Genomic DNA, 144,179 nt, shown 5'->3' with positions numbered 1-144,179 from the left:
TGCAATACTCTGTAATACCCTGCCAATACTCTGCAATACCCTGCCAATACTCTGCAATACCCTGCAATACCCAATACCCTGCCAATACTCTGCAATACCCAGCAATACTTTGCATTACCCAAAACCCTGCCAATACTCTGCAATGCCCAATACCCTGCCAATACTCTGCAATACCCTGCAATACTCTGCAATACCCTGCCAATACTCTGCAATACCCTGCCAATACCCAATACCCTGCCAATACTCTGCAATACCCTGCAATACTCTGCAATACCCAATACACTGCCAACAATTTGAAATACCCAGCAATACTTTGCAATACCCAATACCCTGCCAATACTCTGCAATAATCAATACCCTGCCAATACTCTGCAATACCCAATACCCTGTCAATACTCTGTAATACCCTGCAATACTCTGCAATACCCAATACCCTGCCAATACTCTGCAATACCCAATACCATGTCAATACTCTGCAATACCCTGCCAATACTCTGCAATACTCTGCAATACTCTGTAATACCCTGCCAATACTCTGCAATACCCTGCCAATACTCTGCAATACCCAATACCCTGCCAATACTCTGCAATACCTTGCAATAATCTGCAATACCCAATACCCTGCCAATACTCTGAAATACCTAGCAATACTTTGCAATACCCAATACCCTGCCAATTCTCTGCAATACCCTGCAATACCCAATACCCTGCCAATTCTCTGCAATACCCTGCAATACCCAATACCCTGCCAATACTCTGCAATACCCTGCAATACTCTGCAATACCCTGCCAATACTCTGCAATAACCTGCAATACCCAATACCCTGCCAATACTCTGCAATACCTAGCAAAACTTTGCATTACCCAATACCCTGCCAATACTCTGCAATACCCAATACCCTGCCAATACTCTGCAATACCCTGCAATACTCTGCAATACCCAATACCCTGCCAATACTCTGCAATACCCAATACCATGTCAATACTCTGCAATACCCTGCCAATACTCTGCAATACCCTGCAATACTCTGCAATACCCTGCCAATACTCTGCAATACCCTGCAATACCCAATACCCTGCCAATACTCTGCAATACCCAGCAATATTTTGCATTACCCAATACCCTGCCAATACTCTGCAATACCCAATACCCTGCCAATACTCTGCAATACCCTGCAATACTCTGCAATACCCTGCCAATACTCTGCAATACTCTGCCAATACTCTGCAATACCCTGCCAATACCTTGCAATACTCTGCAATACCCAATACACTGCCAATACTCTGCAATACCCTGCCAATACTCTGCAATACCCTGCCAATACCCAATACCCTGCCAATACTCTGCAATACCCTGCAATACTCTGCAATACCCAATACACTGCCAATAATCTGAAATACCCAGCAATACTTTGCAATACCCAATACCCTGCCAATACTCTGCAATACCCTGCCAATACTCTGCAATACCCTGCCAATACTCTGCAATACCCAGCAATACTCTGCAATACCCAATACCCTGCCAATACTCTGCAATACCTTGCAATAATCTGCAATACCCAATACCCTGCCAATACTCTGAAATACCCAGCAATACTTTGCAATACCCAATACCCTGCCAATTCTCTGCAATACCCTGCAATACCCAATACCCTGCCAATTCTCTGCAATACCCTGCAATACCCAATACCCTGCCAATACTCTGCAATACCCTGCAATACTCTGCAATACCCTGCCAATACTCTGCAATACCCTGCCAATACTCTGCAATACCCTATACCCTGCCAATACCCTGCCAATACTCTGCAATACCCTGCAATACTCTGTAATACCCTGCCAATACTCTGCAATACCCTGCCAATACTCTGCAATACCCTGCAATACCCAATACCCTGCCAATACTCTGCAATACCCAGCAATACTTTGCATTACCCAAAACCCTGCCAATACTCTGCAATGCCCAATACCCTGCCAATACTCTGCAATACCCTGCAATACTCTGCAATACCCTGCCAATACTCTGCAATACCCTGCCAATACCCAATACCCTGCCGATACTCTGCAATACCCTGCAATACTCTGCAATACCCAATACACTGCCAACAATTTGAAATACCCAGCAATACTTTGCAATACCCAATACCCTGCCAATACTCTGCAATACCCAATACCCTGCCAATACTCTGCAATACCCAATACCCTGTCAATACTCTGTAATACCCTGCAATACTCTGCAATACCCAATACCCTGCCAATACTCTGCAATACCCAATACCATGTCAATACTCTGCAATACCCTGCCAATACTCTGCAATACCCTGCAATACTCTGTAATACCCTGCCAATACTCTGCAATACCCTGCCAATACTCTGCAATACCCAATACCCTGCCAATACTCTGCAATACCTTGCAATAATCTGCAATACCCAATACCCTGCCAATACTCTGAAATACCTAGCAATACTTTGCAATACCCAATACCCTGCCAATTCTCTGCAATACCCTGCAATACCCAATACCCTGCCAATTCTCTGCAATACCCTGCAATACCCAATACCCTGCCAATACTCTGCAATACCCTGCAATACTCTGCAATACCCTGCCAATACTCTGCAATACCCAATACCCTGCCAATACTCTGCAATACCTAGCAAAACTTTGCATTACCCAATACCCTGCCAATACTCTGCAATACCCAATACCCTGCCAATACTCTGCAATACCCTGCAATACTCTGCAATACCCAATACCCTGCCAATACTCTGCAATACCCAATACCATGTCAATACTCTGCAATACCCTGCCAATACTCTGCAATACCCTGCCAATACTCTGCAATACCCAATACCCTGCCAATACTCTGCAATACCTTGCAATACTCTGCAATACCCAATACACTGCCAATACTCTGAAATACCCAGCAATACTTTGCAATACCCAATACCCTGCCAATTCTCTGCAATACCCTGCAATACCCAATACCCTGCAAATTCTCTGCAATACCCTGCAATACCCAATACCCTGCCAATACTCTGCAATACCCTGCAATACTCTGCAATACCCTGCCAATACTCTGCAATACCCTGCCAATACTCTGCAATACTCTGCCAATACACAATACCCTGCCAACACTCTGCAATACCCTGCATTACTCTGCAATACCCAATACACTGCCAATAATCTGAAATACCCAGCAATACTTTGCAATACCCAATACCCTGCCAATACTCTGCAATACCCAATACCCTGCCAATACTCTGCAATACCCTGCAATACTCTGCAATACCCAATACCCTGCCAATACTCTGCAATACCCAATACCCTGCCAATACTCTGCAATACCCTGCCAATACTCTGCAATACCCTGCAATACTCTGTAATACCCTGCCAATACTCTGCAATACCCTGCCAATACTCTGCAATACCCAATACCCTGCCAATACTCTGCAATACCTTGCAATACTCTGCAATACCCATTACACTGCCAATACTCTGAAATACCCAGCAATGCATTGCAATACCCAATACCCTGCCAATTCTCTGCAATACCCTGCAATACCCAATACCCTGCCAATTCTCCGCAATACCCTGCAATACCCAATACCCTGCCAATACTTTGCAATACCCTGCCAATACTCTGCAATACCCTGCAATACCCAATACCCTGCCAATACTCTGCAATACTCTGCAATACCCTGCCAATACTCTGCAATACCCTGCCAATACTCTGCAATACCCCACCAATACTCTGCAATACCCGGCCAATACCTTGCAATACTCTGCAATAACCAATACACTGCCAATACTCAGAAATACTCAGCAATGCTTTGCAATATCCAATACCCTGCCAATACTCTGCAATACCCTGCCAATACTCTGCAATACTCTGCCAATACCCAATACCCTGCCAATACTCTGCAATACCCTGCAATACTCTGTAATACCCAATACACTGCCAATAATCTGAAATACCCAGCAATAATTTGAAATACCCATTACCCTGCCAATACTCTGCAATACCCAATACCCTGCCAATACTCTGCAATACCCAATACCCTGCCAATACTCTGTAATACCCTACAATACTCTGCAACACCCAATACCCTGCCAATACTCTGCAATACCCTGCCAATACTCTGCAATACCCTGCAATACTCTGTAATACCCTGCCAATACTCTGCAATACCCTACCAATACTCTGCAATACCCAATACCCTGCCAATACTCTGCAATACCTTGCAATACTCTGCAATACCCAATACACTGCCAATACTCTGAAATACCCAGCAATACTTTGCAATACCCAATACCCTGCCAATTCTCTGCAATACCCTGCAATACCCAATACCCTGCAAATTCTCTGCAATACCCTGCAATACCCAATACCCTGCCAATACTCTGCAATACCCTTCAATACTCTGCAATACCCTGCCAATACTCTGCAATACCCTGCCAATACTCTGCAATACTCTGCCAATACACAATACCCTGCCAACACTCTGCAATACCCTGCATTACTCTGCAATACCCAATACACTGCCAATAATCTGAAATACCCAGCAATACTTTGCAATACCCAATACCCTGCCAATACTTTGAAATACCCAATACCCTGCCAATACTCTGCAATACCCTGCAATACTCTGCAATACCCAATACCCTGCCAATACTCTGCAATACCCAATACCCTGCCAATACTCTGCAATACCCTGCCAATACTCTGCAATACCCTGCAATACTCTGTAATACCCTGCCAATACTCTGCAATACCCTGCCAATACTCTGCAATACCCTGCCAATACTCTGCAATACCCAATACCCTGCCAATACTCTGCAATACCTTGCAATACTCTGCAATACCCATTACACTGCCAATACTCTGAAATACCCAGCAATGCTTTGCAATACCCAATACCCTGCCAATTCTCTGCAATACCCTGCAATACCCAATACCCTGCCAATTCTCCGCAATACCCTGCAATACCCAATACCCTGCCAATACTCTGCAATACCCTGCAATACTCTGCAATACCCTGCCAATACTTTGCAATACCCTGCCAATACTCTGCAATACCCTGCCAATACTCTGCAATACCCTGCCAATACTCTGCAATACCCTGCAAAACTCTGCAATACCCTGCCAATACTCTGCAATACCCTGCCAATACTCTGCAATACCCCACCAATACTCTGCAATACCCGGCCAATACCTTGCAATACTCTGCAATAACCAATACACTGCCAATACTCAGAAATACCCAGCAATGCTTTGCAATATCCAATACCCTGCCAATACTCTGCAATACCCTGCCAATACTCTGCAATACCCTGCCAATACTCTGCAATACTCTGCCAATACCCAATACCCTGCCAATACTCTGCAATACCCTGCAATACTCTGTAATACCCAATACACTGCCAATAATCTGAAATACCCAGCAATAATTTGAAATACCCAATACCCTGCCAATACTCTGCAATACCCAATACCCTGCCAATACTCTGCAATACCCAATACCCTGCCAATACTCTGCAATACCCTGCCAATACTCTGCAATACCCTGCCAATACTCTGCAATACCCAGCAATACTCTGCAATACCCAATACACTGCCAATACTCTGAAATACCCAGCAATACTTTGCAATACCCAATACCCTGCCAATTCTCTGCAATACCCTGCAATACCCAATACCCTGCCAGTACTCTGCAATACCCTGCCAATACTCTGCAATACCCTGCCAATCCTCTGCAATACCCTATACCCTGCCAATACTCTGCAATACTCTTCAATACCCTGCCAATACTCTGCAATACCCTGCCAATACTCTGCAATACCCTATACCCTGCCAATACTCTGCAATACTCTGTAATACCCTGCCAATACTCTGCAATACCCTGCCAATATTCTGCAATACCCAGCAATACTCTGCAATACCCAGCAATACTCTGCAATACCCAATACACTGCCAATACTCTGAAATACCCAGCAATACTTTGCAATACCCAATACCCTGCCAATTCTTTTCACTACCCTGCAATACCCAATACCCTGCCAATACTCTGCAATACCCTGCCAATACTCTGCAATACCCAGCAATACTCTGCAATACCCAATACCCTGCCAATACTCTGCAATACCCTGCAATACTCTGCAATACCCAATACCCTGCCAATACTCTGCAATACCTGCAATACTCTGCAATACCCTGCCAATACTCTGCAATACCCTGCCAATACTCTGCAATACCCTATTCCCTGCCAATACTCTGCAATACTCTGCAATACCCTGCCAATACTCTGCAATACCCTGCAATACTCTTCAATACCCTGCCAATACTCCGCAATACCCAATACCCTGCCAATACTCTGCAATACCCTGCCAATACTCTGCAATACCCTGCCAATACCCCGCAATACCCTGCCAATACTCTTCAATACCCTGCCAATACTCTTCAATACCCTGACAATACTCTGGAATACCCTGCCAATACTCTGCAATACCCTGCCAATACTCTTCAATACCCTGCCAATACTCTGCAATACCCAGCAATACTCTGCAATACCCAATACCCTGCCAATACTCTGCAATACCTTGCAATACTCTGCAATACCCAATACTCTGAAATACCCAGCAATATTCTGCAATATCCAATACCCTGCCAATTCTCTGCAATACCCTGCAATACCCAATACCCTGCCAATACTCTGCAATACCCTGCCAATACTCTGCAATACCCTGCCAATACTCTGCAATACCCTATACCCTGCCAATACTATGCAATACTCTGCAATACCCTGCCAATACTCTGCAATACCCTGCAATACTCTTCAATACCCTGCCAATACTCTGCCAATACCCTGCAATACTCTTCAATACCCTGCCAATACTCTGCCAATACCCTGCCAATACTCTGCAATACCCTGCCAATACTCTTCAATACCCTGCCAATACTCTGCAATACCCTGCAATACTCTGCAATACCCAATACACTGCCAATACTCTGAAATACCCAGCAATACTTTGCAATACCCAATACCCTGCCAATTCTCTTCAATACCCTGCAATACTCTGCAATACCCAATACCCTGCAATACTCTGCAATACCCTGCCAATACTCTGCAATACCCTGCCAATACTCTGCAATACCCTATACCCTGCCAATACTCTGCAATACTCTGCAATACCCTGCAATACTCTGCAATACCCTGCCAATACTCTGCAATACCCTATACCCTGCCAATACTCTGCAATACTCTGTAATACCCTACCAATACTCTGCAATACCCTGCAATACTCTGCAATACCCTGCCAATACTCTGCAATACCCTGCCAATACTCTTCAATACCCTGCCAATACTCTTCAATACCCTGCTAATACTCTGCAATACCCTGCCAATACTCTGCAATACCCAGCAATACTCTGCAATACCCAATACCCTGCCAATACTCTGCAATACCTTGCAATACTCTGAGATACCCAATACTCTGAAATACCCAGCAATATTTTGCAATACCCAATACCCTGCCAATTCTCTGCAATACCCTGCAATACCCAATACCCTGCCAATACTCTGCAATACCCTGCAATACTCTGCCAATACCCTGCCAATACTCTGCAATACCCTGCCAAAACTCTGCAATACCCTGCCAATACTCTGCAATACCCTATACCCTGCCAATACTCTGCAATACCCTGCAATACTCTTCAATACCCTGCCAATACTCTGCCAATACCCTGCACTACTCTTCAATACCATGCCAATACTCTGCCAATACCCTGTTAATACTCTGCAATACCCTGCCAATACTCTTCAATACCCTGCCAATACTCTGCAATACCCAGCAATACTCTGCAATACCCAATACCCTGCCAATACTCTGCAATACCCAATACACTGCCAATACTCTGAAATACCCAGCAATACTTTGCAATACCCAATGCCCTGCCAATTCTCTTCAATACCCTGCAATACTCTGCAATACCCAATACCCTGCCAATACTCTGCAATACCCTGCCAATACTCTGCAATACCCTGCCAATACTCTGCAATACCCTATACCCTGCCAATACTCTGCAATACTCTGCAATACCCTGCCAATACTCTGCAATACCCTGCAATACTCTTCAATACCCTGCCAATACTCCGCAATAACCAATACCCTGCCAATACTCTGCAATACCCTGCCAATACTCCGCAATACCCTGCAATGAAAAATGAACAATAAAAATAAATAAATAATTTAAAGCGCCCCTTTATGTGCTTGCATGCAGAAGCGAACACATACATAAGTCCCGTCCACATATGAAAACGGTGTTCAAACCACACATGTAAGGTATCGCTGCGAACGTTAGAGCAAGAGCAATAATTTTGGCCCTAGAACTCCTCTGTAACTCAAAACATGTAACCAGTAAAAAAATTTAAGAATCGCCTATGGGGATTTCTAAGTAGCGACGTTTGCCGCCATTCCACGAGTGTGTGCAATTTTGAAGAGTGACATGTTAGGCATCTATTTACTCAGCGTAAATCCATCTTTCACATTATGCAAAAACATTGGGCTAACTTTACTGTTCTATTTTTTTAAAGCACAAAATTGTTTTTTTTTTTTCAAAAAAAGCGTTCAAAAAATTGCTGCGCAAATACCGTGCAAGATAAAAAGTTGCAACGAACATCATTGTATTCTCTAAGGTCTTTGCTAAAAAAAAAAAAAAAATATATATATATATATATATATATATATATATATATATATATATATATATATATATATATATATATATATATATATATATATATATATATATATGATGTTTTGATGTTCTATGTTATTTTCTAGAAAATAAATGATGATTTTTACATGTAGGAGAGAAATGTCAGAATTGGCCTGGGTGCTCCAGAACGCCTGATGGTGCTCCCTGCATGTTGGGCCTCTGTATGTGGCCATGCTGTGTAAAAGTCTCACACATGTGGTATCGCCATACTCAGGAGTAGTATGTGAATGTGTTTTGGAGTGTAATTTGTGGTATGCATATGCTGTGTGTGAGAAATAACCTGATAATATGACAATTTTGTGAAAAAGAAAAAAAATCTTGATTTTGCAAAGACTTGTAGGAAAAAATGACAACTTCAAAAAACTCATCATGCCTCTTACTAAATACCTTGGAATGTCTTCTTTCCAAAAATGGGTCATTTGGGGGATACTTGTACTTTTATGGCATGTTAGGGTCTCAAGAAATGAGATAGGCCATCAGTCCTTCAGGTGTGATCAATTTTCAGATATTGGCACCATAGCTTGTGGACACTATAACTTTCACAAAGACCAAATAATATCCACCAATTTGTACTTATTTTTACCAAAGATATGTAGTAGTAGTATAAATTTTGGCCAAAATTTATGAAGAAAAATTACTAATCTGCTAAATATTATAACAGAAACAAAGAAAAATTCATTTTTTTACAGAAGTTTCGGTCTTTTTTTCCTTTATAGCACACAAAATTAAAAAAAAAAAACAGCGGTGATTAAATACCACCAAAAGAAAGCTCTATTTGTGTGAAAAAGGAAAATAAATGTCATATGGGTACAGTGTTGCATGACTGAGTAATTGTCATTCAAAATGTGAGAGCACCGAAAGCTGAAAATTGGTCTGTTATTAACCACTTGCTTACTGGGCACTTAAACCCCCCTCAGTCCCAGACCAATTTTCAGCTTTCAGCGCTGATGCACTTTGAATGACAATTGCGCGAGCATACAACACTGTACCCAAATGAAATTTTTATCATTTTTTTCCCACAAATAGAGCTTTCTTTTGGTGGTATTTAATTACAGCTGGGAGTTTTATTTTTTGCTAAACAAACAAAAAAATCATGCTTAATAGTTTGTTATAAAATTTTTCTCCTTCATTGAAGTGCGCTGATGAGGCGGCACTGATAGGCTGCACTGCTGGGCACTGATAGGCTGCATTGGTGGGCACTGATAGGCTGCATTGGTGGGCACTGATAGGCTGCACTGGTGGGCACTGATAGGCATAGTTAAGGCGGCACTAATAGGCACAGATAAGGCGGCACCGATGGGCACAGATAAGGCGGCACTGATGGGCAAAGATGGGCACAGATAAGATGGCACGGATGGGTGGCACAGATGGGTGGCACGGATGGGTGGCACTAAGGGGCACTGATAGGTACCACTGATAGATGGGACTGATGGGCACTGATAGGTGGCACTGATAGGTGGCTCTGATAAGTGGCACTGCTGGGCACTGATGGGCGGCACTGCTGGGCACTGATGGGCACTGGTAGATGACACTGATGGGCATGGATATGTGGCACTGGGGTGCAGCACCTTTGTTGAGGCAGATTGTGGGCACTGCTGGGTGGCACTGCTGGGTGGCACTGTGGGCACTGCTGGCTGGCACTGTGGGCACTGCTGGGTGGCACTATGGGCACTGCTGGGTGGCACTGACGGGGGCACTTATTTTTTAATTGTGTTTAGTGATGAGGGGGCAGGTGGGCACTGGCAGGGGGCAGGTGGGCACTGGCAGGGCTGGCCGCGATCGGGACTGATGTCCCGATCACGGCTGCCGGTGATCAGCTCTTCTTTTTTCTCCTCGCGCTGTCAGCGCGAGGAGGAATAATAGCCGATTACCGGCTCCGTTATATCACATGATCACGTGATAAGGGGTCGGGATTGACCCCTTGCTCGGATCGGTGATCAGGCGAGTCTCATAGACTCGCCGATCACAGAGCGCGCTGCGCGCACCCCTCAGGGGGCATGCAGGCCGCTCGTGCACAGGACTACGTCAATAGACGTAGTCCCGGCAAAGGAGATCCGCGCTGTAGCCGTCATTCGGCTATAGCGCGGGTCTCAAGTGGTTAAGGGTGTTTAAGTGACCAGTGTTAAAGTGGTTAATAATGCTTAAAGTGAAACAATAAAAGTGTAATAAAAGGGTGTGTATAGCATGCCTGTAAATGGGTGCATGTTTCCCGTGCTTAGAACTGTCCCTGCACAAAGTGTCATTTCTGCAGGAAAAAAGTAATTCAAAAGCACTCGCGGCTATAATGAATTGTCGGCTCCCCGTAATACAGAGAACAGTCATTGAAAGTCATTGATAAAAAAAAAAAGCGTGGGGTTCCTCTGAAAATCAATTACCAGGCCCTTCAGGTCTGGTATGGATATTAAGGGGAACTCCGCTTCAAATTACAAAAAAAGAATGACGTGTGGTTCCCCCCAAATATCCATACCAGGTATGGATTTTAAGGGGAACTCCATGCCAAATTAAAAAAAAAATGGCGTGGAGTCCCCCCAAAAATCCATACCAGACCCTTTATCCGAGCACGCAAACTGGCAGGCCGCAGGAAAAAGAGGGGGGATGAGAGAGCGCCCCCCTCATAAACCGTACCAGGCCACATGCCCTCAACATTGGGAGGATGCTTTGTGGGTCTGTGACCCCTCAAAGCACTATGCCTCTGTGTTGATGGGGACAAGAGCCTCATCCCCACAATCCTGGCCAGCAGTTGTGGGGGTCTGCGGGTGGGGGGCTTATCAGAATCTGGAAGCCCCCTTTGACAAGGGGACCCCCAGATCCCGGCCCCCCTTTTGAAATCGTAAGGGGGTACAAAAGTCCCCCTACCATTTCACAAAGAAAGTGTAAAAAATTGTTAAAAAACACACACACACACCGCTGGGAAAAGTCCTTTATTAAAAATAAAAAAATGTAAAAAAGATTCCAGAGGTGGTAATCCACTCTTACTATCCAGTGATGGGTGATCTCTGCTCCGGGGTCCAGTGATGGGTGATCTGATCTCTTCTACGGGGTCCAGCAATGGGTGATCTCTCCTGATGATACAGTGCAGCGCATACATCCTGTCTCCACCAGAGACACTGGGGAAGCCCGGCTTTCCCCGTGCGTCAGAGGGGGCGGGGTCAGGTGACAGGTGGCCCCGTCCTCCTCAGCTAAGACGTGTCAGGCTGCCGGGATTCCCGCAGTGTCTCCAGTGGAGACAGGATGGATGTGCTGCGCTGGACCATCGGGAGAGATCACCCATCGCTGGACCCCGCATAAGAGATCAGATCACCCATCGCTGGACCTCAGAGAAAATATCAGCCATCGCTGGATAGCAAGAGTGGATTACCACTGCTGGAATCTTTTTTTAATTTTTTTTATTTTTTTAATAAAGGACTTTTCCCAAAGGTGTGTGTGTGTGTTTTAACAATTTTTACAATTTCTTTGTGAAATGGTAGGGGTACTTTTGTACCCCCTTACCATTTCAAACAAGGGGGTGGGATTGGGGGTCCCCTTGTTAAAGGGGGCTTCCAGATTCTGATAAGCCCCCCACCCGCAGACCCCCACAACCACCGGCCAGGGTTGCGGGGATGAGGCCTTTCTCCCCATCAACATGGGGACATGGTGCTTTGAGGGGTCACAGACTCCCAATGTTGAGGGCATGTGGCCTGGTACGGTTCAGGAGGGGGGGCGGCTCTCTCGTCCCCCCTCTTTTCCTGCGGCCTCTCAGGTTGCGTGCTTGGATAAAGGGTCTGGTATGGATTTTTTGGAGGGAACTCCACGCCATTTTTTTATAAAATTTGACTTGGAGCTCCCCGTAAAATCCATACCAGACCTGAAGGGTCTGGTATTGATATTTGGGGGGAACCCCACATCATTTTTATTAAATTTGTTGCAGAGTTTCCCTTAATATCCATACCAGACCCGAAGGGCCTGGTAATTGGATTTGGGGGGAACCCCACGCCGACAATTCATTATAGCCGCAAGTGCTTTTAAATGACTTTTTTTCCTTCAGAAATGACACTTTGTGCAGGGACAGTTCATGCGCCCCTTTACAGACATACTATACACACCCCCAGGTACAAAATTTAAGGAAATATTACACTTTTATTGTTTCACTTTAAGCATTATTAAAATCACTGCTCCAGAAAAAACATTTAAAAAAAATTTTTTGCATTGATACATGTCCCCTGGGGTAGGAAGCAGGTCCCCAAACACTTTTTATGACAATAACTTGCATAATAGCCTTTAAAATTAACACACTAGATTTCTCCCACAGACTTTTACAGGGTGTTCCATGGCTTTTCGAATTTGCCACAAACACCCCAAATTGTTTGCTGTTCAGCGAACAGGCGAACAGGCAATGTTCGAATCGAACATGAGTTCGACTCAAACTCGATGCTCATTCCTAATTAGGAGAAACAAGCCCACCGAGATCTCCACTTTCCTCACCAGAGAAATTATATTAAAAAAAATGAAAAACAACAGGGGAGGTCACCCAATCTGAGACCAAACCCATCTAGGTCCCAGGATGATGGTTAGGGGTACAATAATTTCTCATCCATCCCTAATTTTCTCACCACCTTTATGTGTCTTGTTTGTTTTTCTGTGTGCACAATGGAGGAACCGCTTTTCCATGTTTGCTCACATTTCTTGATGATGTGGCCTTAGTCACAATCTCCTAAATTTCCAGAAAGGCTACCGAGGGCTAAACCGATCACACTGGCCTCAGAAACATTAGTTGAACCCAGTCACTTGGCCTACTGCAGACACCTCATCCACTAGAAATGGGACTAACAGCGGTTTAAACCTGTGTGTGAATGGGGTTGGAAGTTATCCTTGGCACTTGGCCGGTTTCTATTATAGGTCATATACTCAACTCAACTTTGATTCTCATTGACCGCCTACACCTTACCACCCTAAAGATTCCTGTTTGCCCATCGTCAACAGGCCAAAGACACTGGACCTACAGTGAGGTCAGGAGGGGTGCCACTTACTAAAGGAGAACTGTACATTTATATACAAATGGAAGCAGAGTTGAAGTGCATTGCAGAAGTTAATTGTTGTTCCATCACCATAGGGCTGATTTAGTTTAAACGATTACTCTCAGTAGAATATTTGATAGGCTGTTTGTTTCTCTCTTCCCACTTAGCCTAGTTGAATGCAGTTAGATTATTGTTTTATCTTAGTGTATTTCATGACCGCATATTAGGAACATACCTTGCTGTTATAGCCAACCCACATTTCCACAAAGCGATCTTGAGTCTAGGTGGATTACCTTGCCTTGAGAAACGCTACATAGATACTTTGGTAATTGAGCTAAGTTACTAAGGTTATACGAACTACATCTCTATATATTTTTCAGACTGTTATCTGTCGTCTCTGCTCTTCTATTTTCTATTTCCATCCACTATCCTAATTCCTTTATTTCATTAATCACAGATATTACCTAACAAGATATCACCTAATCCTTCTAATAAAACTGCTTGTTTGTCATTATATTAATCTAGAGTTCCCCCCAATTTTCTCCCTCAGCTCTAGGTGTGGGAGCCAGGACCCTCAGCTCAACGTGAAGGGCCGGAATCTCCCAGAAAAGAGAACCACTCTGCTGCTGGAACTAAAGAAGGGTAAGCTGCACTTTGTATTCCTACAAGAGACACATTTCAGAACTCGCCAGATACCCAGACCAACAGACACATATTTAACCACTGCCTACTATGCCACTAAGCCCTTGTACACATGGTGGGAGATTCCGACAACCAAATCCGTCAGAGTAATTCCGACTGATTAATTCCGGAAGAGGTCCGGAAGTGATGTTGCATACACACGGTCAGACGAAGTTATCGGAAAATCCTATTGTACATAACGTGATGACGTTATTTAGTTACGACTGGACTACGTTCAGGCTAGTAGCCAATAGCTTTGGTCTAGGAATTTGAATGTGAGCATGCGTAGCACTTTGTCCATTGGAGTAGGCTACACATGATCAGAGTATGTCCGATCGGACCAGTTTGTCGGAAAATATTTCCAGCAAGTTGGAAAATTTGGTCCGACGGATATTCCGACAGAAACAGTCCGATGTATACCACACACATTTATTGGTGATCCTTCCCAACTCCAAGTGTGGGTGAGTGGCTAGACAGAGTCTCCGAAATCTATGCAATGTAGGAGACGCTGGCCCAATCTTCTAACAGAATTGATAAGTTCCACAAAACATGGTCCCCATGGATTGTTTTCTACTATTCCAAACCATCTGAGGAACTGAAGAATCTCTAGACCTTCACATGAAAGGGATATGGTACTACTTCTCTCCAGAATAACTTAAAGAACAACATAATACTGCTTCTCTTTTCTGTGTTTCCTACTTTCTCTCTACTCTTTTCTTTGAATAATAATACCTGTCAATCAAATTCATTGAAGATATGTTCAATAACAAAAGTGTAATAATAATGACACCAGATGAGATAGGACGGATGGGCTTATACTTATGATTTAATGACATAGACCCAATAGAAAGTTCACGTGATGACACAAAGGTCCCAATATTTAAGTGTTTTTTTTTTTTTTTTGTATGAATCATAATGCCATGGACTTTGGAAACGTATTGTTCTAATTTTCTCCAGAAACCCTACATTATACTTTTGTATTCATGTATCCAACTTGAGCTTGTTCTATAAACTGTACATATTATTTCTCATAAACCTTTTGATGTTTAAAAAAAAATGAAAGGCTGCCAGAAATGGGACCCAAGGTAGGTAAATTTAACCTTGAATTAGTTTGTAATTCAAGGGAATTCCAAAGTTAAAGAGTGTGTATATATATATATATATATATATATATATATATATATATATATAGTTGAATCCCCTCCAAGTCTAATGTATAATCTATAAGTTGTTTCCACCTCTTAAAAAATGTTTAACTTGAAAATAATTTTAAAGTTTCACACATAATTTTTCTATATACACTGTTTTTTTATATATCTGTTATTAACTGAGAGACTGGAGGGGATACACTAGTAATATAGTGCCTCATAATAGCTCTCTGACCTGACCTGTTAATAAACATATACTAAACATATACTAATTAATGAACATAAACTGAACAGTAACATTAACAGTAACAGATTACAGATTAGAGTATGGGGTCTGAGACATTGGCAATAATAAATGGAGCAGGGGCATTGCATTTGGAGCAATGAAAAAAAGCAGTAAATGCAATTACAGAGAAAACAAGGAACCATAACCCACCCGACTCTTCACCCACCAGAACTTGTGTAAGCAAAATTCCCTCATACAAATTGGCTAACAAACCAATGGATGCAAAAAAAATAGAAACGGGGGGGGGGGGGGGGGGAGGGGGTTGGGGGGGTTGGGGGGGTTTAGGTGATGAGAAAAATAACCTTTGAGTAAAGAATAACGATTCTTTATTGGAAGATAAGGTGGGTTATTACAGTGTCAAAATATGAGCTTGAATAGGGCTATACCCATGTCAAATACAGGAGGTAGCAAACATAAGGGTTATCCACAGCATATAATAATGACTATTGCATAACAATACTGACATGTTTCGACCCATGGTGTTTGGGATCTCTTCAGAGGATGAGTTTGCTAAAAAAAGAAAATGTGTAATAGTATATCAAATTTATTTAAAAACAAGATATAATATATGCAAAAATGTATGGTAACACGTTGCACATAATTACCACTACAAACCAATGGATGCAAAACTTTAGCAACCAGAGTGACAGCTGGGGCATGCAACCTTTAAACACTTTAAAGTGCCTTTTCCATGTGGAAAGCACGTGGCTTGGTATGGTTTGTAGAGGGGGGGAGCAAAGGGGAACACGCTCTCACCTCCCTTTTTTTCCTGGCTTTCCAAGCTGCATACTCAGATAAGGGCCTGGTATGGATTTTGGGCACCCTATGCTTTTTTCTGTGTTTTTTGCATGTCGTTCCTCATTCACATCCATACCAGACCATCATTAAAGATAAGGGTCTGATATGAATTTTTAGGGGAAACTCCACACTTTATTTTGTGTGGAGCCCCTGATTAATATCTAGGATAAGGGTCTGGCATAGCTCAAGGGAATCCCTGGCTGTTTGGTTACACAAAAGTAAGTTATCAGTAATTTACCCTTGCAAAGTGAACAGCCAATTTGACTTTTGTAAATCAGTACTGATAAGACAAGGAACACTTCGAGTTAGAGTCCTTTTTAAAGTGGCTGTAAACCTGGAAAACGTAATATTATTATTATCATTATTATTATGCAGGATTTATATAGCACCAACAGTTTATGCAGCACTTTTCTACATGAGGGTAGACAGTAGAAATACAATAAACCTTAAATCGGTTGTATACCCTCAGAAAGTAAAAAAAAACCTGTAAGTCAAAGGCATAATGAGCTAGTATGCACCACGCCTGCCGGACCTTCAACCGGGTATTCACAGAGTATGCGCCGCTGACATCAGCAGCTGCATGCAAAGTGAGTATCTCCTAAACCATACAGGTTTAGGTGATATACATTTTTATCTATAGCTAAGACTTATAGGCACACCTGTAGGTAAAAAAAAATGGGTATACATCCACTTTAATGCAATAAAAAATCAGAGGACCCTGCTCATTAGAGCTCATTAGAGCTTACAATCTAAGAGGAAATGTCAAAAGATACAAGAGGTAATAACTGTGGGGGATGATCTGAATGAGATAATAAGTGTACAGTTGTTAGGTGGGTGGCCAGATAGGTTTCTCTGAAGAGATGATTTTTCAGGGATCGTCCGAAAGTAGACAAAGTAGGAGATAGTTGAACAGATTTGGGTAGAGCATTCCAGAGGATGGGAGAGGCTCAGAAGAAGTCCTGGAGGCAAGTATGGGAGGAGGCAACAAGGGAGCTTGAGAGCAGGAGGTCTTGGAAGGAACGAAAAGGAAGATTTGGTTGGTATTTTGAGACCAGGTTAGTGATGTAGCTGGCGGACAGGTTATGGATATAAATACAAACAGAACATGAGATCTAATAAACAACAAGAGAACAAATCATTTATGCATAGTATGGCAGGTAGGAGAACAGCTGTCAGCTGTAATCCTACCCACTCTACTGATTAAAACAAACAAAAAAAAACACCACTAAATAAATGGTGACGCCACTCCTCTTCTCCACTGATTGACAGCCTGCGTAATGAGTCATATGCAGGAGCCTGTGTAAAGGGGGCATGTCTGCTGAAGCTCTGCACCTTACTGTAACAGAGATCTAAGTCAGCTGAGTATATTTTAATTTTCCTCCCTTCTCCCCTGGATCTAGCCAGATACAAAGCACATTGAAATTCTTACATGGTATATTTGCAGTACAGAGAAAGAGACACAAAGAGAAAGACAGAAAGAGAGAGAGGGAGAAATGGGGGGGGGAGACCAACAGAGAGAAAGAGAGACAGAGAGAGACCAACAGAGAGAGAAGAACAGAGAGAGACAGAGAGAGAGACAGAGAGAGACACACACATATACACACACACACACACACACACACAGAGTCAGAGACAGACAGCAGAGAATACAGAGAGACATAGACTGTGTGTAAGTGGGAGGGGAGTGGGAGTGATGTTAGGACCCCCCCAAGAATTGGTGCCGTGTTACGCCAACAGATCAGCAGATTTATGAGAGCTACAACCAAATGAGGATGCATTTTTGATAGGTACGCAAAATGTGATTTAGGTTATTACATATTTATTTAAAAAAACTATGCAAAATAAATAGTGTTTTGGGAATTTGGGTTTACAATGACTTTAAATGACAATGTACCAGTGAAGCAATAAAATGCAGCCATTAATAAAATACTTTTACCAAACCTTAGGATTCTTTTATATGTGCTGCAGACTTTACTGCACTCTAAAAAGATTGTCAGGAGTAAATACTGCCCACTCCTAAATGCCTGTTTTTAACCTTCCTGGCGATATGATTATTTCAGATTTTAGGTGCTGAAAGCGGTACAATTATTTTGCATGGAAATTTGGTGGTTTATATTGTAGGCCTGTAATTCATAGGAATAACTCACTTAAATTTGTCCAAACAAGAGTCTAGTAGACATTCCGGGTATGATAAAGTTTTTAAACAAGAAACCATAAATTATAATATAATAAATAACTATAAATGATTATAACAAATAATAATATAATAATAATAAAAATGATTCAATAATGTAATCAAATCAAAAACACTGAAATTTGCTCAGTTGCAGAATTGTCACTGTCATTACTTTTCAATATTTTATGACGGATCTCCCCACAAATCACTATCGCTCAATTCTGCAAGTGATTCTAATTTATTGTTGCTGTTTTCTAGCTGATCTAAAAGCACTTTTGACATAAACAGACATTTTTTGGTTGCTATGGACAATCTCCAGTTTCCTGGCAGAAATAATGGTATTTAAATAATACAACTGCATGTAGGACACTGGAAAAACCACTAGGGACGTGTAATTATTTGATACAGTACTGTAATCTGTAAGAGTACAGTATACTGTATCTATACTGTGTTTTTTACTTTTTGAATTTGGCACCGAACTCCGTTCCCATGCGCTGCAATGCTCGCAGGGAACAGAGCCCGGCACTGTGACAGATCGAGCGAGACACGGCGGCTCACAGATCACAGCGCAGAGACATGGCAGGATCCAGGGGACAAGGTAAGTAACCTCTGCATGGATCCTGCGATGCGATCCTGAGTCTGGCTCGGGGATTGGTACTGAAATCTCACACCAAGCCAGACTCGGGAATAATGCCAGGGAGGTTAATGAATTAGGTGAATTTCTGCTGCATTTAATCACCCATGTAAGAAAAAAAAAAAGTATTTTCCTTGCATGTGGTTGAGTGTTCTTTCATCACATGCATTAAGCTAAGGAAAATCCCCTTGCAAAGTGAACAGCCTATTTGCCTTTAGTAAATCAATCATAATACCTCCAAGTGAGTTACCCAACCCGCTGCAAAAATTAAAAGCCAGCAGCTGTACATACTATACTACCATACTATCAGATACTTACCTGTCCTTGAGTCCAGTGTTGTTGGCACAGCAGCTGATGTTTCCATCAGCTGTCGGGTGCATGCCGCCTCTATTGCGAGTAAGGGAACCCGTCAGTAAAGCCTTACTGCTTCATGCTGGGAACCCTACTGGTGGCTCTGCTCCTCTCTCCTATTGGCCCAGTGAGGAGGAGGAAGCCCAGGTGGTGATGTGAAGCTGAGGCTCCTGGAAGTGGGAACAGGATACCCGTGAAAGACGGGTATCCTGTCCCCTTTCCCCCCTGAAAGGTGCCAAATATGGGGAGGGGGGGGGAGTACAATGAGCAGAAGTTCCACTTACCTAATCTACACTACAATCTTTCTGCTTTGATAGAAGGCTAGCATAGTACAAGACTCTGGGGGCATGACTAAAACTGTTTGAGAAACACTGCACCAATGAATATCTTGTGTAGCAATTTCTAGCACAGGTGGCAGTTGTTATCAGGGTTAAAGGTGATATAGCTCAGTATTAATAAGGGGGTTCTATTTTTCTAACCACTGAATGTATTTCATTATTTTAACATCTTCAGTGACAGTCAAAAATATTGTCAGCGGAAAAGATTGTCAGGTGAAATGGTGACATTCTATTTTTACATTCATATAATACTTCCTGAAATTTCTACACTGAACCACATATATCTTAACACCTACTTTGCTTCCACTTTAGTAAAGCCTCTGCAGATGTAGTATGCTGCATGAGTTATGACCTTTGAGGAAAAAGTTGGCTATGCTTTGTTTAGACTGTAATAAATGTCTAAGGTCACCAGTAACAATAAACAAGGGCTTTTAAATATATTCTCATACAAGCACTTTCATCAATGGAATTGTAGACAACTCGCTGTGTAAACATTAACCCAGTCCCAGTACTTTCACCTCTAGGAAATTGCAAATATATATTCAGAGTCTACAGAATCCTATGCTAGATGGTGAGTCAAATTATATGCCCCTGCAGGCAACATATTAATACTAGCTGCACACTACAAAATCCTGGTTTTCATCATTAAGTTTGAATATCTTGAAATTTTTAAGAAAGCTTTCTTTCACAGTTAGAACCCTTGAATACCAGGAGGATAATCATTTATCTTGTTTCTGCCTTGCTACCATAATGTAATCAGAGTTGTTTACATACTCTCTCCATCATGAATTATTTTTCTTTAATACATCTGATAGTGTTTGCTTACACCAGCTGTGTAAGATCTTTTACAAGTGCAAAGTAAGAAACAGACAAACTGTTGGATTTTATCAGAAGGATAATTTCCATCAATGCCACAATTATCAGTATCAAAAAGGTGAGGGTGAGGCAGTTCTGATTTTACTAGATTATACAAAGGTAAAGTGTATGTGTTAGTGTGTGTGTGTTTATGTGTATATATATATATATATATATATATATATATATATATATATATATATATATATATATATATATATATATATATATATATATATATATATATATATATATAATCTGCCTGGGTTCAATTTGTCAGGAGTTCATTAAATCCTGGGTGAAGTTCTCAAAACCTTAACTTAAAACCTAGCCCCACTAAGATTTCAAGGGGTGGTGAATCTTGATTTTAATTTCAATACATTTTTATTAAGATAATCAGTGTTCATACAATATCGGAGAAGTTTTACATGCAATAAAAGAGCAAGAATACTAGCAAGTCACAGAGTTGCATATCAAACAGCACTTGAAGAGAAGTATAACAAGAAAGAAGGGGTTTGAAACTTATTAGACTTCCATAAGTATTGATTCTGTAAACCATGTAAACAACATAAAAAAATAAAATAAAAAAAAGAGGTTGTGTTCACTAACAACTTCGAGAGGCATACCACGTAGACCAACTTGACCATTTAATGCTCATCTGCAGAAAGTTAACCTGGAAGGCTGCAAAAAGAATTTCATATGTGGCATGCGTGTTAGTTGTTTCAATGACTTCTCTGAGGGAAGGAAGGTTAATCTCCCTCCAGTGACGCAATATTGTGAATCTTGATTTTAATTCTGGCCATCATAGTTAAAAGGCAGGGGATTGTCAAAAAAGGCATTGGGAGCTGGGCACTGCCATGGTGGACATTTAAGGAAAGATTTATAAACTACTGTACAGTAAAGAGTGGACGCTGTTTTGATTTTTTAGCTTTTCAATTATTTCTCAGCTAAAATACGACAGCAACACCCCAATCTAATTAATTTTAATGTGAAAAAGGGATTTTTAGGTTGCTGGGCTGCAATGTTAACGTTTTTTATCCAGCAGTTTTAGGTCTGGATTTTTTTTTTGGTGCCACGCGGCCCCCCCACCCCAAAGCACCTTGTCCCTATGTTGATGAGGACAAGGGCCTCTTCCCGACAACCCTGGCCGTTGGTTGTCGGGGTCTGCGGGCGGGGGGCTTATCGGAATCTGGGAGCCCCCTTTAATAAGGGGGCCCCCGGATACCAGCCCCCCACCCTATGTGAATGAGTATGGGGTACAATGTACCCCTACCCATTCACCTGTAAAATAAAGTACAAAAAAAACAACAACGCACAAGATAAAATTGTTTATTGCACAGCTCCCGGGGTCTTCCGTCTTCGGGGGTCTTCTCACTGGACTCCTCCGCTATCTTCTGCTAGCTCTTTTACTAGCAGAGGGGCCCGACTTTCTTCCTTGCCGCCGCCCTCTTCCTCCGACTTTGGGGGTCTTGTCCCCCTCTTCGGTTCTTCTGCCGGGCCCCCGCGCCTTCTTTTAGCTCTTTTACAGGCGGTGGCCCGGTCTTCTGTTGCCGCTGTCATCGCCGCCTTCTGTTCTTCTCTTCTTCTTCTTCAGATGTTGCCTCGTCGCATCCTCCGCTCAAAATGACGGGGACAAGGCGCGCGGAGACTTATATAGGGACATCACCGGATGATGTCCCCGCCCATTATGGTGTCACAGTCCCAGAGGATGCTGGGACTGTGACATCATAATAGACAGGGACATCATCCGGTGATGTCCCTATATAAGTCGCCGCGCGTCGGGTCCGTGCCATTGTGAGCGGAGGATGCGACGGGGCAACATCTGAAGAGAAGAAGAGAAGAACAGAAGAACAGAAGGCGGCGACGACAGCGGCGACAGAAGACCGGGCCACCGCCTGTAAAAGAACTAGAAGAAGGCGCGGTGGTCCGCCAGAAGAACCGAAGAGGGGGACAAGACCCCCCAAGTTGGAAGAAGAGGGCGGCGGCGAGGAAGAAAGCCGGGCTCCTCTGCTAGTAAAAGAGCTAGAAGAAGATAGCGGAGGAGTCCGGCGAGAAGACCCCCCAAGACGGAAGACCCCCGTAGCTGTGCAATAAACTATTTTATCTTGTGTGTTGTGTTTTTTTTGTACTTTATTTTACAGGTGAATGGGTAGGGGTACATTGTACCCCATACTCATTCACATAGGTTGGGGGGCCGGTATCCGGGGGCCCCCTTATTAAAGGGGGCTTCCGGATTCCCATAAGCCCCCCGCCCGACAACCCCGACAACCAACGGCCAGGGTTGTCGGGAAGAGGCCCTTGTCCTCATCAACATGGGGACAAGGTGCTTTGGGGTGGGGGGGCCGCCCCTTCCCCAAGACGACCCCCATGTTGAGGACATGCGGCCTGGTAAGGCTCAGGAGGGGGGGCGCTCGCTCGTCCCCCCCTTTCCTGGCCGGCTGGGTAGCGTGCTCAGACAAGGGTCTGATGTGGACCTGGGGGGGACCCCACACCGATTTTTTTGGGTGTTTGGGTTCCCCTTTAAGTCCATACCAGGTGGCGGGGCCAGCGACGCATCCTTCGTGGGCCACGCCTACCTGGAGACGCGCTCAAAATGAGCGGACTTTCCTCCTCATGTGTGGGCGAGTCCGTTCGCCGTTCAAGTGCGGCGGATAGTACGGCGGACTTAGTACGCCGTATTAGTCCGCTGAAAAAGTGCCGTGTGTGGGCAAGTAGCCCGTTCGGAAAGTCCGGTGGACAGTCCGGCGGGAAGTCCGCCAGACTAAGTCCACCGGATAGTCCGCTATGTGTGTACGCGGCATAAGAAATCATTACTTCTGTACTAAATACTTCAACTTATGCTTAAGGGTACCCTACCTTTGTTACATAGAAAGTCTGGTTGAAAAAAGACACAAGTCCAACTAGTTCAACCGATGAAAGGGAAATATATATATATATATATATATATATATATATATATATATATATGTATATATATATATATATCCTTAAAAACAAAAATCATACAATCATACAATCATATACCCAAAAAAAAAGCCAGCAAAGCATGACTCAATTTGCTCCAGCAGGGGAAACAAATCCTTCTTGATCCCCCAAGAGGATATTCTTTGGATCAATGTTACCTATAGATGTTAGTATCCAGTTTTATTACTATTATTATTTGTGTACATTTAGGAAAAAATCCAATCTACTGAGCTGGCCAAAACCAGAGGGAGTCTATTCCACATTTTCACAGCTCTTACTGTGAAGAAACCTTTCCGTATTTGGAGATTAAATCTTTTTCTCCTGGCGTAAAGTATGTCCCCTTGTCCTCTGTAATGACCTTTGTGGTATTCTAAATGTGTAACCAGCAATCATAAATGTAGTATCCTAATATGATTACCTATTTTGTTGCAGAATGTAGTGATATATTTTATTCACATAACTCCTCTCCTCTATCTATGAGCAAACTCACTTTTTTTTACTATACCTTACCATCACACTCATCCAGGAATCGTCTCACATGCTATCTACACTATTGAGCTGCTATAGTATTCTATATGGAGACATATTGTTTAGTTTGCATTCTTCTTTAAAGTGAGAGTTCCACCCATTTAAAAGTCAGCAGCTTCAAAAAGTGTAGCTACTGACTTTTAATAATCAGACACTTACCTGTCCCACGGTCAAGCGATGTGAGCACACAAAGCATTGCTCCTCTCCCCCTTCTCTCCACGGCATCGGCATTCTAATTGTGGGCGCCCAGCTGTTGCTTCACAGCCGGTCATGCACTGTGCATGTGCGAGCCGCGTTGCACGCTGTGAATGGCCGGGCAATCTTTTGGGACATGTGAAGTGTCCCAGAAGATTGCAAGGAGGGAGGGGAGAGAGATGACCTTCCTTCCGGTGCCGTGGTGCCAGGGGAGGAAGTGGGAGCTGGGTGCCTCTAAAAACAAAAACAAAATTACATGCCAAATGTGGCATGTCAGGGGTCACCAGCACTTAAAGAGGAAGTAAACTCTGATGAGTTTACTTCCTCTTTCATTCCCTGCAAAGGTAAAGCATAATGAACTACTATGCATCGCATAGTAGTCCATTATGTGTCACTTACCTGACACAGGAGCCAGCGAAGTCACCGCTGTCCCATGTAGCCCGGCGCATCCATCTTCTCGGTGGGTCTCCTTTCTCCGCTGCTGCCATTCGGCAAAGCCGCAATGACGTCACTCCCGTGCATGCGCACGGGAGCCGCCACGTGCGGCATATCGCAGTTGACGGGTGCCGCGCTCAGTGCGCCTGCGCGCCGCTGTCTACGGCGCATGCGCTGTAGACAGTGGTGCCTGTCTTTTGCCAAATATCTCCTAAACCATGTAGGTTTAGGAGATATTTCTTGGACCTACAGGTAAGCCTTAATCTAGGTTTACTTGTAGGTCAAAGTGTGTTTGTAAGGGTTTACAACCACTTTAAAGCAGACATTCCATTTTTTTCATGTATGTTTTCACATTGCAAGGGAATTTTCACTTACCTTAGTGAATAAGGTGAAGCTCTGCAGACTTTCATCATCCAATTATGTGCAAGCAAAAATATTGTTGTTTTTTTTCAATTTTCCTTGCATGTGTATTCTTTGCTAAGTGAATCTTCACCATTTTCATTTAGCAAAACTTTCTTTGCAAAGGGAACATGCTGTACTACTTTAGTAAGTCAACCCATATGATTTTCATTGTATATTCCTTTTATTGCTTAGACATTACTTAAGCTTTTTTCATTTGCATTATTTTTCTTGTAGTATGCCTCTGATAGCCAGCAAGTTTGGTTTGAGCAGGGTTTGGTGAATGTCAAACAAGTTTGGATGCTGAACCCAAATCCTATTAAAAATAACCAGAGGAAAATGTATTATATCAAACATTTCCATTTTCTAGGTTAACAGGTAAGAGTTGCCAAAAAATAACACGGGGGTGGGCACAGCCCTGAGGAACATGTACCAGTGCAAAAAAAAAAAAAAAACATTTGTCTGGGGAGCAGTGATTTTTGAATGCACTGATTTTTATCATTTTTTCACACAGATTGAGCTTTCTTTTGGTGTTTTTTTATTTATGTTAATTAAACAAAAAAAGACAGAACATTTTGAAAAAAAAAAAAAACAAGTACAAAGTACAAGTAAACAATCTTTCATTATGAATTATGGCCAAAATGTATTCTGCTACATTTCTGTGGTGAATAGGTAAGTTAAATGTGCAGCGCTAATATGCTGTGCATAATATAGGTGAACACCTTGAATAAAAATCAACATTAAGTATATACAAAAGTGAATGTACACTATATCAAAAAATAAAACAGTGCTAATATAAGTTGTTGAGAAAACATGAGAAGACCTAACATTCAATGTAAGAGTTAAATTAATGTATCTCTAATATATAAAAGACAATCATGTGAAAAGTAGTAAACAAATGAAACAAAAGTCCAGAAAGTGAAATGATTCAAAATCCATAGCTGAATGAACATGGTGACATGGTGACTTGAAATATAAAATTTGTGTAGACTAGATTTGTCAACAGACGATCCACCACCAATAGGTATGAGGCTTACCAGAAGGATTGAACCCAAACAGGCATACGCCTAATGAGTCAATCGAGCTTGTGGTGTAATGCACCAAGGGGAACCAGCATCAACATACATGAATCTCCAGTTGGGATGATAAACTCCTGTGGTCCTTCACAGCAATGCTTCTAATGAATATTCCTCAGAAGGGTTAATGACCGGGGACCTTTTGAATGATCTCTCCCATATGGTGTGGTTTATAGGAAGAAGAGGAGAGAGGCCATATAGTGTAATTCCATTTCAGTAAAAAGGTATTTATTATATAAAAATGAACACTCATATTAGTGAAGATAAAAAAGTGCTTGATATAAAATAGGGATTGTGATGCAGTGGCATCAGCAGAGCCTCTCCCGATGCGTTTTGTCTAATAAGAGATCAGTTGGAGTGCTTGTCCTCTGCAGCCACTGCATTAATATACAGTAATACATACCCCATAATGAGATTCAGCTCCCTGGTAATTGAATGTGTCAGTGCTTACTTCCGGTCCTAACCAAAATGGCGTGGAAGCGTGCGGTTTAAGCCTCATTCTAAAGTGTAATGGCTTCAGAAGCATGCCGTTCAAGCCTAATTCTGAAAGGCAGTAACTTCAGAAGGCGACGGAAATGCCGTCACCGCATGTATGGAGATCCCAAAATGGCGTTGGATGCAGCTCCCTAATACTTAGCTGTATCAATATTTACTTCCCGTCGCAGCCAAAATGGCGCAGAACCACGTGGTCCAAGCCTCGTTCAAAAATACAGTGGATTCAGGGGGATGTTGTTCAAGCCTCATTCTGAGAGAAAATGACTTCAGAAAGTGGCGGAAATGACGTCACCGCATGTATGGGGATCAGAAAGCTAGATTAGACCATACATCAAGCCAAACCTCACAATCAGATGCCAGAAACAAGGCTCAAGCCTCGTTCTGAAGCAACGACTTCTGTGATGCAAGAACTTTAATCTGTAATAAGGATGAATGATGCCCTGTGCGTACGCAGAGTCAGCATTGGGCCGCAATAATACCGCCCAACACCAGAGTAAACATACATGCAATCCAACTTAACCTCCAGGGATACAACCACAGGGTCAGCAACATCATCTTGTGTTTATTAGTGGCCATTTGTGAACTTAATATAAAAAAAAGTACATTAAAATTTAACTATAATTCAATATACACCAAGGAGCTGACACTCAAGCTAGGGTTGACATTCAAAAATTGTATAGATGAATATAACAAATATAGATAAATAAATGTAACAATTTAGATTAAATAAATCCAAAAGCCTCATTGCAAACCCATAGGATTGTAATATAGGAATCCAGTGATAATAACCCACTAAATTATGAAAAAAAGAGGGTTCGACAGGTGGATTGATAATATTGGGAGCAATTTTACTTGGTAGAGAAGGGATTCCCCTAAAAGTGACCTTGGCCTGTTGAGGCAAATTAGGGCCCACTCCTGAGAATGTCCCAATGTCTGTTGAAAATAAATTTGCTTTCTCTATGTTGGACTGAGAAAGAAGTTAATATCGACCATTTGAAAGAATCACCAGTTATCTGTTGAGGTCTGTCAGGCGCTCCTATCAACTTCTAGGGTATTTCAAAATTCTAAGTCTATATCCATTGGGTCAGAACCTTTGTCTATAAGTATCTGGCTGAGAGTCGAGGCTTGTATTTTAAAAGTCTTGATATCTGTACAGTTCCTGCTTAACCTGCTGAAGTGAGTATATATATAAAAATTGATCGATTGTGATGTACTGAGGGCCTCTCATTTATTGAGGCTGGAAAATGCTAGGACAGTAAAAATATCCTCCAAATTACCCCTTTTTTGGAAAGTAGACAGTCCAAAGTATTTAGTAAGAGGCATGGTGAGTTTTTGAAGTAATTTTTTGTCACAATTTTTGGAAAAATTAAGAAATTAAAAAAAAATGTTTTTTTCTACTTTTTGTTACATATTACCAGTGCAGTACAGCATCATCAATCAACTGGAGTGACAGTGATCAGGGATACTGACTGGTGACAGTAGCAAAAAAAAAATGTCATACTGTGACCAGAAAAATACAGTGTTACCATAGTAACATTGTACTACTCTGGGAGGTGATCAGAATTTTTTTCTTTTTATTTTAGACACTTCATGATTGCTTATAACAGTGAATTTCACTGTTATAAGCAACAATATTTTTTCTGAATGTAAACCTTTTCATTCAGTGTTCACTTTCGTAATTAGCTATGATTGGCCACAGCTAATCACATGGTACAGTACAGATGAACTGTGATTGGCCATGTCTGTACCATATTATCACTGTGACCAATCACAGCGATCAGCACAATAGTATGCAATTAAGGCCATGAATGGAAGCCATCCATTGTGTACAGTTTTCATGTGATCTGCTGTGATTGGTCACGGCGATCACATGGTACCGACAGCGCACTGGTAGACTGATCTGTCATTGGCTGTGACAGATGTGCATGTGCATGTGCAATGCAATATACATGGGCTCCAGGCACACTTTCGCAAGGCCAGGCATGCAGGCACCAAGGCATGCTTAGCTGAGAAACCCCTTTTACCACAAAAATGCCCAAGAAGACTCCTGGGATGTATAATATCATTTTAGCCTAAAACAAAAAAACAACACACAAAGGGCACACTTGCTAGTGGATTATCTTAAGCCCCATTAATTATTTAAAAGTGTATAATTAATCCTAAAACAGGGTCTAAGGAACATCAAGGACTTGAATAACCAATGAGGAAGACCAAACATCACAAAGCAAGAAAGCTAATGCATTTCAAGGGATATACAGAACTGACTTGCACGCTATCCTAGATCATTTTGACCTAGGCTAGAAATCAGGAGGCAACTGAAGAGATGTAATAACATTTTTTAAAACAAGCGATTATAATATAACTCCCTATTTATTTACTAAGGCTAGCAACAAAAGGATTAAAAATAGTTAAGGTTGATTGATCGCTTCATGATGTAGAGATCATATATTTCTGTTCAGAAGCTGGTATTTTTTGTAGGTTTGGAAAGTTGGGAGCACCAAATATTTGACTTCAATGCACCAGTGCTATAATATGTTTTAGAATTATTACCCTGTGTTGGTCTTCATTTTCTCTTATTACACTGTGGGAAGCTGTGTGTTCCAGAAGGAGAATATGTGGAAACATGCAGTGTGTCTGGCGGGGGTTTAACCCTTTTCACAAGCACATTTGATCTCTGTAAGGCAGAGATAATATATTTCAGGTAACAAATTGGCACTTTTGGTGTTTTGGCATTGGGAGCACTGAATGCTTGATTTCAACACACAAGTTCCATACCATGCATTAGCAGCCCCTTGGGCTATTTGTGGACTTTATAGAACAATTCCCTCTATTTGTTGGGACTAATATTGCCAAACAATAAATGTAAACTGTATATATAATATACAAAATTGTATAAATACAAAAACATCTGATAAAAAGCTTAGAGGATTTGCAGCTAATACATACAGTGTCAGTGTCAAACACAGTTTAGTAACCCGCATGTATCTATCAACAACAAAATTTACCTAAAGACAGGAGTACTCAATGTGTTTTCAAGCAGGATTTCTTTTAGTTCTTCCTCAGGGGTATCAATACGCCAGATGGGGGTAGTTCTGCAATAAAAAAAAGCTACATTATGTAACTTGTGAAATGTATATGCATTGATTGCATTGTCATCTTGTAATTGCTGATGCTGTCTTCTTTTCTATTGTTGGCCTTCAATGGCTGCCTGGCTCACAAAGGCCACTCCCATCACCCATATAGGTTTATGGGATGGCCACTCTTTGATCTTGATGGATACTGGGAGTGGAGTTTCCATTCTGGGCAAGGCTTGATCCTTGCTCCTCTTCCTGCTCCCGCATTCTACATATGACCATGTTGTGTGCCTGCGGTCCGCCAATGCATGACGTCAGCCCATTAGACATAGATAGGGCTACTCATTCACCTGAATGGGTCACAATCAGTGGGCGGCTTGTAGGAGATGTATTTCCTGCCACAGCTGTGAAACAAATCATCACATCTGGGGCATGTGTACACATACAATTGAGGAGCGATAAAATCATGATTTGCGTGCAAGGTTTTACACCCCCTAACTCACATGTGAACAGGCCTAAATAGTGCAGCCAGCCACAGTTCTATGATTACCACCATTCCCACTACAGTGTCACCAGACCAGTCTAGCTAGAATCAGTGTTTCTGATTGCTACTACACCAGACCAGTGCTAGATGCAACAGTTTTCTTGATCACCGCCCCACCAGTCTCAGTGTGACCAGGCCAGTGTATGTCAGCAACAGTGTTTCTTATCACAGCCACACCAGTTGCAGTGTTACCACACCAATGTAAGCCAGTGACAGTGTCCATGATTGCAGCTATATATATCCCAGTGTAACCAGGCCAGTGTAAATCAGCATTCTCCTGTACTAGTACTTCATGGACTCAAGGAATATGATTGATAATCAGGAAATTCGATGTATAATTTATACTCCTTGAAAGCCCAAAGGTGTTACTTGGATTTTAAGCCCCTCTATCCATATAGGCTTTGAAAAAGTCTCACACATGTGGTATCCCAATACTCAGGAGGTGTAGAATAACGTGTTTTGTGGTGTAATTGTAGCTATGCCTATGCTGGGTGCTATAAATAACTTGTTAACATTACAACTTTGTAAAAAAAAAAGAAAAAAACATATTTTATTAATTTTTTGATTTCCTGCAACCATTAAACCCAATATATACTGTATATATCACACTTTGATCTTGCATGTTCATTATGACGGAGTGGCCTGAGTAGAGATTAGTGCGTTTCTTGGATGAACCACCTCAATGCCAGATATTTTCACCCCCTTCCTGCCCAGGCCACTTTTCAGTTTCCAGCACTGTCACAATTTGAAAGACAATTACTCATAAATAAGTATTGAAGGGCTAAGTAGGTACCTCATCCCTAGATTATAGAAGATTTTGATTTAATGGTTTGATCGGACTTTACCAGTGAAGGACATTTGTAATTATAAATATTATCTTTATTACAAAAATTATTTAAAACAATCTTTACATATTTACAAATAAAACCAAAGGGATTGGCTTGGATTAATATGATCAAGGTGGTATTAAACAATATATCTTAACCAGTTGCCGACCGCCGCACGACGATGTACGTCGACAGAATGGCACAGGCAGGCATATGGGCGTACCTGTACGTCCCTGCCTTCCCACGGGTGGGGGGCCCGATCGGGCCCCCCCCCGGTGCCAGCGGCGGTCGGATACCATGCAGGAGCGATCCGGGATGAGGGAGCGGCCATTCATTCATGGCCACCCCCTCGCGATCGCTCCTGACGAATGGAAGTGCAGCATGACATCACTTCCTCTCCTGTAATGTAAACACAGGCAGAGGAAGTGATGTAATCTCTCCTCCGTGTCGGTATTTTTCATTCCGGCACCGAGGAGAGAGGATCGGTGAGTTGCACCAACACTACACTACACAGTAGAACATGCCAGGCACACTCTCACCCCCCCTTCACCCCCCGATCACCCCCCCAATCACCCCTGCACCCTCAGTCACAGTGACACCAATTGCATTTTTTTTTTAAATTATTGCATTGGTGTCATTTGTGACTGTAATAACTGTTAGGGCAGTTAGGGTTAGCCCCCTTTAGTTCTAGGGTACCCCCCTAACCCCCCCAATAAAGGTTTAACCCTGTGATCACCCCCCGTCGCCAGTGTCACTAAGGCTGGGTTCACATTGCAGCGGTTTATGAGAACGGATGTGATTCGCACCGCACTGCAGTGCAAATCACATCCGATCTCTGTGCGATGCGAGTTCAGCCATACAGATAGTATGGCTGAATTCACACCGCACCCGCCGCAAACTCGCACGGGACCCTTTTTTTGGTCCGCAGCAGAATCGGATCGCATGGGTGTTCACACCATGCGATCCGATTCCTGTCCGAGTTTGCAGATCGCACTGCGATATGCGAACTGATCTGGGGGTGTCATTAACATTTCACTGACACTCCCAGCAGTTCGCATAGGGCAGTGTGAACTGCCGCCGGGAGGCATGCGATGCGGGAACCCGCCGCGGATTCGTGGCGTTCCCGCATCGCTCCAGTGTGAACCCAGCCTAATAAGCGATCGTTTTTCTGATCGCTGTATTAGTGTCACAGGTGACGCTAGTTAGGCAGGTAGGTATTTAGGTTCGCCGCAGCTTTTTATAGCACCAGGGACCCCCATATACTACCGCATAAAGCCCCCTGATTGCCCCCTAGTTAACCCTTTCACCAGTGATCACCATATAACTGTTACAGGTGACGCTGGTTGATTAGTTATTTTTTATAGTTTCAGGGCACCCACCATTTATTACCTAATAAAGGTTTAACCCCCTGATCACCCAGCGGGTGATATAAGTTTGAGGGTCAGATAAGGTCTGCGTCGCCCCAGGCAGCGTCAGGTTAGTGCCAGTACCGCTAACACCCACGCGCAAAGCATACACCTCCCTTAGTAATATAGTATCTGATCAGATCTATATTAGCGTCGCCAGCAGTTTAGGTTTCCCAAAACGCATTGTTTGTGGGATCAGCCCAGATACCTGCTAGCACCTGCGTTTAGCCCCTCTGCCAAGCCCAGCCCAGCCCACCCAAGTGCAGTATCGATCGATCACTGTCACTTACAAAACACAACGCACATAACTGCAGCGTTCGCAGAGTCAGGCCTGATCCCTGCGATCGCTAACAGTTTTTTTTGTAGCGTTTTGATACAGTCGCTGACAGCCTAGGTGCTTTTTTACCTGTGAGTCTCACTAGTGTACCCCTAAATTTAGGGGTGTCTACTTTCCAAAATGGGGTCATTTGTGGGGATTTGTGCCATCTTGGCATTTTATGGCCTTCAAAACTGCGATAAGTAGTGAGGAGTGAAATCAAAAATTTACACCCTTAGAAATCCTGAAGGCAGTGCTTGGTTTTCGGGGCCCCGTACGCGGCTAGGCTCCCAAAAAATCCCACACATGTGGTATCCCCGTACTCAGGAGAAGCAGCAGAATTTATTTTGGGGTGTCATTTCACATAAGCCCATGGCATGTGTGAGCAATATATCATTAAGTGACAACTTTGTGAAAAAAAATAAAAAATAAAATAAAAGTTTGTAATTTTCCCGCAACTTGTGACAAAATATAAAATATTCCATGGACTCAACATGCCTCTCAGTAAATAGCTTGGGGTGTCTACTTTCTAAAATGGGGTCATTTGGGGGGGTTTTGTGCCATCTTGGCATTTTATGGCCTTCAAAACTGTAATAGGTAGTGAGGAGTGAAATCAAAAATTTACACCCTTAGAAATCCTGAAGGCGGTGCTTGGTTTTCGGGGTCCTGTACGCGGCTAGGCTCCCAAAAAGTCCCACACATGTGGTATCCCTGTACTCAGGAGAAGCAGCAGAATTTATTTTGGGGTGTCATTTCACATATGCCCATGGCATGTGTGAGCAATATATCATTTAATGACAACTTTGTGAAAAAAAAAAAAGTTTGTAATATTCCCGCAACTTGTGGCAAAATATAAAATATTCCATGGACTCAACATGCCTCTCAGCAAATAGCTTGGGGTGTCTACTTTCTAAAATGGGGTCATTTGGGGGGGTTTTGTGCCATCTTGGCATTTTATGGCCTTCAAAACTGTAATAGGTGGTGAGGAGTGAAATCAAAAATTTACGCCCTTAGAAAGCCTGAAGGCGGTTCTTGGCTTTCGGGGCCCCGTACACGGCTAGGCTCCCAAAAAATCCCACACATGTGGTATCCCCGTACTCAGGAGAAGCAGCAAAATGTATTTTGGGGTGTCATTTCACAGATCCCCTTAGCATGTGTGAGCAATATATCATTTAGTGACAACTTTGTGAAAAAAAAATAAAAATAAATAAAAGTTTGTAATTTTCCCGCAACTTGTGGCAAAATATAAAATATTCCATGGACTCAACATGCCTCTCAGCAAATAGCTTGGGGTGTCTACTTTCTAAAATGGGGTCATTTGTGGGTGTTTTGTGCCATCTTGGCATTTTATGGCCTTCAAAACTGTGATAGGTAGTGAGGAGTGAAATTACAAATGTATGCCCTTAGAAATCCTGAAGGCGGTGCTTGGTTTTCGGGGCCCCGTACGCGGCTAGGCTTCCAAAAAGTCGACCACATGTGGTATCCCCGTACTCAGGAGAAGCAGCAGAATGTATTTTGGGGTACAATTCCACATATAACCATGGCATGTGTGAGCAATATATCATTTAGTGACAACTTTGTGTAAAAAAAAAAAATATATATATTCAATGGGCTCAACATGCCTCTTATCAATTTCCTTAGGGTGTCTACTTTCCAAAATGGGGTCATTTGGGGGGGGTTTGTACTGCCCTGCCATTTTAGCACCTCAAGAAATTAGATAGGCAGTCATAAACTAAAATCTGCGTAAATTCCAGAAAACGTACCTTAGTTTGTAGATGTGACAACTTTTGCGCAAACCAATAAATATACAGTTATTGACTTTTTTTTTACCAAAGACATGTGGCTGAATACATTTTGGCCTAAATGTATGACTAAAATTGAGTTTATTGGATTTTTCTAATAACAAAAAGTAGAAAATATCATTTTTTTTCAAAATTTGCAGTCTTTTTATGTTTATATCGCAAAACATAAAAATCGCAGAGTCAGTCAAATACCTTTAAAAGAAAGCTCTATTTGTGGGAAAAAAAAGGACGCAAATTTTGTTTGGGTACAACATTGCATGACCGCACAATTACCAGTTAAAGCAGCGCAGTGCCAAATTGTAAAAAGACCTCTGGTCATTGACCAGAAAAATGGTGCGGTCTGAAAGTGGTTAAAGCGGAGGTCCACCCTAAAGTGGAACTTCCGCTCATTGGAATCCTCCCCCCCTCCGGCGCCACAATTGGCACCTTTCAGGGGGGAGGGGGGTGCATGTACCTGTACAGTACAGGTATCTGCACCCACTTCCAGGATATCTCTCTGTGGAAAGGGGCGTAGATTACGCCCCTTTCCGAAAGTCCCCCGCTGCCTGCTGGGAAACACACAGATCCCAGAGGCAGCGGGTCCATCCTTATTGCGCAGCGCGACTCGCGCATGCGCAGTAGGGAAAAGGAAAATGAAGCCGAAAGGCTCCACTTCCTGATTCCCATACCCAAGATGGCAGCGGCAGCACCCGAGAGACGATCGAAAGATCGGCTTCGGGTGCCGACATTGCGGGCGCGCTGGACAGGTAAGTGTCACTATTTTAAAAGTCAGCAGCTGCAGTATTTGTAGCTGCTGGCTTTTAAAAAAAAAAAAAACGCGGACTCCCGGCGGACTCCCTCTTTAATATCTACAAAGTCAGGAGGTTGACGTGTTTCACATCTTTGCTTCCTCAGGACTTCAATTCCTCTGACTGTAAATAGAGATCCTATTCAAAGAAGAGCATAGCTATTAATCATATTTATATAATTTTTTTTTTATCAAGTAAAAGTGTACAAAGGTAAATATGCATTTAAGACCACTTACAATTGAGAAGAGTCTTCTGAAGGGTGGTGTGCCAGGTGTCATCAAGGAGCAAGCCACTAATTGATGTTGTATAATCATAAAGATATTTTATATATATATATATATATATATATATATATATATATATATATATATATATATATATATATATATATAATATATATAATATATATATATATATATATATATATATGGAGGGGGACTATACCTGTACTAGAACAATGCCTCAACATGAGACTATATGTACTTACTAAGAATATAATCCCAAAAGGGGGAAAAATGGAAAACAATCACCTTTAACTGAAAATAGGGAGCTATATAGCCAGTGCGTCCACCTGCCACCTATGGTGTCAGACAAAAGGAAAATCAATCAGACTACAATATACAAAATGAATGCCATTGAGATTTTCAGGATCACACATTTACCTCCATGGTATTTCAGGTGGCAAGGGATAATACTGATTAATCCCAAGAATCCTACAGTATTTAAAATTGGAAGGTTGATATCTGGGAATAAAGATTGCAAAAAAAGCCACTAATCTCATTTCCTCAATATACTTTAACCACTCAGGAACGTCCATCAGAAGGAGGGGGATCGCGCGCGTGCCCATGCAGTGGCGCGATCCCGATGTGCTCGTGTCACCCGGACACAACGCATCTCGGATCGGCAGGAGGGCTCTGTGATTGGCCCTCCTGATCACATGACGGCCGTGTCTAATCACAGCCATCATGTGATGTAAACAAATAGCCGGTTGCTAGGCAATCGGCTCTCCTCTCCTCACACGGAAGTCTTCGCTGAGGAGAGGAGAGAAGATCGCTGCAGCCGGCTGGTGATCAGTGAGTATGAGCTGTTTTTACAGCTTTTTACTCACTGATCACTAGTCTAGTGTAATACACACATGTCCCCACACATGTCCCCAAAACACATGTCCCCACACATGTCCCCAAAACACACATGTCCCCAAATAATAAAAAGACATGTCCCCAAATAATAAAAAGACATGTCCCCCACATATGTCCCACTAAAATCACATGGCCCAATGATTATCTGCACATATATGTACGTGATCACCTGCACACATATGTACAGTACATGATCATTTGCGTACATATGTCCGTGATCACACAAACCAATTATTATACACTTAACGGAATTTTTTTTACCAAAAACATGTTGCAGAATACAAGATCGGCGCCAAATTCAAAAAAGTTAAAAGACACAAAACACACACAGTACTGTAATTTTACAGATTACAGTACTGTATTAAAAAAATTACACACCCCCTTTGTCCCTAGTGGTCTGTGCAGTGCCCTGCATGCACTTTTATATTATAAATACTGTCTTTTCTGCCTGAAATTTGGAGATTGTCCATAGCAACCAGAAAGTGTCCCTTTTTCAGTGTTTTAGGATTTGATTACATTATTGAATAATTTTTATTATTCTTGATTATATTATAAACCTTATCATACCCGGGATGTTTGCTAGACTCTGGTTTGAACAGATTTAAGAGTTATTCCTAAGAATTACAGGACTACAATATAAAACGCCAAATTCCCATGCAAAATAATTGTCCCGCTTTCAGCACCTAAAACCAGAATGAATCATACCGCCAGAGAGGTTAATGGGGTTTACAGTTCTTACAAATTTTAGGTCCGTTCGAAGGTTCTGGTGCGAACCAAACCGGGGGGTGTTCGGCTCTTCCCTAGGTGGCAGGTGGACGCACTGGCTACATAGCTCCCTATTTTCAGTTAAGGGTGATTGTTTTCCATCCCCCCCCCCCCCCTTTGGATTATAATCTTAGTAAGTACATATAGCCTTATATTGAGGCATTGTTCTAGTACAGGTATAGTCCCCCTTCACAGTTATATATAATATATCTTTATGATTATACAACATCAATTAGTGGTTTGCTCCTTGATGACACCTGGCACACCATCCTTCAGAAGGCTCTTCTCAATTGTAAGTGGTCTTAAATGCATATTTACCTTTGTACACAACACTTTACCTGATAAAAATATGATATAAATACGATTAATAGCTATGTCACATGTAAACATGGAGATGCTGGTAATCAGCACTCCTTGTTTCACACTGACAGAGTGTGAGGAGAGGAGAGCCGATCAGCGGCATCTCCTCACAGGGGACAGCTATGTATGTAATCAGGGCACTGATCATCAGTGCCCTGATTACAATTAAGTGCCCACCAGTACCAGCAATGATTGCCCACCACTGCCAGCATTCAGTGCCCACAATTGCCACCAATCTGTGCCCACAAGTGCCAGCAATGAGTGGCCATTAGTGATGTCAGTCAATGCTTACTATCAGTGCTGCCCATCAATGCCCACCACTGCTGCCCATCAATGCTCACCACTGCTGCTCATCAATGCCACCCATCAATGAACATCAGTGCCCATCAGTGCCGCCTATCCATGCCAACCAGCGCTGCCTATCTGTGCCCACCAGTGCCCCCTATCTGTGACCACCAGTGCTGCCTATCTATGCCCAGTGCCCACCAGTGCCACCCATCAGTGCCACCGATCAGTGATCATCAGTGCCACCTATCAGTGCCCATAAGTGGGGCATATTCGTGCTTTCTCATCAGCGCCACCTAATCAGTGCCCATAAGTGCCACCTCATCAGTGCAGCCTATCAGTGCCCATCAGTGCCGCCTCATCGGCGCCCATCAGTGAAAGAGAAAAATTAATTATATACAAAGAGAAACTATTTTTTTTTTCAAAATGTATGGTCTTTTTTTGTAGCAAAAAAAATAAAAACCCAGGAGTGATTAAATACCACCAAAAGAAAGCTCTATTTATGTGAAGAAAATGATAACAATTTCACATGGTTACAATTGTCATTCAAAGTGAGGCAGCGTTGAAAGCTAAAAAATGCCCTGGGCAGGAAGGGGGTGAAAGTACCCTGTATTGAGGTGGTTAAAGATCTACATTTTTATATGTGAGTTGAGGGTAATCCCTAATATACTTCTTAAGGATAGGGTCACCAGTCAGAAGCTACCAATGTCTACCCATCGTATCCCTCACCATTCGATGATTATCTGAGTAAGTGGTGACAATTCTTAGCCCCTGTACACATGGTCGGAGATTCTGCCAACCAAATCCGTCGGATTTTGCCCGTTGGATTTAGTCCGACGGATTGTGTCCGAAACTGTTGCCTACACACGGTCGGGTCAAGTTGGCGAAAAATCTGATCTTTCAGAACGTGATGACGTAATTTCGTTACGATGGGACTAGATTCAGGCTAGTAGCCAATAGCTTTGATGTAGGAATTTGATCTGAGTAGGGATGAGCTTCATGTTCGAGTCGAACATACGTTCGACTCGAACATCGGCTGTTCGCCCGTTCGGCGAATTCCGAACATTATGGGCCGTTCGCGCCAAATTCGGGTGGTGCTCACAGCCCACAATGCACTGCGTCATCGCAGTGCATTGCTGGCTCATGATTGGCCAAGCATGCACTGTGACCCTGCATGCTTGGCCAATCACAGCGCCAGCAGCGAGGAGAGCCATGATTGGCCACAGGCAGGATGCCTGTGGCCAATCATAGCTCAGACTGTGTAGTACATGCCCCACACTATATAAGGCCGCCAGCGCGGCGGCCTTGTGTAGTGTGTTGGCGTCTGAAGCAGTTAGTGGGTGTTCTGTGTACCTTCAACACAGTTTACACCGATTGTTATCGGCCGATTTTCGATCTTGCTCTTCTGTAGTGGTTGTTGTCTGCGTGCCCTGACCGCAGTATACACCGCTATATTCACCTCACCTATATAGCTAGTGATCTATTTTTTATAATAGAGCTTGCAGTCAGTAGTGTTAGGAGCTTGTGCGTGCTGTCTGCGTGCTCTGTACCCAGTACACACCACTATATCCACCTACATAGCTCTTCTCTATTTGAGCCATCTGCCATCTGCAGGAGTTATTGGAAGTTGTGTGTGCCTCCAGCACAGCACAGTATACATCTGTATATACCCCTTTATCTCTGGTGTTCTATAATAAAGGCATCTGCAGGAGTTAGTGGGTGTTTTGTGCCTCCAGCACAATATACACCTGTATCTACCCTTTATTGCTGTTCTCTAATAGAGCCATCTGCAGGGCTTAGTGGGTGTTGTGTGCCTCCATTACAGTATACCCCTTTATCTATGGTGTTCTATAATAAAGCCATCTGCTGGAGTTAGTGGGTGTTGTGTGCCTCCAGCACAATATACACCTGTATCTACCCTTTATTGCTGTTCTCTAATAGAGCCATCTGCAGGGCTTAGTGGGTGTTGTGTGCCTCCAGTACAGTATACCCCTTTATCTCTGGTGTTCTATAATAAAGGAATCTGCAGGAGTTAGTGGGTGTTGTGTGCCTCCAGCACAATATACACTACCCAACTGCTGTTTTACCCAACTCCCTTCAGGCCATTACCATGTCTGGAAGGCCAGCAAGGAGAGGCAGACAGGCGCGAGCCGATAAAAGAGGGCAAGCAGGCTCTGTGTCTAGAGACAACAGTGCTGGTCGTGGACGCGGTGCATTGTCATCAGCACGTGGCCATGGGACACGATTGTCCTTCTTTTCGGCAGCTGGACATGTTGAACCGCAACATGCCAACGACTTGGTAGAGTGGATGACCAAGCCCTCTTCATCCTCCTCATCCTCTCTCCCCCAGTCTCAGGGTACTAGCAAAGCAGCTGCCAACGCATCGTCTTCCCTCGTCTCAATGTCATCATCAGTGACTCCTTCCCTAGACCCACCACGTCCTCCTGAGGAGTCTCCTGAACTCTTTGAGCACAGTGTTGGATACATGCTCTAGGAGGATGCCCAGTGTTTTGTAGGCTCTGATGATGACACTCAGCTAGAGGAAGGCAGTAGCGTGAATGCAGAGAGAGGGGATGCTCAAGAAGGACAGCAATCTGACAGTCATGTTCCACAAGCTGCAGCATATTGCCAGGTTTGCTACAGAGATGAAGAGGGAGGGGATGATGAGGGCACTGACTCCACGTGGGTGCCTGGTAGGAGACAGGAGGAGGAGGAGAAGGCACATGTCCAACGAGGCAGGATGCCCTCCGGGGGCCAGCTTAGGGGCAGCACACCGACTGAATCACACCGCAGAGCTCCGCCTGTGCAGAGCGCTGCCTCTGCGCGTTATTCTAAAAGTTCTTTGGTGTGGGCCTTTTTTGAGACTAATGCATCAGATCGCACCGCTGCTATTTGCAACATGTCTCAAGCGTATCTCGCGTGGCCAAAACATCAGCCGCTTGGGCACCACATGCTTGACCAGACATATGTTGACCTGCCATGCAGCTCGTTGGCAAGCGTACCTCAAAGACCCACACCAAAGAACAAAGCGGACCTCTCCTTGCTCCTCATCAGCTGGCATCTCCAACCCCACTAGACCTTCATTCCTCTCTGAAACCTGCTCTGAGAGGAATGAAGGTGTAGAATTAGGTGTGTCACAGCCAAGTGCTTCCGGGCACTCTGCTAGCAGTACACCCACGTCCGATTATAGCAGGCAAATGTCCCTGCCCCAGCTGCTGGACCGGCGAAAGAAGTTCACTCCCAATCATCCACATGCCCAGCGGTTGAATGCTAGCTTGGCTAAATTGCTAGCACTTCAACTGCTGCCTTTTCAGTTGGTAGACTCGGCCCCCTTCCGTGAGTTTGTACAATGTGTGGTTCCTCAGTGGCAGGTCCCCAAACGCCACTTTTTCTCACGGAAGGCGATTCCGGCTCTCTACCGGCATGTGGAAGGCAATGTCCTTGCCTCGCTGGACAGGGCGGTCAGCGGTAAGGTGCATATTACCACTGACTCATGGTCCAGCAGGCATGGACAGGGACGTTACCTGTCTTTCACGGCCCATTGGGTCACTCTTCTGGCAGCTGAGAAGGATGCAGGACAAGGTGCAGTAGTGTTGGAGGTTGTTCCGCCACCACGCCTTCAAAATGCTACTATTGGTTGTGACACACCTCTCTCCTCCACCCCCCTCCTCTTCTTCTTCCTCCATGGCCTCTTCCAGTGCTCTGTCCTCAGAACCAGCGGTGCTCCGCAGGCGTTCCAGGGGCTACGCAAGTACGCAGGCAAAACGATGCCATGCTGTGCTTGCGCTGGTTTGTTTGGGGGACAGGAGCCACACTGGGGCGGATGTTTTGTCAGCTCTGCAGGGGCAGGCCGAGAGGTGGTTGACGCCACGCCAGCTTAAGCCAGGAATGGTGGTTTGCGACAATGGCACCAACCTCCTCTCCGCCCTCCGACAGGGACAACTGACCCATGTGCCCTGTGTAGCTCACGTCCTTAACCTGGTGGTGCAGCGGTTCTTGGGCAGGTACCCGGGCTTACAGGATGTCCTGAAGCAGGCCAGGAAAGTCTGTGTGCATTTCCGCCGATCATTTAATGCCTGTGCTCGGCTGGCTGAGCTCCAAAAGGAGTTGAACCTGCCCAAGAACCGCCTTATATGTGACATGCCCACCAGGTGGAACTCAACGTTGGCCATGCTGCAGCGGCTGCGCACGCAGCAGAGGGCCATCAATGAGTACCTGTGCGACTACGGCACCAGGACAGGGTCAGGGGAGCTCGTTTTTTTCTCACCACGCCAGTGGGGCATGATCAGGGATGCATGCACTGTCCTGTCACCGTTTGAGGAGGCCACAAGGATGGTGAGCAGTGACAGTGCATGCATCAGTGACACTGTACCTCTTGTCCACCTCTTGGAATAATGGACAGGGCACTTGAGGCATAACAGAGGCAGGAAGAGGAGGACTTCCTTGCCTCTCAAGGCCCCCTTTATCCAGACAGTGTTCCTGCTGTGCCACCCATCACACAGGAAGAGGATGAGGAGGAGGAAGAGGAGGAGGAGGATGATTGTGTCAGCATGGAGGTGGAGGCTGGCACTCAGCATCAGCAGCAGCAGTCTTGTAGGGATGATTTACAGTCCCAAGAAACACGTGGACTTGTACGTGGCTGGGAGGAGGTAGCTGCAGATCATGTTGTCCTTAGTGACCCAGAGGACTCCGGACCGAATGCCTCAGCTAACCTACGCTGCATGGCCTCCCTGATCCTGCGGAAGGATCCTCGTATTCTTCGGATCAAGGAGAGGGACCATTACTGGCTGGCCACTCTCCTTAATCCACGGTACAAGGGTAAGGTTGCCGACCTTATCTTGCCATCACAGAGGGAGCAGAGGATGAGACATCTCCGGGAGGCCTTGCAGAAAGGTCTGTGCAACGCGTTCCCAGAGACTGGAAGGTTACAAACTCCTGGTCCTGGACAACGTGTTGCTGAGGCATCGGTCAGTAGGAGCGGTGGAGAAGGTGGCCGTCTGACTGATGCTTTCAGACAATTTTTTAGTCCGCAGCCACAAGGTATGATCGGTTCCAGCACCTATCGCCAGCGTCTGATTTACATGGTGCAGGAATACCTAGGGGCAAGGTCAGACTTGGACACCTTTCCCACCGAAAATCCTCTGGCTTACTGGGTCTTGAGGATGGATCACTGGCCAGAGCTTGCACAGTATGCAATTGAGCTACTGGCCTGTCCTGCATCCAGCGTTCTTTCGGAACGCATCTTCAGTGCTGCTGGGGGCTTTGTTACCGATCACAGGGTGCGCCTGTCCACCAAATCAGTTAATCGACTGACCTTCATCAAGATGAATCAGTCTTGGATCACCCACAGCTACCAAGCACCTGAAGCTGATGTAACCGAATAATTTTTTTTGAAATATCACATCCCTTCAAGACTGCCTATGCTGATGCTGAGTGACTGTCATGTTATGTTGATTGTCTATCCTCTTCCTCCTTCCCCTGATATGTTGGAAGAACATTTCTGGTTTTGGGTGATGCCATCAGCCCAATTTTTCTGCCCCTGTTTAACAGGGGCGTTTAATTACAATTTTTGATGCAATGCTTTGCAGCAGGGCTAATTCCTGCAATAAAAATAGAGTATATGGGAGAGGTTGCAATGTCCTGGCACCAGCACCAGTGCCTAAGGCCCAATTTTTCTGCCCCTGTTTAACAGGGGCATTTAATTACAATTTTTTATGCAATGCTTTGCAGCAGGGCTAATTCCTGCAATAAAACTAGAGTATATGGGAGAGCTTGCAGTGTCGTGGCACCAGCACCAGTGCCTAAGGCCCACTTTTTCTGCCCCTGTTTAACAGGGACATGTAATTACAATTCTTGATATAGTATTTCACAGGAGGGCCCGTTCCTGTGCCCACCCAGAGTAACTGTGAGGACTTATAGTGTTGTGGCACCAGCACCACAACCACCAAAGGTCAATTTTTCTACCACTGTTCAACAATGGCATGTAATTACAATTCTTGATATAATCGTTCACAGCAGGGCGCTCCAGCGCCCACCAAGAGTCACTTTGAGGGCTTACAATGTTGTGGCAAAACCAACACCTTGTTCCGCCATTTCTGCAGAGCATATAGGGCAGGCCCCTACTTTCAAACATCCAACTTACAAACATCTCCTACTTGCAAACGGAAGGAGACAACAGCAAGTGAGATGAAAAAAGATGGACGACAAAACAAATTATACAGGGGTGATAACCCTTCCCTATGTTTTCCAAAAAGCTTAAAAATAGTTTTTTTGACTGGAGCTACACTTTAAAAATGTACCAGTTGAAAATTACAAACAGATTCAACTTAACACAACAAAACCTACACAGTCCCTGTCTTGTTTGCACCACCTGTATACTGCTGTTCTGAGTATATAGGGCCTGGGGGCCACACGCATTTCCTTTTTTTAATATGGGTACTGGGTTTCCCTTAATATGCGTACAAGACCCAAAGGGGCTGGTAATGGGTAGGGAGGGCTACCCATGCCATTTTTCTCAATGATTTTCAACCATATTGCAGGAACCAGATATAACATTAAAACCGCAAGCAGTTTTAAATGATGTTATTTACGTTTAATGTCTTTTTGTGTCACTTTTTTTTTTTTCACTTTAATCGTCATTAAAATCAGTGCTCCCACCAAAACGGCCATTTTTAAAAACATTTTAGGCATTGACCCATGTCCCCTGCGGCAGGAGCCAGGTCCCCAAACCCTTTTTTAGGACAGTATCTTGCATATTAGCCGTTAAAATTAGCACTTTTAATTTCGAACGTTCGAGTCCCATAGACTTCAATGGGGTTCTAAAGTTCGTACGAATTTGGGGTCCGTTCGAAAGTTCTGGTGCGAACCGAACCGGGGGATGTTCGGCTCATTCCTAGATCTGAGCATGCGTGGCACTTGGTCCGATCAAAATGCTATACACATGATCAGATTAGGTCTGACCGGCCCAGTTGGTCGGGAAATATTTCCAACATGTTGGAAAATTGGGTCGGACGGGGAGTCGGACGGAATCAGTCCAATGCATACCACACACAGTCAGATTATCTGACAACACGGTCCGATAAGACGCATTCCGTCAGATTCTCCGACCGTGTGTACAGGGCTTCTCAGTGTCCAGCTGTTTGTTTGTTTTAGTTCAAAACAGCAATTTAAAGGAGGGAGACAACAGGAAGTGAGAGGAAATTAACCCTAGGAAGGGAAATTCTCTACTGTAAGAGTTAATATGGGAAAAATGTGACTCAGCTGATGCTTTATCACCAATCCTTGTTTCCTTAAGAAAAACAAATATTCAAAATCTAATTGTCATTGGGACAGAAAGTGAGGTGAAATCTTCTGAACAGGGGCACAGACAGCAAAACAAATGTTACAGGGGTGATAATAACCCTTCCCTATGTTATCCAAAAAGTTTAAAAATTAATTTTTTGGCTGGAGCTACACTTAAAAAATGTACCTGTTCCAAATTACAGATTCAACTTAAGAACAAACCTACAGTCCCAATCTTGTTTTTAACCAGGGAACCGCCTGTATACTGCTGTTCAGAGTATATAGGGCCTGGGGCCCCCTTGCCTTTTCTTTTTTTAATTTGGGTGCGGAGTTCCCCTTAATATCCATACAAGACCCAAAGGGCCTGGTAATGAGCTGGGGGGTTACTCATGCCGTTTTTCTCAATAATTTTCATCCATATTGCCAGGACCCCTACATTACATTACAGCCACAAGCAGTTTTAAATTACTTTTATTCCCTAGAATGTATTTTTGTGCAGGGACTGTTCTAAACACAGGAACACCATGCCACTTTACAGGCGTACTATAGACACCCCCCAGGTATGATATTTAAAGGAATATTTCACTTTTATTTTTTCACTTTAAGCAACATTAAAATCCCTGCTCCTGAAAAAAACAGGGTGCGCATGTTCTGGATGCAAACCAAACTGGGGGGTTGGCAGGAGATTTGATTTCAATGAACTGACTTCTATCCAAAGTCTGCAAAAGAGACACCAGAATTTATCCAAAAAAAATCTCTAATCTTGTTCCGGGTGCACAATTTTGTGGCCTCATCATACAGATTTGCTCGCCAAGCCGTGTATAAAATTTGAATGGAAAAAGCAATTTTTTGGCTTTATAAATGTCATTATTGTTGCAGCAGGTTCTTTACACAGTACAGATGTGCCACATTACATGCAGTCGAAGGAAACCCCAGCAGCCACTATATTTAAAGGAATTTTCATTTTAATAGTTTTTTCCCTTTTTTTGGTTTCACTTTAAGCATCAGTAAATCACTGCTCATTTAAAAATGATTTTTTTTACAAACTTTTTTTTTCATGCCTTCAAAGTGGGCACTTTTGTTTTTTACAATTTGGGTCCCACAGACTTCAAGGGGGTTCATTATTCAGTTCTGAATGTTTGTGATGTACCATAGTTCTGCCATGAATCAAACGGGGTCGTTCGGCCTATTTCTAGTGGACATGTGATCATTGTGATTCCCCCATGGGAAAGGAAGTAGGAAATTAAAAATGATGGGGTCTTCTTGCCCAGTGGGACCTAACACAAACTAAAATCCCAAATAATGATGTAGAGTACACTATGCATCCAGGTGGATGATATATAACTCTTGCACCTGACAATACCTTGCTTTTACTTTGATTGGGTTTTCATTTTTAAATATATCTCTGTCTATAATTGCCTCCTAATTTGCAGTCCATCATAATACATATTCCTTTTTCGTGGCTTCAGTAGAATAAGTTTATACAGAATATAGATTATGTGGGGACAGGAGATGGCTCCTTTGTTCAGAGGGGGGATCTTAGTTTTTACCCACCTATTTGCTTTCCCACGGGATAGGCATGGTGAAGTCAAGTGGAGTCCATAACACTTGATTGTTGATAAGAAAAACAAGGATTAAAAAACAAACCTTACTGTACAACCCAGATTTGAAAAAGACCATCTGCATTCTCCATCAAACTCCTATTGTAGTGTTTAGTGGACAGATAAAGTACAACTTAATGCCGCGTACACACGATTGGACATTCCGTCAACAAAATCCTGATTTTATTTCCAATGGATGTTGTCTCAAACTTGTCTTGCATACACACGGTCTCACAAATGTTGTCAAAAATTCCAATCGGCAAGAACGCGGTGACGTACAACAGATACGACGGGACTAGAAAAAGGAAGTTCAATAGCCAGTGTAGCTCTTTGCTTGAATCCAAGCATGTGTGGAATTTTGTGCATCTGAATTGTGTACACACGATCAGAATTTCTGACAATGGATTTTGTTGTCGGAAAATTTGAGATCCAGCGCTCAAATTATTATTGTTGGAAATTCCGACAGAAAATGTCAGAGCCTACACACGGTCGGAATTTCCAACAACAAGCTCACATCGAATATTTGTTGTTGGAAATTCTGATCGTCTGTACGCAGCATAACTCTAACACCAAGCATGGTGGACATAGTCTAATGGTTTGCTGCAACTCAAACTTTTATAATGAAATGTTACCCAAAAAACCTCATACAGTATATGCTTTAACATGCTGATATAATTTCATAAATAATTTGAAATAAAATAAAGGAAAGATAGTTTTGGTGTTAAAATTGACTTCTAAATAATTTCAGCTTCCTCTATACTCTCTTCCAGCTTCAGTTCTCTTGTTAAATTTAGACACAAATGTCCAGAAGTGACCAGAAGGAACAAAATGTGAAAATAATGTTAAAAGCTTACCGTATATAGTTTGCTGATGCCTCCTTTAAAACTGTTGCCCAGAACACTAGCCTACAAGTGCAATTATGGTAACTACGTTACTAACTTTTTTGCACACACAGGATTAGGGGGTCTTTATTTGTTGACAATTATACAATAAATGCTGGTGTATATTTCATGTAAACTATTATAAAAAAAAAGTTTGTGTGCTACTGGGGCCGCCATTCCAGGTAGTGTGGCACAAAATAAAAAACAACATTTGGATGACACCTGATCCAGACTGAATTTGAAAGATTTGTATGTCCTGGCTTAGGCTTTTTCTGATCCAATCATTTTATCGGACAAGGCAAATAAGAGTTTCCCAAACCATTCTTTACAATTTTGCATCAATTGCTACACTGCAATACACACATTAAGGTTGCTTTACGAATGGCAAACAGGCTGTTCACTTTGCAATGGAAGTTCCACTCTGCAATGGAATTTGTGAATGTGGTGAAATTTCACTTTGCAAATAATACCCACTCACATGGAAGGAAAATAAAAATAAACTGCATTTTTGCTTGCACTTGATTAGATGATGAAATTCAACAGAGCTTCACCTCATTCACTAAGCTCTGGGAAATTTCCTTTGCAAAGTACAATTGCTCTTGCAAAGGAACCAGGATATATTTGCCATTAGCAAATCAACCACGCTTTTTAAAGGAGCTAATTAAAATCATAATACATTTGCTAATCTATAGTGACAGGTGATATCGCTGTCAGTTTTAGGGAGAATGCATCTGTCAATTTGAAAAGTGAATATGAGTGAAGAACATGCTTGTAATCCTTCAGCGATGAGAGAAATGCCAGTGAGACATGTTGTGCCTTGGATTTTATAGGTACAAGAGGGATATTAGTTCTAACATGGAATGCAACTGGGATATCAGTTCCATAGACACCAGTTGGGCATTTAATGTGCTAATAACAAAAACATATGAACACTAGAAATGTATTTCTCAGTTTGCCTGCAGGTGATTTTCCAGATCTATGTACTCCAAGAAAACAGCTAAAAACAATAACTTAAAAAATAAATAATTTTGCTACCCTTAATAATTTACTATATATTAAAAATATGGCAAGCACAAACAATACAGTAGACATTTAAACCACTTAAAAACCTTCCCTGCAGGGCCTGTATTTATAGCTCATGTATTTATTAAATGAGTACTTTGCAGTATATAGCTAATTCCCAGTTAGCTATCTTGCATGTATAATCAATATGAACAAAAAAAAAAAACCGCTGCATTAAAAAGTGTCTACAAATAAAGTAAAAATAAGAAAAATATTTTAAATGGTGAGGAAAAGGTCCTTATAGAACTCTGGGAATCAATAAATAACAACAATTTGGATATACAATTTTCCTTTGGTATGAGTTCCTTAATGTTTACGTTTTGAATGTGGTAATTTGCATTAATATTAATTGGTCTATTTTACCTAAAGATAAGACTATTAGTACTCTTCCTTCACTTACAGTATAGATAAAGAAAAAAAAAAAATATATATATATATATATATATATATATATATATATATACACAGTGCCTTGCAAAAGTATTCGGCCACCTTGAACTTTTCAACCTTTTGCCACATTTCAGGCTTCAAACATAAAGATATAAAAAATTTATTTTTTCTGAAGAATCACCAACAAGTGGGACACAATTGTGAAGTGGAACGAAATCTATTGGATTTTTGAAACTTTTTTAACTAATAAAAAAATGAAAAGTGGGGCGTGCAAAATTATTCGGCCCCCTTGCGTTAATACTTTGTAGAGCCACCTTTTGCTGCGATTACAGCTGCAAGTTGCTTGGGGTATGTCTCTATTAGGGATGAGCCGAACACCCCCCTGTTCGGTTTGCACCAGAACCTGCGAACAGACCTAAACTTCGTGTGAACTTTAGAACCCTATTAAAGTCTATGGGACTCGAACGTTCACAATCTAAAGTGCTCATTTTAAAGGGTAATATGCAAGTTATTGTCCTAAAAAGTGTTTGGGGACCTGGGTCCTGCCTCAGGGGACATGGATCAATGCAAAAAAAAGTTTTAAAAACGGCCGTTTTTTCAGGAGCAGTGATTTTAATAATGATTAAAGTGAAACAATAAAAGTGTAATATTCCTTAAAATTTCGTAGCTGGGGGGTATCTATAGTATGCCTGTGAAGGGGCGCATGTTTCTGGTGCTTAGAACTGCCCCTGCACAAAGTGTCATTTGTGCAGGAAAAAAAGTCTTTTAAAATCACTTGCGGCTAAATTGTCGGCTCTCCGTAATACAGAGAACATTCAATGAGTGTTCTCTGTATTAGCCAACAATTAATTCATTCATTGATAAAAAAAAAAAAAAGTGTGGGGGTTCCCCTAAATTCAATTACCAGGCCCTTCAGGTCTGACATGGATATTAAGGGGAACCCCGTATCAAATTTAAAAAAAATTGACATGGGGGTCCCCCTAAATATCCATACCAGACCCTTCAGGTCTGATATGGATATTAAGGGGAACCCCGCATCAAATTAAAAAAAAAATTACCGTGGGGGTCCCCCTAAAAATCCATACCAGACTCTTTATCCGAGCACGCAACCTGGCAGGCTGCAGGAAAAGAGGGGGGGACGAGAGAGCGGCCCCCCTCCCTCCTGAACCGTACCAGGCCACATACCCTCAACATTGGGAGGATGCTTTGGGGGTCTGTGACCCCTCAAAGCACCTTGTCCCCATGTTGATGAGGACAAGGGCCTCATCCTCACAACCCTGGCCGGTGGTTGTGAGGGTCTGCGGTCGGGGGGCTTATCAGAATCTGGAAGCCCCCTTTAGCAAGGGGACCCCCAGATCCCGGCCCCCCCTGTTTGAAATGGTAAAACCTGCGTTACATCTGGAACCTGGAAACCTATGTTACATCAGAGGGGACGGGGTCACCCACACGTCACTGGGGAACCCCTGGCTCCCTTCACTAGCGTCAGAGGGGGCGGGGTCAGGTGACGGGTGGCCCCGCCCTCCTAATATAAGAAACGTCAGCGCTGGGATCCCCGCATTGTCTCCGCACTGGAGACAGAAGATGGATGTATGGACAGCGCTGGACTGAGAGATCCCCCGTCGCTGGATATGATCATCCATCGCTGGACACCGGAGATTCGTCGCTGGATAGCAAGAGTGGATTAGCACCGCTGGAATCTTTTTTTAATTTTTTTTATTTTTAATAAAGGAATTTTTCAAAAGTGTGTTTGTCTTATTTAACCATTTTTACACATTCTTTGTGAAATGGTAGGGGTAGTTTTGTACCCCCTTACCATTTCAAACGGGGGGGCTGGATCTGGGGGTCCCCTTGTTAAAGGGGGCTTCCAGATTCTGATAAGCCCCCCGCCCACAGACCCTCACAACCACCGGCCATGGTTGTGAGGATGAGGCCCTTGTCCTCATCAACATGGGGACAAGGTGCTTTGAGGGGTGGTCACAGTCCCCCAAAGCATCCTCCCAATGTTGAGGGTATGTGGCCTGGTACGGTTCAGGAGGGAGGGGGGCCGCTCTCTCGTCCCCCCCTCTTTTCCTGCGGCCTGCCAGGTTGCGTGCTCGGATAAAGGGTCTGGTATGGATTTTCAGGGGGACCCCCACGTAAAAAAATTTTTAATTTGATGCGGGGTTCCCCTTAATATCCATATCAGACCTGAAGGGTCTGGTATGGATATTTAGGGGGACCCCCACGTCAATTTTTTTTTTAATTTGACACGGGGTTCCCCTTAATATCCATGTCAGACCTGAAGGGCCTGGTAATTGAATTTAGGGGAACCCCCACACTTTTTTTTTTTTTTACATATTTTTATTGGGGAAAAAAAAAGTTCTTGACAATACATATCAGTCGACCAGTAAGACAGTATCATGGTAAAGAAATGTATAAGAGAGAATATAAAACAGAAGAAGGGGAGTATTGCCTCCCTACGACCTGAAGGGTCACGATATCGCTTTTTTTAATCAATGAATGAATGAATTGTCGGCTAATACAGAGAACACTCATTGAGTGTTCTCTGTATTACGGGGAGCCGACAATTTAGCCGCAAGTGATTTTAAAAGACTTTTTTTCCTGCACAAATGACACTTTGTGCAGGGACAGTTCTAAGCACCAGAAACATGCACCCCTTCACAGGCATACTATAGATACCCCCCAGCTATGAAATTTAAAGGGATATTACACTTTTATTGTTTCACTTTAATCATTATTAAAATCACTGCTCCTGAAAAAACGGCCGTTTTTAAAACTTTTTTTTTGCATTGATCCATGTCCCCTGGGGCAGGACCCGGGTCCCCAAACACTTTTTAGGACAGTAACCTGCATATTACCCTTTAAAATTAGCACTTTAGATTTCTCCCATAGACTTGTATAGGGTGTTCCGGCTTTTTGAATTTGCTGCGAACAGCCCAAATTGTTCACTGTTCGCTGAACACGCGAACAGGCAATGTTCGAGTCGAACATGAGTTCGACTCGAACTCGAAGCTCATCCCTAGTCTCTATCAGTTTTGCACATCGAGAGACTGAAATTCTTGCCCATTCTTCCTTGCAAAACAGCTCGAGCTCAGTGAGGTTGGATGGAGAGCGTTTGTGAACAGCAGTTTTCAGCTCTTTCCACAGATTCTCAATTGGATTCAGGTCCGGACTTTGACTTGGCCATTCTAACACCTGGATACCTTTATTTGTGAACCATTCCTTTGTAGATTTTGCTGTATGTTTGGGATCATTGTCTTATTGGAAGATAAATCTCCATCCCAGTTTCAGGTCTTTTGCAGGCTCCAACAGGTTTTCATCCAGAATGGTCCTGTATTTGGCTGAATCCATCTTCCCCTCAATTTTAACCATCTTCCCTGTCCCTGCTGAAGAAAAGCAGGCCCAAACCATGATGCTGCCACCACCATGTTTGACAGTGGGGATGGTGTGTTGAGGGTGATGAGCTGTGTTGCTTTTACGCCAAACATATTGTTTTGCATTGTGGGCAAAAAGTTTGATTTTGGTTTCATCTGACCAGAGCACCTTCTTCCACATGTTTGGTGTGTCTCCCAGGTGGCTTGTGGCAAACTTTAGATGAGACTTTTTATGGATATCTTTGAGAAATGGCTTTCTTCTTGCCACTCTTCCATAAAGGCCAGATTTGTGCAGTGTACGACTGATTGTTGTCCTATGGACAGACTCTTCCACCTCAGCTGTAATTCTCTGCAGTTAATCCAGAGTGATCATGGGCCTCTTGGCTGCATCTCTGATCAGTCTTCTCCTTGTCTGAGCTGAAAGTTTAGAGGGACGGCCAGGTCTTGGTAGATTTGCAGTGGTCTGATACTCCTTCCATTTTAAAATGATCGCTTGCACAGTGCTCCTTGGGATGTTTAAAGCTTGGGAAATCTTTTTGTATCCAAATCTGGCTTTAAACCTCTCCAAACAGTATTACGGACCTGCCTGGTGTGTTCCTTGGTCTTCATGATGCTCTCTGCGCTTTCAACAGAACCCTGAGTGCCCGTTCACACTACTGCGATTTGTCAGGCGACTTAGCAGCCTGACAAGTCGCGCTCCGTTCTGTACTATAGAACCGTTCTAATAGGAGCGACTCAAGTCGCTCCGACTTAGAAAAAGGTTCCTGTACTATTTTTGGGGCGACTTCAGGTGACTTGCATTGACTTCTATACAGAAGTCGTTTTGCAAGTCGCTGCTGAAGTCGTGTGCAGGTCGCGTCTGTGAGTCGCGCTGCAAGTCGTGTCGCCCCTGTGGGAACGGGCACTGAGACTATCACAGAGCAGGTGCATTTATACAGAGACTTGATTACACACAGGTGGATTCTATTTATCACCATCAGTCATTTAGGACAACATTGGATCATTCAGAGATCCTCGCTGAACTTCTGGAGTGAGTTTGCTGCACTGAAAGTAAAGGGGGCCGAATAATCTTGCACGCACCACTTTTCAGTTTTTTATTTGCTAAAAAAGTTTAAAATATCCAATCGATTTCTTCCACTTCACAATTGTGTCCCACTTGTTGGTGATTCTTCACAAAAAATTAAAATTTTATATCTTCATGTTTGAAGCCTGAAATGTGGCAAAAGGTTGAAAAGTTCAAGGGGGCCGAATATTTTTGCAAGCCACTTTATATATATATATATAATATATACATGTTTTAAATATATCAGTGATGATCAATAAGTATCTCCGCAGCAACGAGGTTCTTTCCCAGAGAGATTATCATTTATTTTATAACAGAACAGAGGTACAGACAGGGTAGAGGACAAGGTGCTTAGAATATTCATGCAATGATCAGACAACTTCAGAGAACCCTGTCATCACTCAGCCAAAATAACCTTCCTTAATATACACATTTTTCTCCATTCACTAAAATATCAAGCAATCTCATTGGTCAGTTTTACTAGCACCTTTAATCTTTTGGGTGACAAGTAATGCCTCTTGGCCTTGGAGAGCTGCAGTCATAAATTCTTATTAAAGTTGTCCGGATATTTCCTTAGGGCCGGTTCACACTGCGAGGCGAGGCGAGGCGACACGGCTCGCCTCGCCTCGCTCCCGCAAGTCGCCCCCATTCAGTACTATGGAACCGTTCTGAGAGGAGCGACTCGAGTCGCTCCGACTCAGAAAAAAGGTTCCTGTACTACTTCGGGGCGACTTCGGGGGCGACTTGCATTGACTTCTATGCAGAAGTCCTCTGCAAGTCGCCGCTGACCCCCCCTGCAAGTCACGGCGAGGAAGTCGGAGACGCCTCGCCGCGGCTCGCTGTGTGAACCGGCCCTTACGGTGTAGGTTCAATTGTATTATTTTGCTATTAATTAGATAAACAAGCCACCCTTTAAAGAATGCTATATACCATAAACAAGTACTCTATACATGCATACGACCCCTTTTAATATCCAATAATCATCATTAAATAATTATTGTATTTTTTAATGGCCAAATTGCATTCTTACCCTTTGAAGAATGAAAAAACTAAACTAAACTATTTATCACTGTTGGGTGAACAATTCAGTCCTCAGCATTATTTTGGGCTATTTGGGGAACAACTGAATTTGCAGGGTGTTTGGTGGGCGTAGACCCTACCGAATGCCCTGCGATCCACTGCGCACTGCACAGTGCAATCAGGGTGCAGTAAAAGCTGGATATCAAGGAGCGGGGCTGGGAAGCCGACCATGGCATCCTTAACAACCGATTAACAATGAATCATCAGCTGTCAATGAACTTCCCCTCTGACAGTCTAATATAAAAAAAAAACATTTGCTGATAAAAAAAAATAGTAATTAAAAAAACTGTGTGCCCACCCCCACACCCTGAGAATGGTATGGATTTTAAGGGCATCTGATACACTTTTAAAATAAAATCCATACCAGACCCTTATCCAAGCATGCAGCCTGGCAGGTCAGGAAAGGGGGAGAATAAACAAGCCCCCCAAACTACAAAGCATCTTGTACCCATGTTGATGGGGACAAGGGTCTCTTCCCCACAACTCTGGGATGTGGTTGTGTGGGTCTGAGGGTAGGGGGCTTATCAGAATATGGAATCCCCCTTTAACAAGAGGGCCCCCAGAACACCTCCCCACCCCCTGTGTGAATGAGTATAGGGTATATTTTATACCTACCTATTCACAAAAAAAAATCAAAAAGTAATGAAAACACAGACAGTTTCTGACAATTCCTTTATTAAAAAAAACAAAAAAACATGTCCCCCGATGTAAATCCATCATCAATCTTTATACACCCACATCGCCAGGACCCGGAAAAAAAAAATTCACTTGACATTCATGCATGATGGGTCAGTGATGTCACAAGGGTGCACTGCCACCAGGTGATGTCTCCAGGTGGCCTTGGCCTTACCTATATAAGAACTATAAAATGGCAGAGGAGGCATTCTTTGGTCAGTCGTCAGTAGGTGTGGAGCCATTTTTTTCAGGGCTTTTTTATTTTTTAATAAAGGAGTTGTCAAAAACTGCCTCTGTGTTTTTTATTACTTTTGGAAACTTTTTTGATGAATGGGTAGGTACTTATTCACATGGGGGGCGGGATCTGTGGGCCTCCTCCTTAAAGGCGCCTTCCAGATTCAGATAAGCCCCCTGCCTGCAGACCCTCACAACCACAGTCCAGGGTTGTGGGAAAGGCACCCTTGTTCTCATCAACATTGGGGTAAGGTGCTTTGTGTTGATAGGAGGTGTTAATATGGAACCTTGCGAAAATGTTATGAAGGCGAAAGTATATTTAAAAAAAGTTTTTTTTATATATTAAATAATATGTTAAAACATTTCATGTCATTCTGTTCAGAGGAATGTGGCAGGGATTTGAGAGAGAATACCAAAAGCATATGAAAAGATGTCAACCTGAGAAAAACATGAAACAAGCAATATTATTATATGTATAAAAATGCCATATTGCTTCTTGTGTGAAATAAAAAGAATCAGAAAGGAAAGAAAGGAAGAGGAGAGGGGAGAAGGGGGCAGGGGAAAGGACAAGGGAAGGAAGGAGGGACACTCAATTAAAGTTAAAAACTATTCTTTAAGCCCCATACACACTATCAGATTGTCTTCTGATTTTTTCCTTCAGATTTACCAAAACCATAAAATATGAAGTCAAACCTTAGGAGTTTCAATGTGTATGCAATCAGGCAGGCCCTTGCACTACATGGTTTTGGTAAAACTGAAGGAAAAAATCAGCAGAAAATCTGATAGTGTGTATGGGACTTTCAATTAATTTTCAAATGGTTGTGTTTCCATTCCATCCTCTACAAAGATCTTTGATAAAAAAAAATATTTACATGGAAAACCTAATCCATCAAGCTAGAGAGTATTCAACAAAATATCAAAAACATGGGTATGCTGGCTACCCTTCCAAGATTCTTCAGAGTTTCAGCAGCTACAAGGCAAAGCATAACTTACTCAAGTAGTAAAACGTACTCTCCACTGAGACTGAACTCCACCAACCCCCCTTTTTTTTTTCCTTCCCTCATTTTACATGCTATCCCCCATGAATTCTACATATTATACCCACTCCTAATATTATACAAACCTTCATATGCAGGACCAACTTAACAGTGTTATGTAACAATTGCTCTCTATGATGGCCCAAGATCGGAGGCTTACTACACAAAATCCTCATGCCCGAGGTAAGGCCATGAGTAAACCATTACTATGAACACGAGTCATAGCAACTACATCCGCCCCCCCCCCCCCCCCAACACAGTGTAATCCCGTATGGGGTGTTAGGGATAGAGGAAAGCCCGTTTTGCTTTGCCTGATACTCTTGAGCAAGCCCTCCGATGATTACCCTCCTAAACCTTACGGCAGTGAAATTTGAGTTCACATTCAACTACACCTGCTACGTACGATACGAATACGAATATATAGAATGTATTTCATGTGTGCTGTATATGAAACGTGATCTTTATTGATGTCCCTAAAGTCGAATGTAGGACTGTATATACCTGATGTAATGTTTATAAATCAGTTTTTTTTTTTGCTTGTATAACTTGAAAATTCAATAAACTGTGGGGAAAAAAAATATATATTTTTTTCCACAGCCAGTGAGCCCCTAATGTTCATACATTACTCTGAAGCTTAAAGGGGTTCACAATGGCACAGTCTTCTCCTATACCTCAACTTATGGGAGCTATAGACAATGTGGCAGAGAGAAATACCAAGAGCAAAATGTTTTTTTTTCTGTAGATTGCACAGATTTTGAAAACTTCAAAGATTAATGTCAACTTAGACCTGACTGTGATGGAACATCACTTCCCTGGATAAATACAGTATCTCAAAGGAAAGAGGATACCTAGAAGTCTAAAAATTTAAAAAAGTTTCCATTGTGTGCTGTAGAGCAGTGGTTCTCAACCCTGTCCTCAAGTGCCCCCAACAGACCATGTTTGCAGGTTTTCCTTTATCCTGCACAGGTGCTTTAAATCAGAGTCAATGGCTTGGTATTTTGGACAGCTATTTTATCTAAGATAAATTCCCAAAACATGGCCTGTTGGGGGTACTGGAGGACAGGGTTGAGAACCACTGCTGTAGAGGATGAGAATTTTAGTAAACAGTGGACAAATATATTGGATGAAGCATCAAACAGCTTCATTAGACTATCATTACTTATAAAAAGACATGCATGTTAAATGGATTGTAGTGCAAATCTGCAAAATGCAAAAAGCACAAAAAATGCATAGGTGTGAATCCAGCCTAAAGGGGCGTTCTGGCCAATAATTTTATTTTTTAAAAGTCAGCAGCTACAAACACTGTAGCTGCTGACTTTTAATAAGGACACTTAACTGTTCAGTGATCCTGTGATGTTGGCCGCCCCCAGGCCGATCCGTCCATCAGATCGGCTGCCGGCGCCTTCATCTTAACAAAGGGAAACAGGCAGTGGAGCCTGTTTCCTACTGCGCATGCGCGAGTCGCGCTGCACTTTGTGAATGGCCCCGTTGTTTTCTGGGGCACACACATGTCCCAGAAGGCAACGGGGCCGTGGAATAGGAAGAGGCAGATTAGGAAGACTGCCTAGCAACAGCGGTTTCAGGTAAGTTAAAAAATATATATTTTTATTTTTTAAGATTTTTTGGGTGGCCCTCCACTTTAACAGGGCCATTCTAACACATGAATATGCTTTGGTCTAAACCATTCCATTGTAGCTCTGGCTGTATGTTTAGGGTCGTTGTCCTGCTTGAAGGTGAACCTCCGCCCCAATCTCAAGTCTTTTGCAGATTCTAACAGGTTTTCTTCTAAGAGTGCCCTGTATTTGGCTTCATCCATCTTCTCATCAACTCTGACAAGCTTCCCCGTCCCTGGTGAAGAAAAGCAACCTTACAAAATTATGCTGCCACCGTCATGTTTCACAGTGGGGATATTGTGTTCAGGATGATGTGCAGTGTTACTTTTCCACCAAACATAGCATTTTGCTTTTAGGCCAAAAAGTTTAATTTTGGTCTCATCTAACCAGGCCACCTTCTTCCACATGTTTGCTGTGTCCTCCAAATGGCTTCCCACAATGGGACTTCTTATGGCTTTCTTTCAACAATGGCTTTCTTCTTGCCATTCTTTCATAAAGGCAAGATTTGTGGCGTGCACGACTACTAGTTGTCCTGTGGACAGATTCTCCCAATTGAGCTGTGGATCTCTGCAGCTCCACCAGAGTTACCATGGGCCTCTTGGCTGCTTCTCTGATTAATGCTATCCTTGCCCGGACTATCAGTTTAGGTGGACGGCCATGTCTTTGTAAGTTTGCAGTTGTGCCATGCTCTTTCCATTTTCGGATGATGGATTGAATAGTGCTCCATGAGATGTTCAAAACTTGGGTTATTTTTTTTTAAAAACCTAACCCTGCTTTAACCACTTCCCAACCGGTGCACGCCGATGTACGTCGGCAGAATGGCACGGGCATGCATATTGGCATACAGGTACGTCCAATTTGAAATGCCGCCCTGCCATCGCGAGTGCGCTGCCGGCAGCTCGCTTGCGTTCCGGTCGGGACCCCCGTGAGTCTGGTCGCGGGTCCCGTAATCGTCTCACGGGGCGGCTGAACAAGGAGATGCTGTTGTAAACAGCATCTCCCCGTTCTGCCTAGCAACAAGTGAAGCTGATCTCTGCTCCATGTGATTGGAGCAGAGATCAGTGTTCACTAAAACAAAGCCCAGCCCCCCACAGTTAGTAACATGCCCCTAGGAACACTTAACCCCTACACTGCCACCCCCTGGTTAACCCCTTCACTGCCAGTGTCATTTACACAGGAATCACTGCATTTATATAGCAGTGATTGCTGTATAAATGACAATGGTCCCAAAAATGTGTCAAAAATGTCCCATGTGTCCGCCCTAATGTCACAGTCACAATAAAAATCATTGATCGCCGCCATTACTAGTAAAAAAAATTATTAATAAAAATGCCATAAAACTATCCCCTATTTTGTAAACGCTATAACTTCTGCGCAAACCAATCAATAATCGCTTATTGTGATTGTTTTTTACCAAAAATATGTAGAAGAATACGTATCGGCCTAAATTGAGGAAAAAAATGTTTTTTTATATATTTTTGGGGGATATTTATTATAACAGAAAGTAAAAAATAATGTGTTTTTTTCAAAATTGTCACTCTAATTTTGTTTATAGCGCAAAAAATAAAAACCGCAGGGGTGATCAAATATCACCAAAAGAAAGCTCTATTTGTGGGAAAAAAGGTATCAATTTTTTTTGGGAGCCATGTTGCACGACGGCGCAATTGTCAGTTAAAGTGACGCAGTGCCGAATCGCAAAAAGTGGTCTGGTCTTAAGCCAGCAAAATGGTCCGGTCTCTAGGTGGTTAAACTTCTCCACGACTTTATTCGTGACCTGTCTGGTGAGTTCCTTGGCCGTCATGATGCTGTTTGTTCACTAAGGTTCTCTAACAAACCTCTGAGGGATTTGCAGAACAGCTGTATTTATACTGAGAGGAAATTACACACAGGTGGACTCTATTTGCTAATTAGGTGACATCTGAAGGCAATTGGCTCCACTAGATTTTAGCCTGTGTTTTTAAAGTAAAGGGGGCTGAATACAAATACACGCCACACTTTTCAGATATTTATTTGTAAAAAATTGAAATTGAAAACCATTTATCATTTTCTTTCCACTTCACAATTATGTAACACTTTGTGTTGATCTATCACATAAAATCCCAATAAAATACATTCAATTTTTTGGTTGTAACACAACAAAATGTGGAAAATTGCAAGGGGTATGAATACTTTTCAAGGCACTGTACATATCCATATAAACTCTCATTTTACTCTTCAGATTGATTGTTTTTTATTATTGTTTTCAATATAATGCACATTTGTATATTATCTTTTTTTTTGCACATACATTGTCACAGCATTGGATTTATGCATATTGATTGTTTTGCACATTTTTCACAGTATTTGATTGAAGTTTAGTCTTTGATTTATTCTACTTTAGAGCTGTATGGATGAGAACCTAATCGTATTAGGAACTAATCATACATTTATTGCCACTGCTTAAATAATAGAGCACTGCAACCTGTTAGTTTATTAACTCTTAGCCCTTGTACACACGGTCGGAGATTCCGACGGAATGTGTCCGATCGGACCATTTTGTCGGATATTCCGATTGTGTGTGGTCTACATCGGAATGATACTCCGACGGACCAAGTTTTCCAACTTGTTGGTAAAATTTTCCGACAAGATGCTCCGATCGGACATACTCCGATCAATCATGTGTAGAGAATTCCGATCGGACAAAGTGCCATGCATGCTCAGATCAAATTCCTACACCAAATCTATTGGCTACTAGCGTGAACGTAGTCCCGTCGTAACGAAATAACGTCATCACGTCGGATTTTCCAACAACTTTGTCCGACCGTGTGTATGCAACAGTTTCGGGCAAAATCCGTCGGACAAAATCCAACGGACAAAGTCCGACGGATTTGGTTGTCGGAATCTCGGACCGTGTGTACAAGGGCTTATTGTGTCAGGTATCAGAGCATAGTGCTAACAGCTGTCACTTATCTATTAATACACTATCTCCCAAGCGCAGATCTTTTACTCTTGGTTTCGATGAAACTGAGCTATGTTGGCTGCATTAATTTTCTTTTTTTCAGGCTATATTTCACCTAGTGATCCAGCTAATAGGACACTACCTGTCTTAAGGTGTCTGTATTCAGAATGAAGTAGCAAAGCAGACACCCTTGGATGTCAGCATTGTCAGTCTGGGGAGAGGGTAGCGTTAAACTAGTAGATTTAGTTGGGCTTGACTAACAAATTAAAGCTGTACACCAAGTAACAGTTTATAAGCTTTTACAATAGACTCCTTCCTTTTGGGATAAAGGTTTTACATAAATCAATAGAAGCTGAGAATTGTAAGCACACTTGTCAATGGAAAATGGTTTGTCTTAACCCCCTAACTGCTATTTTGTCTCGAGAGCTTGGTCTGTTAAAAACGGAGTTCCACCCAAAAATGAAACTTCCACTTTTCCGGTTCCTCCCCCCTCCGGTGTCACATTTGGCACCTTTCAGGAGAGAGGGGGAGCAGATACCTGTCTAATACAGATATTTTGCTCCCACTTCCGGGCGTAGATACCCGAGCCACCTGTGGATATCTACGCCATTTCCTGCTCCCCCCCCCCCCCGCTGTCTTCTGGGATACACACAGATCCCAGAACACAGCAGGGACCAGTGGGATAGTGTAATGTGAGTTTTGATTAGCTTTGGGTGCCGACATTGCGGGCACCCAGGACAGGTAAGTGTCTTTATTTTAAAAGTCAGCAGCTGCAGTATTTGTAGCTGCTGACTTTAATAAAAAAAAAGAAAAACGGCAGATCTCCCCTTTAAGTTAAAAAATAACAGATCACCAAGTGAAAATAAAGGAAAAAAGCCTAAAAAATAAAATAAATGCAGGCACCACATCTAAAAATTGGTAAATTAAAAAGTAATTTATTTTTTTGCCTATTTATCAAAGTAGTCTTTATTGAGTTTTTATAATAGGAACTAAAATAACAATAAACAAACAAGTTCACCGTTAATAAGGTAGTACACATAAGCTCGTAGTACACATGCAATATTTAAACAGCATTGGTAATTATTCTGTAAATTATAAGATGGTATGTCAAACTAATGGTGGAAACGTGAACTCATTAAGAAGGGCAACAAGGAGAGGAAGCAAGAAGGAGGGGAAAGAGGACAGGGAAAAAGGGAAGAGCAACAAAGTACCAGTCATAGTATAATGCAAACATGGCATACTCCATTTATAGATGAGCTATCAGAAGGACACTGTACAGTTTGGATTAAGCAACCAAGAAGACCACAGGGATACAAATTTGGTGTAAGGTTTTTTAGGGCAAATCTCCACCCCATGAAAAATTGATGGTTAAGACACTTGATTGTTTCAGATAGAGATGGCATTTCCACAATTTAGTGATGGTTAGTTTCACTGCATAAAGTAAGTGAATGATAATAGTTCTGGATTTAGGGGGGATGTTAGCTATTCCAATATGTAGTAAAACCAATTTTGTGTCAGGAGTGGTCAGTTTGTCAATTATTAATGATATAAATTTAAAGAGAGGTTTTCTGCCAGCTAAGGTCCGAAATAATATCTCTAAATAGCGTTCCCCATTTATGTAGGTAGGGGGTTCTCATGGGGAATTCTACGTTAATAAGGTAGGTGTAGAAGTTAGAGATCCCATGTCCCAAATATTTAGGATTATCATAAAATTGTAAGATAGAGAATGGTAGGGTAGTGCTGGGAGGGATCTTACATGCCCGTAGACAGTAATGAATTCTTAGATATGTATACATATCAGCATGAGATAGAGTGTAATTCTTTTATAAGATATAAAAGGGTATTATGTTATCATCCTCGTAGAGGTCCTGTACTAAATGAAGCCCACAGTGCTTCCAAGGTTATATATTTGAATTAGGTATTAAAGCACTAAGGGGTAGGGGTAAAGACCTGACCTCTGGACTTTTATAGGTCAGTAGTGAGGTCCAAGCTTTGAGGGATGCTTTAATACAGGGATGTTTTAGGGTATAGGGTTTGGAGTATACCGAGCTCAGGATAAGAAAATTGCTTGGCATAAGTGGGCAAAATAGGGAATATTCTATGAAGGACCATGTTTTTTCCTCAGTAGGATGTAGCCATAATTAGATCTGGTCAAGCAAGGTAGCTCTGTAGAAGTGGTGTATATTCAGAGGACCAGCTCCCCCTTTTTTGTGGATTTATTAGGAGGCGGGAGGAACATCTACAGCATTTAAATTCCCAGACATACAGTATTGGGTTAGTTGTCTCTGAACGCTATGCAAAAATTTAAAGAGGAGGGGTATGGGTAGGGTTCTAAACATGTACAGTAGTCTTGGAAGTACAAACATTTTAACAGCTATGGTCAGTCCTTTGATACAAAATGCCCAATATTAGGGGCTCTGATTAGACAAACACATTTGTGCACATTTAACCACTTGAGACCCGCACTACGTCTATTGACGTCATGGGGTTTCGTGAGGTAATATCTAAATGATGCCTGAGTCCACAGACATCATTCAGATATTGCAGTTTTCAGCCGGCGATTCCCTACACCATAAGAATGATCATAGCGGCTGTTCCGCCACTTGATCGTTCTTACGGGCGGCGGGAGGGGGGACCCCCCTCCCGCCGCCCTCCGGTGCTTCTACCGACTCACCGTTTCCATCGGTGAGTCGGTCACAGGATCCGCCGGCCCCAGCATGTGATCATAGAGATTTCCGGCGGACTAGATTGTCCCCAGAGTCTCTATGATCGTTCGGAGGCCGGGCGCGATGTTATGACGTCACGCCCGGCCTCGGTATTCAAATTAACGGCGCCGATCTGGCTAGGAAGCCATGATCGTTTTTTTTTTTTTTTTTTTATTCTTCCCAGCCTAGAGGTGAGATATGGGGTCTTATTGACCCCATATTTCACTGTAAATAGGTCCGATCATGCCATATTCCTATTACAAGGGATGTTTACATTCCTTGTAATAGGAATAAAAGTCATCAATTTTTTTATTTATTTTTTTTAAGTGTAAAACTAAAAAAATAAAATAAAATTAACAATAAAAAAAAAAAAAAAAAAATTTTAAGCGCCCCTGTCCCCGTGAGCTCGCACACAGAAGCGAACGCATACGTAAGTCCCGCCCACATATGAAAACGGTGTTCAAACCACACATGTGAGGTATCGCCGCGAACGTTAGAGCGAGAGCAATAATTCTAGCCCTAGACCTCCTCTGTAACCCAAAACATGTAACCAGTAAAAAATTTTAAAGCGTCGCCTATGGGGATTTTTAAATACCAAAGTTTGGCGCCATTCCACGAGCGCGTGCAATTTTGAAGCGTGACATGTTGGGTATCTATTTACTCGGTGTATCCTCCTCTTTCACATTATGCAAAAAAATTGGGCTAACTTTACTGTTTTTTTTTTTTAAGCATGAAACTGTTTTTTTCTGAAAAAAACGCGTTCGAAAAATTGCTGCGCAAATACCGTGCGAGATAAAAAGTTGCAATGACCGCCATTGTATTCTCTAGGGTCTTTGCTAAAAAAACATATATAATATTTGGGGGTTCTATGTAATTTTCTAGCAAAAAAAATTAGGAATTTTACATGTAGGAGAGAAATGTCAGAATTGGCCTGGGTCTGAAGTGGTTAAATATTTTGTTTTCGAAATTTCGTTTTTGTCCAAAAAATACATTTATTTAGTTACTCTCGAAATTCATTTTTATTTATTTTGTTTTTCGTAAAAAAATTGTATTCGTCCGAAAATCCAAATGAATTAAGGTCAAATCTGTCATTGAAGGGTTATGGTGTTTTTTCGAATCTTTAAAGAAGATTCGACGGAGCAGAAAAACTGATTGTATGATGCTGCAATCATACATTCAAATATTTTGACTACAAGCTATAGTAGGATTCTAATGTTGTACGTCTTCTATGGGTTTTTCAAGGCTATTTGCATTGCACACAGGTCATGTTAGCATTAGCATTAAGAAAAAAAAAAAAAAGAAGAAAAAAAATGCGTGGGGTTCCCCCGAAATCCATACCAGGCCCTTCAGTTCTGGTATGGATATTAAGGGGAACCCCTTGCCAAAAAAATGGCGTGGGGGTCCCCCTCAAAATCCATACGAGACCCTTATCCGAGCACGCAACCTGGCAGGCCGCAGGAAAAGAGGGGGGTGAGAGAGCGCCCCCCTCCTGAACCGTACCAGGCCACATGCCCTCAACATTGGGAGGATACTTTGAAGATCCCCCCCAAAGCACCTTGTCCCCATGTTGATGAGGACAAGAGCCTCATCCCCACAACCCTGGCCGGTGGTTGTGGGGGTCTGCGGGCGGGGGGGCTTATCGGAATTTGGAAGCCCCCTTTAACAACGGAACCCCCAGATCCCGGCCTCTCCCCCTGTGTGAAATGGTAAGGGGGTAGACAAGTACCCCTACCATTTCACCAAAAAAGTGACAAAAGTGTTAAAAATGACAAGTGACATTTTTTGACAAGTCCTTATATAAAGTCTTCTTTCATCTTGTTTCTTCTGGTCTTCTTCCTTCTTCCTTTCATCATCCTTTGGTTTCTTCCTCCATCTTCTTCTTCCTCCGATCCTCTTCTTCCTCCGATCCGCTTCTTCTTGCTCCAGTGTTCTCGTCCGGCATCTTCCTCCACGGCGTCTCTTCTTCGTTCTTAGGCCACACCGCGCAATGGGAGGCTCCCGCTGTGTGACTCTTCTCTTCTTCTGACAGTTCTTATATAATGGAGGGCGGGGCCACAATGTGACTCCACCCCCATCTGACGCATGGGCCCCTGTCTGGTACCGTTGGTAATATCAAATGGTTTAGAAATTACTCCTTTGGGTAACACTTTGGCAGAGGGGAAGAAATAAAGTAACACTATGGCATTCTGTATTCAGCCTTTGATGCCAATATTTTTGTAGTCCTGCTTGAAAAAAATCCCCGATGTCCTCTATCAAACACCTTCTCTGCATCTAGTGACAGAAGCAGAGAAGGTGTTTTTGGGTTTCTAGGTCGTAAATTAATGATAGTAATCTTCTGGTGACGCCTGGGGTTAACGTCCCGGAACAAACCCTACCTGGTTGGGGTGTATCAATGAGGGGAGAAAGGTAAGCACTCTACGGGCTATTACTTTGGCGTACAATTTTACTTCTGTATTTACAGTATGAGGGAAATGTGACTGCAATTTTGTATTTCTTGGGGATCTTTGCCAGGTTTAAGGATAGTTGTTATGACAGATTGTAACATTTCCTTAGGTAAGGAGCCAGAGAATGTGGCATAGCTGAACAGGTCTGCTAGCTGAGGAGACACATAGGAGGCAAATTGTCTGTGGTACTCGGTGTAGCCATCTCCTCCAGGAGACTTTTTGGGAAGGAGGGTTTTGATAGCTTTTTCAATTTCTGAGGGGGAGAAAGGTTCAGAGATGGATTGCAATTGGGAGGCAGATATCGTCGGGAGATTTACCAACTCCAAAAAGGCTTGGATTACTGGGGAGGTTGGTTGAGGAGTGGTGGGGTCACCTTTCAAATTATATAAAGTTTGGTAATAGTTATTAAAAGCATCATTGATTTCTGAAGGGTTATCACAGGGGTTTTGGAGAGGGGGTGGGGAATGAAATAATTTTTCAACCTTTGACGCTGTTGCTTAACCGACTTAGCTCAAAGGGAGCCAGCTTTGTTCCCCAGAGAGTAATAAATCGGTTTTGATTTTTTCAGATTCAAGTCAAATTGGTTATTCAAAAGGGAACAGAGCTTATTTCTATCTACTAGTAAGGTGGAGAATAGAGCGGGAGTGGGATTTTGTTTATTCTGTTTCTCTTTGGGGGGCAATTATATACCGTCCACTTTGGGCTCTGCATACGTTTACTCCACACCAAGGAAAATGTGTCTTTTTCTTTTGCATGAGGCAAGTGTATACAGCCCACTTTTGGCTCTGCATACATTTACCCCACAAAGGAAAACATGTCCTTTTTCACTAAAGTAAGAACAGACTTGTATGCAGTGCATCAGACAAACTTAAAAAAAAAAGTGAAAACACAAAAAATATATATCATTTTTCAATCACTTTATTTATAAGAGATGACTGAAGAAAAGGGTATACGATATCAGAACTGGTGGATTGGGTGGAAGAATTATCCCAAGTGAGCATTGGGGATGGGGGAAAGAGGGTTTGATATAGGAATAGGTGGGTATGGGCATTCCTGCTGGAACAAATTCAGGTTTGTATTGGGGATCATGGAATGAGGAGGATGAGGGATCAGTATAGAAGTGGGAATGAGCTGGTACATTAGAAGTCAGAGGATAATTCTGTGGGTAGTGGGGATGATGAAAGGAGTAATGGGCCAGTGAAAGCAGTCATTGAGAAGGGGGCTAATTGTAAGAGTGTGGTAAAATCACTGCAGGCCCTGTGTGCATGGATAGCTCGGTGGTGGACCATCACTTATTTTGGCAGCTCTAAATTGCATAGCTACTGCAGAGATGCTATCCATGCCCTGCTTCTTCAAGTTACTGCCCATCTCCAGGACATGATACAAAGTGCATCAGAAGCAGGCCCATGGGTTGCCGGTGTTCTGGCGTATAGAGTCCGGGCATCACATAGTGTACACAAAGACGAAGCTTCGGAAAACCTCCGAAGCTGAACGGCGCCTGCGCCATGAGTGGAGGTGGTAGCCCCACCATCCAAGCGGACATAGGGTTGTGAATTTTAGAGGGCCCCTCGCGGGCGAGCTTCACTCGCCACGCTTCGGGCTCAGCCTCGCTGCGCTCGGCTCTTTTTTATTCTAACTCTATGTCCACTTGGATAGTGGGGATAGAACCTGGACTCACGGCACAGGTGCCGTTCATCCTCGGCAATTTTCGGAATCTGTGTTCCTGTGTACTGCGCATGCGCAGTACGCAGGGGACACTATCTGATGGAGGACGCTATTTGACAAGACACCGGATCTAAAAAGGCATCCACACTGCGCCTCTCCTGCCTTACTTACTGCAGAAGTGCTAGTACCCTATCCTCAGTTTTTTTGTTTAAACCAGACCCCCTCTGACGCGAAATTCCATCGTGTTTACATGCGTTTAAGCACATTAAGCATTGCTCATCGCTTCTGAACATGTTGGCCTGGGTTTTTTTTTTTTTTTCACATTAAAAGCGTTTATTGAGTTAAAGGACAAGTAAACAGTAATACAACTGCGAACAAGCTTAAGGAAATACAGATAGTATTGTACAGCGTTATACCCCAATTCAGCATACAATTCGTACCCTAAAATGATGTTATCCACTATACCTGGGGTGATAAGGCTAACTATAATTCAAACATTGTAATCAAGTCACATGACTAAAGCCAGTCTGTACTGAACATATTTGCATACTGTGTCAATATCCTGACCTTATCCACAGTCGATGTCTAATAATGCACTCATTTTTAACAAAAGAAAGAAAACAAGAACAAATAAAGAAAATAAGGGAAAAAGGAAAGAGTGAAAGTAGATTGACCAATTTAACCTCTGGCATTACCTTTGTCTCCTAGAAGCTGAGCATATTTTGTAGAGTAACGGAACACTATCCAAGGTGTCCAAGTAGCATGACATTTTTCCACTGATTCAGTGGCTTGAGCCACTGTTTCTTCCATAGTGTATGTCTCAGAAACCCTGAGCAGCCATTCACCCACCGTTGGGGCTCTGGGGGACTTCCAGTGCAGTGGCACTAGGGACTTGGCTGCATTGAGTAGGTGTTTAAGCAAAGAGTGTTTGTATCTCTTCAGGGGTACATCAGTAATGTGGAGGAGACAACAAGCCGCATCTAACGTGATTGAGGTGTCCGTGATTTGAGCTATCAAATTCCTCACTTCATCCCAGAAGGGCGCCAGTTTGGAGCATCCCCACCATATATGTGTAAGCGTGCTCACCTTGGCATCTCCAACACATTTCCGGGACCTGAGGAAACCATTTGTGCAGTTTATCAGGAGTATGATACCAGTGTGTCAACATTTTATAGCACGTTTCTTGTGTTCTCGAGCTAATAGAGCACTTATGAGCCAGTGTACATGCCCTTCCCCATTGGGAATCCGTAATGTTCCTCTGTAAACCTTGTGCCCATTTGTTCCTGAATCTGTCCACCTCTTGCCCCTTCACCTGTTGCAACCACTGATAGGCCAACGAGGTCGCCTTGTGTAATCTTTCGCCTGAAGCACATACCTCTTCGAGGTCTGTGAGCTGTCTAATGAAGTGTCGTTTGTGGTTTGAGGAGGTGACAAAGCTCCTGATCTGGAAATAGTTCCATAAGGGAAACGCTGGATCCCCCCAGTCTCTTCTAAGGGTCTCTAAATCTTTCAATTTGCCCCCCGAGAGGCAGTCTTTTACCAGTCTTGGGGCGTTAGAATCTGTGTCGTGAAGCAGGACGTTCTCTATACCTGGTTTAAAGTCGGGATTACTGTAGAGCGGTGTTAGAGGGCTGAGGGGGGTAGTCACCGCAAACCGTTTTGAGTTTGCGTGTAAAATTGATAGCGTAGTCTCTGTCAGGGGGTTCAAACTAATCGTGTTCTTGAGGCTGTTCAAAGAGAGCCAAGGGGAAAAGCGCAATCTGTTGTCTGTTAGCATATCTTCCAATCTTACCCAATCTTTGTCCGCCATATGACAATGCCAATCAATTATCCTAGTAATATGTGCTGCTACCTGATATTTCTTAAAGTCGGGTAGTCCCATCCCCCCATCAACTTTTGGTTTCGACAAGAAGGCATACTTGATCCTCGCTCTCCCATTGTGCCACAGGAAGCGTAGGGCCAAGGAGTTAAGTTTAAGAAAAAAGCTTCTGGGGATGGAAATTGGTAATGCTCTAAATAAATAGGTCAGTCTGGGCAATACCGACATTTTCAAGATCGCCGCACGACCGAACCACGAGAACAACCCCGTATTCCATGAACCTAGGTCACATTCTATCGTTTTCAGCATTGGAATAAAATTGTGTTCAAAGACTTTTTTGGAGTCTGGAGAAATCCAAACCCCAAGGTACTTTAGTGCCACAGCCTCCCAACGGAAGGGGCAATTATGCTTGGTTCTATTCAGTTCGTCTTGGGATAGAGCAATGTTCAGGGCCTCCGACTTGGAATAATTAATTTTTAGATTAGACAAGTATCCAAATTTAGTAAAGGCTTTCAATAAATTGGGAATCGTCGTGTGTGGGTCTGTCAAGAAAAATAGCAAATCGTCGGCGTAGGCCGCAACTTTGAACTCTCTGCCCTGTACCCCGAATCCCCTTATCGAGGCATCCTTATTAATCAATCTGATGAACGGTTCTAGGGATAAAATAAACAAAAGGTGTGACAAAGGGCAACCCTGTCTGGTTCCATTTGCAATACTCACAGGAGCAGACAAGGAACCGTTCACCCTCACTCTAGCAGTGGGATTTTGGTATATAGCTGAGATCCAGGTCATCATCCGTGTCTTCAACCCTATCTGTGGGCATGTGGCAGTCATGTAGTCCCACGCCACTCGATCGAAGGCCTTCTCCGCGTCCGTGGACAGGAGAAGGCCTCCGATCTTCCCCCCGTGAGCCACTTGCGAAAGCAAAAGCGCTTTAATAATGTTGTCTTTAGCCTCTCTTCCTGGCATAAAGCCAACCTGTTCTGGACCAATCAGTTCGGCCAGAAAGGGGTTCAATCTATTAGCTAATATCTTGGTTAATATTTTGAGGTCCAGATTTAAGAGAGAGATTGGCCTATAACTCGCACATGATGATGGATCCTTGTTAGGCTTGGGTATCACCGCTATGTGGGCCGATAAAAACTCGGGAGGAACCTTCCGGGGTGAGGACAAAGAGTTCAAAGCTTTTCTCAGAGGGCCGGAGAGAATCTCCGAAAAAGCTTTAAAGTAGATGGCTGAGTAGCCATCAGGTCCTGGGGATTTTCCCGTCTTCAAGTCTGTTATTGCCCTTTTAATTTCAGTGTCAGAAATCTGTACGTCTAGGGAATCTAAGTCTTGTTCTCCTAGAGAGGGGAGACCGCTCTCTCGCAGAAATTCTCCAATAATTTGGGATCTGTCGCCCTGTAGGTCTCTAGGTCTATTTTGGGGGGGAAGATTATATAACTCAGTGTAGTACTTGTGGAAATGTGCTGCAATGTCCTCATTATTCACATCTAGGGAACCAGTCGCACTACGTATGCCAGTTATGGTATGGCTAGAATTATGTTCCTTCAGGGCTCTGGCTAACAGCCTACCTGCCTTGTTGCCCCCTTCATAGTAAATTTTTTTTTAAAAAAAGAGCATACGTCTAGCTTTCATATGTAACAGATCCAGATATTGCTTCCTAGAGTTCACTAAGTCTGTGGCCGTTCTCTCGCACAATGTGCGTTTGTGAAGTGTATCTAGTTTACCTATTTTAACTAGAAGATCCTTCATCTCTGTCGCTCTTTCACGTTTACGTCTCGCCCCTAATTTGATTAGTACTCCCCTTATGGTACATTTATGCGCTTCCCATAACACCAATGGGTCTGTGTCCGGTAGGTCATTGTTTACGAAAAACTCCTTAAGAGCTGTCTCAATCAAGGGTAGAGTCACCGGATCCGTCAGGAGGGAGGGGTTCAGTTTCCAAGAGTTGTATGACTGGGTCTGTCTATCAGGGTCCAGGGAAATCGCAATGGGGGCATGGTCTGAAATAACCTGTGTACCAATTTTGGCCGCACTAACCACTGGGAGGTCACGTTGCGTCACAAATAAATAATCAATGCGGGAATATTTATTATGTGGAATCGAATAATACGTGAAATCCCTTCCTTCCGGATTAAGCATACGCCATACATCTACTAATTGCAGTGTCTGTAACAGACGTTTGATTCGCTTCAAAATTTGGAAAGAGACACATGACCTCCCCGTGGAAGTGTCCGCCAGAGGATCTAGTGGGATATTAAAATCCCCTCCTAAAATGACACCCCCCTCTGCAAAGCCTTGTAGTTCTGACATCATACGTCTACAAAATTGAAGATGGTTTGTATTGGGGAAATAAACATTAGCTAGGGTGAGGGGCCTACCCCTATAGGAGCCCTTTAGGAAGATGTATCGACCCTCCGGATCCGACAACGTCTCCGCGACCACGAAAGGGGCGTCTTTCCCTAATAGGATCGACACGCCCTTCGTCTTTGAGAGAACGTTCGTTGCATGAAAGGATCTCGTAAAGAATTTATTTGTCATTCTGTAAGTCTGGTGAGAGACAAAGTGCGTCTCCTGTAAGAAGACACACTGTGGCCTACTCTTTTGCAGCTCCCTGAGAACCGCTGTTCTTTTTTTCTGGGATGTTAAGTCCCTTCACATTATGTGATATTATCGTGGGCATATGGCCCAGTGTCGCGTAAGCCATTTGTATTTTTTGTGTTCCGTAATCCCCCCAAATTGTACAGGCAAATGCAACCTAAAATGGCTTGGATCACACAGCTGTTAAGAAGACGGTAGTCAAACAACTATCAATGAAGCAATGAAACTTCTGGGAGTTATATACCTATGTATAGTCTCTCAGAGGAAAATAGGCGATTCAGGTAAAGAACGGAAAGAGAGAGAGGGGAAAAAAGGAAGAAGCAGTAGAGGAAAGGAAAAAGTAGGGAGAAGACTAAAGGCCCGTACACACGGTCGGACTTTTTGACAACAAACATGCAAATGAGCTGTTTTGGAGCAACATCCGACTGTGTGTACGCTCCATCGGACAAACTTTTTCTGTTTTCATCGGACTTTTGTTGGCTGTGCGAACGGACAAACTTTCTGGCAACAAAAGTCCGATGGAGCAAAGTCCGACCGTGTGTATGCAAAAGCATCGGACTTTTGTACAAGGTACAAACACGCATGCTCAGAACCAATGCAAAAGATCAGACTACAATACAGAAGTTCACCAAAGGTGGCGCTGGAGTCATTGAACGTCCTCTTTTGAAGCAGCGTCAGTACGTTGTGACGTCATTACGTTCATGTTTGTTGTCAAAAAGTCCGACCGTGTGTATGCAATACAAACTTGTGGATCACGCCCTTTGTAAAAAAGTCCACGGAAAAGTTTGTACAAAGTCCGACCGTGTGTATGGGGCTTAAGAAGGAGAGGAAAAAGAGAGGCAAAGAGAAGAGAGAAAAGAAGAGGGGGAGACGTAAGGTAGACAAAGAAGTAAGAGAGGAAAGAAAAAATGGAAACAGCCAGAAAGAAGAGACTGTCTCTAGATAGTAAACAACGTATAATAAAACCTCTGTTAGCTGAGCCCAACTAACAGGGTGGTAAATTAGCCTCTCTAGGGATCGGAGAAATATCCGGTCCAGAGAGGTTCGGTAGGAGCGAGGGTCAGACCAGGTAGCGTAATATGCTATCCAGAGGGCTGACTAATATTTGCGACTGTCAAGTCAATTAAATCAGAAAAAATAAATACATAAACTTGCGCTGAGATAGGGGAGAGAATCAGCCAAATAACTATCAAATAATATAATAATAGAAAATTGTCATCAGAACCGGGCCTCACGAGAAGAGGTCCAACATTGCAAGCTTTTCAGCCTAGAACATCAGTTCCCTGAGCCAATGGTTACATAATGTAAATTGTTAAAGGGAAATTAACCCTGTGAGAGAACACCTGTGCTTCTAATACAGTCTAAGGGCTCCAGTTGTCACCGAAAGAAAACAAGAGTCCAGCAGCACCAATTGCCCCTGATAGTGAGTCCATTGGTGCAGAAGCAAAAGTTTGCTTGGCATACAGCCCCTGTGTTCTTCCCAGTCCGTAGCACAAAAACATAGAGTAGAGATGAAAACCCAAAAGAGAGGGCCAAACCCATGATAAGGGTGTCAGCTACCTTGCAAATCCTCAACTAGACTCCCTATTGACCGAGGCATCTGATATAGCTTCCTGGATCTGGGATCAATTGTAATTATGGACTCCTCTGCGATGGTCAATGTCATAGAGACTGAAGTAGTCTGGAGATAAAGCACAGGGTTCACTCACGAGGCACAAAAAGAGATAAGTAAAAGCAACGGCAAACATGTCAAGATTGTATTAACTTTGTCGTGAAGTGAAGTAGTGCCTCAGGAACAGTTATGAGGCAGATGACCTAACCGAAAATTAGCCCGGGACCTCCTCTCTGGGCCTAGATGATGTTGGTCTGGCGTTGGGAGTCCCCACACAGGGCTGACCACCTTTGTTGTTCCTTGACCGCTTCGATAGGCGTTTCTCCGGTGTAGAAAGAGGTGAGCTGGGAGGTGACCTGTTGCCCAGTGGCAGTTGAAATTCTTGATACCAGTCCGGGAGGGACATCAAGTCAATATGTAGGGTTTCGCAGAAATCTGGAAGATCTTGGGGAGTGCGGAGTGAGATCTGTTTGCCACCATGCATGACAACTAACGTGAAGGGGAAGCACCAGGAGTATCTGATCTCCTTTTCTCTGAGAACATCCAGCAGGGGGCGTAGAGCTCTCCTGTTACGTAGAGTGATTTGGGATAGGTCTTGAAAGAGCATAATGGAGGCACCGTTAAAGATTATACGATCGTTTCTCCTGGCTCTTCTCATAATGTCCTCTTTGAGGGGAAAACTCTGGAGACAACATATAATGTCCCTGGGAGGTGCTGAGTCCGGCCCTTTCATCCTGAGTGCTCTGTGAGCGCGTACAAACTCTATTGCAGTGTCTTCCTGCCGGTCTAATAGGCTATTAAAAAGTCTCTGCAGGGCTGGGACAATCTGCTCCGTTTCTACTGATTCGGGTATCCCCCGTACCCTAATGTTGTTCCTCCTCCCCCTGTTGTCCAAATCTTCTAAGTGGCGGTTCATTTCAATGAAATGGGATGAGTGTGCCTCTGCCACTGACTCCAAGGCCCGCAACTCCCTGTCTCTACGCTTCCCTGCAGTCTCTACTGTGGAGATTTTTTCTGTGAGGACAAGCAGGTTGGAATTTAGGTCCGTTATGGCGGCCGAGAATGTGGACTTGATGTCTGCCGCAAAGCCAGACATATGTTCATATGTAAGGGGTTTGGCGGTGTTCAAGAGGCCCCTACCTGCATCCTCTGCTGCGGATTGGGAGTCCTCACTGAAATCCTCTTCTTCGCCATGCTCCGGCGCCATCTTGTCCGGCCTGCTCTGTCTCTGCACGGACTGGGAACGGAACATTTCGTTGATGTTCCGCGCGGTACCGCTGGAATGAGTCCTCCGGGCACTGGAGTGAGGTGTGAGCTGGGTTTTCCGACCCATGTTAGGCTGTTAACCGTGGACAATTCGGGCTCTTGCTGACTCTCTCCCCGGAGCTCAACTAGTGCGCCGCCATCCTCGCCGCTGGCCAAGCCACGCCCCCCCTGGGGTTTTTTTTTTTAACAGATTCTAAATGCCTATGTCACTAAAAGCTTCTAAAAGCCATAGTGTGTATGGACACAAAGAATAATATTGAGAGATTTTTTGAAATTGCAAAAAAAAATAAAAAATGCCTGATGCTGCTAAAAGTGGCAGAAAAAATGTCCTGTGTGCATGAGGACTTATACTTATAAGATTGCTGCTGCGAGCTGTATGCATCTTGTCCATTGTTCCTACACAGTTTGGGAACTTCCATTGTTCCCAAAACAAATAAAAATGTTGGGCCTATTTCTTGGAAGTAAGTTGTTTTTTTTTATTTTTTTTATTTTGTTTTATACAATACATATTATAACAAGCCACACAGCGTGGGCTGCAACCGGCCACAAACTTGCCAGTACACTACAGAAAAACAATACAACATAAGTTCTCACAGAAACTTGTGGTACATCCCCCCTAAATTTGCTGAGACATGTACACAAACGTTCCTACCTCCAGCCGGAGGCAATCGACACAAGGATACAATTCCACAACTCCCCCGTGTTCTATCAGATGTCTTCCATGGAATGGTTATGCTCTTAAACCCCCCCCCCCCCCGCCCCATAGTGACATGGTTTAACCACTTCCCGACCAGCGCACGACGATGTACATCGACAGAATGGCACAGGCAGGCATATTGGCGTACAGGTACGTCCAATATTCAATGCCGCCCTGCCATCGGGAGCGCGCCGGCGGCGGCGCCCTCACGCGCTGGTCGGGACCCCCGTGAGTCCGGTCGCGGGACCCGCGGACTCAATCGCCGCGGGCATCCCCGCGATCGTCTCACGGAGCGGCCGAATGGAGGAAATGCAGAGTAAACAGCATTTCTCCATTCTGCCTAGCAACTAGTGACGCTGATCTCTGCTCCATGTGATTGGAGCAGAGATCAGTGTTCACTAAATGAAAGCCCAACCCCCCCACAGTTAGTAACACACCCCTAGGAACACTTAACCCCTACACTGCCACCCACTGGTTAACTCCTTCACTGCCAGTGTCATTTACACAGGAATCACTGCATTTATATAGCAGTGATTACTGTATAAATGACAATGGTCCCAAAAATGTGTCAAAAATGTCCGATGGGTCCCCCACAATGTCGCAGTCACAATAAAAATCGCTGATCGCCGCCATTACTAGTAAAAAAAAAAAATAATAAACAATTATCAATAAAAATGCCATAAAACTATCCCTATTTTGTAAACGCTATAACTTTTGCGCAAACCAATCAATAATCGCTTATTGCGATTTTTTTTACCAAAAATATGTAGAAGAATATGTTTCGGCCTAAACTGAGGGAAAAAAATGTTTTTTTATATATTTTTGGGGGATATTTATTATAACAAAAAGTAAAAAATAATGCGTTTTTTTCAAAATTGTCGCTCTATTTTTGTTTATAGCGCAAAAAATAAAAACCGCAGGGGTGATCAAATACCACCAAAAGAAAGCTCTATTTGTGGGAAAAAAAGGACGTCAATTTTGTTTGGGAGCCACGTCGCACGACCGCGCAATTCTCAGTTAAAGCGACGCAGTGCCGAATCGCAAAAAGTGGTCTGGTCTTTGACCAGCAAATTGGTCCGGTCTGAAAGTGGTTAATTAACCACTTAAGGTTACCGCCGTATTGCCATTGTACGTCATCGCAATGGCACAGGCAGGCACAAGCACGTACATGTACGTGCCTGCCTTCCAGCGGGTGGGGGGTCTGATCGGACCCCCTCCCGCTGGATACGGCGGTCCGGTTCGCTTCAGGAGCGATCCGAGATGAGGGGATGGCCGTTGGTTTCTGGCCACCCCCTCTGGATCGCTCCTGGCCAATGAGAAGCTTCCTCCCACTGTGTATTGTATACACAGGAAGGAGGAAGTGATGTCATTCTCCTCGGGGCGGTCTTTTTGACCGGACTACGAGGAGAAGACTAAAAGTAAGTGCACCAAAACACTACTCTAACACATAGGTACACATAGGTACACAAACCCCCCCGATCCCCCCCGATCGCCCCCCCGATCCCACCCCCCAGTCACAGTGTCACTGATTGCATTGATCATTTATTTACTGATCACTGCATTCAGTGTCAGTTGTAACAGTAAAAACTGTCAGGGCAGTTAGTGTTAGGTCCAGGGTAGCCCCCTATCACCCCCCAATAAAGGTTTAACCCCCTGATTGCCCCTAGAGTTAACCCTTTCACCCCCTTTTGCCAGTGTCACTAAGCGATCATTTTTCTGATCGCTGCATTAGTGTCGCTAGTGTCGCTAGGTAGCTAGTTATTTTTTTAGGTTCACCGCCAGGTTTTTATATCGCTAGGTACCCCGATATACTACCCAATAATGGTTTTAACCCCCTGATTGCCCCTAGTTAACCCTTTCACCCCTTTTTGCCAGTGTCACTGAGCGATAATTTTTCTGATCGCTGCATTAGTGTCGCTAGTGTCGCTAGGTAGCTAGTTATTTTTTTAGGTTCACCGCCTGGTTTTTATAGCGCTAGGTACCCCGATATACTACCCAATAATGGCTTTAACCCCCTGATTGCCCCTAGTTAACCCTTTCACCCCCTTTTGCCAGTTTCACTAAGCGATCATTTTTCTAATCGCTGCATTAGTGTCGCTAGGTAGCTAGTTTTTTTTTTTAGGTTCACTGCCAGGTTTTTATATCGCTAGGTACCCCGATATACTACCCAATAATGGTTTTAACCCCCTGATTGCCCCTAGTTAACCCTTTCACCCCCTTTTGCCAGTGTCACTAAGCGATCGTTTTTCTGATCGCTGCATTAGTGTCACTAGTGTCGCTAGGTAGCTAGTTATTTTTTTAGGTTCACCGCCAGGTTTTTATAGCGCTAGGTACCCCGATATACTACCCAATAATGGTTTTAACCCCCTGATTACCCCTAGTTAACCCTTTCACCCCCTTTTGCCAGTGTCAGTAAGCGATCATTTTTCTGATCGCTGCATTAGTGTCGCTAGTGTCGCTAGGTAGCTAGTTTTTTTTTAGGTTCACAGCCAGGTTTTTATATCGCTAGGTACCCCGATATACTACCCAATAATGGTTTTAACCCCCTGATTGCCCCTAGTTAACCCTTTCACCCCCTTTTGCCAGTGTCACTAAGTGATCGTTTTTCTGATCGCTGCATTAGTGTCACTAGTGCCGCTAGGTAGCTAGTTATTTTTTTAGGTTCACCGCCAGGTTTTTATAGCGTTAGGTACCCCCATATACTACCTAATAAAAATTTGAACCCCCTGATTGCCCCTAGTTAACCCTTTCACCACTGATCACCGTATAAGTGTTACGGGTGACTCTGGTTAGTTTGCTTTTTATAGCATCAGGGCACCCACCATTTATTACCCAATAAAGGTTTAACCCCCTGATCACCCGGCGGATGATATCAATTAGGTTTTAGGGTCAGGGTCTGCGTCGCCCCAGGCAGCGCTAGGTTTGTGCCAGTACCGCTAACACACACACGCAAAGCATAAACCTCCCGTAGTGGTATAGAATCTGAACAGATCAATATCTGATCTGATCAGATCTATACTAGCATTCCCAGCAGTTTAGGGTTCCAAAAAAACGCATTGTTAGCGGGATCAGCCCAGATACCTGCTAGCACCTGCGTTTTGCCCCTCTGCCCAGCCCACCCAAGTGCAGTATCGATCGATCACTGTCACTTACAAAACACTAAACACATAACTGCAGCGATCGCAGAGTCAGGCCTGATCCCTGCGATCGTTAACAGTTTTTTTGGTAGCATTTTATATTTAAATCCGGAAGGCAGTGCTTGGTTTTCGGGGGCCAGTACGTGGCTAGGCTCCCAAAAAGTCCCCCACATGTGGTATCCCCCTACTCGGGAGAAGCAGCAGAATTTATTTTGGGGTGTAATTTGATTTATGCCCATAGCATGTGTGAGCAATATATCATTTAGTGACAACTTTGTGCAAAAAAAAAAATTGTAAAATTCCTGCAACTTGTGGCAAAATATAAAATATTTCATGGACTCAACATGCCTCTCAGTAAATAGCTTGGGGTGTCTACTTTCCAAAATGGGGTCATTTGGGGGGGTTTTGTGTTATTTTGGCATTTTATGGCCTTCGAAACTGTGATAGGTAGTGAGGAGTGAAATCAAAAATTTGCACCCTTAGAAACCCTGAAGGCAGTGATTGGTTTTTCGGGGTGCCGTACGCAGCTAGACTCCCAAAAAGTCCCACATATGTGGTATCCTCGTACTCAGGAGAAGCAGCAGAATATATTTTGGGGTGCAATTCCACATATAACTATGGCATGTGTGAGCAATATATCATTTAGTGACAACTTTTTGTAAACTTTTTTTTTTTTTGTGTCATTTTTCAATCACTTGGGACAAAAAAAAATATTCAATGGGCTCAACATGCCTCTCCACAACTTCCTTGGGGTGTCTACTTTCCAAAATGGGGTTATTTTGGGGGGGGTTTGTACTGCCCTGCCATTTTAGCACCTCAAGAAATGAGATAGGCAGTCCTAAATTAAAAGCTGTGTAAATTCCAGAAAATGTACTCTAGTTTGTAGACACTATGACTTTTGCGCAAACCAATAAATATACGCTTATTGACATTTTTCTTACTAAAGACATGTGGCTGAATAAATTTTGCCCTAAATGTTTGACTAAAATTGAGTTTATTCGATTTTTCTTATAACAAAAAGTAGAAAATATAATTTTTTCTCAAAATTTTCGGTCTTTTTCCATTTATATCGCAAAAAATTAAAATCGCAGAGGCAATCAAATACCATCAAAAGAAAGCTCTATTTGTGGGAAGAAAAGGACGCAAATTTCGTTTGGGTACAACATTGCATGACGGCGCAATTACCAGTTAAAGCAGTGCAGTGCGAAATTGTAAAAAGACCTCTGGTCCTTAGGCTGTTTATTGGTCCGGGGCTGAAGTGGTTAAGGAGAGTTACCCATCTCCAACTGTGCAGTGTGCAAATTCTTCAATCACTCACTAATCTTCTAGCCCTGCAAATCAATCGCCCTTCCGTGTTGCCTTATCTACAAAGGATCTTAGGTTATGTACCCGTGTGGTTAATCTGATACCGTGTCCATGGAAGCCATCCATCCTCCCCAAACCTTCTCAAATTTGTTCAGAGCCCCTCTGCTCAAGTATGTAGCCTTGTAAAACGGTACAGCCTTGTTGACCAATGTTTTCGAAGAATCCAAGGTAGGTAACACAGAGCTCTTCCATGAAAGGATAATGCACTTTTTAGCGTAAAACAGTAGCAGGGTAAGAAGGGTCCGTATGGCCCTGGTAGTAGCCAGGGGCTCCACTAAGTGTAGAAGACATACTTTGATGGACATAGGGATAGAAATTGAGGTGACCGACCTTATACAGGAGGCGATGATGGCTTGCCAATAAGATTTAATTAGTGGGCATTCCCAGAAAATATGCATGAAGTTAGCTAAGAGTGCAGTGCATCTCCAGCACAGGGAGTGCTGATTCCCTAACATCTTTGCCAGTCTAGCCGGGGTGAGGTAAATTCTGTGTAGGAATTTGTAAAGAATAAATCTATCTCTGATAGATACTAGATTCTGGAAAGCGGTCCCCCACATATCGTCCCAATCATCTCTGTCCAGCCCCGGAGCTATAGCCTCCCAAGCTCTCCTGCAAGGCTCCAACAGGGGGGCCGTCTCATGGAATGGGTATTTATATAGGCAGGAAACAGTTTTTTGCAGTGATTCACTGTGGGTTAGTAGCTCTAGGTCACCGGGCTCAAGGTCAAGGGGCTCCCCACCAAATTGCGAGCAAAAAGCATGCCGCAGTTGAATGTACCTGAAAAAGAGTGAGTTTGGCAGATCATATTTTAGTTTTAATTTATCAAATGACAAATAAGTACCATTTGATACAATGTGGAGCAAGGTTTTGATACCATATTTGGTCCATACCACTGAGTCCAGGTAACCAAAAAAGTGAGTTAAATTAGGGTTCCCCCACAGCGGGGTATTAGGGGAAAGTCTGATTGAGCTAGGCAATTGCCCTCCCTGGGCCATGACCCATGCCTTCATCACTGAGCTAATGGAGGATGTCAGTGGGTATGGAGCTTTTAGACCCTTGTATACTAAATGAGACAGCGCCTCGTAGGAGCCCACACAGGCCAATTCAAGGGATACAAAGGCATCATCCGGAGGAGCAGTCAGCCAGCGGTGTGCCACCATCAACTGCCCAGCCCGAAAGTATTTTTGAAAATTAGGAACCGCGAGGCCCCCATCTCCCCATCTCCCCATGGCTGTTGTAGGATTGCTAGTTTGAGACTGGGGATTCCTCCTTGCCACAAAAAGCAGGAAATCATGGCATCGATTGATTTAACCACTTTCCGCCCGCCCTATAGGCATTTGACAGTGGCAAAGTGGTTGCATAATCCTGATCGGACGTCATATGACATGATCAGGATTATGAGCCCCGGGGGCGCGTATCGCGGCGATCATTGTTGCGGGGTGTCAGTCTGACACCCTGCAACTACGATCTCGGTAAAAAGTCTCCGATGGAGACTCTTTACCACGTGATCAGCCGTGTCCAATCACGGCTGATCACAGTGTAAATAGGAAGAGCCGGTGATCGGCTTTTCCTCACTCGCGTCTGTCAGACGCGAGTAGAGGAGAGCCGATCGGCTGCTCCTCTGACATGGGGGGGGTCTGTGCTGATCGATTATCAGCACAGCCCCCCCGAGCATGCCCTCACTGGACCACCAGGGATGCCACCAGACCACCAGGTATGCCCAGGAAAAGGTAATCCTCCCTAGACCACCAGGGATGCCAGTCAGTGCCACAATGGATGCCAATCAGTGCCCATAATGGATGCCAATCAGTGCCCACAATGTGCATCACTGATTGGCATGCATTATTGTTTGGCACTGATTGGCATCCATTAGTACAGTATAGCAATACAATTCCGCCTATGAGTGCCCACCTGTGCCGCCTATGAGTGCCCACCTGTGCCGCCTATCAGTGCCCACCTGTGCCGCCTATCAGTACCCATCCGTGCCACCTATCAGTGCCCACCCATGCCCATCTGTGCCGCCTATACATGCCCATGTGTGCCGCCCATCCATGCCAATCCGTGCCAGCTATCAGTGCCAATTTGTGCCACCTATCAGTGCCCATCCGTGACGCCCATCAGTGCCACCCATCAGTGCCGCCTATCAGTGCCCATCAGTGCCACCTATCAGTGCCACATATCAGTGTCCATCAATGCCACCTCATCAGTGCCACTTCATTGGTGCCACATCATTGGTACCCAGGGGTAAGTAAAACCTTGGACAAAGGAGTGGCTGTGGGCGTGGTATAATTGGATTTTGTAAGACAATTTGACACAGTTCCCCACACACAGCTAATATGTAAGGTAAAGTCTACAGCCTTTTTCCTTTAGTTGACAAATCCCTTGATGATCAGCTGGCATTTAAAATTACAATCTTAAAAGCAATTGGCAGGTACTTATCCATATCCTGTTATTATACTGTCACAGGCAGGTCATCATTAAAAAGATTGTAATGGTAATTTTTTTTATTTTAAATCCCTCCCTGGGCCCCAGCAAAGCCAGTGAAACTCAGAAGTGAGGGGAGAAAAGAGCTACAAATGCACACAGCACTGGATTGAATGAGGACTTAGGTAGGTAAAAGGGGGAGGGGTGAGGGGGTACTAATGCCTAAACATTTTTACCTTAATGCGTTATTTGCATTAAGATAAAAAAAGTTTAGGTTTTAAAACAATTTTTTTTGAAGCACGTGATTAGAGCCAGAGGCTCTAATAGGCTTCAAAAAAGAGTGGGCTTGGGGTGCAAAGCACTATGCTCTGAGCCCACCCAGTTTTGTTGCAATAGTGAATGAATATTCGCTATTGGAACACTGATTCTCCACCCAATCAATCAGGAAGCTGGTCATGAGACCCATCACCCGATTGGCTGAAAGGAGATCCCACCGGACTGCCCACCAGGAGAAGGAGAGAGCAGATGCTGGGGAACCGAAGCCGCCAGGAGAAGGAGGGAGGAGACACTGGGGTAGAGCAGCTGCCTTCAGCCCAGAGAAAAGCCGCTGACGAGAACCAGGGGTGCCGCCCGTGTCCCTTTCAACCCACCTGGCTGTCTGGGGGGGGGCTTCTGTGCCATCCAGCTGACTGGGGGGGTGGAGGTGACTGTTGGATTGTTTCCCCCCCCCCCCCAAAAAAAAACACCATTCATCACTGGGCTATCACCTATTTCAAGTCATTAGAGAACACCTGTGAAAAGTTTTGGCTTTTCTGCAATGTTTCAGCTCTGTTTAAAAAGGAAGAGTCGGAAAAAAGGAACATACAGTAAGAGTATTGGTAAAAAAAAAAAAATCCAAGTAGCTTTATGTTTTTCCAACTGATTTGCAGCACATCTTTCATTTCAGCTGAACTAGCACAATTTTAAACCTGCATTTCAGTGCAAGTTCGAGGGCGATTTGAAAGACATCTGTGTGGGTTCATGCATAGATGTCTATTGAAATCACTCCCAATCGATGCAGCGCAGCAAAGTCAGCATTGCACCGATTCAGAACGGTGCCGTTGCCAGCAATAGGCTGCAATTTGACATGTGATTTGACATGTTACATCGCATGTCAAACTGGCCCAATGTAAATGGGGGCTTAAACATAGCAAAGCTATTTACAAAAAAATAAGTTTACCATTAGTAACATGTTATATGTTACACCTGTGTGTAACATGTTACTAAAGCAGCAGTCTCACACTCCCCAATCCCTCATTGTGACAGTGGGTGGGTGATCCTCTCCCCATGCCTGCTGTCGCAACTTAAAAACAGTGTGGCTGTGCAGGGTTCCTCCCCCACACAGCAGCTTAATTAATTCACACAGTCCTTTGAATGAATAAACTACAAGTCCCATCTTCCATGATGATTCCAAGATGGCTTGTAGTTTTCAATTAACTGCAAGGGTGCTGGTGAGCACCCTCGTAGTTTATTGATTCTTCCTGCTCTTCAGTAACAATATGCCTGTATGGGAGGTATAGGCGGACAGCTGTAATGAGAGTCTGCAGGAGCCTGACATTGCTCTGCAGGCTCCTAATAAAAAATAAAAAAATGCCCAGTTTTTTTTTTCTGGAAAAATTGCCATTTTTTTTTTTTTTTACAAGAGTGAACTTAGCCTTTAATATAAAAATCCCCAAGCAGTACCACTTTTCAGCCTAAAGATATCTTCAGTCTTTGGGAATTAATACCACTCATAGGTTGGCCTTTGAGGGAAAGAAGACTGCTACTTTCCATAATGCCCCATACACACTATCAGATTTTCTGCAGATTTTTTTCCTTCGGGTTTACTAAAACCATGTAGTGTAAGGGCCTGCCTGATTGCATACAAACTCCTAAGGTTTGACCTCATATTATATGGTTTTGGTAAATCTGAAGAAAAAACTCAGCAGAAAAACTGACAGTGTGTATGGGGCTTAAGATGTGTAACTTCATTGGGTTTCATGCGTGTTTTTTTTATTACAGATTATTATAAATATTGTATCATATGAGAAGGTTGAATCATTTTAAAAGAGAAAGATGGGAATTAAAAAGCAATTCAAAGGGTATTTTATCAATGACAAATTGTTAATTGCTCAAAAAGCATATATTTGAAGACAGACAATTATCATTATCACAGCTCCTACTTGGCCAAATCACTGAGTCTCTGACACAGTTTTTGATAGCTATGAATAGGTTAAACATGGGCGAAAAGTAAGGAGGCAAAGCGCCAGGAAAACATCCAAATCAAAACAAAATCTAATTAGTATGAGTGTTTTAGCGAGGGTTTCTATGGACACACCACAGAGTCTTATTATCAAATGCATATTAATGCATAGAGTAGGCGAGCTGCAGATGAAAACATCACATGAGGAACAGTGAGCACTTGTTATTCAGGCACAATCCCATCAGAAGACAGAACACCCTTTTGAAAAGTATTCCGCAGTAAAAACGGTCCCACTCTTTACCAGCAAATGCATAAGGATTGACAAAAGTCTTTTTACAAATCAAAGCAAGATTAAACAAAGGCTATAATTGTATGGTTTTGTTTGTATAGAAAGGAACGCTATAATGAGATATGTGAAAACAAAACAATATGAAGGAGATGTGTACAAGCTCTATGCAAATACAATGGAAGAATTGAAAAGCCTAGACGGGGTTAGCTTATTTCAGTTAACAGAAATACAGAGAAACTGGAAACATTCTGAGTCATATTTATAAGAGGCTGAAATTGATGTTTTGCCATTTCCAATAAAAAAAACACCAAAACATTGTTTGGGAGTACTTTTAAATAGTTCTTCTATATTTTTTCAAAGAAAAAAATCCAAGGAAAACATAGTTATATATGTTACACATTATTAATGTCCATTAAAAAAGTGTGTGTGGCCAAACCCTTAGCAGTGGGAGGGGCTAAAGGGAGAGGGGGCCCACTGAAGAAGAGGATACTGGGGTAGGTGCTGCCATAACAACTATTCCTTTAAAATAGTGATGTAAAGTGATGGCGGGCGGTCAGTAAGTGGTTAATAACTCCCGTAAGTGGCAAAAAAGATGTACTGAAGTGAAATACAATAAGTGTGTTGGTCTTTATAAATAGGCTCCCTGATAAAAGCACATTGTTAAAGATCCTGAGAGTATATTTAAAAGTGTAGTAGACTACATTACTTCTGTTTAAAGTGGAGGTCCACCCTAAAGTGGACCTTCCGCTCATCGGAACCCTCCCCCCCTCCGGCGCCACAATTGGCACCTTTCAGGGGGGAAGGGGGTGCAGGTATCTGTACAGTACAGGTATCTGCACCCACTTCCGGGATAGCTCCCTGCGGAAAGGGGCGTACACTACGCCCCTTTCCGAAAGTCCCCCCCTGCCTGCTGGGAAACACACAGATCCCAGAGGCAGCGGGTCCATTCTTATTGCGCAGCGCGACTCGCGCATGCGCAGTAGGGAACCGGGAAATTAAGCCGAAAGGCTCCACTTCCTGATTCCCATACCCAAGATGGCGGCGGCAGCATCCGAGAGACGATCGAGAGATCGGCTTCGGGTGCCGACATCGCGGGCGCGCTGGACAGGTAAGTGTCACTATTTTAAAAGTCAGCAGCTGCAGTATTTGTAGCTGCTGGCTTTAAAAAAAAAAAAAAAAGTCCCGGTGGACTCCCGCTTTAAAGTTAATTTCTATCCTCTCAGACATCTAAACAACGTTTGTTCAAAAAAGTATAATTGAAGCCACATTTTTTTTAAATGTTTCTTACCAGATAACATAGGTAATACTAACATGCTGGTGACTAATGAACTGAGGCTTATATATAGTATCTCACAGAAGTGAGTACATCCCTCACATTTTTATAAATATTTTATTATATCTTTTCATGTGATAACACTGAAGAAATGTGACTTTGCTACAATGTAAAGTAGTGAGTGTACAGCTTGTATAACAGTGTAAATTCACTGTCCCCTAAAAATAACCCCACATAGTCATTAATGTCTAAACTGCTGGAGACAAAAGTGAGTACACGCCTAAGTGAAAATGTCCAAATTGCCACCATTATTTTCCTGCCTTAACCCTCTTCAGCATGGAGTTCACCAGAGCTTCACAAGTTGCCACTGGAGTCCTCTTCCACTCCTCCATGATGACATCACAGAACTGGTGGATGTTAGAGATCTTGCGCTCCTCCACCTTCCATTTGAGGATGCCCCACAGATGCTCAATAGGCTTTCGGTCTGGAGACATGCTTGACCAGCCCATCACCTTTACCCTCAATTTCTTTAGCAAGGCAGTGGTCGTCTTGGAGGTGTGTTTGGGGTCGTTATCATGTTGGAATACTGCCCTGTGGCCCAGTCTCTGAAGGGAGGGCATCATGCTCCACTTCAAGAGGAAGTAAACCCTGATGGGTTTACTTCCTCTTTTTTTCCCTGCAAAGGTAAAGCATAATGGACTACTATGCATCGCATAGTAGCTCATTATGTGTCACTTACCTGACACAGGAGCCAGCGAAGTCGCCGCTGATCCCTGTAGTCCGCCGCATCCATGTTGCTTGTGGCGTCTCGCAGCTCCGACGAATCACAGCGGCGCAACCGCGATGACGTCACTCCCGCGCATGCGCACGGGAGTCGCGCCTCGCAGCTCCGCCGCTGTCATACGGCGAAGCCGCGATGACATCACTCCCGCGCATGCGCACGGGAGTCGACAAATTTGGCAAATCCATTCTTGGATTTGCCGCATTTAGTGCGCATGCGCGCCGCTGTCTACGGCGCATGCGCCGTAGACAGCGGTGCCCATTTTCGGGCAAATATCTCCTAAACCATATAGGTTTAGGAGATATTGCTTGGACCTACAGGTAAGCCTTAATCTAGGCTTACCTATAGGTCCAAGTTGTTTGGAAGGGTTTACTTCCTCTTTCAGTATGTCACAGTACATGTTGTCATTCGTGGTTCCCTCAATGAACTGTAGCTCCCCAGTGCTGGCAGCACTCAGCATGCAGCCGCAGACCATGACACTCCCACCATCCTTGCTTGACTGTAGGCAAGACACACTTTTCTTTTTACTCCTCACCTAGTTGCCGCAACACACGCTTCACACCACCAAATAAGTTTATCTTAATCTCATCAGACCACAGGACATGGTTCCAATAATCCATGTCCTTTGTCTTTGGTAAACTGTTTGTGGGCTTTCTTGTTCATCGTCTTTAGAAGAGGCTTGCTTCTGTAACAACAGCCATGCAGACAGAATTTGATGCGGAATGCAGCATATGGTCTGGGCACTGGCAGGCTGACCCCCCACCCCTTCTACCTCTGCAGTAATGCTGACAGCTGTCTATTTGCCAAAGACAACCTCTGGATATGAAGCCGAGTATGTGCACTCGGCTTCTTTGGTCGACCATGGCAAGGTCTGTTCTGAGTTGAACCTGTCCTGTTAAACTGCTGTATGGTCTTAGCCACCATGCTGCAGAACAGTTTCAGGATCTTGGCAATCTTCTTATAGCCTAGGTCATCTTTATGTAGAGAAAAAATTATTTTTTTCAGATCCTCAGAGAGTTCTTTGCCATGAGGTGCCATGTTGAACTTCCAGTGACCAGTATGAGAGAGTGAGAGTGATAACACCAAATTTAACACACCTGCTCTCCATTCACACCTGAGAACTTGTAACACTAATGAGTCACATGACTCTGGGGAGGGAAAATGGCTAATTTGGCCCAATTTGCACATTTTCACTTTGGGGTGTACTCACTTTCGTTGCCAGCAGTTTAGACATTAATGGTTGTGTGTTGAGTTATTTTGAGGGGGCAACAAATTTACACTGTTATACATGCTGTACACTCACTACTTTACATTGTAACAAAGTGTCATTACTTCAGTGTTGTCACATAAAAAATTTACTAAAATATCTACAAAGATGAGAGGGGTGTACTCACTTATGTGAAATACTGCAGTTCTTTTTTGTCTGCCATAATTATGTATAACGTAGAATCTTTAACTCAAACCAGCAAATGAAATGTACCCCTACCATTTCACAAAAAAAGTGTGAGCATGATAAAAAAAACAAGATATGGCTTGGGACAATTCCTTTATTAAAAAAAAAAAAAGAAAAAAGTCCATTCATCTTCTTCTCTCAATCCGGCGGACTGAAAAAAAAAAAAAGTGCCACGCCACCACTAGAGTGACAGCTCTTTTATAACTGAGGGCAGGGCTGCACAATGACGTTGCCGGGTGAGCACGCCCCCCTCTGATGCAGAGGGACATCCCTATGGCTTTCCCATAGCATCAGAGGGGGCAGGGTCACTCGGTTACGTAACCATGTAGCTCCACCCCCTATGATGCAATAACTCGTCCATGTTGTCTTTTATTAAACTCTCCAGTATCTTCCCAACACTATAAGTTAAACTAACAGATCTATAAATACTTGGTAAAGACTTTAATTCCTTTTATATATATGCACCACATTGGCCTTACACCAATCCAGTGGTACTATTCCAGTCATTAAAAAAAAGTCACTGAAAATCAGGAGCAATAGCTATCAAAATATTTAAGTAATAACAGATATTGTTGATCCGTGGAATATCAGAGGATTGCCTTAGGGGATCGGGAAATAATTTTTCCCCTGTTGGGAGAAATTGGATTATGCTTTATAAGGATTTTTCTCTTCCTCTGGATAACCTGCAGGTATAGGGTTCTGCATATGGAGGTTTTTATTGGTTGAACTTAATAGACTTGTGTCTTTTTAAACCTGGCTAATTATTTAACTATGATGTAGTTTTATGCCACTGGGCAATTACTGTGCATTACAAATGATGTGTAATAGACATTACATGTGATGGAAGTTTTCTGTTCACTATTGCTTTTGGGCAGGGCAGAAGTGCTGAAGTGACTGGGAAATGCTGCCTTCTGTGCAAATTAAATGCAAAAATGGCACCAGAAATGGCAGAACTGATTCCATTTGCATTGCAGTGTCATCACTGCAGCCTTTTCGAATTGTTAAGCAAATATAATGTATTAAGAATGCTGGCTACAAAATAGTAATGCACTCATTAGGGGTAAAAACTGTGACTTAAACAAATAAACAAAAACAAAAAAAGGCAAGAAAAAAATTAAAATGTATACAGTCAATTTTCCAAAGTAATGTGTCTGCTACCCATTTTATTTAAAGAGGTAAAGTGGCACTAGCATCAGATATACAGTAGACTTTCCTTGTTAAGTGCAACATTTTCAGATATTTATTAAACTTACATTACATTACTCCTCATGACAATACCCCACTTTCTTTTCTATCCAAATTGATTGCGCAATCTTTTTAAGGCATTATACAGGGTTAGGACCCACTTCTTGGACCCATATTGTGTCTCAGAGATGACACAGTCATGTAAACTTCTGGTACCTGTGCAGTTTCTAGCTGCACTTACAAATGCCTCACACAGACGCACCCCATTGTGCAGCGATTACCCTTGCAATCTGTTACAAAGTGTCATTTCTGCAGGGACAGTTCTAAGCACGGGAAACATGCAACCCTTTACAGGCATACTATAGACACCCCCTCAGGTACGAAATTTAAAGGAATATTACACTTTTAATGTTTCACTTTAAGCATTATTAAAATCACTGCTCCCGAAAAAACAGCCCTTTTTAAAACTTTTTTTAAGGTAAAAAGGTAATTTAAAAGCACTCGTGGCTATAATGAATTGTCGGCTCTCCGTAATACAGATAACAGTCATTGAAAGTCATTGATAAAAAAAAAGCGTGGGGTTCCTCCAAATTCAATTACCAGGCCCTCCAGGTCTGGTATGGTTATTAAGGGGAATTCCGCGTCAAATTAAAAAAAACATGACGTGGGGTTCCCCCCAAATATCCATACCATATCCTTTATCTGAGCATGCAACCTGGCAGGCTGCAGGAAAAGGAGGGGGATGAGAGAGCACCCCCCCTCCTGAACCGTACCAGGCCACATGCCCTCAACATCTTGTCCCCTCATCCCCACAACCCTGGCAGGTTGTTGTGGGTGTCTGCGGGCGGGAGGCTTATCAGAATCTGGAAGCCCCCTTTAACAAGGGGACCCCCAGATCTCATCCCCCTGTTTGAAATGGTAAAGGGGTATTGTACCCCTACCATTTCACAAAGAAAGTGTAATAAAAATGTTAAAAAACACACACACACCGTTGGGAAAGTCCTTTATTAAAAATAAAAAAAATAAAAAAAATATTCCAGCGGTGGTAATCCATTCTTGCTATTCAGCGATGGATGATCTTCTCTCCGGGGTCCAGCGATGGGTGATCTGATCCAGCGATGGGTGATCTCTCCCTCCAGCGCAGCCCATCCATCCTGTCTCCACCGGAGACACTTCGGAAATCCTGGCAGCCTGACACTTCTTAGCTGAGGACGGCGGGGCCACCCATCACCTGACCCTGCCCCCTCTGATGCAAGGGGAAAGCTGGGTTTCCCCAGTGACGTGCAGGTGACCCTGCCCCCCTCTGATGTAATGGAGACCTGCAGACCAGCAGACCCCCACAACCTCCGGCCAGGGTTGTAGGGATGAGGCCTCATCAACGTGGGGACAAGGTGCTTTAGGGGGGACTCCAAAGCATCCTCCCAATGTTGACGGCATGTGGCTTGGTATGGTTCAGAAGGGGAGGAGGCGCTCTCTCATCCCCCCTCTTTTCCTGCCACTTGCCAGGTTGCGTGCTCGGATAAAGGGTCTGGTATGGATTTTTGGGGGAAACTCCACGCCATGTTTTTTTTTTATTTGGCGTGGAGTTTCCCTTAAAATCCATACCAGACCCCAGGTCTGGTATGCATATTTGGGGAGAACCCCACGTCATTTTTAGAAAAAAAATTGATGCAGGGTTCCCCTTAATATCCATACCAGACCTGAAGGGCCTGGTAATTGAATTTGAGGGAACCCCATGCTTTTTTTTAATTTTTATCAATGACTTTCAATGACTGTATTACGGGGAACCAACAATTCATTATAGCCGCGAGTGCTTTTAAATGACTTTTTTTCCTGCAGATATTACACTTTGTGTAGGGACAGTTCTAAGCACGGGAAACATGCAGCCCCTTTACAGGCATACTATAGACTCCCCCAAGTACAAAATTTAAAGTAATATTACACTTTTATTGTTTCACTTTAAGCATTATTAAAATCACTGCTCCTGAAAAAAGTCAATTTTTAAAACTTTTTTTTGCATTGATACATGTCCCCTGGGCCAGGACCCAGGTCCCCAAACACTTTTTAGGACAATAACTTGCATATTAGCCTTTAGAGTTAGTACTTTAGATTTCTCCCATAGACTTGTACAGGGTGTTCTGTGGCTTTTCGAATTTGCCGCAAACACTCCAAATTGTTCGCTGTTCGGTGAATAGGCGAACAAGCAATGTTCGAGTCGAACATGAATTCGACTCAAACTCGAAGCTCATCCTTACTGGAGGGTGGAGACTGGGAAAGTCATTCTTCCTACCTGCATCAGACTGATGGTATCATCTCAGCCAATGCTTGTATCCTGAATTGCTACCTTGATCAGATATGCAGAGCTAAAAGGAGAACACACGATTCAAATCTAAGTAAAGAAATACAATTTATTATAAACACAACACAAGTTACAAATACAGTCTAAATACATTATGTAGGTGGGGTGTAGCATGGTGTGATGGCAATAATTCCCATAGTGAGGTGAAAAAAAGTATTGTATTGAAGTAATGCAGCAACAGTTTTCCAAAAATGCGAAGACAGCATGTTTCAGCCAGACTGATAGTGACTGCTAAAAGGGCAGAATGCAGCCTGTCTGTATAGTGCCCAAGTGGGAAGATTTCCAGGAGGATGCATACCTAAACATTCCCTCGTCACCCGGAACCCCAAGGAAATTTTCCCTATCACTAGTACTGTCCCTAACAGATAGAGTACCTTACCCTGTGCTACCCACTTGCAAAAAGCATGCCAAATCTGGGAGCCAGGGCCTTAAATAGGCTCTGCCTGAACCAAGATGACTGTCAGAGTCACATGGGATGGCAGCATCCAACCAGATTGCTTCCCAAATGACCCAGGAAATCATAGAGGAACCATGTTTCTTTTGACTTCCTCTCTATCTACAAGACCACTGTGCATGAGTAGACTGCAGTGGAGAAAGTAGTGGAGAAAGTAGACTGCATCCACCTACAAGCAACCTATACAAACCCTGGTAAACATCAGTGAAAAGTGAAAACTCACTAACTAAATAGCTACACAGTTTATACATGGGAATTAGGTAAAGCAGGGACAAGCAGGGTTACAAAAGACAGACAGCAGGACAGGTCAGGAATAAGGTCCAAAATAGGTAGTAAGCAAAGGGGCAAAAAATACAAGTAACAGATTTAGGCTTGATTCACACCTATGCATTTTTAGTGCTTTTTGCATTTTGCAAATATGCACTACAGAATGTGTTCCAGAGGAAACCATGTTCAATGGACTGTAGTGCAAATCTGAAAAATGCAAAAAGCACTAAAAATGCATAGTTGTGAATCAGCCTTAAAGTGGGTCACCATAAACAGGCATACAGGAAAAATAGGTAAAAGACAGGAAAAAGAGAGACTCTGTCCTGATGTGGAGATAAATACCTCCCAGAAAGCACCATCAGGTAGATACAAATTTCTAGAACCTGCTGAATGCTAGGAGACACTGCAAAAATAGGCAATCCTTAGAATGTTTTTTTTTTTCTAGATAAAGCAAACCAGTAGCAATAATGCAAATGTGATTATGTTTCTGGTCTTTAAAAATAGACTATTTTTTGATACAAAAAGGTTGATAAAAGAAGATGCTGGGAGTAGATTTAAAAGTGTAGTAGATTACATGAATTGAACATTAATTCAATTTTTATTTTCTCAGACTTCTAAACATCCATGGTTCCAAACAGTGTCTTTGAGGCCACATTTGTTTTTGTTTTGTTTTTATATTGCCTTACCAGATAATTGAATGCTTGGATTTTCTGCTGTGTATCTTGCTGTTGACTGGTAAACTGAGGCTTCAATAGTTCACTTTTATCTGCCAGAATTATGTATAATGTAGAATATATCTTTGACTCAAAACTACAAATGACATCTAAAAGAACTTGTGATCGTTTTTGTAGTTACTTTATAAGATAGCATCTTGTTGTTCCCTCGAATTTCTGCACAGTGATAATTGCAAAACAGACAGTCTTTAACGCATTTTCTTGTACAAAGCAAACCACTGGCCCTTGCCCATCCTGATGAAGCATAAGTTGGACTGGTCAATGTCACAAATCATTCCCACTCCCACCAACTCTTTGCTGTACACTCTGCTTGCATGTTTGCACAAGGATGTGGCTTGGTAATCTGTTGAGAAACATAAAGGCTTTTGAAATTCCAAAGAGTGAGCTCTAAGAAGTGCTACTAGACACACTACTAGACACACTTACAATAGAGATTAGTATGTGAAATGACAGTGGTGATAGACCGAAGGTGGTAAAAGGGAACAGTTTGCTTCAGAGTGGCTAAATCTACCTATGGTATACTGGCTTTTAACTACATGATGAGCTATGCTTCACCCATTTTATGAATGTGTTTTCTTGCAGTGTCTGTCTTGCTTTCTGCTATTGATGCAGGTTTTTTCCTTCATACTACCCGCATAATCATATGTGGATAGATTAAATGTATGGTGATTTTTTTTATGGGGGCAACATCTTATCTGGGGAGTCAGCGAGTTTTGATGTTGTAGGAGTACTCCCAAAACGTTTTTGATTATTTTTGTATGAAATGGGGACAGCTGGTATAGAAACAGGATGAACAAGAACAGCTAGTATAAAGACAGGAAGAAAAGTGACAGTTGGCATTGTGCTAAGCTGGACTGGAACTGCTGCCACAGAGGCAGGCTAGACATAAAGAGACTGATCAGATTTAGGGGTTAGCAGACAATCGTGCTGGATGAAGGCTGATGATGATACAGTCTTGAAGAAAATTAGAAGTGACGTAGACTGATCAGAAGGCTGGTGCTGTAACATTCTGGTCTGAAGAAATAATAAATTTGGATGGAATGGAGATCAGAACTGTCACAGGATCGGTGGCTGAGACAGGAGTGGACAGTGACCATAAAACATTGGCTTAGAAGTTGAATATAACTCAACTTACAATTTCTGAGTCTAAAGCAGGATATACATGGACCAAATATCATCCAGTTCTTTCAGTCCATGTGTACTGGTGACTGTTCAATATAAGCAGATATAGCGACCAGCTCCTGTTGAACCATCCTACCAGAGAACCAGCATTCAGTCAGTACGTTCAGTCAATGGCTGCAGCTCTGATCAATGTATTCTGATGGGGAGGGAGGGAGGCAGCAGAATACAATGTCACAGCAGGAAACATACTTACATCAACTTCACTTGTGTTATTGAAGGAATCTGTCAGGTTTTTTTGTAGCCTTCTGGTTGAACAAACTAAACTTGTATACCCTACTCAACTAGGGAGTGCACCACATAAATACAGCGCAATTGGGCCTGTAATACATATGTAGACTAGTATTCCCAATTAGGACCCTCATGCTAATATTCTACAGTCCTAGCATGTTCAGATATGTTGAGCTACACAGATAAATCCATACTCAAATTTAAATGAATTGCAAGTGAATAGAATTTAATGTGAGTATAACACAAGTGAAAAATAAAATAAATACAGTAACCTATTGTAGCGCTTACCCCCCACAGGAACCGCTGGTGATGATGGGTCCTCTGTTCAGTCATGACTCTCAAAACTGCTCAGGCCCCACTGACAAACTGCACATACAAAAGCTATTTACAACCTGTGAACTTCTGAAGGGTTAGCAGTCTAAATTTGAACTACAACTGGTGCAGCTAGAGTCTCTGTAGCATCAACAACCAATTAACATACGGTAAACTGGTTGCTGTGCACACACTCTGCATGAAATACCTAGAGCATGTGTGTGTTTGCCTCTCTGGTAAATAGGGTACCCTAAACATTTCTGAAAGTACCTGGTGCCTGTTATTCAACATTGACCGCCTTTCGATGGGGCCCTTCCTTAGATGGTGTACTGTCCCTTTAAAAGAGTTAGTAGATGACAGATGTTAAGGTGCTAAGTAGGGGCAGTCTCTGTTGAGCTAACAAAATGGGACATGTAGTTTAGCTCACCATTTCCTGGCAGGTGGCTAATCAGGTCCTAATAGCTTGGCGATCAGCAGCTCCCAGCGATCAGGCCCCAGAAATGTACACAGGTCACAGTCTTTCAGATTGAAACCTGAAGACACAGTGACTTTCTCAACTCAGTCTCAGGTGCAAGTCTGTCCCCTCTCCCTGATGTGGCTGAACAGGAACAGCAACAGGTCCTCTTAGCTCGTCTCTAATGGTTCCAGTTCCTCAGATGTGAGGCACAGACCCTCACAACAGACCTGTCCTGGTCTCTCTCTTCCCTGGACTGCCCCAATCAAGATCAGTCTGCCTGGGATAAGAGTAAAGCTTCTCCTCCTCCAGTTGCAAAGATTTGCCGGAATTGAAGTCTACAGTCTGCCAGCCTAACAATTAACAAGCATTGCTCACAGCCTCTTTAAGAACCACAGTTTCCATTGTGCATAGATCCTGCACAGTGAGTACTTACTGATGCTCCCATGGGCTCTCTCTCCTTCCTCCTGGCTGGATCCACACTACACTACCAGGAGGGAGATGGGAGAGCAAAGAGTGAGCAAACAGCACAGTTGGTAGTGAGAAAGGAAAATAAATGGCTGAATTCCTCTCTGTGTACACAGCAGCCTGTCAGGAAAAGGCAGGGAATTACACAAAGCTGGCAGCAGCACCCAACAGCACCTGATTATGCTATAAAAATGCCTATGAACACAAATAGTGAAAGCTAACTAACTAATTAGGTACAGAGGAGAAGGGGGAATTGGGTAAATTAGAGACACAGGAAACAGAGCAGGACGGGTCAGGAATTGGGGCAGAAAATGGTAGCAGGTACAAGGAGTACTGGTACTGTAGCAGATTCAAGGAGCAGCAGATCAGTGTAAACATACCCACAGAAGAAATACTGAGACAAATTTGGACTTCAGAGATAGAATTAATTACCTTCACAAAAGCCAGTATCAGGTGGAGACTAGAGACATGTATACACGATCAGAAAATCATACGAAAAATACTGCTTTTAAAGCAATCATACAAGAATCTGATTGTTAGTACACAGCTGTCGAGAGCTGATAATGACGTGTTGTGCAAAAATATCTGATGGGACAAGTATGAACATTTTTCTTGTACGATACCAGACTGTATGATTTTAGTTTAATCAGTACAGTTTTAACTTGAAAATACAATACATTACATCACTTTCGAATTTTTAATCTGCCATATGAGTATTTTCATAACTTTAGTAACCTCTTAATTTTCGATATGGAGACTAGCGTGCAACAAAAAAAAAGAAATGGCTGATCACTCACTAAATCCCTATCCGGGCTTAATTTTTGGGACCTGCTGACTGATGGGAGACTGGAACTGCACCATTTGGTTCCATGAGCAGGTGTTCTAGTTCCTAATAAAACAACTTTTTTTTTTGTTTACAAATGGTTTATTTGAAAAATAAGTCTCAATACAGTTTGATATTACAATACATACATAGCATTGGGTGCATAAGGTATAACAATATAGTATATGTAACAAAGGCATAAAAGAGAGAGGTACAAATCGAAAAATTTATGTTTAAGGCACAGAAATAGCATCATGTAGGTACAGAACTCTTGCAGATATGTAAGATGATGAATAGATTTACAAAACCAAGCGTTAAATCAATGTATCAATAAAGAGATCCCATGGTTTCCATTTTTTTCATATGTGATCATAGTATCAAATAGTGTGTGATCGATGTGTTCTGAGAATTTGATGGAAAACATATGGTTCATAATTTGGGACCATGGTACAGTAGGGGAACGCGAGTTAAGAGCTATAGCCCAGTGTATTGCACTAAATAAGGAATGAATAAGTCTGACCTGTGCTACAGGAATATCTGGAATTGGGAAGAACAGGAGGCACATTTTGGGTGTTAGTACAATTTTCTTCCCTGTAATTTGTTCTATCTTACTTTGTGCAAGTTGCCAGGTAGTAATAAGCTGTGAGCAGTCCCAAAAAGTATGTATAATAGAGCCCTGGCCCGGGCATCTTCTAAAGCATAGAGGAGAGATTGATGGGTAGAACGAGTTGATTCTGTCTGGGGTGAGATACCATCTGCAATGTAATTTGATCGCTGATTCTCTGATGGAGGCTGTTTTAGTGCATTTACGTAGATTGTTAAATATGACATCCCATTGTTCCAAATCGATAGATTCTTTTCAATCGGATTCCCATTGAGACATTTGTCATGTTTTGTGAGATATGTTGTGTCCTTTAAGGTTTTTGTAGATTCTGGATATTAATCCCCTATCACGGGGTGAAGAAAGGCAAATTTGTTCAAATACCGTGAATGGGGTTTGGAGACTGAGGGAAAAGTGTTTTTGGTAAAAATGTTTTATATTGTTATAATCTGTGTGTTCGGTTTCTGTAAGTTTATATTCTGATTGTTGGTCTGAGAATGAATAAAATGTATTGTTTTTAGTGAGTGATTTTAGGTTTGTAAGTTTGAGGGTTTGCCATATGGTGTAAGGGTTTTGCGTTACGATTATAAGGAGAGAAAAGAGGATCCCCCAGGAAGGAGGCAAGGGGGTGAATGTCTGATGAGATGTTGAATTTATGTTTCTGCCTGTGCCATAATAGAAGAGTTTGTTGTACCACTTTGTTAAGATGGCCAATTCTTTGAGTTTTAAGGTGGTAAGGTAAAATAGGATGTTCCTCAAACAGTAACCAGGGTATATGGAAGGAAGTTTCATACCATTGGGCAACTTGTGTGTATCTTGCCGATTGGTAATATATCCCCAGATTTGGAAAGCCCAGCCCCCCCCCCCCCCCCCTGGAGGGGGTCTTAACATCATTGAATATCCGAATCTGGATTTTCTGTTGTTCCATATAAACTTGTTTATTTCTCTTTGTAGAGAATCCATAGTCTTTTTGGGAATCAGTTAAAGAAGGGCTCTGAAAAAGAATAGAAGTTTTGGTAATATAACCATTTTGGTTGCAACTAATGTTTTGGAATAGTTTAGGGTAGTTAGAGAGATAAAGGGAATCATATGATGGAGTTATTTGGATGCCTAAATATCTGAATGAATCTGTGCACCATTGGAAAGGAAATTTCTCTTTCAGTGTGGTAGTTAGATTTGGAGGATATTTGATTGGAAGTGCTGAACATTTGGATAAGTTTATGCTTAATCCTGACAGATCATGGAATGTGTCTAAGGTCTGGACTAGACAAGGCAGAGAGATCAAGGATTCAGTGAGGAACATGAGGACGCCATCTGCATAGAAACTTAATTTAAATTCTTTTGAACCTTTTATGTATCCTTTGATGTTTATATTGTTGCAAACTGCGCATGCAAGGGGCTCAATGGCGAGGGCAAAAAGAAGAGGGGATAGTGGGCAGCCCTGTCTTGTACCTTTATTAAGTGGGAAAAATTCTGAGTTGTGGCCAGGTAATTTTTTTTTTTTTTTTTTTTATATCAATGAGTTTTTATTAAGTTTTTCAAAGACAAACTGAACAAAACATAATACAATAAGGAAAGGAAGATTAGGGTGGGTATCTGGACACAGGACATACAGCCATTAGAAATGCAAAAATATAAAAATATAAAGTACAAAGTACAGACAGGTGGAGTACGTCTCGTTCAATTAGTAAAAAGCAAAACAAAAAGTATTGTATCAGTTAGCGATAGTAAGGTTCTAAAATAAGAGGTGACCCCGGATCAACGCCCAAATCTGGTGGTCCATAACTTCCAATCTTTATCGAATTGCTTACAACAAGATGAGTTAATTGCAATCAATCTTTCAAACGTATAATTGCTATTGACAATGGTGACTACTTCAGAGAAATTAAGGGCCATAGATTTCTTCCAATTGCGAAGAATTAGGTTTCGTGTGGCTAGTAAAATATGTGTGACCATAGCTCTATCCCCATGTGAAAAGGTTTCAATACCAATGTGCAGTATAGCTAGATTAGGGTTTGGAGGGGTAAGGATACCCGTGAGATCAGAAATTGTTTGGAAAACTTTGTTCCATAAGCTTTTCAAGCATGGGCATTCCCAGAGAATGTGAATCAAGTTTCCAGTGCTACCACAATTCCGCCAACAAAGGGGTGAAGAGGATGGGAACATGATAGACATTCGAAAAGGGGTATAATGCCACCTATAAATGATTTTCAAGGTCATTTCCCAATGACTCACACAATGGGAGGATTTGTGGATAGATTTAAAGGCAGAGAGCCATTGTTCATCAGTAAAGGTGGTTGCTAAAACTCCTTCCCACTTCCTGAGTGCTGGTGATTTGTGAAATATGCGTTTATCCTGAAAGATGTTATAAAATAATGATATACCTTTGGTATTATGGTGTGAACTTGAAAAAAATGCCCATGCCTTAGTGGGTACATGGGTGATGGGTATTGGACGTGACTTTAAATAGTGAGAAATACGGGTGCAGGAAAACCATGCAGTGTGTGGTAAGTCAAATTCCGATATAACCTGTACTGCCGATTTGGGTTCCGTGTCCCTGCATAGTTCTTGAATATAGCGAATATTTTTCGCCTGCAGTTGCGACGTTTGTAGGAAGGGGAGCTTGGCATTTAGGATTTCTAATGGTAAGTCATATGCTATGTCAGTTACGTCTCTGTTATCTTGTTTGAGGAGGAATCGCCACGCTTGCAGTGACACCTGTATAGTGGGAGGTAAACTTCTGGAGTCCCAAGGGTCCCAGGAGTCACTAAGTAAGAAATCTGTGGGATTACCTACAGGGAGCTTAGAAATTTCCATGTCTGCCCACAATGGGCTTTCCACTCTATTGAACCAGTGCTTGAGTTGGTCAAGTCTTGTAGCCCACATATAATCCCTTAGGTCTATGTATCCAGCTCCCCCTACGGTTTTGTGAGGTGTAAGAACGTGGCGGGGGCATCTAGCCTTTTTACCCCCCCACGTGAATTTCCACATGGCATTGGACAACTTGTTAACATAGTATAGGGGTATGGGAATTGGTAAAGAGCGGAACATATATAATACTTGAGGCAGTATAGACATTTTGTAGGCTGCTATTCTACCTAGCCATGACAACTCCCTCCGTCCTATCTCCGTAAGTTGGCGTTCTATTTTGGCCAAAAGAGGTTTGAAGTTAGCATCAGCCAAGACTGGGAGGGTGTTAGTTAACGTCAGACCCAAATAGGTAATGCCCTTGGTGGCCCAGGAATATGGAAGCGATAATTGCAAGGCTTTTTTTTGCTTGCGGGTGGATTCCCAGATCCAAGATCAGTGATTTATTGTAATTGACCTTATAGTAGGATATAGCTCCAAAATCAGACAGGGTCTTGTGGGCTTGTGGGAGAGAGTGTACAGGATCAGTTAATAGTAAAATAATGTCGTCAGCAAACAGATTAATGACATGTTTGGATTTACCAAAGGAGAAACCTTTGATCAGGTCATTTGCCCGTATAGATTGTGCTAAGGGCTCTATGATCAGATTAAATATAGTGGGGGAAAGAGGACATCCTTGGCGAGTGCCATTTGTTATGTCAAATGATTTGGACAATAGGCCTGCCGTGTATACCTGTGCTGATGGGCACGAGTAAAGTGCCATAATAGCAGTGAAAATTGGTCCTCTGAAGCCAAATTTGTTCAATACCGCTTCCATATACATCCAGTGTACTCTATCGAACGCCTTCTCTGCGTCTATGGAAAGAAGCAGAGAAGGCGTTCCGGAGGCTTTAGCATGATGAATAACATTGATAACGCGCCTAGTGGCGTCTGAGGTGTGCCGCCCCTTCACAAAGCCCATCTGGTCCTTTGGTATAATGCTTGGAATGATATTTGTCAGTCTCCTAGCCAACAATTTAGCATAAATTTTTATATCAGAATTTAAAAGGGAAATTGGCCTAAAATTAGCGGGAGTGGTGGGATCTTTACCCGGCTTTGGTAAGGTTACAATGTGTGCTCTCAGCATCTCAGAGGGGAAGGAGGAGGTTGATTCCGCTTTAGTGAAAACGTCAAGAAGGTGTGGGGAGAGCAGGTCCGTGAGGATTTTATAGTACTCATTCCCAAAGCCATCAGGGCCCGGGGATTTGCCATTGGGCAATGTGGATATAGTCTTGGTTATCTCCTGGAGTGTGAATGGTGCATTTAATTGAGTAAGATGGTCCTCCGAGAGAGACGGGAGATTAATGGCCTTCAGGAATGTCTGAATGTCTTGTGCAGTCGGTTGTGGAGTGTTTGTGTCGTTGCGTAAATTATAGAGAGCTCCATAATAATCTGCAAATTGGTTCGCTATGTCCTGGGGATTCGTGATTTTGTGGTGTGATGTCGGGTGTATTAAATGGGCAATTTTGGAGCGGGTGCGGGCAGCCTTTATTCGATTAGCTAGGTATTTCCCTGCTCTATTGGCATGAGCGTAGGAATTCAGTTGCAGTCTGCGTAAATGTTTATCAAATTTTTGTGTAAGGAGGTTTCTCAGTCTGTTTCTAAGGTCGGTGATGGCAGCTGCTATAGCGGGCGAGGGGGAGACTTTGTTTTGGGTGTCTAGCAAATGAATTTTATCTAGCACCTCTTTCAGTAAAGAGTTGTATTTTTTCTTCTCTCTGGCTCCTAACTGTATAAGAATGCCTCTCATGAAGGCTTTGTGTGTGTTCCAGAGGATAAAGGGATCGATGCCTGGGGTAGAATTGTTTTGGAAAAATTCTCTAAGATGCTGAGAGATTGTTGGGGCAAGTTTGGGTTCTTGAAGAAGCCTATTATTGCAACGCCAGATGGGTGGTGAAGGGGCGGCCTTATGTGTATCAATAGACAATGAGATTGCAGCGTGATCCGACCACGTGATATCATGTATCGTAGTGGCTCGGACCCTCTGCAAAAGCCACTTGTCAGTTAAGAACATATCAATCCTTGAGTAAGTACAGTGTCTAGCTGAGAAAAAGGTATAGTCCCTTTCGTTAGCATGGTGGCATCTCCAGACGTCGAAAAGGTCTCTTGTGTGAAAAAGGTTAGATAAAGACGATGATCTACCTTTATGAACAGCCGTAGTGTCCAGATGACGATCCGCTACGAGATTGAAGTCCCCTCCGATGAGAAGACTGCCGTAGAGCATAGATTCAGCTTTTTTGAGTACTCGTCTGATAAATCTCAGTTGATGGGAGTTTGGAGCATAAAGCGTAACCAAGGTGAAGGGTTGAGAGTCAAAGTCGCCTGTTAGAATTATGAATCTACCTTTATCATCTATGAACGATTCCTTAGGAAGGAAGGACACAGTGTTCTTAATTGCTACCATCACCCCACCTGTTTTGCTGTCTGGAGTACATGTGGCCAGGTAATTTGATACGAGTATGTGGATCATGGTAAAGAGCTTTGAAGCTATATAAAATGTATTTTGTCTGTAATTTGTCTATCAGGGCTGAAACCTGATTGATCAGGGTGGATTAAGGGGGGGTGGGGATAACTAATGCTAGTCTATCTGCTAGTATTTTGGCAAAAGATGGAGGTCTTTAAGGAACCTATTATGCTTTTTACTTCATCTTTGGAGCAAGGTGCGTTTAGTTTCTCAACTTGTATGCTGGTAGAGGGATATCATCCAGCCATTGTATTGAGGATTGTTTTGGAGTACTTTGGGGTTAGGACAAAAGTTTTTTGTAAAAATTCAAAAAGATCTCCATAACTTCCTTAGGATGCATGATTAGGTTCCCTGCAGAATTTCTAAGTTTATAGGTGTGGGGAGGTTTCATGGATTGGTTCAGCTTTCTGGCATAAAACAACTTTTTCTTTTTGGACACAGTTGCCTTGTGTCATAACATGTCATTAATTTGTTTATACTGGTAAAATTGCAGAAGGATTAAATGGGTCTGAGCCCCTGATTTCACATTGCATATATAGTTTTAGATCAAAGCATTTGATTCAGCCTGACATGACAGCTGCAACCAAAGATGTACATGTGCACCATTTTTCCATTGACCTATGCAGTTTATGTCTTTAAATGGTGAATATTCACTAATGGAATTGCCTCTTTAGCATCTTACCTTAAAACTCAAACAAGAACTACCACAGGATGGTTGAGGTGCTTAAATCACATTTTTGGATTGGGACCTTATTGGTAACCATAAGGTTTATACGAGAATATTATTCTTGAAACATTTCTTAGTAGGTCTCATTTGTGGTAGATTACATGCATCTGTTGCCATGAACATTTGAATTCATTCACAACCACAAATATGTTGTAATACTGGTACTGTATAACAAATGCATGCATGCATTTAATAGGCACAGGTGATCATTAAAGTTGTTATTCATGTTAATTATCTCCCTGAAACATGGACATCAACTTTATACATTTTCATTTTGAATAATTCTAACATATTTTATGAAAAAAAGTCCTCTTTTTCTAAAGACTTTGTCTACATTAAGGCTGGATTGACAATGCAGCATGCTCTGGCTCACAGCAGGAGTCTGGTGCTTCTCCATTCACAGTTTCCGGCCTGATTTCAGCCTGAATTTTGGGTTGAATTTGGACCTGAAAAAGACCAAAATATGCACAGGACTCCTGTGCAATTCACTCCATAGAGAGCTGTCACCATCTCCTGCTATGTGAATTGGATGGGGGGAAACCCCCATCCAATTTGCAATAGTGTGAACCCAGCCTGAAGGCATTATCATAGGACAAATATCCCATTCAAATGTCCTAATTACACTACAGCTTAGAATAATCAGAAGGAGAAAAGTTTGTCTCCTATGTTGTTTGAACTAGATGGACTTGTGTCTTTTTTCAACCAGGCTAACTATGTAACTATATGTCCTTGTGTATTGGTTACCATGGGAGCAAAATTCAGGTTCTGGATAGTAGCAAGGCATACCAAATGCAGCAATCTATCTGTAGAGGGGATGAGCAGATCAGTAGGTTGCACTTCAAGGAAGCAGGAATCATATTGAGTATGATTAAATAAGTTTATTAATGTCAATAACACCCACCCAACACCAACAGACTATAAACAAGGTAAGAATTTGAAATAAACGTGACAATGAAGCAAACTCAAGCCAACAACTTAACTAACAAACACTATATACAAATGGAGGCAAGATCACACGTGCAGGGCAAGAACAGGATTGGAACTGGGAAAAATAAGAGCAGAGGTGGGGCTGCAGGATACAGGGTACTAGTTGCAAGGTACAGGATACTGGATGCAGGGTCAGGATACAAGGCCGTCAGTAACCGGTGTGATCAGAAAGGTGTGGACTGCCACAGAGAATATCAGGCAAAAATATTGTGTAAAAGAATACAATTTATTTAAAAATATAAGTGAACAAATGTAAATGCACCAACATACCAAAATGTGTAAAACAAATCAGATAACCAAACAAATAGTGACACATGATGAACAACTGCCTAAAACTAAGTATATACATAAAGTAGAGAATGCAAAATCATAAATCATAGCAGAGCCAGGGACATACACAGGAGATTAAGCAGAGGGAGCTGGGAGCAACACAGGAAAGGGAAAGGGTAACAGGAGACGGAGAGAGCGGTTGGGAATGGATAAGGCAGCAGGGCAGGGGCCAGGGTCCAGGAACAGGAAACAGGATGCAGGGTACAGGTACAGGATACAGTATCACTGGGATGCAGGTCAGAGGCACATGGAGACCAAAACACCAAGGCAACAAGAGAAGGGCAGATAGGACTTAAATATACTACCTGCAACAAGCATCAGGTGATGACTAATGATATGAGCTTCTGGCTACTGGGAGACACCCACTGGTGGATGCTAGAACTGCAGCCTATGGATCTGGGAGCCACAGTGCCAACAGCTAGTGAGCCCTTTCCTGACAATACCCCCTTCCAAGGAGCAGCCTCAGGACATTGCAAACAGCCATAGCTGAACCAGTCCATAAAAGACAGTCCCCTGTTTCACAAGTCCAGAGCAAAAGTTCCTCACAGGCTGAAGAAGTGCTGGGTTCCAAGCAACATGCCATACTGCCAAGATCCATCAATAGGCAAAGTGTCCCACCTTCTGAGTCAAACAACTGGCTGGGTGTCCTGCTGGCCAGATTCTCAGAGAAGAACATTAAACACTCCAGGTCCCTCAAAACATCAGATACCACAATTCTGGGTTCCCGCGGGTTATCTGCAAACTTAGCCCTGGGGTCATGTGACAATACCGGAACCCAGACACCGAAGTGTCTCGTCATAACCATGTAGCTTGCCAGGACTTGCTTCGCACATCTAAAGCCACCTAGGCGCTGGTTACCCGACCCAGGTCCCCTAGTATACCCAGAGCTGTGGCAATCGCATCCGGATCATGGCAAGGCACAAATCATACTCTGCCATTCCCCAGCAGCTTACCATGACCAAGGCCATGAAGGCAAATGCAGCTACCAATTACCAAGGGTATGTCTGGACCACCAGGCTTTGGCGCCATAAGAACAACACACTGACAGAGGGGCTCGACCGAGGCAACAGTCAAACAAATCTCAGATCAGGCAAGGCAAGGCAACCCTTATAAAGCACATGAGGACTCAGAGCTTTCAGTCCCATTAGCAGGTGAATGTGCGGGCGACCCCACCCTCCTCTGATGTAACGCAGGTTTCCGTTACATCAGAGGGGGCAGGGTCACCCGCCCTCCTCATATAAGAAGTGTCAGGCTGCCAGGATCCCCGCAGTGTCTCCAGTGGAGACAGAGGATAGATGTGCTGTGCTGGAGGGAGAGATCACCCATCGCTGGATCAAATAAGCCATTCCTGGACCCCGGAGAGATGATCTTCCGTCGCTGGATAGCAAGAGTGGATTACCACTGCTGGAATCTTTTTTTTATTTTTAATAAAGAACTTTTGCATAGGTGTGTGTCTTTTTTAACTATTTTTACACTTTCTTTGTGAAATGGTAGGAGTACTTTTGTACCCCCTTACAATTTCAAATGGGGGGCATGATCTGGGGGTCCCCTTGTTAAAGGGTGCTTCCAGATTCTGATAAGCCCCCCGCCAGCAGACCCCCACAACCACCAGCCAGGGTTGTGGGGATGAGGCCCTTGTCTTTGTCAACATGGGAACAAGGTGCTTTGGGGGGAGCCCAAGGCATCCTTCCAATGTTGAGGGCATGTGGCCTGGTACGGTTCATGAGGGGGGGCACTCTCTCACCCCCCCTCTTTTCCTGCGGCCTGCCAGGTTGAGTGCTCAGATAAAGGGTCTGGTATGGATATTTGGGGGGAACTCCACGCCATTTATTTTTTTAATTTGATGCGGGGTTCCCCTTAAAATCCATACCAGACCTGAAGGGCCTGGTAATTGAATTTGGGGGAACTCCACGCTTTTTTTTTTTTTATCAATGACTTTCAATGACTGTTCTTTGTATTATGGGGAGCCGACAATTCATTATAGCCGCAAGTGATTTTAAATGACTTTTTTCCTGCAGAAATGACACTGTGCAGGGACAGTTCTAAGCATGGGAAACATGCGCCCCTTTACAGGCATACTATACACACCCCCAGGCACGAAATTTAAAGGAATATTACACCTTTATTGTTTCACTTCAAATATTATTAAAATCACTGCTCCCGAAAAAACAGCCCTTTTTAAAACTTTTTTTTGAATTGATAAATGACCCCTGGGGCAGGTCCCCAAACACTTTTTATGACAATAACTTGCATATTAGCCTTTAAAATTAGCACTTTTGATTTTGAACTTTGAGTCCCATAGACTTTAATAGGGTTATATAGTTCACACGAAGTTTAGGTCTGTTCGCAGGTTCTGGTGCGAACCGAGGCAGGGGTGTTTGGCTCATCCTTAGTTGTAATGGTGCACAATGAGAACCTGTAGCTTTATGTAACAAAGAGGCAGGCTTGATTCACCCACTGGCTTGTATACAACTTTTGGGCAGTTTTGCCAAGGCACCCCTGAAGAAACCTGAAGGCACCCTGGTTGAAAAAGGCTGCAGTACACTATAATATCTTCCTATATAGATGCCATGTAACCCGTCCGCAAGGAAACATGGGGGCTGACATTGCTGACCTTCTAAAAATGTTAGTTGCTTGGCTGTTTTGGTATTAATAAGTCTTTAATTTGGAAATATGCAGATATAGATAGTAAAAAAATTAAGAATTATCAAAAGCCTTAAATGCACTTTTGTTCTGGGCCCATGACTCGTGAGATGTAAACTTCATTATAGGTTTCCTTTAAAGCCTAATTTGAATATGTTATGCATCTGACACAACTATGTCTAATTTATACATATAATGTTATCTAGAAATACTGTATTCTGTTACCAGGCTTTTTCTGTATTCTTATTTTTATATGGCTTGAAATTTATTTTTAGTGCTTCTTGAGCTGAGGAACAGATAGAAATAGCTTTACATTCCTTGATGTAAGTTCTAAGAATTCCTTGAACTGACAAGAATATGAATCTCTCAAAAGCTTGCCTTGAGAAAATAACAGCCCAAACCAAAAGGATTGACTCAACCATACTGTACATTAATAGAATTGCACTAATACACAACTGATGAATACATTGTATTCAATATATTCAATATACTGTATTTTTCTGTATATCTGTTTGGTATTACGTTTCCCTCATATATGACTGTAACAATGGTAAAGACAGCTTAAACATTGTAAATAAATAAAGCATTGCTGCCTAATAAATGCATTTAGGCATATGTTTTTCAATTACAATTCTCCCAAAATGGATAGCAATAGAGCTTATGGCATAATATGGCATATTAAAGATATTATAAAGATGTTGCACCTATGGAGCAATGTAAATAAGACCGGCAACAAATATTATGTGGTCCTGCATCTCATTTACACAAATCTGGTTGAAGATTTGATGTGCATGTCCTCTTTTATTAGGCTTGTATATAAGGGCCTTCATAAGATCAATACTGGTAGAGTATCAGTACTGATATTTACTGATATGTAAAAATTGTTACCCTGACATTTTATACCATAAAATAGTTATGAAAAAACATGAGTCGAATTAAAGGCTGTTTATAGGCTACACTGTGCATGTAATTAGCTGAAGTACTTTATGCAACATTGCATTTAATATATAATTACATAGTTCATTAGAAAAAGTTCAGTGGGAGAATTTCATTGATAACAATTATCCTTCACAAAAAAAAACCTTGGTTTATTTAATTCTAATTGGTTGGATAAAGAATCATGTTGTTTCAAGTGATAATGTTGTGCTTGGAATTGATCTGAATTGTAATGAAAAAGCCCATGTCTTTTCCATGCAAATCAACACGTTTGTGTTGACAGTGAACAGGCAGCACAGTGGTGTAGTGGTTAGCACTCTCACCTAGCAGTAAGAAGGGTCGCTGGTTCGAATCCCAATCACGACACTACCTGCCTGGAGTTTGCATGTTCTCCCTGTGCCTGCGTGGGTTTCCTCCGGGTACTCCAGTTTCCTCCCACAATCTAAAGACATGCAGGTAGGTTAATTGGCTTCAGTCAAAAAAATTGGCCATAGTATATGAATGGGGACCTTGGATTGTGGGCTCCTTAAGGGTAGGGACCAATGTGAGTGTGCAATGTACAGGGATAGGGACAATTGTAGACACTCAGGTTGAACTTGATGGACTGGTGTCTTTATTCAACCTAACTAACTATGAAACCAACTATGAAACTTGTAGCACATATTCACTTTCCTTTCCTTTCTCTTCCTTGTTATTTCATTTGGTCCTTAGGGACCAAAAAATATACCCTCTACTTCTGGGCAGCGGTGAATTCAGGCATGTTTTGATACAAGTCCATAAGCTATCCTGCCAGGCAGCTGTTACTGCTGATCACCAGTCACTTGCAGCCAAGACATACCCTGCCCTGTAACTTCACATATACAATGGGTATATATACCAGTGGCGGCCCATCCATTAGGGGCATCCGCTGTCCCCTCTTTCCAGGCCACCCTCATATGCGATGCATAGATTCATGCATAGCATGAATCTGTCCAGGGCCACCCCCTATTCATCAGTCCAGCCCTTTTCAGGGCACCTGGCACATGAATTTCAGTGGCCAGAGTTTTTTTTTTAAGCATCTGATTAGAGCCATAAGCTCTCATAAGCTTTAAAATAGGTTGGGCTTGGGTCACAGAGAATGCGACCGAAGCCCACACAGGTGTGTTACAACAGCGAATGAATGTTTGCTGTTGTAACACTGATCCTCAATCCGGCCAATCAGAAGCAGGTGTGAGACTCGTTTTCCTACTGGCCAAAAATAGAAACCTCCCGATTGGCCACCAAGGAGAAGGGAGGAAACTGAAGCCGCCGTTGTCGCGATGACCTGTGGAGAGCAGGAGAGCGGAAAAACCGCCGCCGCCGAGCCTTGGAAGCCGCCGGGGATGGGTTAAGTGCCATTGACCGACTACCTGGGAGGTTTCCACAGGCCGCCACTGCTATATACATGTTGCTTCTGGGCAGAGAACTCAACCACTTATGATTAGGGGTCTGCAGTGATCTTCTTAGAAGGATAGCTCAGGTGGGTTTTGACTAGTAATTGAACATGCCTGAGCCCATCCCTGCTTCTGAGCATAGGGGTGAATGAGACTCCGTCCGCTTACTACATGTTGCAGCACTGATGCTTGGTGACTGGCCTCTCAGGCACCCAGCAATATACAAAGGTAATTCAGAAATAACAAAGGGCTCAGCCATTGTGAAGCCAGTATTTTTTACACACATGCTAAAATAATGTATTTTTATCCTAAAGAATACTTATAACTCCTCACAAAAATATTTTTTTTTTCTGAAAGAAGAGAACTTGTAGAATAAAAGAGGTGGTAGTTGCCAATTTTTAAGTTGCATGGTATTGAAATCCTGCTGATAAGTGGTCCTGCTTCTTTGGCCTGCATGGGAAAAAACACCAGTACATGTTCAGAATAAGTAAATGACCAATAAAATGTCTATAGGGCATAGTTTTAAAGCTGAAGTTTACACAAATAAATACATAAACAGATAACAATCCTACCCACTGTTACCTGCCAAAGTATTTTGTAATTCTGTCTATCCAATTCTGAAATTTACACAGCCCAATAACAAAGCACAAACAGGCAAATGACACATTTAAAGTTAAGGGTGTCCTTTCTTTTCCCCACATTGGACAGTAAAAGACAGACACAGACTCATGAGGTCATTCTTACATGTTGCTCCTCAAAAAAATTGGATGCATCACACCAGATTGGCTCCAAATTTTGACCTACCATAATTCAAGAGGTTCATGCAGTGCCTTGAAAAAGTATTCATACCCCTTGAAATTTTCCAGATTTTGTTATGTTACAACCAAAAATGTAAATATATTTTACTTAGATTTTATGTGATAGACCAACACAAAGTGGCACATAATTGTGAAGTGGAAGGAAAATGATAAATGTTTTTCATAATGTTTTACAAATAAATGTGTGAAAAGTGAAAAGGGTGATGTGCATTTGTATTCAGCCCCCTTTACTCAGATAGCCCTAACTAAAATCTAGTGGGACCAATTGCCTTCAGAAGTCACCTAATTAGTAAATAGAGTTCACCTGTGTGTAATTTAATTTCAGCATAAATATAGCTGTTCTGGGAAGGCCTCACAGTTTTTTCAGAGAATCTTAGTGAACAAACAGCATTACGAAGGCCAAGTAACATGCCAGACCGGTCAGGGGTAAAATTATTAAGAATTTTAAAGCAGGGTTAGGTTATAAAAAAAATCCCAAGCTTTGAACATCTCACGGAGCACTGTTCAATCCATCATCTGAAAAGGGAAAGAGTAAGGCACAACTGCAAATGTACCAAGACATCGCCGTCCACCTAAACTGACAGGCCAAGCAAGGAGAGCATTAATCAAAGAAGCAGCTAAGAGGACCGTGGTAGCTCTGGGGAAGCTGCATAGATCCACAGATCAGGTAGAAGAATCTGTCCATAGGAAAACTATTAGTCGTTCACTCCGCAAATCTGGCCTTTATGGAATTGTGGCAAGAAGAAAGCCATTGTTAAAAAAAAAGCCATAAGAAGTCCTGCTCATCTCCCTGAACACACCATCCCCACTGTGAAACATGGTGGTGGCAGCATCATGTTGTGGGGATGCTTTTCTTCAGCAGGGACAGGGAAGCTAGTCAGAGTTGATGGGAAGATGGATGGAGTCAAATTTAGGGCAAACTTAAAAGAAAATCTGTTAGAGTCTGCAAAAGACTTGAGATTGGGGTGGAGGTTCACCTTCCAGCAGGTCAACGACCCTAAACATACAGCCAAAGCTACAATGGAATGGTTTAGACCAAAGAATCTTGATGTGTTGGAATGACCCAGTCAAAGTCCAGACCTAAATCTAATCTGAGGCAAGACTTGAAAATTGCTGTTCACATATGTTCTCCATCCAATCTGACAGAGCTTGAGCTATTTTGCAAAGAAAAATGGGCAAAAATATCATTCTCTAGATGTGCAAAGCTGTTAGAGACATCCCCAAAAAGAAATAGAATGTATATTCCCGCGCTACTGTACAGTATAGTGATTTAACTGCCACAAGCATCAAAAGGGTCAGTCCATAGCCACAAATAAACAAATATATATAGTAGATGGTGCATTGCTGTTATTAAGATAAAAATGAATAAAACCAAATGAAATAATTACTCCTCTTCTATGCAACACACTGCAGTGTAGGATGGCCTCTTACCTTACGGCTGTAAGATAACAGCATATATATGTAATAGTGGAGATCAAAGCTGTTCACGGTGCTTGCTTCTTTTATCCTGATAACATGCTCTCAGTATATTCGCACAGGTCTGTTTTTTTGGAGTCTGCGTTAGCAATAGTATTTCTCTCCCAATGGGTATATATATAATACAGTGGAAGAAGAAGGGGAGATTCCGGATAGTATAGTATTTCAATCCAATATTTGTTTTTTTAAAACAGCTAAAATACTCACATTTCTATTTAGGTTAAAAATCAATACACCATGAGCTGCGTACTCAAATGTAACTTCCGGTGCCTCTCCATCCCATGTGTATCGCCACGGTCACATTACTTTATCAGGGGTAAAGACTGGCACTGGAGGTGCATTGAACTAATTGATTGGCCATTTTCTTGTAGCTCAATGTTAAAGAAGTGATGTGGCAGCCTTGTTTAGGTGGATTCTCCTACATAGCAAATATGGCTGCCCTTTTCTGATGGTCCACCGCTGTAGGACAACTTCACAGCCTTGTTTTGATGGATATTATGTGGAATAGTAAAATAAATGAAAAGGTTAAAAGCGGTAGAGACAAAAGCTATAAGAATTTAGAGACGCTAACGATATATGCAAAGGTCCATTCCAAAGGCATAAATAGATTGTAAGAATTAAATGAGCTTATGTGGATGTTGCGAAATAAGGACTAGAGACGGTAAGTCTAAGCATCAGGGAGAGGGGTGAGGGGGACACTGGAACTGATGCCAGCGGACAATACAGAAATACAGAAATAGATGACACAAAAGATCCATTTTATAGCAGGGGTAACATCAATATGTGAACTGGAATCGACATCATTAAGTATGTAAATGAGAGTATAATAATAGAGTATATGATAGTAATAGATAGGGTATCAAATGAGGTGTAGAAAGAGAGAGGGGATGCACATTGAGAAACAAATTTATACCTAAACACAAATATTAAAAATCACTAAAAAAGCAGTTAAGATCAAATTCAATATTAAGTCCTCGGGGTGAAAAAGTGTCTAATATAAAAATCCATTTTGATTATAGCTGGCTCAAAGTCCTCACTATGGCTTCCCTGCCAATGTTTAATATATGGTTCTATCCCTCAAAATTTTAAATGGGTGGAGTCTTTGTTGTGGCATAAGGCAAAATGCTTGGGTACACTGTGCTTATTGTATCCTTTAAGAATATTTTGCATGTGTTCTTTAATGCATACTTTTAGATGTCTTTTAGCACATCCTATGTATTGCAGCCCCCACCTGCATTCCAAGGCATAGACAGCCCCTTCTGTGTTACAACATATGAAGTCTTTGACCTCATAGGTGTTCCCTGTACTTGTAGATGTAAACTGTGCTTCTTTTCATTTGGGAATTTAGTTTTCAACCATGCAAAACAACATTTGCAAGTATAGAAACCTTTTTCCTGTGAAGAATGTCATTCCTATTGTTGGTGGGTCTAGTACACTTTTTACAATTGTCTCAAATCATCTGTGCTTTTCTATATACAAATCTGGGATTGGTAGGTAGCAAATCTTGTAACTGTTAGCTAATAGTATATGTCAATGTCGCTTTATGATTTTTTATTATTTCTCTATAGTGGATGTTATAGTCCAAAATAATTGGTACTGTATCTATTGGTAACTCCTCTTCTTGTCTTTGATCAATTCATTGCGGTCCATCTCAGCTACTTCTACTATTTTTCTTTTCACAAATTGGCTGTCATAGCCTTTCTTGGTAAATCTATGTCCCATATTTTCAGCCTGGGCCAAAAAATTGCTTTTGGTAGTACAATTTCATCTCAGGCACATTAATTGGTCTTTGGGGATGTTATAGAGCCAGTTTATGTAGTGACAACTTTCCAGTGGGAGATAACTGTTTCTGTCTATGTTCTTAAAATGCGTTTTTGAAATGAATTTATGTTCTTCTTGCACAATTTCCAAATCGACAAATGATATATTATTTCCGCTGATGTTCCAGGAAAGTCTGATATTTCTATCATGTTTATTTAAATTTTCCAGAAAAAGGACCAAATGGTTCCGGTCTCCTTTCCATAGAATGAAAATGTCATCAATATATCTTTTGTATATGACTAATTCTTCAGGTGTATTCATAAAGACAGTTTCCTCTTCCCACTGTGCCATAAACAAGCCTGCTAAACTAGGGGCAAATTTTTCTCCCATGGCGACTCCTGTTTGTTGGTGGTAATAGTTGCGATTGTACTAGAAATAACTGTTCTTTAGACAAAAGTCCAGACATTTAATGAGATATTTTCTTTGGACACACGGGTAACATGGTGTGTGCTCTTAGACCCCATTTGACAGCTTTGCAAGCTTGGTGATGAAATATTATAGTATATAATGAAAATACATCAGCCTTAGCCGTAATCCAAGGGCCTTCTTCTTTAGGTACTCTTCTATGATCTGTAGCATGTGCTTGGTATCTCTTAGGGAGGCACTTTTATTTTGTATGGCTGGCTGTAGATAGTTGTCGATGTACTGGTGTCACAGATCAGCTGCAGAGCTAATCTGTGTCTTACCTTTACTGCTGTAGGTTGGCTGATACCTGTTGTTTCACTAGCTCTGGCTTCACTCTGCAGCTAGGGGTGTCGCCAGCTTCAACTGTTGCTTAATATATCATTCCTTCCTGCTACTTCCTGTCCAGCCCCCATGTGCTTCTCTATTTAAATTCCTCTCAGACCAGTTTCTGGTTGCTTGAGCTTGTCTCTGAGCTCCCTTTGTGTAACTGGTTTCAACCTGACCTCTTCTGAACTGATCTCTTGTGTCTCGACTCGGCTAGTCCTCCTGATTACGCTGTCTTCTGCCCACCCTGACCTTGGTTCGTTATCCTGTTCTCCTTTGCTTCCTCCATCCATCCTTGTCTGACAGTGTCTTCTGGTACTCCCCTAGTGTGCAGGGTGAACCCGGGGGTTGTGACCTGGGGTCAGCATGCAGCTAAGCCCAAACCCTCATGAGGGGTCCCTGGCAGAATACCGGCTGGCCCTTAGACTCCACACCCTGGGGGATCCTGTGTCACCTGGGCTCACTGTAGTAGTACCGTGACAACTAGCCCATTCTGGCTGTGAGTGAATCTATCCTATTTACTATCAGCCTAGGAGGTGGGTTGACTTTGTCTTTGTGTATCTTCGGCAGTGAATATATCATCAGTCTATGGCAGAACTCAGGTATTAAAATTTTTTCTTTTTTTTCTTGTTCAAAAATTTTATTGATAACAAGCAGAAGATACAAATGGTACAGTCACTGTTACAATCGTTTACAGGAGACAAACATTGTTAGCAGAGCTTTTGTATAAAGAGATAGGGGAGGATAAAGGTTATGTTCACAAATACATATAGCTTATATTACGTTTTGGCATTCAATAGGAGCAAATATCAAAAATCGGTAGTAATGCTGAGATCATAAGGTTATAGACTCAGTTTATATAGGGGCAGCCAATGAGAAAAGAAACTCTGCCCGAGCAAGCTGGGCAACAGTAACGGAGATGTAAAAAGAAATAAGTGCTACATCATCAACAAAGTTTAAAGAATGGGAAGAGAAGTGTGAAAAGTATAAGTCAAGAAAGGAAAAGGGGGAAAGGGAGCGGAAGAAGAAAGGAGAGAGAGAAATAGAGAGAAAAGATGGAAAGGAAAGTGGGGTGGAAAGGGGAGTAAGTTCTGGCCAGGTGGTCCACAGGTGCTGAGGGGGTTGAAAACACCCCATCCCCCGGGTCCTAAAAGAAAATATCAAGAAATCTGAAAATCAGAAAATCATGGCTCCAGGAGGCGTTTATCAAAATCGTGGGGAAGGTAGTGATCTGATCATGGGCACCAAATTTTAAGGTGTTGGGGAATTTTGTCTAATATTGTAGCCTCAATTTTACTGTGAATCATGGCTTGGGTAACTCTGCATTTAACTTCCGCTATATGTAAAAGTGGTGTCTTCCAAGCTTTCGCAATGGTCTGCTTGTCGGCCGTGGTAAGTTGAGAAAGAAGACGCAATTGTGCCCTAGACAGATTAGGAGGAGGAAGGTTAAGTAAGGCAAGGGCCGGGTCAGGAACAAGGGTAGTATTAAATAAGGCAGAAGCCATTTGAAATACGATTCCCCAAAAGTGTTCTACTACTGGGCATGTCCACCATATATGGAGGTGTGTACCCCTTGAATCACAGCCACGAAAACAATTAGGGGAATAGGCTGGGGTGTATCGAGCGATCCTAGTCGGGACCAGGTACCACCTCATGAGAACCTTATAGCTGGCCTCCAACGTGATCACATTCTGTGATGTCAGTTTAGTTGTTGCCCATATCCCTGCCCAATCGTCCATATCCAAATTAAGGGACAGGTCCGTAGACCAGGCCGAGGCATATGATGGAAGTGAGGAAGGAAGGGACGTGAGGTGAGCATAAAGAGTGGAGATGATACCTGGAGCATGTGGGTCGGAGTCACATATGTTCTCGAACATGGATAGATTGTTTGAGACTCTGTGGGAGCCCATGATTGTACGAATAAAGTGGGTGATTTGAATGTATCGGAAGTATTCCCGTGGAGGGATGTTCAACTGTGACTGGAGGACTGGAAAGGGTTTGATAAGTCCGTTGGAGATGAAATCACGAATACGTTCCAGATTGGCCCGAGACCATGTCTGGAAAGAGGCCGGCTGGGAAAAGGCTGGGTAAAAGAGCGGTTGGCCAAATAGGGAGAGCAAAGGCGAATGTGGAGAAAGCAATTTAAACGGTTTACTCAGCTTGTCCCAGATTTTAAGGGAGTGCTGTGTTAAGGGGTTAGATAAAGGGCCCGGAGCTGAAGCAGGGAGCCACAGAAGATTAGCGATAGAGGTGGGATGGATATTTATTGCCTCCAGGGCGACCCATAGGGGAATCTCTGTCTTTGCGTGATAGAGAGTAAGTTGTGCAAGTTGAGCGGAATGGTAATACTGAAGAAAATTGGGAACTCTCAGGCCCCCATTAAGTTTACTGCGGAGTAGGGTAGGTCTGGAGATGCGTGGGGTCTTAGAACCCCAGATGTATTTATATACCCTGCTCTGGATCACTCTATGAAAGTAGGGCGGAACGGTGACCGGGAGAACCCTGTATAAGTAAAGCAGTTTAGGCAGTAGGGACATTTTCACAGCTGCGATGCGACCAAGCCAGGATACGTGGAGGGGTAGCCAAGTATTAAGTAGGGAGGACAGGTATTTCAGCATTGGGAGATAGTTAGAATGGAATAGTTGGATGGGGTCACTGGTTAATTTAATTCCTAAGTAGGGGATCGAGGAAGAGGACCATTGGAAAGGGATATCTGTATAAGTTTAAGGTCGGTCATTGAAAGGGACACATTAAGGGCTTTGGATTTCGCTTGATTAACTTCCAGACCTGAAATCTTAGCAAACTTGGATAGGAGTTGTAGGAGGTTGGGCAGGGAGATGTGCGGGGAAGTAATGAATAGTAAAGCGTCATCGGCAAAGAGGCAAAGTTTGTGAGATGTGGAGGCTATGTCCAGACCATGGATATTAGGGTTCGATCTAATGAGGGCTGCAAGGGGTTCGATTACTAGGGCAAATAATAGTGGGGATAAGGGACAGCCCTGCCTCGTTCCCCTACGGATGGGGAAATATTCTGAGCTGAAACCGGAGTATTTTATAAATGCTTGCGGGTGAGCGTATAATGAGTTAATCCAATGCAAAAAGTTGGGGCCAAAGCCCCAACGTCCCAATATATAGTGAAGATAGGGCCAAGAGACTGTGTCAAAGGCTTTCCTGATATCTAGCGATAAGAGATGCATGGGAATCTTACGGGATTTCGCTATGTGCTGTAGAAGGACAACTCGGCGGATGTTATCGCTGGCCTGACGACTGGGGATAAAGCCCACCTGATCTTTGTGGATCAAGTGACCTATTATCGGATTGAGCCTCAAAGCAAGAACTTTAGCTAGGATTTTCACATCCAAATTTAAAAGGGAAATGGGCCTATAATTGGACCAGAGGGTGTGATCAGTGCTGGGTTTGGGGATCATAGCAATGATGGCAGTCAAAGTGTTGCGACCGAGGGATTGTTGTTTTAGTAAGGCGTTAAACGAGTTGGCAAGAAGTGGGGCCAAGGTGGTTGCAAACTTTTTATAGTATAAGCCGGGAAGACCGTCTGGACCAGGGCGCTTGTGGGGTTTGAGTGTTTTAATAGCTCCGAGTACCTCATCGACCTCGATTGGTTTGTCGATTGACTCTCGACTGGCGTCAGGCAATTTAGGTATGGGCATGTCCCGAAATAACGTTTCTGCCTCCTGGGAGGGAAAAGGCCCCCGTTCCTTATATAAATCAGCAAGATGCTTACGAAATTCAGAAAGGACTCTAACGGGGTTACTGGTGTGATTGCCATTAGCCAGCCGAAGCCTAACCGGAGCGTAGTTATGATCCGGTCGCCTGAGGCGGAGTGCCAGGAAGGTATCTGGTTTATTGGCCTTGGTATAGATCTTGTGGCCAGACCGGCGGATAGACTTTTCCGCAGATTCAGCCAGAAGAAGGTCCAGTTCCAGTCTGGTCTTCTCCAGTAACTTTTTATTAGCACTAGATGGGGATACCTGAAATTGTAAAAACTGGTGGTGAAAGTCAGATTCCAACTGTCGGAGCCTGGCTTTCTTCTCCCGCTTAAGGTGGGTAGCAACAGAAATACAAGTACCTCTGATTACTGGTTTGTGGGCTTCCCAAAGCAGGGTCGACGAGACATCGGGTATGGAATTATGTGAGAGATAGTCGTTAAGGGCCGATTGGATGTCTAGACAGTAGGACTGATTTGTTAGAAGGGCTTCATTCATGCACCAAGTTTTGGCGTCAGGACGGGGTATTAATGAAGATATCGTAGTGATCACAGCACAATGGTCCTACCATGTAATGGGGTATATAATGGAATGTTGCAGGATTGGAGAGGATGCGATTGGGACAAGGATATGGTCAATTCTAGAGAAGGAATTGTGCGGGTAGGAGTAATAAGTGTAATTTTTCTTCAGCGGGTTACACTCTCTCCATGTGTCCAACAAGGAGTATTGGTGTAGTAACTTACGTAATTGTGATGAAGGGGAATAATGACCCGGAGAGTAGGGTGATCTGTCAAGATGTGGGTGGAGTACCAGGTTAGAATCACCGCACATAACTAAGGTACCTTTAGTATGGGACTTAATTACCCTCCGTAGATGGGAGAAAAAGGGGATCAGGTTAACATTAGGGGCATAATAGGAGACAAATGTTGTTTCCACTTCTTGTAGCAAGCCTGTTAGGATAATGTAACGGCCAGCAGGATCTTTAATTTCTGTGGTAACTGTGAAGGGTAAGGATTGGTGGAAGGCCAGTAGTACCCCTCTTTGTTTAGATTCAGCAGAGGCAGTATAGACTAAGGGGTAACGAGAACCAAAAAATTTAGGGGTATTACGAGCAGAAAAGTGGGTCTCCTGGAGGGCGACAACATCAGCCTTCAGGGAAGCAAAGGTGTGGAAGGCCTTGACCCTCTTATTTGGGGAGTTAAGTCCCTTAACATTAAGGGAGAGTATGTTTAGGGGGGCCATCCGGACGTACGCGGGGGATCGTTAAAAAGTGGATGGAAGGGCAGAGGGACCACCTGACCAGAGAAGGAGAGTGGGGAGAGAGAGAGAAAAAGAGGATAGGGACAGGAAGTAAGATGAAGGGAAGAAAAGTGTGGTGTACTGAGCGTAGGGCACCTCATTGAAGTTGAGAAATGGAAAGCGCGTCTTGTGTTGCCCAACTAAATAGCGCACCCTCTCTGTGGCCAACCAAAAACGCCCCAAGAGAGAGAGCACCGCAAGGTGGGGGAGCAGTGACAACTCCCCGCTGCTAAAGGATCTAACATGTAAAACATTATAATAATCCTGAAAACAACATGCTGAGTAATCATAACAAGTAACCATAAACAATAACGAGAAAGCATAGAGCCCCCTTGAATGGGCTTAACGTAATTGACCCTTGGGCTGGTGCAGGGGTAGTGGGGAAGGCGGGGGGGGGGGGAAAGGGAAGGGTGGAAGAGAGGGGGTGCTGAAGCAGGGAGGGAAATAGATGGAAGGTGAGAGAAGAGAAAAAAGAAGAAGCAAAAGATAAAGAAGAAGCAGAAAAAGTGACCTGGGGGATAGGGGCAGAGAGGGAAGGAATAGGGGGAAGGGGAAAAAAAAGGGAAGAGGGGAGGACAGCAGCCCAGAAAACTTATATGGAGGAGTAAACAACATAAGCCACAAAGCACTAAATAGATAGTGGAACAGTAAAGGGGGATGCAATTCGAGAGCAATAAAAAAAGGGGGGAAAACGGTTGGGAAGGAAGGGTGTCTCAAAGCAGAGAGAAGGGGGGGGGAAAGGAAGCACTCCCAACCCCCCACCCCTTACGCCCCCCCTCCCCAATGTACCTACAGCATAAAAAGGAAAACAATAAGGGTGAGCGGCCGGTTCAAAAAAAGAAAGAAAAAAAGAAAGAAAAATGAGCATGCATGACTGAACCCTGCCAGCAGCTCCATATGGAGCACGTAAGTCCCAGGGGATGTCTCAATGTGATCCGGCTGCGTACAGTTCAGCAGGAATCGCTGGGACCCAACATGATGGCACAAAAGCAGTGAGGGAAAAAAAATAGAAAGTAAAAAGTAAAAGATAAAAAATGTAAAAATTAAAAATTAAAAAATTAAAAATTAAAAAAAAATTAAAAAAATTTAAAACAAAAAACAAAAAAGCAAGGGCAAACAGAATAGCTAGAAGCTTGAGGATGATTGAAAGGTAGAACCATCATTGCAAGGCTACTGTGGAGTCCTGTAAAACAGGGACACAGTGGGGGCACTCCGAGAGTACCAGGAGGGAGAATAAGAAGGTATCTGCGGGCAAATCAGCGTGGAGTACGGGTCTTCGGACTGAGGATAGTGTCATCATATCGTCGTTGCGGGGTCCCCTTACGAACGGAGGCTGGGTTGGGATTGTTGCGTTTTGGTGTAGCCGAGTATGGGTGGGCAGCTGAACGGGCGGGTGTGCAGGGCAGCGCGGTCTCCGGGTGTTGGGCCGACGGGGCCAAGTGAAGCACTTCCAGGAGCTGTTGCAAGGATTCCGGAGATGAGCATGAGTGTTGTTGGCCCAGATGTGTAAATTGCAGAGCAAAAGGGAATCTCCAAGTATATTTAAGTTGGTGTTGCATTAGGATCTGGAGCTGGGGTTTCATAGCGCACCGTTTAGCAATAGTCAGTGGAGCCAAATCAGAGAAGAGTTGATACTTGTGGGTTTGAAAGATAAGTTCCTCTTTCTTGCGGGCGGCATTAATTAATTGCTCCTTCGTGCGGAAAAAGTGTAATTTTATGATGATATCCCGAGGGGGACCGTCTGGTTGACGGCATGTGAGGGCTCGGTGGATCCTATCGAACTCCAGACGTTCTATAGAGAGAGAGGGCGACAGCTCCTGGAACAGAGCAGTGGTGAACAACTGAATGTCTTCAATAGATTCGGGGATGCCACGTAGGCGTAAGTTGGACCTACGGGATCTGTTTTCGGCGTCCTCTAATCGGGATAACAGGGTAACGTTCTCCTCCCTGAGCGTGGAGAGATCTTGCGAATGTTCCCGGAGGGTGAGTTCCATATCATCCACTCTGGTTTCCAGATCAGCAGTGCGCTGACCTATTTCCCGGATTTCTCATGAAAGCCTGTCAGTGATCTGCTCAGAGGTAGTCTTGAGAGCTTTCTGGAGCATAGGCTCCATGTGTCTTAGGAAGGCAGTTTGTGACATACCTGCGGAGGGTAGAGGTGGAGATCCGCTGAGGTTAGTATCAGTGTCCTATTCATCACCGCTGTCCAAGGCCGGAGATGCAACGTGGTGTTTCGCCAGGGCCTTCGCCGCCATTTTGGAGGAGGCCCGGGCCAGAGCTTCTTTGATGGGTTTCAGCTTGTTTTTGCCCTTGGGACCCGTGAGTACCATACCCCGAGGTACAGCGTAGTTTCAGAGAGCGATCCCGTGAAAATCAGAGCAAAAGATCGGTTCAGGCTATTATAAGCGATCCGTTAAAGCAGCGGGGAGTGCGGAGCTCTATGGAAGAACGTCTGCCATGTCGAGCCTCGCGCATGCGCCCCTTTTTTCTTTTTTTTTATTAAGTATATTCCTTTTTAGACATAAATAGACTACTTGTTCAAGTGCTTTCATGCGCTTGAACATAGAATTGCTCAGTAGTCAACTGTACATGTTTAGTCCTCCAGTAATTTGTTCATGACCTCATTATACTGCTCTTTGGTCCCTCCTCCTTTATCTGTTGGTCGAATAACCAGATCTTTCCTCTTTGTGAGTTTCCGAAAGGCCACTATTTATATACTTTGGTTCTTCTTTTTTTCTTAATCTTCAGGTCTTTCATTCTTGTAATGCCACTTTCTTGAACACCTCAATATGTTTATTATTTTTAACAGGAGGATTAAAATAGATTTGTTTCTCAATGTGCTATGTAATATTTCCTAATTTTTCATTGGTCGTCTGGGTTTAATTGGGTTGTCTACCATGTATTTCTTGATATTTAGCTTTCTAATATATTTTTGAATACCTATGTAGGTTTCAAATTTGTTAAAATTCTTCATGGGTGCATATTTCATCCCTTTATCTAATACCCCAATCTCCTCTTGTGTGAGTGGTTGGCCACCTAAATTGAAGATGCTCTCATCCTTTATTCTCTCTTTCTTTTGTTGTGTCTACCCTGATCTGCATCCTTTCTTCTTTCTGGGCTTCTTTTTGTGCTCCTTATTTCATCTATATTCCTCGATTGGTAATTTTCTCTGCCTCTGCCTAAAAACGACCTATTATAATCTGAATCAGAGTGCTGTGTTTGATGATATCCGTCATATCTCTCTTCTTCATGTAGATTCCTCAGAGGAGCATAATAATTGTGTGTGGGTACTGGACTGCATTCATTGGAGCAATGGGGTCCTTGCAGTGGAACTCTTCTCTCTCCATGTCCATATTCATAAGCCGTGCTTCTTCCGTGTTGTTCATATGGTTCAAACGGTTGTCCCCTATTTTCTCTTTGTTCATATGGTGGTCTCCTATTATCTCTTGGTTCATATGGTGGTCCCACGTTGTCTCTTTGGTCATATGGTGGTTTATGCCAGTTGTTGTTCTGTCTGCCCGATTGTGTGTTGATTCTGATTCCCATGTCTCTATATCTATATCTCTATTCATCATGCCTCTGATGCCTTGGTTCTGTTTTGGGTCTGTTTTGTGTATTATAGTCAGATTCTGGGTTAACATACTGTAGATGGACTCTGACAGTTTTTTTCTGGTGTGGAATACGTGGAGATGGGGTCCATTTGTCCAAGCTGGCTTTGCCATTTAAAAGCTTGGTCAGTTTTAAAATAATTTATATCCCTAATATATTTCTTATCTTTCTTTTGTTGGACTTCTCTATCTTTTCTCATAAGATCCATATTGACTCATGGGGGGCTGAATAGAAATTCACACCACACTTTTCATATTTTTTGGTAAAACAATTTAAAACCATTTATCATTTTCCTTACACTTCACAATTGTGTGCCACTCTGTGTTGGTCTGTCACATAAAATCCCAATCAAATACATTTACATTTTTGGTTGTAACATGACAAAATGTGGAATATGTCAAGGGATATTAATACTTTTTCAAGGCACTGTATCTGATCAAATTAAAATGCTCGCACCAGCTGTATTAAAAACAAAACAAAAAAACACTAGGACTTTATTGAAAATAAATAGCTGCATTCATATGTGTCTTTTATATCTGCTAGATTTCAACTCTATTGCAGAGTAAGTATCAAGTATATTTTGGTGACATCCTTGTTTTTATGCAGAAAAAGTAACAACTATATCTGAGTGACAATTCTGCTTCTAATGCAGAGTTAGTAACAGGTATATTTGAGTGAAAAACCTGACACAGAAACAAGCATTTTTAAATAACTATGAACAAATAAGTTAGTTCTTAAACTTAACTGTGGGCATAATAATCTTACCATTGTTAAAACAGGTATACTTTATTTTCCCTGAAAAAAACTACCCCTGTCTTGCAGGATTTGTTGTGAAATAGACACATCTACTAATTTACATGCTGGGGAAATATAGTTTTCATCCACTTTTGGGTGGAACTCCACTTTAAAAAACAAGTATGTTTGAGCAACAATATACATATGGTTTATTGTAGTTATGTTTCTATGTGATCACACCCTTCTAACAACTTCTATATATTCTATATATTCAATTTGTAGCTGAGTAAAATGTTTATTTTATATTGTCTACCGGGCACAACAGACCTCAACAAACATTAAAAAGTTGAAAAAGTATATTTTGCTGGTGGAAAATTATGTGCCTTAACACACTTTTCTAGTGAGAGTTGAATCACCAGATATTCTATAAACCCTAGTTCTTTAACACAGTGTGACATTATGAATGAATGAATGAGTCATTTATATAACGCTACTAGGGATGAGCTTCGTGTTCGAGTCGAACATACGTTCGACTCGAACATCGGCTGTTCGCCCGTTCGGCGAATTCCGAACGTTATGGGCCGTTCGCGCCAAATTCGTGTGGCGCTCACGGCCCACAATGCACTGGTCATCGCAGTGCATTGCTGGCTCATGATTGGCCAAGCATGCACTGTGACCCCGCATGCTTGGCCAATCACAGCGCCAGCAGCGAGGAGAGCCATGATTGATCACAGGCAGGAGGCAAGCGTACCTCAAAGACCCACACCAAAGAACAAAGCGGACCTCTCCTTGCTCCTCATCAGCTGGCATCTCCAACCCCACTAGACCTTCAGTCCTCTCTGAAACCTGCTCTGAGAGGAATGAAGGTGTAGAATTAGGTGTGTCACAGCCAAGTGCTTCCGGGAACTCTGCTAGCGGTACACCCACGTCCGATTATAGCAGGCAAATGTCCCTGCCCCAGCTGCTGGACCGGCGAAAGAAGTTCACTCCCAGCCATCCACATGCCCAGCGGTTGAATGCTAGCTTGGCTAAATTTCTAGCACTTCAACTGCTGCCTTTTCAGTTGGTAGACTCGGCCCCCTTCCGTGAGTTTGTACAATGTGTGATTCCTCAGTGGCAGGTCCCCAAACGCCACTTTTTCTCTCTACCGGCATGTGGAAGGCAATGTCCTTGCCTCGCTGGACAGGGCGGTCAGCGGTAAGGTGCATATTACCGCTGACTCATGGTCCAGCAGGCATGGACAGGGACGTTACCTGTCTTTCACGGCCCATTGGGTCACTCTTCTGGCAGCTGGGAAGGATGCAGGACAAGGTGCAGTAGTGTTGGAGTTTGTTCCACCACCACGCCTCCAAAATGCTACTATTGGTTGTGACACACCTCTCTCCTCCACCCCCTCCTCTTCTTCTTCCTCCATGGCCTCTTCCAGTGCTCTGTCTTCAGAACCAGTGGTGCTCCGTAGGCGTTCCAGGGGCTACGCAAGTACGCAGGCAAAACGATGCCATGCCGTGCTTGCGCTGGTTTGTTTGGGGGACAGGAGCCACACTGGGGCGGATGTTTTGTCAGCTCTGCAGGGGCAGGCCGAGAGGTGGTTGACGCCATGCCAGCTTAAGCCAGGAATGGTGGTTTGCGACAATGGCACCAACCTCCTCTCCACCCTCCGACAGGGACAACTGACCCATGTGCCCTGTGTAGCTCACGTCCTTAACCTGGTGGTGCAGCGGTTCTTGGGCAGGTACCCGGACTTACAGGATGTCCTGAAGCAGGCCAGGAAAGTCTGTGTTCATTTCCGCCGATCATTTAATGCCTGTGCTCGGCTGGCTGAGCTCCAAAAGGAGTTGAACCTGCCCAAGAACCGCCTTATATGTGACATGCCCACCAGGTGGAACTCAACGTTGGCCATGCTGCAGCGGCTGCAGATGCAGCAGAGGGCCATCAATGAGTACCTGTGCGACTACGGCACCAGGACAGGGTCAGGGGAGCTCGGTTTTTTTCTCACCATGCCAGTGGGGCATGATCAGGGATGCATGCACTGTCCTGTCACCATTTGAGGAGGCCACAAGGATGGTGAGCAGTGACAGTGCTTGCATCAGTGACACTGTACCTCTTGTCCACCTCTTGGAGCATACGCTGCGTGGAATAATGGACAGGGCACTTGAGGCAGAACAGAGGCAGGAAGAGGAGGACTTCCTTGCCTCTCAAGGCCCCCTTTATCCAGACAGTGTTCCTGCTGTGCCACCCATCACACAGGAAGAGGATGAGGAGGAGGAAGAGGAGGAGGAGGATGATTGTGTCAGCATGGAGGTGGAGGCTGGCACTCAGCATCAGCAGCAGCAGTCTTGTAGGGATGATTTACAGTCCCAAGAAACACGTGGACTTGTACGTGGCTGGGAGGAGGTAGCTGTGGATCATGTTGTCCTTAGTGACCCAGAGGACTCCGGACCGAATGCCTCAGCTAACCTACGCTGCATGGCCTCCCTGATCCTGCAAAGCCTGCGGAAGGAGAGGGACCATTACTGGCTGGCCACTCTCCTTGATCCACGGTACAAGGGTAAGGTTGCCGACCTTATCTTGCCATCGCAGAGGGAGCAGAGGATGAGACATCTCCGGGAGGCCTTGCAGAAAGGTCTGTGCAACGCGTTCCCAGAGACTGGGAGGTTACAAACTCCTGGTCCTGGACAACGTGTTGCTGAGGCATCGGTCAGAAGGAGCGGTGGAGAAGGTGGCTGTCTGACTGATGCTTTCAGACAATTTTTTAGTCCGCAGCCCCAAGGTATGATCGGTTCCAGCAACCATCGCCAGCGTCTGATTTACATGGTGCAGGAATACCTAGGGGGGTCAGACTTGGACACCTTTCCCACCAAAAATCCTCTGGCTTACTGGGTCTTGAGGATGGATCACTGGCCAGAGCTTGTACAGTATGCAATTGAGCTACTGGCCTGTCCTGCATCCAGCGTTCTTTCGGAACGCACCTTCAGTGCTGCTGGTGGCTTTGTTACCGATCACAGGGTGCGCCTGTCCACCGAATCAGTTGATCGACTGACCTTCATCAAGAGGAATCAGTCTTGGATCACCCACAGCTACCAAGCACCTGAAGCTGATGTAACCGAATAATTTTTTTTTAAATATCACATCCCTTTAAGACTGCCTATGCTGATGCTGAGTGACTGTCCTGTTATGTTGATTGTCTATCCTCTTCCTCCTCCGCTGATATGTTGGAAGAACATTTCTGGGTCTGGGTGATGCCATTAGCCCAATTTTTCTGCCCCTGTTTAACAGGGGCGTTTAAGTACAATTTTTGATGCAATGCTTTGCAGCAGGGCTAATTCCTGCAATAAAACTAGAGTATATGGGAGAGGTTGCAGTGTCGTGGCACCAGCACCAGTGCCTAAGGCCCAATTTTTCTGCCCCTGTTTAACAGGGGCGTTTAAGTACAATTTTTGATGCAATGCTTTTCAGCAGGGCTAATTCCTGCAATTAAACTAGAGTATATGGGAGAGGTTGCAGTGTTGTGGCACCAGCACCAGTGCCTAAGGCCCAATTTTTCTGCCCCTGTTTAACAGGGGCGTTTAAGTACAATTTTTGATGCAATGCTTTGCAGCAGGGCTAATTCCTGCAATAAAACTAGAGTATATGGAAGAGGTTGCAGTGTGGTGGCACCAGCACCAGTGCCTAAGGCCCAATTTTTCTGCCCCTGTTTAACAGGGACATGTAATTACAATTCTTGATATAATATTTCACAGGAGGGCCCGTTCCTGTGCCCACCCAGAGTAACTGTGAGGACTTATAGTGTTGTGGCACCAGCACCACAACCACCAAAGGTCAATTTTTCTACCACTGTTCAACAATGGCATGTAATTACAATTCTTGATATAATCGTTCACAGCAGGGCGCTCCAGCGCCCAGCAAGAGTCACTTTGAGGGCTTACAATGTTGTGGCAAAACCAACACCTTGTTCCGCCATTTCTACAGAGCATATAGGGCAGGCCCCTACTTTCAAACATCCAACTTACAAACATCTCCTACTTGCAAACAGAAGGAGACAACAGCAAGTGAGATGAAAAAAGATGGACGAGAGGGCGTGGCCAACTGCCGAGCTGAATGGAAGCCTGAATCCTCAGCTCCTGCACTGAACGGGTGATAACGGCCGTATACTGCTAATCCGACTGCTAAAAAATGAACCAACCGGATCCCCACACGTTCGGGAACCAGAACGGAACATCACGGAAACGAAAAAGAGTACCGACACCCGAAAAAATTTACGGATTTCTTCTCCTCCGGGAGCTCTCAAAATGGTGCCCGCGATACCTCACAGCACAACGAACGGGCCTATACTGATCTGCCTGATGCGGACGTCCTAAACACGCAGGCACAGGACGAAGATGTGAACTCCACATCATCCCAGGGACCCCAGTCAGCATCCAACAGCCCGGCTAAGTCACGAATGAGACTCGAAGCTACTACTCCAGCTCTGGAGGTAAGGCCTACTCTGGACAGTCTCCTCACACAGACACCAGCATCCTCCCCTATTGCGGCCTTCCCCACTGCTAATCAGCCTGTGATAGACACCATGTTAAAAGACATGCTGATCTCTCTACACAGCTCCCTACATTCTGATATCGCCTCTCTAGTCACAGCATTCAAATCTGAAATGGTCACCGTGAGCAGCAAAGTAAATGTTCTTGAACAGCAGATGAGCACAATGGCTGTCACAGTTAATGATTTAGTCGATGCTCACGACCACACCAGAGAAGAACAACAATGGGTTCGCGCCAAAATGGCGGACCTTGAAGACCGCTCGAGGCGCAACAATATAAAAATCAGGGGGATCCCCGAAACAATCTTGCCCTCAGATCTACAATCCTATGCTAGAAAAATGATTTCCTCAATCCTACCTGAGCTACCCCCAATTGAAACGGTCATCGATCGTATTCACCGACTTCCGAAACCGCATCACTTATCTGTGGAGGTCCCACGAGATACCCTCATGAGAATACATTTCTTCCACACTAAAGATATGCTTCTAGCCAAAACCAGAAGAATGGAACATCTTCCTCCACCATACCAAAAACTGCAATTCTATGCTGATATATCCCAGTACACGCGCCAGCAACGGCGCCAACTGCACACCATTACTAAGCCACTAAACAACCACAAGATTCCATATCAATGGGGATACCCCACCAAACTCCTGATCAACAGAAATGGAAAGAAATTCAGCATCCATACAGTTGAAGAAGGTATTCAGCTTCTCCGTGAATGGGGCATTGTCCCTGAACCAACACTGCCAATCCAGCAGCTGCATGCTAAAACCCAACTCCATGGCTCTTCTGATCCTAGGATCCACTCCAGCTACTGAGCATGAGATTAGTGGTATCACTGTTTAGAAACCTACTACAACCTCCGTTCCAGTGCCTGCTCGTTGCAGATTGTTCACGAACACTACCCCCACAGATTGCTAGGTAGTTCTACCACCTTACTACCGAGCGCTACCTTTCTTCCTCTCACCATCTCACCCCCTTTCCATTGTTTTTATCTCCATTTTTTTGTTATTTCAGTTCGTGTATATTGACTGTCTGCTTATTTCCCCCACCCATCCTTTCCTTGGAGAGCACAACCTTCAGACCTTTACTGACTTCCACACCTGCTCCAACAACCGACCAGTGGATCCATCGTCTCCGCAACTTCTACACCGTCAATACCTGATAAGCCGTCAACTGTGAGTACTACTGCACCTCTCAGGACCCTCCTTCACCATTGCACAGAATGCCTAAATTCTTATCTCTCAATGTTAAGGGTCTTAATCACCCAGCCAAGAGGTCTTCTCTGTGGAAAACTGCAATATCCTCTCACTGCGATGTCCTTTGCGTTCAAGAGACGCACTTTAAAATCACAGCAGAACCCCCATGTACCAATAAACACTTCCCCAATATTTTTCGAGCCTCGGGGCCCGAAAAAAGAAACGGAGTTCTCATAGCAATTAAAAATACAGTCTCCTTTTCGCTACACGATAGCCTAGTAGATCCCAATGGCAGATATCTTGCACTAGATTGCTCTTTAAATGACGTCAGATATACTATTTTGGCCCTATATGCTCCCAACAAAAAGCAAATTAACTTTCTCTCCAAGCTTCTGAAAAAAAAAAAAAAAATTTAAACATGGCCAACTCATAATCTGTGGGGACTTCAACATAGTCCCGGACATCATCATCGATACCTCCTCTCACACTACTAGACCTGCCTCCCAAATGGGACCCTTCATAAGGAATAGCGATCTCTATGACGTTTGGAGATGTCACCACACTACGGAAAGAGATTATTCCTACTTCTCTCCACGCCACAACTCTTACACACGCATAGATTACTTGGTGGACAAATGGACATTACCTCGTATATCTGCTTCAGAGATTTCTACCATTACATGGTCCGACCATGCACCGATTATGATAACTGTGGAGGACTCTCCGACCACATCCAAAACTCGACTCTGGAGAGCTAATGCCTCACTTCTTAACTCCCCACAATATTCAGAACACCTCAAACAAGCACTGGAGGAGTACTCCCTCAATGAAGAATCTGTTAACGATAATTTCACACTATGGAACGCTCATAAAGCGTTCATAAGAGGAGTATTTATACAATTGGGGGCCAAAGAGAGGAGGAGGAGATCACAGCGACTAGACACGCTTACTTCAGACATCAAAATCCTAGAAAACCAAAATCAATCCAATCCTAACCCCTCCACTAAACTTAAATTAGATCACCTTAGACAAGAATTACGAGCTCACCTACTTGATAATTACCAAAAAGCACATACTTACTTTAGAGCTGTACATTATTCTACTAGTAACAAAGCTGGCCGAGCCATGGCTACCAGAATTAAAGGTCATTACTCCAAGACTAAAATTCCTTTTATATTTCATCCCACCACAAACAAAAAAGTAATAGATCCTTCTGCAATAGCAGACGCATTCAGCCACTACTATGAATCCCTCTACAATTTAAAATCAGACCCCAATACCATACAACCCTCTCCTCATGACATAGATTCCTTTCTCCAAGAAATAAAACTTCCCAGACTCTCAAGTGATCAACTTCAGTCACTGAATGCACCATTCACACCACAGGAAATTATTAACACCATTTCTGCCCTGCCATCCAACAAATCTCCAGGCCCAGACGGTCTCACTGGTGAATATTATAAAAAATTTTGCTCACTCCTCAGTCCCTACTTTTCCAGAGTATGCAACAACGCTGCCTCCTCCTCCTCTCTACCTCCAGAAATGTTATCTGCTCTAATTATTACATTGCCGAAGCCAGGGAAGGACCCATCACATCCACAGAATTTTAGGCCAATCTCTCTTCTAAATGTAGACACCAAGATTTACGCCAAACTTATAGCTAACAGACTGATAGACTTAATGCCCCATTTAATACATAGAGACCAATCCGGATTTACCAAGGGGAGACAAGCCTTTGATGCTACCCGTAGAATAATTAATGTGGTACACCATGCTGAGCTCACTAGAACGTCTTCTCTGCTTCTGTCTTTAGATGCAGAGAAGGCGTTCGATAGAGTACACTGGAAATATATGAAAGCAACCCTACTTAAGTTTGGATTCCAAGATTCGATACTCTCTGCAATTTTAGCTCTATACTCGTCACCATCTGCCCAAGTATATACCTCTGAAATGTTATCCAGACCCTTCCAGATCACTAATGGCACACGCCAAGGGTGCCCCTTATCGCCACTAGTTTTTAACTTAATAATGGAACCCCTGGCCGAACACATTAGAACACATTGCAACATAAAAGGACTCACCATTGGCCAGACAGAACACAAAATTAATTTATTTGCTGATGACGTCATATTGATGATCACGGATCCCCTTTCTTCCCTGGCTTCGGTACAATCATTATTGAAAAGGTTCGGTGATATATCATATTATAAAGTGAATGAACATAAATCCCTTATTTTAGACATGGGTTTGGATGCGACCACTGGTAACCTTCTTAGAAATTTGTTCCCTTACTCTTGGGCTGACACTGGTTTACCCTATCTGGGTATACATATTACTAGATTTACAAAGTTACTCTTCTCCCGTAACTACCCTGACATCAAACAAACGCTACTCCAAGACATGGAAAAGATATCAAAACATGAATTTTCTTGGGCAGGTCGTCTAGCTGCCTTCAAGATGATGGCATTACCTAAATTGTTATATATCTTTCGTACACTGCCTATACCGGTACCGCTTGCTTATCTTAATTCACTGCAATCTGCATTAACACGCTTCCTCTGGCAAGGCAAGAAACCTCGATGCAACCATACAAAGCTCATCAAACACAGATCAGTGGGTGGTATGGGACACATAGATATTAAGGATTACTATATTGCTACCATCATATCCCAAACGAAAGAATGGTTTAACACACACGCCAACACCCTGTGGGGAGCTATAGAGAACACAATGACACCTGGCACTAATCTATCCACCTGGTTGTTTAGCACCTCCACTAAGATTCCACAATTATCTCTATACTCACCTACCATACAAGCCACAGTTAAAACTTGGAGAACATTACACTACACTAAATGGACTAATCTTCCCCTGCGACCCATCCCAGTCCCCCTTGAAACACTGCAACTACTTACTCCCGACCTACACATTCCTGTCTGGATATCTGCCATGGCAACTTACACGTCGGAACTTCGCTCTCTAATTAAATCCAATTCACATACACTCACGCAACAACAGTCGGTCACTCATATGACGGACTATCTAACATACTACAGGATTAGACATTGCCTCGCTGCTCACCCTTCTTTAGAAAGTTCTTTACCACTAAACATTTGGAAGTTCCTCTTTCTTAACGATCATAACTCTAAAGGGATCTCAATAGTATACTCCACCTTACAGGGAAAACACATGTTTTACAAGTCCAAACCCCTTACAGACTGGGAGACAGACCTTGAAACACAATTCTCAAATTGTCAGTGGCAACAAGCAATTAAGTCCACTTACACATACACTGCTTGCTCCGCACTTTGGGAGCTCGCCCAAAAAATTACAATGAGATGGTACTTGACACCATATAGAATGGCCAAATTCAACAAACAAACAACGCATACCTGTTGGAGAGAATGTAACTTGCCTGGGACACTCCTACATATTTTCTGGTCATGCCCACGTATAAAACAAGTCTGGTCCAAAGTAGAAACACTACTACATGAAGTTCTGCACCTACACATTCCACTAACTCCTTCTCTGGCAATCCTCAATATCACCATCAACGACATTCCATCAGACCTACGTTTAATCACCACCCACATTCTTTTAGCCACAAAACTCTTAATAGCAAGAAAATGGAAGACAACTACAGCCCCATCACTGGACGAAATTATCATGGTAGTCCAAACTCACTATACATATGAAATTGTCCTCTCTAGAGGGAAACACAACCATCATCGCATTAAAACTCTCTGGAATCCCTGGTCGGTATGGTATGACCATTACCGCAATGTTTGATTAACTCTTTGACTCTGGATAATACTATGACTCTCCGTCCTCTCTTGCTTCTTCCCCTCCTATCCTCCCCCCTCCCTTTTTTCCACCTCCTCTTCTCTCCCCCCCCCCTTTTTCTTCCCCTTCCTCCCCTCTCCCCCCTCCCACTCCCCTCCCTCCTGTACCTCCCACCCTTCCTTTTCGTCATTGCTGTTTATAAGCTGATATTATAGACTGTTATGTACTAAAATGAACATTATATTGTACCTATTGTACCTACCATACCTGTTGTACCTGTAGTACCGTTTGTACCTACTGCCTATTTGCATTGTTGTATGTTCACTAAACTCAATAAAAAATATTTTGAAAAAAAAAAAAAAAAAAGATGGACGACAAAACAAATTATACAGGGGTGATAACCCTTCCCTATGTTTTCCAAAAAGCTTAAAAATAGTTTTTTTGACTGGAGCTACACTTTAAAAATGTACCAGTTGAAAATTACAAACAGATTCAACTTAACACAACAAACCTGCACAGTCCCTGTCTTGTTTGCACCGCCTGTATACTGCTCTTCTGAGTATATAGGGCCTGGGGGCCACACGCATTTCCTTTTTTTAATATGGGTACAGGGTTCCCCTTGATATGCGTACAAGACCCAAAGGGGCTGGTAATGGGCAGGGAGGGCTACCCATGCCATTTTTCTCAATGGTTTTCAACCATATTGCAGGAACCAGATATAACATTAAAACCGCAAGCAGTTTTCAATGATGTTATTTCTGTTTAATGTCATTTTGTGCAGGGACTGTTCTAAACACGGAAAACACGTGGCACTTCACAGGCATACTACAGACATCTCCCAGGCACCATATTTAAAGGAATATTTCACTTTTTTTTTCACTTTAATCATCATTAAAATCAGTGCTCCCGCCAAAACGGCCGTTTTTAAAAACATTTTAGGCATTGACCCATGTCCCCTGGGGCAAGAGCCAGGTCCCCAAACCATTTTTAGGACAGTATCTTGCATATTAGCCGTTAAAATTAGCACTTTTAATTTTGAACATTCGAGTCCCATAGACGTCAATGGGGTTCTAAAGTTCGTTCGAATTTGGGGTCCGTTCGAAAATTCTGGTGCGAACCGAACCGGGGGGTGTTCGGCTCATCCCTAAACACTACAAATGCGAACTGAATCACCTCAAGGCGCTTGATCCGTCCTGTGCTTCATGTTCTTTAGAAGAGGTAGGTTATGAAAGGTGAGATGTTTTAAGGATGTTATGTAACACTTTGCATGTGTTCATATGCAGGGAACTAATGTGGAACCTGGTCCAGGTTGTCTGGGACCCCCTGGTAGTGTTGGTTCCAGACCAGATTTTGCAGTCCACTAGTGACCAGCAGTAAGTGGTATAAAAAACGCAGGACTGGAGCAAGAGATTGCTCTTGGCCTGGGATTCACAAAACCAAAACCTGAGAGCTATTGATATGAATTTCTTTTTGTGAGAGAAAGAAAATGCTTTGCATTATCTTTGTTTTGTGGACGACTGAGAAGCCCTTCACCTTTGAATTAGGAACCTGAACATTTTTAGTTAGTGCTTGGATGGCAAGGATTTATTTTCAGTTTTTTTTTTTTTTTTTGTTTGATTTACATGCAACCTTTAAAAAATAAAACTGACTACAAGTCTGGTTTTAAGAAAACCTGCCATCTAGACTACCAACCGGCAGTTCGCAAACACCAAAGGAAAATCACCAGAAGCAGGAGGTGAATCACCAGGCTAGGTGAATGGTTTGCAGAGGCCCTGGTGGAATTAAAGAAGGGGTCCGCAGGTCCTTTGCTGGTGGAACAGCAAATTGTGCATGTCAGCTATTATCTGCAGAAGATGACACCTGCACATGATGTAGAAGCTTACTTCACAACTTTTGAACGAATTGGTGGGACTGCTAGCGCCTTTTCTGACAGGTGAGCCCCAAAAGGCCTATTATTACCTGGAAGCAGATGCTGCCCAGAATTATGATATGCTCAAGGCTGAGATCCTTGCATGCCTGGTTTGAACAAGCCACCCGCTCCCAGATGTTTGACTTGATACACCTCACCAAGAAGTGGCTGTAGCCAGAGACTTTGTCAACCCCTAAGATTGTGGAGCATGTGGTCATGGACCGCTATTTACTCACGCTCCCTGCCACTTTGAGGAATTGGGTCAGCCTAAGACTGAAAACCAGCTGATGGATCTGATGGAGAGATATACTGCTGCTGAGGACCCATCCATGCCCCCACCCAATGTCTCTAGTGGTGAAAAACCACCCGGAGGATCCGGTAGGACTTTTCCAGGGTTCAAGGGCTCTGGAAAAAATTACAAGATTGTTGCTACAGATAAGGAGACTGTGGGCTCAGGACCTGGAGACCGTCCAAATAGGTCAGAAAGGTCTCTGAGGCTATTTCGAGGACTGGGTACAAACATAGCATGTTATCATTGCCATGTGTTAGGTCATATTGCAGCTATTGCATTCCTATTGCAGCTATTGCATGCATATTGCATTCCTAAATGTTGAACCAATGCAATGTGATAATGCTTATTTGAACAAAAACAGATGTCTCTTTATGCACAGGTGGCGTCTACTGCATCATGTCAGGAACACATGGAAAAGCAAATGTGTGAAATTTCAGTGGATGGAAAGCCTGTCCCTGCTCTGCTAGATTCTGGTAGTGTTGTGACATTAGTCAAAGGTGATTTTGATCCTTCAAAATTACACCCTAGCACTATTGGGGCATTTTGAATACATGTTGACACACATGACTACTAGACTTCTGTGATTGAGGTTGATACCCCTTGGGGCACTGTGACACTTTCAGTGGGGGTGGTACCCTCACTGCTTGATGAGGCCCTAGTGGGGAGATATTTTCCACACTTTTGGAGTTTGTGGGAAAACAAAAGGAGGACAAAGCTTTGAGCTCTCAGTCCTGCTGAGGAAACATTGGAACTCACTTTGGACTGTTTAGATTGCAAAATTGAAAAGGAAATTGTTACTGTGTTAAAGGAAGGGGTAGATCCTTTTCCCTTTTCTGTAATGGCTGGGGAGCAGGAGGAGATGGAATCCAGCCCCCAGCTTGAGGATAATGAACAAGAAACTATATCTGACTCTAATAATGAGAGTGGACAGAATGTGGTGCCTGACAAAGTCAGAAGTCAGGAAAGATGGCTTTTGTATGGAACAACTAGGAGGCTCCACACTCAATAGAGCCAGAGAAAACATTAAAATTATTGATGGGGAACCTGTTTAACCTAATGTAGGGGTGTCTTTTCCCTGCATAGCTCTTAAAAATAACTAGAGAAGAGAAGGGGGGGGGGGGGGTAGAGCAGCTAGTGGTTCCCAAATCCTGTTGTTGGATGGTATTAGATTTAGCCCATGGTCATCTAAAGGGTGGACACCTGGGTATAGAGAAAACTAAGGAAAGAGTAACCCAGAGATTCTTTTGGCCTGGTTTACATGCAGCTGTCAAAGAAAACTGTGAACCATGCCCAGAGTATCAGTATTCTGCTCCATCGCTCCATTTTTGCATTTTGCTGGTACCGTTAATAATAACAATAATTTTGAAAGAATTGGCATAGATCTGGTGGGACCAGTAGTTTAGTCTGCCCGGGGCCACCAGCACATACTGGTAATACTGGACTATGCCATGCATTATCCTGAAGTTAGGAACCTGAAAATGTGTAGTTAGTGCCTGAATGGCAAGGATTCATTTGTTTTTGTTTGATTTACACGCAACCTTTTAAAAATAAAACTGGCTATAGTTTGAGACCGAGTAATTTTTTTGCCTGGAACTCCGCTTTAATAGAGATTTTGATTCATTTTCCACCATGATTAATTTCAGATTTTGATTCCTCCATGGTTGCACCTTACATGTAAGAGATGCTTTCATTCTATGGGTTCTAGAAGATAAACTTTGTTTCCCAATTCTGGTGGCCTAAAAAGGAAATTACCATTTTTTGTGCCCCTCTTTTGAACCACCAAGCTATATTTAAAGCCATGCATAAAGATTAGCAGATGTGTCCAAGTAGGCAATTCCTTGAAGCGTTGTGCAATGTAATAAAATGTGCTGAATGCATCTAATAACAGTGAAGGTAAAGCAGATTAGATTGTTAGTTTCATTCCTGGTAACATTTTACATATTCTGGCAATGTTATGGAATAATAAAATAAGCGGCAAAATGACTCTACATCTTCTGTCTCCTGCTGTGCATACTGTGAGAGTGAGCAGAATTACATTTAATATAAACCTGGCTTATATTAAACTAATCAACCACACAGTGGCATTTATTGGAATAAAAAAAAGGTTTTAAAGCATTAGCAGTGATTGCTTGCTACAAACGTACAACAAAATATATTAAAATATGATGTTTAATACCCCAAATTATGCTTCTGGCATAAGACCTATGCACAAACGCATAAATCGTCAAGTTAGTTAAAATTAAGAGGTTATTTGGTTAACCTCATTTATAAATTTCACTGATTCTTCAAGACATACTATCATAAAAAAAAGATTAATTGAATGACATAAAATGTACAGCTGGCAATGCACCAAAAATATATTTTGAGTGAATAGTAAAAACAATAAGACGAATGGAAAAATACTATTAAAGCGGAGCTCCACCCTAAAGTAGAACTTCCGCTCATTGGAACCCCCCCCCCCCCCTCCGGCGCCACAATTGGCATCTTTCAGGGGGGAGGGGGGTGCAGGTACCTGTACAGTACAGGTATCTGCACCTACTTCCGGCATAGATTCTGCAGAAGCTACGCCCCTTTCCGCAGAATCTACGCCCCTTTCCGAAGGTCCCCCGCTGTTTCCTGGGAAACACACGGATCCCAGAGACCGCGGGGACCATCCTTATTGCGCAGCGCGCCTCGCGCATGCGCAGTAGGGAACCGGGAAATGAAGCCGTGAGGCTCCACTTCCTGATTCCCATACCCAAGATGGTGGCGGCAGCACCCGAGAGACGATCGAGAGATCGGCTTCGGGGCGCCGACATCGCGGGTGCGCTGGGCGGGTAAGTGTCATTATTTTAAAAGTCAGCAGCTGCAGTATTTGTAGCTGCTGGCTTTTAAAAAAAAAAAAACGGCGGACTCCCGCTTTAAGCTAAGGTGACCAGATTTTTTAAATGAAATCTGGGGACATATATATATATATATATATGAATAGTTGATATGGGCTACTGGCGCTACCTCAAATTCATTTCCATTCAAAATATAAAACAATTAAAGCTACCCTTATTTTAATCACCGTTCTCTGGCCCCAAGGCCTATGGTACACCCAGTGTTTAGTCATTTCAACTAATGTGTATAGGCTGAGAAATTCCTCACTGTTTATTCAGAGAGATTGAATTTTCTCAATGTTTTATATCAGATCCTGTAAGTGACCTAAAACATCCTCACTCTTAATCTAAACGTCTCTGTGACAAAGAAGGAAGAAAAAAGAAAAGAAAAAATAAAACAAACTTTTCCCCTTGTGTCGGGAATATGCCAACTAGACTCCCAGTATTAAACAAGACCAACTACATAAGATATTCCAAGTAATAAATATACAGAAAAAAGTATATCCAGGTGATAAATATACCGAAAAAAAAATATATATATATATACCACAATCCTACACCTTCCTTAAATGACTCGTAATCTATTCTATTATAGCAGTGTTGTAATGTGAAATTATATATGTGGAAGGAGTATAAAAAATTATATATATAAAGTGATTATACAGTGACAAAATTCTAAATAAAAATAATAAAAATAAAAATAAAAATAAACATAACAGTGAAAAAAGTTTTTTGAGAGAAAAATATATATAGTCCACAGTGATTCTTTTATCAAATGTCCACAACTGTGCACATTTTTCTGCTCCAGAAAACAAGAGTGACTTTCGTGATTATGACTGTTTATTCGTGACTTCCATGCTCATTCCCCCTCAAGGGTCCCCACTCACCAAATCCACTCACCCCCTAAAGGGTTATGCGCATGTAAGCTGTATCCCACTTTGTTGAGGGTTCCACCAATCCGCTGTATCTTCCAAAATGACTCCCCACAAATACTTTCGTTGTTAGAGAGAAGACTCCTATATCCCGTGGTAGTTCCTCAAAGGAAAAAAGATCCACTCGTGGTGTAGTATTTCTGGTGTACAGCATACTTGTTATTAGGGGGAGGGGAATAAGTTAGAGCTATTATTCTGTTATGCTCTTACCAGGGCTAAAAAAAATTTTTTGGTATTTATATATAGTGGGAGGCTTGTGACCACTATTTTTTAAAATTCAATACTTTATTGCAGAGATATAAAAAATCTTCCAAACTGCGAAAAGATTTTACCACAGCAGTTTTACAGCAAATAACATTTGTTAAAAAGTTTTTCTTTCGCAAAGAATTTTTTCAAAGTACAAAAACATGTATGACAAAAAATAAAGAAAAAAATGCAAAATATATAAAAAAATACAAAAATTAAATACAAAAAATATGTATAGAAAAAATATATAAAAAAAATATACTTTGAAAACTACTAAGTTATAAATAGTCAATCTTGTAATGCCTATTTTTCCTCCTTAAGAAGTGTGGATCTAGATAATTATATCCTCCATATATTTTGTGTCCCTGAAGGGACCCCTTCCCAGGTTCTGTAGGCTCTATATGGATTGTATCTATTTACAACTCGATTTGATGTGTCCTTAAACCCCTTACGCAACAAGGGGGAAAGATAAAAAACCCCACCGGTTCGCCAGCACAAAGCAATCCGTTGAGCGAGCGGTGTGCGTTCCAGCTGCGCTCCAATGGGACAGGCACACCGGAAGTGACGTGGTATGCGTAATGACGCTGTACGTGTTTCGTCAGAGACGTCCTCAGCAGCGATACCACGCATACACACACTGTCATCTTTGAAGGCAATCGTTCCTCCCACTCCCGGGTTTTAACCAATAGGCAGCCAGGGTGGAGTTACGTTTTCATTATCGCCTCCTTTTCTAGTGATTAAATTACAGCGGGCAGACCGATCTTTGTTTACATACCTCCTAGAGATGGAAACACCTGATTTTAAGGAAGAAAACCATATGTTTGTAAAAACATACAGTACCCTATTGATACAGTATTTATATCCCTATCCTAGTACGGAGAAAGGGGACGCTCAGCGAGGTCAGGCTAATCGCCACTTCTGTCATGCTATTATTGACCTTATGGTATTCCCATATTTCCTTCATATTTTACTAGAAACCTAGTTATTTTACAAGCTATCTTATTACATCTTATTACACCCATACAGTTACATAACCTTATTACCAGGTTTAAAAAGCATTATTCTTCTTTGCCCACATCAAGTTTCTCTTCCCACGAACACCAATTATCCATGTCAGATATTATCCTGTAAAACTTCCAGTGGGCAAAAAAGAACATGGCCACTTTAATCATTTTTTTATTTATTTATATACAGCTCACGGACTCATTTTGGATCCTTTAGCAATATCAAGGGTATTTTTTCCTATTTATCCACATCAGCTATTATTTTGTAAACCTCAATAAGCAGGTTTACTGCAGATTTTTTAAACCTCAACCTCATATCAGATATTGCCTTGTAAATCTAAATGAGGAGTCGGTTGTATACATATCCGAGACCAGTGTGTTGTCTCGTTATTTTTACAGCATAATTTCATCAGTATTCTTCTTATTTTCTACCATCATTGGGCTTCATTAACTCAACCCTATCAACCTCAGATATTACCATGTAAAACTTCTGAAGAGGAACTTTTTTGACCAGTTTACCCTAATAATGTTTCGTTATTTTTGCAGCATAATTTATTCAGTATCCTTCTTACTTTCTACCATCATTAGACTTCCTTAACTAATCCCTGTCAACCTCAGATATTAACATGTAAAACGTCTAAAGAGGAACTTTTTTTAACCAGTTTCCCTTAATGCCAATCTTTTTCAATTGCTTTAGTTTTATCCAACTTGTGAAGATAAAGGGCAGAGATAAACAGGCACTATTCCCCACGCATCCAGATATTATCTTATAAAACAGTTCCTCTGAAGTCTTGACTCAACAAAAGAGCTCCTCCAAAGTCTCAACTAATCAAAGAGTCCATCCCCAAGGAAACCTTTTACATCACCCCCAATTCAAAAGGCCATACCTTATTATCTTTCCCTTTTATGGATTTGCTATAAAACAATTGAGGTCTATATCAATGTTTAACCCTTTTGGGGCTAAGGTGTTTAATCTATATATCCAGCTGGTTTCGTTCTGTGTTATAAGGGTGGTCATATTGCCTCCTCTCCAATTTTGTTTTATACAATCAATTCCATAAAAGACCAGTTTTGAGGGGTCTCGTTGGTGAAATAGATCAAAATGTCTGGATATATTATGGTTAGGGAACCCCTTCCTGATGTTGTTAATATGCTCCCTTATTCGTTAGTATAGCGGTCTAGTTGTTCTACCCACATATTGCAAATTGCAGGGGCATTCCAGCACATATGTGACGTGTGTACTCCTACATGTCATAAGTTCTCTAATCTTATACTCTATATGGTCTGTTTTGGATCTGAATGTCTTTTTCCTTCGAGGTTGAGGCTTACTGGCCCTACAGGCTAGACACCTGTTACACCTATAGAAGCCTTTCAATTCCTCTAGAAATTTACTAGTTTTAGGACCATCGATCACATTATGTGCTAGCATATTTCGTAGTGTAGGCGCTTTCCTATAGATACATTTTGGTTTTTTAGGGAGGATTGCTGATAGGATTTTATCTTCCTGGAGGATAGGCCAATACTTTTTCACTATTTTTTCTACTGCGTGGTATTGTGTGTTATATCCAGTAATGAATGCCAGATCAAATTTTTTCTTCTCTTTCTCCGATTTCTTTATCAGGGTATCTGTGTTAACAACTTCATTTTTTATCTTAACCAGTGATTCATATTTATATCCCTTTTCTACAAATTGTGCAACTAGCTTATCAGCTTGGAAAGAAAAATCCTCCATTGAATTGCAATTCCTCCTTATTCTTAGGAGTTGTCCCTTTGGGATATTAGCTTTCCATTTAGGATGATGACAACTTGAAGTGGGGATATAACTATTTCTATCGGTTTCTTTGAAGAAAGTTTTCGTATGAAGACCATCATTTTTCTTAAAGATTTCTAAATCCAGAAATTCTATCTTCTGCTCATCGCATTTTCCACTAAATGTTAATCCATATTTATTATCATTCAGGTTTAATAGGAATCTCTCAAAATCTTCTCGACTGCCATCCCATAAGATCACCAGATCATCAATGTACCGCCGAAAGAGTTTTATCTGGGGTACATTCTTCAGATATATATATACTCCTCCTCCCACATGTTCATGAGAAGGTTGGCGACGCTTGGTGCATAACGTGCACCCATGGCTACTCCCATGGTCTGTACATAATAATGGTGTCCATACCAAAAATAGTTACAGGTCATGGCCATCTTTAGCCCCTCGATGATATACTGCACTTGTTCTTGTTTCATATTCGTATGTTCATATAGGGCTCTTTCTACCCCTATTAGGCCATCTTCCTGCGCGATGCTAGTATATAATGAA

The sequence above is a fragment of the Lithobates pipiens genome, unplaced genomic scaffold (genome assembly GCF_037356315.1).
Source record: "Lithobates pipiens isolate NorthernLeopardFrog02 unplaced genomic scaffold, aLitPip1_a1.2 Scaffold_16, whole genome shotgun sequence".
Lineage (NCBI taxonomy): Eukaryota > Metazoa > Chordata > Amphibia > Anura > Ranidae > Lithobates > Lithobates pipiens.
Note: the sequence above shows the minus strand (reverse complement) of the source record.